Genomic DNA, 144,179 nt, shown 5'->3' with positions numbered 1-144,179 from the left:
AATTCTTCTATTCTAGTCCCTCATTGATTGATCTATTAGCCTTAGGAAAGCTAGCAATGTACCTAACCTATTTCGGTTTTTATAGGTTTATTAATTCTAATAAGGGTATTTCAATTTATATTGGTTTCATAAAAATTCAAAACCGAAATCAAACCAATACTGATTATTATTATTATTATTATTATTATTATTATTATTATTATTATTATTATTATTAGGTTATTATTTTGAGCCCAATTGTTTTGATTGGAAATTGATACTCTCAGGGGAATGGCACTAAGAAAACAAAACATGAAAAGGTTTCTCTTAGGAAGCAACATAGAAAAGCGCATCAATGAGGTGCGTCTGAATAATATCATACACGGAGGACATCAAGGTTATTTCATGTGAGCAACAGAGAGAGGATGCTAGTGTACTTCTCCCAAAAGAATCTTTTATTTTTAAAAATATATATTGGGAGACTATTCTCTATCCGGGATCGAAGGGTGTGCCAACACCTTCAGCTCTCCTCTGGCATGATGAGGTCATATCATGCATAAAGGAGAACTCCTCATGTCCAGAGGAGAGAGACAGAGAGTGGGAGTAGGAGGGTGCTAGCACACCCTCCACTTCCCAACGAAGAAAGAAAATCGTTCCGTATATATTTTCATGATCTCTCAAATTAAAAGGAAAAAGGCTATTTAAAGGTCACAATACCTAGTAGCATCTATGGACATATACTCACATATGAACTTGTTGGTGGCATGCTTATAGTGCAAAAATAACTTCAATTTAATAGAAATTCTTTTAGTAAGTGGCACACCATTGAGGGTGAAGAAATGAATTCGAATATATCAGTAGAGAGCTTATTTCATGAGTGAAGGAGAGATAGGGAGTGTCCTTTCACCCTCCACCACTTTATTTAAGAACGTTCTTCCTAGACAAGTTTGAATATTTACCATTTACTAATAACTAGGTTGGGATATGACCCGGTATGACATGATCCATGAGGTTGTGGGGTCAGTATAGGCCTACGGGACTAGTCAGGTCGAAGACTGAATATCCATCATTAATATAAAAAAAAAAAAAAAATTGGGATATACTCTTTGTTAAATGGGAAGTCTCATGTTCATCCTTAGAAGCACTCCCTAATATGATTGAAGCACTGCGCCTCATGTTCGAATTCTTCTATTGCATTAGTGTAAATATACATGATAGTTATTGGTCTCACAATAAATCTAAGTTGCCTTTTTTTTCTTTTTGGGGGTTGTGGGGGTGGTTAAATCGTGTGGTCCTACTTGAAGTTGGGAGAATACGTAGTAATGATTATAATATTGGCGCACATGATATTCACAGGATGTGAGATGTTTGATTGAAGGGTTAAAGAACGCTACCTCTTAGATTATGCAATTTGTCATATTGATAATCTAGACCATGCCTCTCTATTGAATGGTCAAAATGGATATATCATGTGCTCATATAGCAGATTTTTAAAAATATCAAACCCTTGTGACAATAACATTTTGATCCAATCCGGTGCGAAGACGTTAACCGATATTGCGTTGAAGCAGCCCATATGTTCCACCAAAAAAACAAGAAGAAGCCCATATGAATAAAAAAAAGGTAAGGACAGGAAATGTGCCACATTTGAGGCCCAATCATGAAATCCTAACTTCATAATTGGCCTAGATTTCTCTTCCTATTCATTACTGGATTGTCTTGCTATTCAGACCGCTCGATTGACAATATTCTCAAATAACCAATCAACTGTCAGAAAAAAAAAGGTGAATAGAGCCAAACAGCTCCTTATTTTGGTGGAGCTGGCAAGTTCCCTAACCAACCAAGATGATGCAGATGATGATTGTAAGCCCACTCCACGTGACCCCTTTTGTGTGGGTTTTACTGAGCTTATTATTTGTTTCCCTTGAATATCTGCAGCCCAAGCCTGGTCTATGCAATTCATCTTCAGGCCTTGAGGGTAGTACCCAACCCAATTATTTTGGGCTTGTGTCTAGGTCCAACCTTGTCTGATTCATGCCAAATTATGAAATGCAACACGATAATAAATATTTTGAATATCTGACCATGAGAATCAACGATTCAGATTTCATTATTTTGAATAAAAGGATAGGATGATAATTCTAAATTATATTTATATAAATCACGGTTAAAACTAAGGCCGGATTGGAGGCCTCAACCCAGGTCCGGCCCAACTTTGACCCAAGATTAGTGTTTTTCAATCCTAACCACCCTTAGGATCAGAAATCTAACATAGCTATGTTCGGTCTCAGGGGTGAACCAAGATGGATTCAGCCGTCAGGGCTAAACTTATACCCCTATTTAGTACCATTTCACTCCTATTGAACTCATGGGAGACATTCTAAATGACACAAGTTCTCACCATTCTGTAAGTTAGTTTCACATAAGAAACACATTAATTTTAGCTTTTGGAAAGAGAATTGGAGGGTTTGGACTTTGGACTTTGGACTTTGGGTTAGATCGTCAACTACACTTGTTTACCAACTACGAAGAGACGATGTGAGCGTGCAGAGAACGAACAAAGTTTCTTCTCGATGAGACTGATAATATTAACTCTGGAATCTGTCCTACTGTGAAAGACAACAGGAAATAATCAACTAAGAAAATCCAAGCTCACAACTAGAGCTCCATAAAATAATAACTCATCTCTCTTATGGACTATGGCGTGGAACCCAAACCCATCATCCAATATATAATAATGGGTGCTATCCTTTTCTCTTTCCTTTCACTAGAGAGTCACTTGGTTGCAATCATGGTTTCTTCAGTTTAGAACACTAAAATAAAGGACTTCTGAGTCAACCCATCTCTCTCTCATTTCCGGGGGGGGGGGGGTGATGAGTAGGTGACATGGCATGTGCTAAACTGCCAAAGTGTGCACGAGTGGACAGTATGATCTCTCTCTCCTGACTTTGTCAAGGTCCAAGGGTCCCAAGTCCCAAGACTCCAAGGACAGAGATTAGGGTAGTTGTATTGAGATTTGAGGGAGCCAGGGTGGGTGGGAGTTGTTGGCTTCGGTTGTTGCCCTTCCTGATTGACCTTTTCAGCCAAGGGGACCACGTGGTCCTAAAAAAGAACAACTGATACCCTAAGAAAAGAAGGGAAAGTGAGAGAAAGAATCAAAGGAAGGAAGTACAATAACATGCACTTTCCTGAGTTTGACAGAATTCACTTGGGAAAAGGAAAAGTTAAAAGGTAAAGGTCATGCACTCATGCTAGAAGGTTAAGCTTCTTGAAATCAGGAACCTAAGCAAACACTACATAGTCCACAAGCTTAGATTCCAGATATGAAGAGTGCAGACATTCACGTAGGAAATATAATACTCCATTAATGCTGGAGTTTTTGGGTAATCTAACTAAATCATATGGCTCAACTTGTATTAGATTATTAGAGTTTTCCATTTATAATTTGATTATGAATCAGGTTCTTGTACGAAAATCATTCTTATACGATCCTTTGATTCATATATATAGAATTCAAGAACTTAAGAATGGTTCTCATATAATTCTGATCCACACATATATAATACAGGAACTTAAGAATGGTTTTGGTGAGTATTCTTATATTTTTTTTGTAATTTAATCACTTTATTAAAATTTTAATTAATTTTAAAAGATTTTTTTTTTTACCAAGTCGCAAGTGTGTCGGAGTGGGTCGGGGGCTGAGAAGCAATGCATGTGGCAACTATAAGCTGCCCATGTTGCAAGAGAGACACATGAAACATCATGTGTGACAAAAATGTTCAATGATGCCATCAAATTTTTAAGGAGGGACCGAGTTTTTCTTAAGATTGCATCCGGATAAGTGTAATAATAAAGGGCATTTTGGACCTTCAACAAATAAAAAGAGAATTAATTATGGTAATTAACTTTATGGATTACAAAAATAAACTATTTAATCCAAGGGGGTAGCATAGTTGGTGAGCAACAAACTTGGTACAAATTGTAAACTCAAACGTCCTAAGTTCGACTCCCACTAAACACACTTTGGGCCATTAGACACACTAAGAGACCAATTTAATGCTTTTCTCATTAGATTGTTGAGTTTTCAGATTGAGAGACCGATTTTAGAATTTGTGAGACTGTGATCCTAATAAATACAATATACCCAAGTTTGAAGTCCCTAACTTTGCTACCCTAGATGCTTCAAAATCCAAACTTTAGTGACCGGGTGTACCTAGTTCTTGAGACTCGAACCACAATGAGGTTTGAAGAGGGTGATAATGTATGGAACATTACCATCACTTCAGAGAAAAAAATTATTGTAACATCTATTAGATCAAACACCAAGAAACACGAAAAATAAAGAGACAATAGACCCGCACGACACAGAGATTTAACAAGGTTCACACCAGGGTGGTGTGCTACATCATCGGGCGAAGAAGAAGATGTTTCACTATGCAGAAAAGAGATTACACCCAAGCAGCAACAACGAGAAAACTCGCTTTGAAATCCTAGCTGGAAAAAACCCCAAAATACAATGACTTTCTCAACAATCAACAGTACATTATATATATATACTCCATGTTGTGGGTCGATCCGATCTGCCCCCGCACCCCCATACGAGATCTGTGATGGGCTCCGGGCTTGGGCCTATCGGCCCAACCCCTCTGTTTCCATTACAAATCTCATAAAACTTTCCATTCAGGTCACTCCCAAAATCTATAGGATCAGATTAAACTTCAAAACCAACCAAGAATTTGAGACAAAGTTAACAACATCGAAGAATGAAAAAATGGTGAGAATGTGCACTACCCTCAACCCTGCTTAGTGCATGTTTAGGTGTAAAAAGTTTTTCTCACTTTTGAAAAAGTCCTTTTACTTTTCTATGTTTAGTCTTATGATTGATGTATGCCGTTAGGACGAAATGCCCAACTCTATCAAGTAAATAAGGTGGGGAATAGTGGATAGTACATAGGTGGGTCTCACAGGAAAATTGCTCCACCACCGTTGATTGCTTTACATCTGTTACATTAAGAATAGTCAAACAATTATACCAAAAAAAAAAAAGTCAAACAATTATTATGATAATAACACCAAGCAATAATGAACGATCTGGTACGGAAATTCATTGCTTTTCCTAAAATCACATGCCTATTGTGAGTTGTAGGGTATAACAATGTATAAAACAGAGGAGGTGGTGAGGTTCAAATTGGTCCCCATGCGTTTCGACTTGGCACGTCTAATGACTAATCCTATCACAAAGATCCAAATTAAGGAAAGGGCAAACGAAGCTCTATTAGTCTTGAGGCAGATGTATGGGTCAATGAGAGTTTATGTAGAAGCATCCTTAACGCATATACGGAATAGTAGCCGAGGTGTGCATAAACTAGCCCGACACCTTGGTTAACAGAAAAAAAAAAAAAGGGGTCATTCATGCCTACCTTGTTTGGGTGTTTCCTACGCCATACTGATATGTTTATTTTAAAAAAATTTAAGATGGGAAATTTTTCAATAGGATCCATTTTGTTGGCAAAAATAAAGGGAAGAAAAGAAAAGATGAAGTTTTATTTTACTTCTTAAATCTAGGAGACATAGATTCAAAGTAAATAATTTTTTTTGGTAAAGAAGTAGAATGAAATTTAATAATCAAATACGAAATGATTTTGAGTTACACAAGACTTGACCATGTGTAATAATGATTACAAAAGTTTCTTTAATAGTTTTAAAAATTTCACTTCTTTTCCCTTCAATTTCCCTTATAATTAAGGGTGTCAATCGGTCGGACTTAATCGGGCTTGAAGACTTTTAAAGGTTGCACCGTGTCTGTCTATTTAACTAATCGGGCTTAATTAGTGAGGGCATGGTACACTTTATATTCGGTCGGTTGGTCTCGGACTATAATCGGGCTACTAAAATCAAGCCTTAATTGGGTTTTAATCAGGCATTAATCGGGCTACGAATATTTTTAATGTTAAATGGGTGTAACCAATTTTTAAACGGGCCGTCTTTAAAATGACTGAGCAATGACGCCGTGACGAACGATAAAGTGACCAAACTGTCAAGACATTCTATATATATTGTATTACCAACTAGAAAGATAAATGGTATAATTATGGTTTGTTAAACCAAAAAACCTATCCAACTGAACACTGTCAAATTGCATGAATAGTTGCCAGTGTTGCGACAGCTTCTGCATCTTGTTCTTGGTTGCCAGGTACTACCTTATGCTTCACTACTCAAGTTTTAATGATGGGTCTGCATCCTCCATAATGCTGCTTGTCTTTAACATAGTAAAATATTATCTACCCTTCTTGGTAACTATATCATTATAATACTTATTCTGGAGCTCGATTGCAGCCGCAAGGAGCAGCAGTTTATAATTTTGTCATTCAGTTGGTAGTTTCACTGGTAGGTTTGGTGGTATAAGCTTATCTTTCTGAAGTTCAAGAGGAATTTAATATTAAACCATGACAGGAAAACTTCCATTGGTTTTAATTTCTTTCCCTTCTTCTCCTTTTCCTATTTCACTTGGATGGAGTCCATAACACTCTCTCTCGAGTCTCGACTCTCGACGCCACCAATAGGTGCAGATACGCCCTGAGAACAATCCCGGACGATGGGAGAGGACTCAACAGGAGGCGGCGGCAGGGTATCAAGATTGGGTCCAGAGAGGTTTAATTTGGAATCGCTTAACTTGAGCACCTCAATTTCGTTTAGATGGCAGGGGATGAAATTGAAACCACGCATCGAAGGTGAAGCAGAAAAGAAAAAGATGTAGAAGAGAATCCAATACCATTCCAAAATTGATGTAGTTAGTCGATCTTTTCATTTAAGCAATGTCGGTTTTATATAGATACAAAAACAGCAAAATCAATGAACAGGGTAATGAAAATGGAAGATCCAAGTAAAAACGTACCTAGAAAGGCAGCACTAACCAAGTTTCACTTTTCCCCTTGCAGACAGTGAAGAAATGCTTGGCAACAATGGAGAAACATAGCCGCGGCGCTGCCGGTGTAATGACAGTCGGCCAAATTGATACGAAGAGTGCTTGGAGTTGACGACAATGGTGAAACACAACCGCCAACAACAGTCGACTGTCGGCCAAATAGAAATGAAGATTGCTTGGCCTTGGCGATTGGCGAATCGACGACAATGGAGAAACACAGCGATGGGTGCGGCGCAGTGTCAAACGAAGAGGAAGGTTGAAGGAGACCGACTACGGACTAGGGTTTTGCCTTTTTGCCTTTTTGGTTTCTTTGTTTATTTTTTATTTTTAACTCTTTCATATGGGGTAAAATAGGTATCCTACAACCGGGTCGGGCCAGGCCGGTGCAAAATAGACTAGTCTCGGTCGGGTATTAATTGGTCGGTCTCGATCGGGTGCCTGACCGTCCAAGTATCAGGACTGAGACCGATCGTTTGCAAATGGGCTGGGCTGGTCTATAAACGGTCGATTCCGATCAATTCCATCGGGTCGGGCCACAAATTGACACCCCTACTAATAATAACCAAAAGGAGCCTAGGTTTTGATTGTTTTCATGTAAAATATTTCATGGGAGAGGGTTCTTTGCCTATCGGTTTGGCTTTCACACCAGTACAAGAGCCAATCATAGCATGCAGGCTGAATTTTCGCATTTCACGTGGCTAGGCAGTCATTTCACCCCCCTTTGTTTTAGATACAATGGCCACACTGCCAAGTAGAGTTATTTTTTCATATTTTATATACAAAATTTGCACGTGAATTTTTTTTTTAGTATTTGTTTTTGTAAGAAGTAAATATGATGTAAAATATCATTGTAAGCTTTTTTGAATGCTTTTTTGTCATTTATTTTACATGATAAACCCATTTAAAATAAAATGCACAAAATATCATTATAACTAAATTTGAATTATGTAGAAATTTGTAAAATCTTTTTTTTTTTTTTTTGGTAAGGAATTTGTAATATCTATATATAGATGAGTCTCATAGATACGCAAACCATTATTCATCCATGATAAAAGGGTGCTTTCAATATATTGAAAATTTACGAACAAATTACACGTAAATATTGGCCTATGGATCCTCTCCAATGCAGATGACTGGTACCAACTAAGGGTGTGTGTCTGGGTGTTGCCAGCCATCCTTGCTCACTGGACAACGCTAGAGAGGATCCATGCTAAAATTTATTAAAATAATAATAACAATAATAATATCAACAATAACAACAACTTAGCCTTACCCAAATTAAATAGGATTAGCTAAATTTACCAAGGTAAATTATAGAAAATGTGTCATTCTTTTCGTAAGAAAAATTATATGAATCTAAAATTGAATTGCAAAAACGAAAATTTATTATAAAATGAAAAATTTCTAACTATTTAACGCACAACAAATGAATCTGACCCTTAAAAAGAATTAAGAAAAAAAAAATTGCAACAAACAACTTATAATGTTAGTTTTGCTCAAGGATTTAAGGGACGATATCGGTTTCAGTCTCTGTCGATACTGGTTTTGATCGGATCGGTGGGTATCGATCAATTTTGCCCCTGTTTTTTTACAAAAAGTACTATTTTTTTTACTATTTTACCCCTGAACCGATCCGGATTCGGGGATTAGTCTCAATCAATACCGATCTACTACGATCGATACCAGACCAATATTTGAAACTTTTGCTCCCCAAACCGATCCGATCCGGATAACCAAAACTTTTGCTCCCCAACCCACCTTAAATGATTAATTTTCTTTCTAATTAAAATTCATATAAAAAGAAAAATATTTGAATAAATTTCATATATTTTCTCCTATATATGGAGATAATTCTATATTTCTACATGTTAAAAGGAAGCATGTGTCTCCTCTCACATAATAAACAACGGCATTCACTCTCTCTCTCTTCTATTCTGACCATATGTATCCCATGTGGATCCATATGAAATTATTAATGATGCCCAATCTCTTTTTTGGTACATTTTTTTTGTATGGAAACATTTGTAGGTACTTGAATGATACCATTCTCCAAACACATTTTTAGTGTAACGTACAGATTATTTCTTTAACTGGCGTTGTGGAAACCCTTCCATATGTGTTTGTTTAGGTGGACGTGGCGTGTAGGTGGGTGGTAAGGGGTAACTGGTAGGGTCAGTTTTATCGCCACGAGAAAATCCTTTCTTCCCGCCTCGGGCGCTCTTCTTGAATCTATCGGCTTTAACAGTTCGACAGTGGAAGCGAGAGACACAGAAAAAGGTTGGAAAGAAAGAGTAAGTGGCGAAAGAGAGATGTAGAAGAGCTCTGGCTCTTCGACCTTCTCTTTCTCTCTTGCTATGGATACGCCGGATAGAAACCAGATCGGTACTCCAATTTCTAAATTCGAGGTGAATTCATCTTCCCGTTTGTCTTCAATTATCTCTTGCTCTCTCCTTCTTGTTCTTGGAAAATGACGGCTCTGTATACTATTTTTTGGATTTCTTGATTTCTTTAGTTGATTTTATGTGATGGTGTTATTTGCTTTGTCCAAATTCCAAAACCCTCTTTTTCTTATTCAGGTTTCCAGTCCATTTTACATTGACTGACTTCTGAGTGTTTATTGTGATCTTTTTTCCTTGAAACTTTGTCACCGACAAATTTTTTTTTTATGTGTTTTTTGGTGAATTGGGACTTAAATATAGTTCCTGGAGATGTTTATTTCAGTGGGTTTTGATGTGCTTTTGTGTTGCATCTTGAAGATTTGACCTTTGATGCCTTTGCATGTTTTCTAACTACATCTCTATTTCCTCACTGTCGATTTCTTGTCGAATTAGGGTTTCGTTTTCGTAGTCTTGAATTCTTTTCAGTTCCATTTCCGTGATGTGCTTGAGAATTGCTTGCTCTTTGATTTCGGACGGCTTAGGCTCCGCCGCTCCAGGTTGGTTATCTTTCCTCAATTTGCCAGCCCTAAATAATTGATGAAATTTTCATGTCGAGACTCGAGAAATGACATTTTTGGTTTTTCATGTCGACACTCGAGAAATGACATTTTTGGTTTTCATTTCTTCCCCATCTTAAATGAATAAGAAACTGATTGCCTTTTTATTTTTCTTATTTCTGTGTTCTTGGTGATGGTTTCCTCTTTCTTTAAGGTCTTCTGACTTCACCATAAGAATGATTATGTTCACTTGCAGGATTCTCCGGTCTTTCGTTATATAAACAACCTTTCTCCTATTAAACCGGTTAAGCCTATACATATAGCTCAAACATTCAACTCGCTCACTTTTGCATCGGTACCATCTGTGTTTACTTCGCCACATTCCATTTCACACAAGGAATGTAGAATTTTAAGAAGGTGACTCCTACTTCATTTCATATTCATGCACTCTGAAAGCTAATGGCCCTGTTAGATAAAGTGTTTCATAACTTTTTGCTTTTGTTCTTACTTCTCAGGCATCATTTATCAGATCTGTCAAAGCCTGATTTTTCTGGTAATGGAAATGAAGGCAATACTGGCATAGGGGTTTTGGATTCTGTTCAACTCCCTGATTGCTCTGCACAACAGGAAAGTTTTGATCTAGGGAGTTCTGTTACAGAAGTTACCTTGCCATCTAATGAGTCCCCAAATCTAGCTATTGAGCTGCCGAGTAATTTGAAGTATGACTATGGTAGCCCTGATTGTAACCCACTGCCTTCCCATGGAATTGAGATGGACCCTCTGCCAGAGATCACTGCAACTCCAGCATCACTTGTTCATTTTGTTCAAGAGGTCTCAGAAGAAAGACAACATCCATTTGAAAGTAAAGAAGAAATACAAGGGGTTTGTCAGGTCGACCAAAACAAAGAAGAAAGGGCCGTATGTAATTGGGAAAACTTGATTTCTGATGCTTCTGATCTGTTAATTTTTGACGCTTCCGTCGATGCAGGGGCTCCAAAGGAGCAGAGCCTGGATTTAGTTCATCATGAGATTGGTTCCTTTGCTTCTCTTGGGTCAAAGCTCCCACAAGGTAGCACTGATGACTCACAGAAAACACAGCCCATGGGTCTGGTCGAGACTTGTGAAGAACATGAAATGGAGGATACTGAGTCTCGATCAGAAGCAGTTAGGGAGCAGAAGGAAATGGATAAAATACTGCATGTCTCATCAAGTTCTTTCTCAAGTAAGCAAATGAATAGTGGTCCAAGTGAGGGAATCGATGAGACAGCTGAAAAGTACATTTCAGTTAGTGGCAAGGTAAATGTTTTTCAATTTTTCTTCATTTTTTTATAAACAATTTACTTTATGAACCTATCTGTATGAGTGGATAGGAATTACGAACAACTTATTCTCCATGTGTCATCTTGGTTCAAAGTTTTTATTTCTTTCATGAATCAGCGGCTTTCAATTGTTTAAATTAGACAACTAACCTGATTCGAACTGTCTTTCACTCATGATGGTCATCCTTTCAAGTGTTAGCATATGTTATGAATCTAAAGTTTCTTTGTTAATCTCTTTTACGCTTGCTAGCTTATGGTCAAATGGGTGTATTCTGGTTATCTGTGTCACTGAATACTTAAGTAGTAGAAGGAAAATTATACATATGGGAATTGAGTTTTCTTGCTTTTGGAATGGTCACTAGATGCGTATGGTGCTTATTCAAAATTTTTCTGATTTTGATATTAGGATTCCATCACTTCCATGATATCCAATCAATTTCTGTGTCTTCTACAGGATTTCCATGGGCTTCCATAACTGCTATGAAGTATGTGCTCTTAGTCTTAAAGTTCATCTTTAACTGAAGTGTAGAACTGAGCCTTAGAACCTTGGTTAGTTAAAAAATGTGTATGAAATTGACAACCTTTAGTAACTGCCTAGAAAGTGTCGCATACGGAATCAAGGGATACTGCATCTCAAATTCTCTATTGAAAGGAACGGAATAAGTCTGTAAAGAGTGTTGTCTCTATTCTACGTCCTGATATGTGCTCCCCTTCCCACGAAAAGAGAAACAGATTTTTATTTTTGGATGAATAAAGAAACTAATTAAGTCATCTTGAAATTAGTGTATTTGAACTTGTTGATTAATTTGTAGTTGGTCATTAGGTTGTTTATTAATTGTACTGATACATTAATTGGTTTAATCTGTTTTTGTGTAGCCCGACTCACAGCATCAACGTGTTATGAGAAGGCGCTGTCTAGTTTTTGAGATGGCAGGAGCTCAAAAAAAGAACTTGGTTGATGATTCTAAAAGCAGTTCTTCAGTCTCATCTCTGTCTGATGTTAAAGCTTCTGATGATAAACAATTGGTTCCCATAAAACATGAAAATACGTCTTCACCATGCATACTACCAGCTATTGGTTTGCACTTGAATGCCCTTGCAGCTACCTCAAAGGATTGTGGAGTTAAGCATGAAACTTTGGATTCTGGAGGGCAAATAATATGCATGAGAAGTTCCATTACTTCTTTCCACTCTATTGTAAGTGGTCAGATAACTCTGACTAAATCTTTGGGTCTGAATTCTATGGGAGGAGAAATAAGTCCAGCTGACAATGGAAGCTTGGCTGTGCAAGATGCTTCCCAGGCATCTACATTTGGAGCTAATGAAGAGTTCAACTCCAGTAGCCCCAAAAAGAAGAGGTATGGATCACTTACTAATCTTTCTTGGCGGAATTACTGTTTCATAATGTCTTTTTGCTACTGGATTCAAATTTTCATGGAGTTTTTTGAGGTGTCATAATATGCAGGCTTAAGTTTGAAAATGTTGGAGAAAGTCAAGCATGCAAGCGTTGCAACTGTAAGAAGTCGAAATGCTTGAAGCTGTAAGTTTTGTAGATTTTCATACAATTGCTTACTGGGTCATGCTATTCTAATATCAGTGCTGACTATAAAAGAGTAATTCTGCTAATTATGTAATTTTCTGCTGTCTTTTCAATGTCTGAGTTAAGTGAACTTAGGATGTGCTCATTGTTTAACTAGGCAAAATTTTCTACGCAGTTACTGTGAATGCTTTGCTGCCGGTGTGTATTGTGTAGAGCCTTGTTCATGTCTAGAATGCTTTAACAAGCCTATCCATGAAGATACTGTTCTGGCGACTCGCAAACAGATTGAATTCCGCAATCCACTTGCATTTGCACCCAAAGTGATTAGAAGCTCTGAGCCTGTTTTGGAAATTGGGGTTGGAAAATAAATCTCAACCTTTTCATTTTATTTCTGAAAAAGTTACTAACTTGGCAAATTTGAGTCGACTTGACAATTGAGGAGTTGTTTTAAACCTTGCAGGATGATTCCAACAGAACTCCAGCTTCTGCCCGGCATAAAAGAGGATGCAATTGCAAGAAATCCAGTTGTCTAAAGAAATACTGTGAATGCTTTCAGGTTCTGGCTGTCAACTCATTCTGTTTACTTTCTATTTTGTATGTCATCGACTCAAATATGTTGGTTCTCTTTTAGGGGGGCGTTGGATGTTCAATCAACTGCAGATGTGAAGGGTGCAAGAATACATTTGGTAGAAAGGATGGTGAGTGTTTGTTTGATGTATCCCACTTATCTACCGATATGAAATATGGAATTCCAGAAGCCTCCCCACTCCTCATTAAGCTTAGTGTTGACTGTTACAGTTTTCTCACTCGTTTTCATTCTAAATTGATTACTATGTCACCTTCTGTGGGACAAATTGATTATTTTCCTAATTTTGGGTACAATCCAAGATTGGTTACCCTAATTTAATACATTCTGAAGGTTTTATCTCATCTCTGAATGTTCTCTTCCTCCTGTTTTTCACATTACCCTATTTATTTCCTTGGTTTTAGTTAATCCATTTGTTTCATTTCATAGTTTCTTTCTTTTGAAATGCAGTATTTGCTCCATTAAGAATAGAAGAAGCTGAACCAGAAGAGGAAGAAACAGAAACCTGTGAAAATAATGGGCTAGACAGAAGTGTACATAATAATGAAGTCCACAAGGATGAAGTGAAATATTCCGATTCTGTTCTGCCAATTACGCCATCTTTCCAGATTTGCAGGTTTGGTTTTTAATAAGTTGTTAGATAGATTGTTTTCATTTTGTTTCAGGTGTCATTCTAAATATTAAACATTATCTTGTATTCCAGACCATTGGTTCTACTGCCTTGTTCCTCTAGTGGGAAGCCACCAAGACCTGTACCTGTTGGCTCATCTCCTCGGCTACATTCCAGCTGGAGACTAGGAAAGTCAGATTCTGTGCAGCCTCAATCCAAGTTTGAGAGACATTGTGAGACAATGACAGATGATGAAACCCCTGAGATCCTAAGAGGCGATTGTTCACCTATCAGTGGCATAAAGACTCTCTCTCCTAATTGTAAGAGGGTGTCACCTCCTCATAATGAGTTTGGAATGTCTCCTGGTCGGCGGAGTGGGCGGAAATTGATACTTCAATCCATCCCTTCATTTCCATCTCTCACCTCTCACCATGAAACCAATGATTTTCCCTTGAAGTTAGAATGAAGTACGACATCGTAATTGTGTGGTTTTATCTTAGTTGTATGAGTAGTTGGGTTATGGTATGTGTATAATAGTATCCTCATCTTTGCATGTCCATTGTAATACCTAGCTGCCTGTGTAAAAATCATCTGTTATACTCTGAAGAGCTTCATATTCCCTTATTTTTTACTGTTCTATATAAGTTCGATTCAAACATGCTCCAGAGCCTCTGCAGCCTTGGGGATCAATATCGACCATAAGGTCAGGAAGTTCACATGGGACTTTGATTAGCTGGGCTATAAATCTATGATGTGACATGTTAGATGGGGCCAAATAAACCCATTAGGTCTTTGCTAACATATCGAGTGTCATTTTAAAACGAAGTTTGCCAAGTGGCAAAATAGAGTATTGAAAATCTAATATATGGAATAGTATTGTATATCAATGATCAGAATACTACAGGTATGCATGGAATTTCATGAGAATACATGAAAATATAAAGAAAAATATATGGTTGAATTTGAGTCTGAAACTAGTAAGTGGTGCCTCAATCCTCCATTGTCTATCCAACGAATAATTTTTCACATCAGTTTACCACATGATAAAATTTTGTGAACAATCAAAAGAAGTTTATTTTAATGAGACTAAAATGGTATCATACTCTAATCGCCAACTTAGATCAATTTCTGTAACTCATTACAACAATGGGGATGAGCTGGTGGAGGAACAGGTTCACATGCTTTCTTTTTGAATGTTTATGAAACAAGGATACTTGGGCTAAGTTTGGGTAACTATTTAGAAAAACATTTCTGATGTTTTTTTGTTCTATGAGAATTAACAAAAAAGGAATAAAGTGTTTGGTGTCAATTTGGTGTTTTTCGATTTTTTTGGAACGAAAATGGGAAAAAAAAAAGTTAGAAACGCAAAATGATGGAATGACGAAACCTTATTCCATCATTTTTGGTTTCTTTTCAAATACAGAAAACGTGAACAATTAGGGCCATAGTTCCTGAAATAGGTTCACCAAGCACCATTTTTTTTTTAAACCACATTTTGACACAGAAATTGAAAATTTTGTTTTTGACATGAAATGTCATTTTTGAAACTGAATGACTACCAAATGCAGCCTTTGGCAGTTACTTCTATGCTACATTAACTAAACTCATGAATTAAGGATCTGTTTGATTTGGTGTACCATAAATAAAATAAAGTATCATTTTTTTTTTTTTTTGGGGTTTGATGAGTTGGTGAAGGTGGGATTTTATATGAATTAATTGGAGATGTGATTCTTAACGGGAAAAAAATTTTTGGAATTCTAATTTTGTCAATAAAACTTGTTTCTTATGTGACTTTAGCTTAATAAACCTATTCTTATAATTTAATTTATTATATCAGATGATTTTGACTTACATATTTTCATTTTTCAGATTTAGTCACAACAAATAAGATATAATAAAAGAATAAAAGAGAAACTTAATGCATGAGACTTCCGTCATTGCAAGGTCCAAAAAGAGCAAATGTACACAGCCTTACCCCTTGCTGTGCAAGAGAGGTTATTTCTAAGTTTTGAACCTTTGACAAACATGTTACAATAATGCAACTTGACCATTGTGCAAATATAATATAATATAATATAATATATTTGAGCTAGAAAAGCTATGCTTATGTATTAATTTGATGGAATGTTCATTCTCTGTACTTATTTTTCCTCTCCTAGGTTGTTGTTGTTGTGTTGTTGTTCTTTGGCTTCTCCTCATTGATTGGTGGTTCCAATGGTTTAATGGGTTTAATGGTTACTCTGGTTTTCCGCCTTTTTCTCTTTTTTTTTTTCTTTATTTTTTAATGAATGAATGAAGGAGTATCAGTTGTTAATTTAGCTGCCGATCAGGTAGTGTTGAGGAGTTTAGAAAGAGAGGAAAGGGTTGTAGTTTTCAATTACTTTTGGGATTTGTGTCATGTTAAATCAGGTATTTCCTCTTATTTCTCTAATTTATTAATCTTCTTCTGTTAATGTCTGTAAGCAGGCACAAGGAATGACAGATTACAAGCTTCAAAACCTTTTCTTTTGACTTTTAGATTGCTTTGGCGATCTTGGCTACAGTCATGACAACCTTGTTACATTCTGACTCTAGACGCTTGTGCTCCTGGTGGTGGGATAGTCATATAAGCCCAGAGAATTCCAAATAGCTTCAGGAAAATCTTTCAGGTATTTCTATCCGTTCTGGTTTGGTTGGAGTTTTCTGACAATTTTTTTTTTGTTTTGTTCAGCTCACTTCCGTGTAGTTCTCTTGAAATCATGTTTCTAGATAGTAAAGGTTTTTTTTTTTTTTTTTTTTTTTTCTTTAAAAACTTGTTGTTTAATTTTTTTTGTAATATATCTACCAAAATTTTTTTTTTCTATCGTTGATGGTTCGGCATGATTTTATATTAGGTTATAATGGTTTGTGTTATGATCCCATATCAGATTATGGGGATTGATTTCACATCGGTTTCCTATGGAAATTGATGTGGGCTGATATGGTCTTGGGTCCTCTAACCTAATAAGTCGATTTATGAGATTAAGTTCTTTCAGGATCGTAACAATGGTATCAGAGCAGCCAATCCTCGGCCCAACCTACATGCAGAAGGGGTGAAGTCTAAGGTAGTACAGCAAACAATAGGAAAGGCAAACCAGAATTTCAAGATATCTCTTGATAACATTATAAGGGATTGTAATTTAGTTGTCAATTCTAATCTTTTCTTCCTGAATTTTTATATTTGAGCCCGCCCCAGGATGGAGTTTCTTTCTTGTAATAAACTATGCTTTCTTATTGATAACAATGAAAGAAGAAGCTGGAGCATATGTCTGTATACAGTTTTGTTTCAATTGATGGCATTTTCTGTCTTTAATCTTTTAAAATGGAGGGAAGTCATTTTGGAGCATTTTTGAAAAGCTTCCATAAGGGAAAGGCTGAAGAGAATGTAGGTTGATTTGGTAAGGAACTTTCTAGCTTATTTTAATGAAGATATTAGTTTATCTAGGCCTTCTTCACTACCAGCAAAGTATGGAGAAGATACCCCATTTAGAGACTGAAGTCTCAAGTGCCCAAGACAGTGCTAGAGGACTTCATGAATGAGCTGAAAGGGAAGCTGGGTTCTTCGATACCATGAGTGTTTGGAGAGGATATCTATTATGGAGACCAAATTTACTAATGCAGAGGATGCTGCCAAAAATCTTGACGAGCAAGCATGTAAAGCAGAAACCGAAGCTGAAAACTTAAAGGAAGCACTTGCCAGATTAGAAAATGAGAAGGAAGCTGCTCTTCTCCAATATAAGGAGTGTTTAGAGACAATATCTAATTTGGAGGATAAAATCTATTCTTGATTGAGGAGTTTATAATAACTGTAGAGAAAGTTGTGTTGCTATGGTTTGGGTTAAGGGTGAAACAGAAGTTTCTTAAAACCCTAGTTCAACTCTACGTCTTCAAAATTCAGCTCAAGTCCAACCCAACATTACCGAGTTCATGTTCAGGCCCAACTTTACCCAGTTCATACCAACCCAACTGGCCCTAACTGACCCTGTCAGGACCCTAGTTGCGAATTATTCGGCCGAACAGAATTTTTCCGAATTAAATAAAAAATTCTGACCGAATCCGAATTAAAAATAAAATTCGGTAAAAAACATGCTTTTTACTAATTTGAATTTAAAACGTGAATAATTCGGGCCGACCCGAATTAAACCGAATTATTTGGTCCACTTAAACAGTATTAAAAGAAATTAATAATAAAAAACAAAAAACAAAACGTCATATATGAAACCCACAGTACCCACCACCGAAATATTATTATTATTTTTTTTTCATCTTCTTCTCCCCCAAATTTTCGCCTCCTTCTTCCCGTCTTTTTTCTCCACCTAATTCTTCTGTAACAATCGTACGAATCTACTCTTTGTTTCATTTCTTTCTCATAACTTCATCAGTTCATCCTAAGATAGGGGAGATATCAAGCCTTGATGGATAATTTGAGGTTTCGGGAGACCACGACAGATTCATATCACCGTATCAATCAATCTTCTTTTAAATTGTTGCTTTAATTTTGAAAAATTAGTGCATCTTAGTGCAATATGGGTCTTGTGAACCCAAGCAAAAGGATAGTGAAAATTTTTTGTGATCAATTTATTTATTTATTTTATTGTAGTTGTAATCTTGCTTTCACTATTTTGGGGCCCAATCTATTTCATGAGTAGAAATTGGATTACAATAACCATTGCTTCCATCGCTAAATGACAATTTTTTCATAGTTTTTTACTTTATTGTATAAAGTAATTTGCTCTTTCTAAGTATACAAATCAAGTTCATAACTTGATAAATAAAAAATATACAATAAACTATAAAAATAATATTTGAATTTTTTGCCTGACTTTTATTTTTTTAATCGAATAATTCTCGAATCCGAATCCGACTTCGATTTTTATTTTGTCCGCTTTTTTGACCATTTTTTTGACCGAATCCTTAAATTAACCAATCTAATTATTTCAAATAATTCTCCGCCTGAATAATTCCCGAATCCAAATTTGCTAACTATGGTCAGGACTGGGTTGGGTTGACCTTGGCTTATACTATGGTTGAAATAATCTTGATTGACATGTTTTTGTCATTCATTTCTTATACATTAAAAAATTATAGAAAAATAAAATATCAATAGGAACCCTAAATTCTAATATAAAAATTTAGGGTTAAATTTTGGGCTGATCTTTCACCCCTAGTTTGGACAATTGAAAGCTTGATTATATGTGGATGATCTTCACCAGACCATAAAGATTGGTATACCCCCTCACCCCTTTATTTGTTGGTCTAGCCCCTTTTATGTTGTCGGTGGTTTCGCCTCCTAGGAGGACTTGCACCTTTGGGATGTTCTCCTCTCTCCCTCTTTTTCCCTTTTATATTCGTCTCCTATAGGGTATTGAATTTATTTATTCATAAAAAAAAAATGCTGGAAAAGTTGGAGTTCTAGCCTTCTATGTGCTGGACTTTTTCAAAGACAGTGAAGTTATAATCTTGGTAATTGATTGATTAAGGGCGGGGCAGTGGTGCCATTGAGTTCATAGTGGTGTATCTAAGGCAATTTGAAGAAGATTGGTTGCTTCGTCTTTTTCATGCCACATTAAAAGCATTAAAAGTAAACATTTTCAGCCCTAATTAGCTAATCATTCCATCAACAAAATTCCATGTCATGCAACTTTTGAAAGACATGAATCATGATTCCTTAAGGGTGCATGAGGGCCCAGTTGTGGCCCAAGTGATGGTTGTACCAGGGTTGGCCTATAGCCAGCTTTTTTTTTTTTTTTTTGGTAAAATATAGCCAGCTCAGTCTTACCTTTCAAGTCTGAGAACAACTGGCTTGTGAGACCCCAGCATGTCAATTCTGAATAAAAACCTGGCCCAGCTGCAGGTCCATTCACTATTCATGACCATGATTACCAAGAAGAATAATCAATTCTATATGCCCATCACCTATTTAGATCAATTTCTGTAACACATTACAACAATAGGGATGAGCCAGTGGAGGAAGAGGTTCACATGCTTTCTGAAAAGTACTCATAATATATTTGCTTCAAAATGTAGGTCAGTAGGGCCTGGAGGTTGTCCTTCACATTTGGTTCCTTTTAATCAACCCAACAAAATAATAATAGCAGGGCAAGGACCTTTGGAATCTTAAGGAAGTGTAGATATTAGCTACTCCACCATAAACTGAAAATATGATCTGGATGTAAGCCTATAGAGGGTCCAAGTGATGTTTTCTCCATGGCCTCTTTATGGGTTTAGAGAAGAAGTGAGTTTCTCAATGATATATGAAACTTCACTAAGAAGTAACCTTAGAAATACTTCAAGAAACAGAATGGGCTTTTCCTTCTTCCTTTCTCCTCTTTTTGGGAGGGGTAGAGGTATTGGTATTCTTTGATTATAAGTCCTAGCTCATCCTCATGTGGGCCTCCTACTGGGATGGCCTAGTGTTGGGTTGCAGAAAATTAGAACCCCAAATCACATGGTCTAGGGGTGTATAAGAATTCGAATTCGCATCTGTATCCATTTAAGAGTATTCATATTCTGTCAAAGGGTATCCTAATTAAAATCCAAATGATCCGTAAAATAATTATTCAATCCAATTAAATGATCAATTAATGATTTTAATGGTTCTTGAAGTTTAGAAAGATTCTAGAGAATGAAGAAAAGAGCTAAAATAACTTAAAAAGATGGATTAAGAACAAATTGTATTCATTGGGGGGAGAAAGGTCCGGATTATAAAAGTTAGAGTAAACGGATGGTTGAAAATCCAAATTCGATCCACATTCATATCCGTTTAGGGGTATCCAAATCCGTCAGAAAAGATATGGATCAGACGTGACCGAATTCAATCCGTGTATGATCCATTTACATCCTTATACTATACCTCAGAAATAAAGATTAAGATCATCATATCATTGGGAAACTAATTCAAGAATAATAGTAAGGTTAGGAGAAAAGCTTTTTTATAAAGATATATTTTTAGAGGTGTCAAACGGTGCGGTTTTGGTTATTCGATTCGGTTCTGGTTCGGTTTACATTTTGATAAGGTGAAACCAAAACTGCACCAGATAGGAATAAGGTGAAATCAAAATCTTTTTCATCCGATTTCGATTTTAGCGGTTTTTAATCGATTTTCGTTATTCGGTTCACAATCGGTTTAAATGGGGTTAATAGTATCGTTTTAGAAAATGGTTTGTATCCTACAAGTAGTGTGAATTCTACATATATTATATACATTCATTTTGCCAAGGACAATATACTTTCTATGTAAAAGACTACACATATTATAACTAATTAACTATGATCATAGAAATTAGAAAATCAAGAAGTGTGATTATGTGAAAGTGAAACTCCCTTCTCGGTTAGCACTTTTTTTTCTTTTTTTTTTCCTTCCCTTTTTTCGTAGAGACTCATTGAAATTCAAAACACTTTAAGTCTTTAATCCTAAGTGCCTGTTAACCATCGGTTTTTCGGTTCAGCTCAGTTCTGAACCGAAATTATGGCCTATAAAACCAAAACCAGATAAATTTACTACGGTGCGGTTCGATTCGGTTATAACTGATCAGTTTTGGGTCCGATAAATGGTTTCATTTATGTATTGACATATTTTTCTTCCCAAGAATGTTAGGGAAGACCAACGTTTGTCAGATGTCTCTAAAAGAAATGGTTGACCGAGGTTCAATAGGATTGCTGGAAGGTCAAACTGTTTATTTAGGAAGGGGAATTATAGTGAGCTATTATTTTTTGTAATCGCCTCGTAGTTTCCACCGGATTATTCATATTTGTGTGTGTTTTAAGCGACTTTTAAGAAGTCCATTAATTGAAAGGGGTTAACATTAACATATAGCACCACGTGAAAGTTGTGTGGGTTTGCTCTATATTTTCCTTCTATTTTCAAAGTAAATGAAACTTTCGGTATCATTATCTTTTAGCTAGTATTGTCCCCACCCTCCTTTGGGTTCTTGATGCTTTAGGTGTTGGTGATATCAGTCGATTCTGATTTTGATTAATGATGATTTTTTTAAAATTCTTTTTATAATCTATCACGAACATTTAAATTTTTGTGTTTATTTTTTCTAGTCCATTAAAAAATATATATATTGATATATTAGAACAAATACTAATAAATTAGAAGAAAATAAATATAGATTTTCATATAACACAGAGATTTAACGAGATTCACACACTGATCTGACGTGTTAAATCCTTGGACGAAGAAGAAGATGATTCACTATGTTGAAAGAAAATTTACAATGGAGATATTTCTCAAGAATACCTAAATTGCGATAAAAAAAACTCACCTAAAAGTCCTAACACGAAATTCTCCCCCATTCTCCCCCCCCCCCAAATCTCAGAATGCTTGCTCAACAAGACGATAATACTTATATGTAACTCCCTAAATCTCACAATGCTTGATCAACAAGACGATAGTACCTATATATACTCCTCAAAGTCAGGTCGATATATCCGGTCATGATCGTTCAGATCATACGGCCCAACCCCTCTAGTGCCATCATTGATCTCAGAAAAAATCATATTCAAGTTATCAACAAAATATATTGAAATGGGTCAATCTTCAAAATGGGTAAGAAATTCGAGACAAATATAACACGATGAAGTTAAATCCGGAAGACATTTTGAGGAAAAAAAAAAATCAAAGATCTATTAAAATATTCTTAATTATACCATGCTAACCGCCAAATGTGAGTGATTCTCCACCTTATATCGAATATTTGAGGATGAAATTTCTAGGCGAGTCATTGTTGAGGTGACAACTCAGTAGTGGGTCCAAAAGGGTCCCATATGCTAGCCACCTCACCACTAAATTCCTCAAAACTTAGGCCAACAACATGGGTTTATAAAATTGTCAATTGTTGTTTGTGTATATTTTAGTTTTCGAGTATGACAATAGCTACTTTATTTCATGAATATTAGAAATCTCAAGCACATGGTGAGACCACAAAGATAATTATGAAAAGTTTAAGAATCTGAAATTGGACATGAGATCGATCTCCATCAGTTCTGATTAGGATTGGTTGGCAATTAGCCAGAATTAGAAACTCAAAAAAATAGAATCAAGAAGATCGAGAATTAAAAATCTTCTTATATTTATAATACTTTTGGAATCTTTTATTCAAAAATATTATAAATATTGCTATAAGAGGTAAGTTTCATTGATTTTTTGTAACTTTATCAATTAAACGATGAGAAAACAGCAATTCCAAATCAAAACGGACTATTCCTCCAATCTTGATCCAATTTTTTAAATCATGTTCATCATGATAGGAATAAAAAGACCCACAAGAATTCACCTTTATTATCAAGCAACAATATTGAATCATCATACTTATCAAAAAAAAAAATATTGAATCATCATTCATCTAGTTAAATGGTAACGAAATTGAAATCAAAGTTAAAATGATTGCATATGATCTTTACCTAATTGGGATTTTCAAATCCTAATCCCTAATATCTTGTCGTGTCTCACAAACAATTTACTTACCATGAAAGGACTTTTGTGGATGCTCTTTAATATCGTCCTCATTAATCAATGTATTATTTCATGGGGAGAGGTTCGAATCACCAAACTATGGATATTTAGAGGGAAAATAGGAAGAGAAAAAACAAAAAATGAGAGTGTTATCCATTCTTCCTCAAATAAGGGAGAGGGAGAGGGAGAGGGAGAGGGAGAGGGAGAGGGAAAAGAGGGAAATATTCAATTTCTGTGATCTTGGACTCCTAGAGCATGAGACCATTTTATCTATCAGCTGATCGACGGATTAGAAAACTTTTTTCCTTATTTCATAATTGAATATAAATTTTTTTAATAAAAAAACTAATCTATTTTCAAAAGTTTATTTTTCAAAAATATTTATTTTTTTATAATTTATTTGGCAGCCTTATTATGTTAGACCAGTCGACCCCATTGGAGGTTGAAGAGACTCTTCAAATGTCACCAACTAACTACATAATACAGCCTTCAAAACCCTTCTTTTTGTACATAATATAGGTATATTAATAGCTATATATAGGTCTCTTTCACTTGTCAAATCCTTCATTTCTTTGAACAAAACAAAACCCAAAACCCCTTTTTTTCCATATGATGAATCATATAAAATTTGACTGCTACTAACTTAATTTTCTTTGATACCTAACAATCAAAAGCCTCCAAAGTCCAAACTGTCTCTTGATCAACAGTTAAAAGAATTAGACTAAACAATCCAAATCTATGAGCTTATCCTTTCTTCAACAATTCAACTTGAAATGTCTCTTTATTCTTATAGGGAGCCACCAAGAATATTGTAACTCCCTAGACTTGGAGTTATAGAATATATTTAGGCATATGTATGAAACACATTTTATTGGATTATAAAATGGAAAAACAGAAGAAAACATCTCTATCTATTCAACTAATCAAATATCAACTTTATTAGTCCACACATCATATTAATTAGGGGATGGATCATTGTGAGGGTATTTCAGACATTTCCTCCTATAACGGAGAATTTCTTCCATTTTCGTGGTCCTTGCTCTAAGCCACAGTGATCATTTTGCACCGTAGATGAGAAAACTTCACTCTTATTAATTAGGGAAAAAGAACTCTGTTCAAGAGCATGGCCTATGCCAACGCTTCCCTGTGAGTTGTGACCATATCCTCTTCTCTAGGAAAAGACATCTTTCACCCCTTATTTGAGGGAAAAGAGAGGTAGAGAGATAGAGAGATAGACAAGGGAACTGCTAATGTGACCGTATTCATATTGATATTTGTGGTGATCAATACGACCACAGATACCGATACTTATAACCGTGATCCTAACATCCCCACCCAAAAAAAAAAAAAAAAAAACCTATGGTGAGGCCATCGTAGATGGGCTATGTACTATAAATATAAATGAGAATTCAAGCTTGGCCAAATATTTTCTGCTTATGGGAATAATGCATCCATTAGAACAGCAAAAAAGCTTAACTTGTGGGCCTAATTCCAATTGATTGGGCCGTCTTAACCGTCCCACAGCTCATTGCCATAAGCCTTTTAGGCTTTGGAAGCTAGCTTTTCCTTTTCTCTTTAGATTTCCCAATGAAATATAGCCGTTTGGATTAACTATCATCTAACGTGGAAATATATAATTTAAGTGGGAAACACAGTCACCAAATCAATTTCTTTTATTCTTTTTGTACATCATATGACTTTAGCATCATCTATTTATAACTATAAAAAAAAAAAAAAAAAAGAGAGACGTACCTTATAATCTCTCTCTCTCTCTCATTGACGTAGCTGTTGTGGCGGAAAGTGACGACCGGCACACCGTCCATTCGCCGTCCACCTTTCATATATATGAAAGATGAAAGATGAAAGATGAAAGATGAAAGATAAGCCACATATTTTCATATGACTTAAATTAACGAAATTATCCTCATCTTTGTCACAAATTCATGTTGATATTAGGGATAGTTCATTAAATACAATCAGGAAATATGTCTTTCTAAGTTCGACTCCTCTTATTTCTTTGAGATCACTAATACATGGGGTGTGTAGAGTTCTTCATTACTTTTGGTGAAAGTTGAATGGTTCTCATTCACCCTGCTATTACCTCGTCCATGCAGGTGTGAGGTCAATATAGGATCGTGGGACTAGTGAAATTGAAGGCTTGAATACCAATCGCTAACAAAAAATAAAAAAAAATTCATTAAATGCAAATTTTATGAATTCAACTGTCATTTTGGCTAGAAGCATCGCTTAATTAATGGGCAACTGAACCAATTGTTTGAGGATACTGTCACTCCTTTATTTCTAGTTGCTTTCCTTCATTTACTTCATGCATGTATCATGTGAATCTGTTTATGAAATCTAGGCTTCTAGTGCTTCTAGGTTTTCTATTTCATGTGTTTGATTGTTTCAGCCACCCTTTTTTCTTATAAATGTTTCTTTCAGTCGGAGATTCCCTTGTGCTGACTAATTTTAATAAAAATTTCAATGGTTGAAAAGAAGAAAACTATGAAGTTTGATATACGTAACATCATTGATTTTAGGACCAAGGTTTTTATCATCCATAGTGAAAAGAAAATCTCTTAATGTTGTAGGGTGTCAAACAATTGGTTTGGTTTGATTTCTATTGATCCTAATCAATTTTATGCATGTACTAAACCTAAAGCAAAACTTAACCATAAGGTGAGATTTTATTTCAGTGTCGTCAATTTTGGGTTTTCATAGTGGGGTCTTCTTGGTTTGTTTTTGGTGTGATTTTTTTTATTTATGAAAAAATTAATTTAAAAAAAAAAAAAAAAAAAAAAGTTGGGGGAGGGGATTGGGTACCTAGACTGTGTCACTCTCTCTCCCTCCCCCTTGAAAATGACCCCATGTGTTCCTCCCCATCCTACCTTTCATTGATGTTCACTGTTAGCTTGGAGCAAGTGGGCAGTGTGCCCAAACCTCTCCCATAATTGGGACACTATATTCTGTTTAATGTTTTGAAACAAAAATACTTAGCAATTATTTCCTTGTTAAATCAAGGATCATTTTTATCAAAAATAAAAATAAAAAATAATAATAAGGATTATTGTTTGGTTTGTTGATCGAGTTGGCATATGTGGGATTTTTATATGAATTAACTGAAACTATGATTTTTATCAATAATATTGTTTCGTTATCTTAGGGATCATCCATCAGACAAGGACAATCCAAAACTTGTTTCTTATGTGACACTAGCATAATAAACTTATTCTAATAAATAATTCAATTTATCAGATGATTATTGACTCACATTTTTTGATATTCAAATTGAGTCAGCACAAATAAATTATAATATAATATAATATATATTAATTTGGCTAATGCATTTCTCATGCCATCCCTATATAAAGTTTTTTATATAATTATTAGACTCATCTTTCATCAGTATTATATGTTATGGCAGGCCAGCCTTGATAAACTTATCAAGGTGGCTGAAATTTGTGTCGTACATTATATTTAATGGGGTTCAAATTTGGTAAACATGTTGACTCTAAGGGTTTTTTGATTTTTTTTTTTCACATGTAAAATTTTATCCCATATACATTTTATCAAGTAGAAAAATAAAAATTTAAAAACCAAAAAAATTAAAAAATGCCTAGTAGCGGTCGGGAATATTGGAAACATGCATGGATATACATGCAAATATAAGAGAGTATTTGATTGAAGGGAAAATGTTCTTTGAGCCACTGGGGTAGGGTACACAAGCACCTCTTTTCTATTTCTCCCTCCTCATATAAAATGACCTTGCTGGTGTGCTAATGTAAGATATTATTTTGCCACACCTCATTGGTGTGCTCCTTTACATTGCTTGCTTAGAGAACCCTAGCTATCCCTTGATTGAATTAGATTGATATTTTGACATGTGATTAATCCAAGGTATTTACTAACTATTCCATAGTTAGAATTGCTACGTCATAATTTCATACGGCATAAGGAGATGGGTTGTCTTGATAAGATTAACAAGATTGGAACCATTTAAATGAGTTCCCCTCCCCCCTCCCCCCTCCCCCCTCCATATGTTAACATTGATTATTAAATTAGAGACTTGCTCATTTGTTTGAGTATAGGAAAAAGGTTATTCACGGGGTGGGATGGCGTATGCAGAATCTCCCATGCCACTCTAATTAGGGCATGAGAAACAATTTCATTAACAGTGATCCCACATAGTCAAGGAAAATTAAATTAAAAATGTTGGTAAAAGTATCTCCTCACTTCCGGCTTGAAAGAATTTGAAGATCTTCTTCCGTTCTTTCAAACCCAATTGAAATGCCAATCAGAAAGACCCTCCAAAATAAGGAAGGATAATATGTAAGCTTCTCTCATATACCTATGATTGCCGAATTGGTGAATAATAAGCAAATGGAGGCAACAAGAAAAGCCCTTTCACCCTTGTTTGAATAAATTGATTTATATACACTCTCTCTCCTAATTGTTGAGCTGATTTATGAGTACCATCACCTAAATTCCGTTACCCATAAAAATATATTATGTTCACGAGGACCTTTCAAGTTATTGATTGTGAGGCTTTTTCTATAGTTTAACAACATAATTTTCTTATGATGTGTTAAGGTCTTTTTTTGGTGGGAATGGAAGGTAGAAGAACCGTATACTAGTCAAAGTACACCCACCTTTTTTTTTCGATAAATGTCAAAGTACAACAACTGGATGGTAGACAAATTGGAAAATAAGAATTTGGTAGGAACACTAGAAAAAGAAAAAAAGCATTTTAGAGAAACGTGTTTGGCTCTAATTTTGATGGAGAAACCGAAGGAATGTACAAAACCCGAACGCGATGCACGCGCGGGGCATCAGTATTAACTTATGAGTGGGTCCCACTAAAAAAAAATGTTTCTCTGAACTGCCGGTAAGCTATACCTTTGTACCTCACTACCTTGTGTCTATCTCTCTCATTATTTTTCACAATTTATAATTATATAATACAAAAGATGGGTCCCACTTGTATTTTTTAAAAAAAGAATATAATCTAATACAATCCTTTTTGGAAATAAAAAAAGCGGAAAAAAAACTTTTTAAATGAGTAAATGTTCTCTCTCTCTCTCTCTCTCTCGTCTCTGTTTTTCTGATGAAATAGTCCCTACTCTGTTCTTTGCAACTATTTCCTCCACTTCTAATAGTCTGAAGCACAATCGTCCAAACTCCACAAACACAGAATACGCAATCGAGAGAAAAAGGACGAAAGAGGAGAGAGTCATAGAGATACGGAAGAATCTCTCACAAACAATGGGGTGAAAAAGTGAGGAAAGCAGCTGTTCGACTGTAATCACAGCTGCGTGTAGAAACTCTTAAGATCAATTCTTGATTTTTATGGTGAGTTCTTTGTCTTTTAAATCATGAAAAATTGATTTTGATACCATATTCGCTATGCTTTTGTTTTTGTATTAATGGGTGTGTCTCCGATCTCTTTCCTTTTCTTTTTTGAATTTCTTCTGGTTTTCAGTTCCTATTTTTTTTTTGGTGATTGAGGGAATTCCCATGTTGTTAATTGAGAAACTCTGTAAGTATTTGATGTTATCTAATCTTCTGTTTCGGATTTGGCTGTTGATCAGGTAGTGTTGAGGAGTTTGAAAAGAGAGGAAAGGGTTGTTGTTTTCAAGTACTTTCTGGACTTTTGTTCTATTTATCAGGTAGTTCGCTTGATATGTAAGCAGGGACTTAAAGAAGGTTATTTCATCTTCTCTTTCTAATTCCCTTTATTAATGTCTGTTGATGTCTGTAAGCAGGCACAAGGACTGACGGATTAAAAGCTTCAAAACCCTTTTCTTCTCACTTCCAAATCGGGGTTTTAAGATCCAATCAAGCTTTATTCTGGCTCGAATCCCTTACCTGGATTTTTATAACTGGTACAAGGATCGGGGTTTTGCCAGACCAGAACAGATTGCGTTGGTGATCTTGGCTACAGTCATGACAACCTTGTTACATTCCGACTCTAGACGCTTGTACTCCTGGTGGTGGGATAGTCATATAAGCCCAAAGAATTCCAAATGGCTTCAGGAAAATCTTACAGGTATTTCTCTCCGTTCTGGTTTGGTTGGAGTTTTCTGACAATTTTTTTTCCTGTTTTGCTCAGCTCACTTCCGTGTGGTTTTCTTGAGATAATTAGCGTTTTTTTTTTGGGTGGTGGTGTTGGTTGTAGTTGTTGTTGTTCATGGGAAACATGATAGTGATAACTGATTATTTCCCTTTTTCTGTATACGTTTCTGGGTTTTCCTGAAACACATTCATGAAAAGTCTTAACCAGTGTTCTAAGTATCGGTATGGTATGGGTAGTATTAGCTGATACGTATCAGTATCGCTGGAGCCCGACACCGATAAGGATTGGCCAATATAGTAGAAAAAGAGTTTTTTAATCAAAAAGTGACCTTTTGATCTCAAATCAGACTGATTCAAACAATTCGAATTGGTATCAGTATGGCAGTAACCGATATGGTTCGCAATACCGTGTTTCATAGCCTTGGTCTCAAGACTACGGAGTCCGAGAACTAGGATGGAATTTATTTTGTATTTTCCCGATTAAGCACCATTTAATTTCCAATTTACAGCTTAGCTGTTACTTTGCCCTGTTGTTGTATATCAGCTATATTTGACCATCTTATCTGGCAAAAAAAGGACTGTAGTGGGGAAAAGAAATTTTTTATTAGAGAATCACTGTCTTGTAGGCCAGGTGCATGAAATTTCGGTGTTCAGTGAGGAATAAACCATAAGGGAGTAGATTGTTTTTCTTCACATGTGATTAAGTTCTTTGTGAGTGTTTCTGTCTGGATGATGCTTTGGATTCCTGATTATGTTTGAAGAGAGAAGGTATTGTTTGTAGATGTTGAATGGGCTTAACTCACATGGGGTTTGTGATTTAAGCCCAGGTCAGTTACAGTTCATGGAAGCACCATTGGGTCTTCAAGTGAAAGGAAAAAAAGAAAGAAAAAGGAAAACACGAGTTCTGACTATGTGGTACATTCATTTCCTTTTGGGGATTAACTAACTTTTGTGTAACTTCGACGCATTTTTACTTCACTGAACTGATCTAATGGAAATGTGATTATAATTATATATAGAAATTGATTTCCTAATTCTCGAATAACAAGGAAACAATGAGAAGTTATAGTATACTACCTAAACAACTCAACTAAGCCTCATCTCAACTAAGTAGGGTTGGCTATATGGATCATATTTCACCATTCAACTCTATTCAAGACATGCTTGTTGTCAGTTAACCCTAATTCGTGCCATGTCTTTTCTCACGAACTCTCACTAAGTCATCTTTGACCTCGTCGAGCAGTTTTAGCTCTTCCAATTTGACTCATATCATTCCTCCTTACTGATCATTTAGGGTTGTTTCTTTCCATGTCCGTGCCACCTCAAAGGACTCTCTCAGTGATGAGGGTTTGCTAGGCTGAAACAAGTCGACACTAACAAACATACAGAAACAGAATCGCAGTGAACCAAAACAGAGCGACACTTTGATTAAAGAGATTTCTAAAATGGTGAATCTGGTGAAAGTGAAATTAAGATATCTTACAGAACCTATGGGGGTACTTAAGTGGTAAAAATATTAAAGGAAGTTAATGGTTGGATGATGAGAAACTGACAAGGACAGAAATTAGAAAATCACAAAAACTGCAAAACGGTAAGTCAAAAAAACCGATATAACTCATGAACTAGCCATCTGATGAACACAAGATTTATGTTGAATGGATTAAGGATGGAGGAGAGTAATATAGTTTAATATTAGCCAAAGCTGATGGACAGATTCTTGGAATCTATCGCTGAAGTTTAAACTAGGTTGCTGTCCAACGGTAGATATCAAACATCAAAACAGTGCTGGAAATCAACTAACAGAATATGGAAGGACTTAATAACAGTGTTGGAAATTAAGTAATAACAAAGTAGAAGGTTAGAAGTCACCTAGGGATGCCCACGGTAGGAAGTAGGTTGCTGGAATGCTTGCTGGAACAGTGTATGACAGGGAAGAAACTCAACAGAGATTAGAGAAAAGAAGAAAGAGATGTGTTATGTGTGTCTCAAATTCTTGTCCCTGTTTTGAAGATTGCCCTGCTCCAACATTTTTGGTGGCAACTTGAATGAGATTTTTTCTAAGATTTGTGATGGGCTCCAGGCTTGGTTGCGACCTGATGGATCGACCCAACTGGAGGAGTACTTAGAAGTTTTATTGTCTTGTTGTGCAAGTAAGAAAGACAAGACTGAATTGGGGATTTTCCAGTTAGGGTTTTCAGGGAGAGTTCTTGAGAGATATCCATTGTATCTTTTCTTCCAACATAGTGAATCATTGTCAGCTTTGCCCGTGGATGTAGCACATCACATTGGTGTGTGAACCGTGTTAAATCTCTGTGTCATTATGCTTTAATCTGTTCATTTTTCTTCGTCTTTCTTGGTGGTTGTTCTAATTCTTGAATAACAAGGAAACAATGAGAAGTTATACTCCCTAAACAACTCAATTAGGCCTCATCTCGACTAAGTAGGGTTGGCTATGCTGTAATTGGGCATAACTACCCTCACTCCAAGGCTTCACTATCTTTGTTGCCACTTGCTTCACAACAAGGGCTGTCACTGATTCACCACAGTGCACACACTCTCATAGAGTATAGTTTTTAAACATCAAATCTATGGGCTAGCTGCTCCTTCCTCTTTATTTATAATAAACAATGGCCACAATACAAAATTAGTGGCCCTTCTATTGTGTGGGGTTACTTGGCTGCCAATATATTTAGGAACTTCTACGAAGATGATCCTTGCTATTACAAATATTAGGAACTTGCTAAAATAAAAAGGGACTGTTAGTTGCTACTACTTTCAATGCTCCAATATCTCCCACACAAGCTGGCTTCATGGGGCCCACACCAAGTCCACATGAACACCACGCGAACATTGTTCTTCCTTGAACTGCATCACTCAGCTTATCATGTATTGAATTTACTCCTAGATTACCTCTAGTAGTGTTCATTCCTTATTTTATATTTTCTAATTTTACCATTCATCCATATCAATATTTTCATCTGAGCTACTCAAATTTTGTTTATATGCTATTTCTTCATTGCGCAACATTCAGCTCTGTACATCATTGCTAGTCTGATAGTTTGTCTTATAAAATTTTCTATTGAGTTTTAGTGGGATGCGTCGATCACACAACACTCAAAAAGCACGTCTCCACTATTGTCCACCTTGCTTTAATTCTATATGCAACATCATCCTCTATTTGTCCTTTTTTATTAATTAGTGAACCTAGGTATCAGTTATCACTTCAAGGTGTCTCCTTAGCATCAATTCTTATTATCACACTTTCAGCCTTATTTCTGCTAAAGTTACATCCACATACTCTGTTTTTATTGGTTTATCTGAAACCTACCATGAACCAAACATTGCAAAGGTATGATTATGCTGAATGTGATTAGTGTGGTGGCAGACCTTGAATGTAATGAAATTCTATAGATGGGTCAACTCTCAAATTGAATGAATAGGTCTGTACAACTTAACTAAAATGCAGGAAAAGTATTTCTAGACAATAAAGGGTTTTTCTTAAACTTATTTAAATTTTCATAATATATCTACCAAAAAAAAAAAAAATCTGTGTTTTGATGGTTTGACATGATTTTAGTGTGGATTATAATTATGGTCTGACCTTGTTAGGGACTGGGAAAATGTTTGTGGGTCTCATGTCAACTTTGGTGAGGAGTGGACTGACCTAGGTAGTATGGCATAAAAAATAGAGAAGGCACACCCAAATTTCAAGATATCTTTTGATAACACATTATAAGGGATTGTAATTCAGTTGTCAATTCTAATTTTCTTTTCCTCCCGAATGTTTATATGAGCCTGCCCCAGGATAGACTGTCTTTATTTCAATAAACTAGAATTTCTTGTGAGTACTTACATATTGATAACAATGAATGAAGAAGCTGGAGCATATGGCTGGATACAGCTCTGTTTCAATCAATGGCATTTTCTGTCTTTAATCTGTTATAGTGGTGGGAAGCCATTTTGGAGCATTTTGAAAAGCTTCTATATGGGAAAGTCTGAAAAGAATGTAGGTTAATTTGGTGCGGAACTTTCTGGGTTATTTTAATGAAGATATTACCTTAGATGGCATGGAATTGCAGGCAGTATTTGCTGAGCTGAACCGGAAAGATGGGATGAGGCTGAGTCAAGTTACCTGAGCATGTTGTTTAAAATATCAAATTTGTTTCTCTATTGTTGGTTGGTTTTTAACTTAGGTTGTGGCACGTCATTTCTTTTGGTAAATGTAAGGTGCAATTTTGTATGTGGTTCATCAATGTAATGAGCATTTGCCCCTGAAGTTATATCATGGGCCTTGCATGTTTTTCAAGGGATCTTAACACTTAGGTTTATGCTTCTTGAATCCATACTAAAGTCGATTATGATTGTGTATAATCTGTGGTCTATTAGTTTTGAATTTTCTGCTAAAGCACTTGTGGTTTGGCCACTGATCGAAGATGTGTACTTGAACAGATATGGATGCTAAGGTCAAAGCAATGATCAAGCTCATTGAAGAAGATGCAGATTCCTTTAAAGGGAGGGTGGAGATGTACTACAGGAAGCGTCCAGAACTTATGAAATTAATTGAGGAGTTCTACCGAGCATATCGTTCTTTGGCAGAAAGATATGACCATGCAACTGGTGCACTCCGTCAAGCCCATCGTACCATTTCAGAAGCATTTCCTGACCAAGTTCCCCCTGTGATGGCCGATGATTCATCTGAACCTCACACACCCAAGACACCACATTTTCTACGTGAACCTGATGACTTGCACAAAGATGCTCTTGAGCTTCCCTCATCACAGTTCCATACCATGAAAAGGAATGGAGGCTATTCTGAAGAATCTGATGCTGAAACAAGCAAAAGGGGGTTGAAACAGCTCAATGATATACTTGGGTCAGGTGAGATGTTGCCGAATCATGCAAAAGTTGCAGAAGTTAGGGTGCGAAAGGGCCTGAACTTCCAGGAGGTCGATGGGCAAGAACAAAACTTACATGATGGTGTGTTTCACTTGTCAACTGAGAACCAGAATCGAGCAAGTAAAGCCGAGATGGAGGTTCAAAAACTTAAAGAGGCTCTTGCTAAATTGGAAGCTGAAAAGGAAGCAGGCCTCCTTCACTACCAGCAAAGTATGGAGAAGATATCCCATTTAGAGACTGAAGTCTCAAGTGCCCAAGATGGTGCCAGAGGACTCCATGAACGAGCAAGTAAAGCAGAAACAGAAGTTCAAACCTTAAAAGCCATGCTCTCCAATCTAGAAGCTGAAATGGAAGCTGGGCTTCTTCGATACCATGAGTGTTTGGAGAGGATATCTAGTCTGGAGACCAAAATTACTAATGCAGAAGATGGTGCCAAAAATCTTGATGAGCGAGCATGTAATGCTGAAACTGAAGCTGAGAACTTAAAGGAAGCCCTCGCCAGATTAGAAAATGAGAAGGAAGCTGCTCTTCTTCAATATAATGAGTGTTTAGAGACGATATCTAATTTGGAGAACAAAATCTCTTCTACTGAGGAGGAGATGAAAAAACTTAATGAGCGAGCTGAAAGGGCTGAAACTGAAGTCCAGACACTAAAGCAAGCCCTTTCTATTTTAGAGGAACAGAAGGATGCAGCTGCTTTTCAGTATAAGCAGTGTTTGGAGAGAATATCTATTCTGGAGAGTGAAGTATCTCGTGCACAGGAGGAAGCCAGAAGACTTGACACTGAGTTAGAAACAGGGCTAGAAAAATTGCACAGTTCTGAAGAACATTGTCTTCTATTGGAGAGTGTAAATCAATCTCTGAGGTCAGAGATGGAAGCTTTGGTATGGAAGATTGGGATGCAAACTCAGGAACTTAAAGAGAAGCAGGAAGAGTTGCAGATATTCCACACTCGCATACAAGAAGAGCACGTGCAGTTCTTGCAGGCAGATGCTGCTCTTAGAACCATGCAGAGTTTGCACTCCCAATCTCAGGAGGAGCAGATAAATCTGGCAGTGGAGCTCCAAAAGACTGTTCAAGTGTTGAAGGATGTGGAGCTTCAGAAGCAGGGTTTGGAAGACAGAGTCCAACAAATTAAGGAAGACAACAAGATCCTGGAGGACCAGAACTTATCGTCTGCCAGATCAATGAAGAGTCTGCAGGACGAGATGTTTGGCTTGAAGGAGACAAAAGAAAAGCTTGAAGCGGAGGTTGAACTTCGCTTGGATCAAAGAAATGCTCTTCAACAAGAGATTTACTGTCTGAAAGAGGAAATAAATGACTTGAATCAGCGCCTTCTGAGTATAATGGAGCAAGTTGAGTCATTGGGTTTGAATCCCGAGTCCTTTGCTTCAGCTGTGAAGAACTTGCAGGATGAGAACTTGAAGCTGAAAGAAATTTGTCAGAGAGGCAAAGATGAAAAAGTAACTCTTTTGGAGAAGTTGGAAAACATGGAGAAACTTCTGGGGAAAAATGCTCTTTTAGAAAATTCCCTCTCAGATGTGACTGCTGAGTTAGAAGGATTGAGAGAGAAAGTGAAACTTTTAGATGGATCCTGCCAGTCTCTTCATGAAGAAAAATCTGCTCTTGTTGCTGAGAAGGCTAGCCTGGTTTCCCAGTTGGAGATTATGGCTGAGAAGGTGGAAAAGCTCTTAGAGAGGAGCACATTACTTGAGAATTCCCTTTCTGATGTGGTTGCTGAACTCGAAGGATCAAAGACAAAAGCAAAGAGCTTAGAAGAATCTTACCAGTCACTTGATAATGAAAAGTCTGCCATTCTTTCTGATAAAGAATCTCTGGTCTCTCAGCTACAAATTGTTCAACGAAGGCTGGAAGAACTAGAGAACAAATGCTCACAATTAGAAGAAAAATACTTTGGCCTGGAGAAGGAGAAAGAGTTCACACTTTGTCAAGTTAAAGAGCTACGTGTCTCCTTGGACCTAGAAAAAGAAGAACGTGCTAGGTTTTCCGAGTCAAGTGAAACCAGGCTAGCTGCTCTAGAAAAGCATATCCATGTCCTGCAACAAGAAGGTCAATGGAGGAAGAAAGAAATTGAGGAACAACTTGACAGATCCATGAACACTCAGGTTGAGATCTTCATCCTGCAGAGGTTTATCCGAGACATGGAAGAAAAGAATCTCTCTCTGGTTATCGAGTCTCAGAAACACTTTGAGGCTTCCAAGTTATCAGAGAAATTAATTTCAGAACTGGAAAAAAAAAATCACAAACTACATGTAGAAACAAAATTCCTGTCTGACCAAATTGAGAATCTTAGAACAGGGATTATTGAGATCTTGAATTCCCTTGAAGTTGATTCAGATTATGGGAGTCATAAGATCAGAGAAGATCAAGTGCTACTGCAGAATATTTTAAGGAAAATTGAAGATACAAATTGTTCTTTCTTGAGAGTTCAGGATGAGAAGCAACAGCTATCATTTCAAAATTTGGTTCTGCTTACCCTGCTAGAACAAATGAGACTAGAGACAGCACATCTTGAGCGTGAAAGGAACTCCCTTGATAAGGAGTTCAAACTCCGGATGGAGGAGCTATTGATGTTGCAAAATGAGAAACATCAAATTCTGGAGATGAATGTGCAGTTGCAATCAGAAATCAGGATGGGAGAGCAACGGGAGGAGGTTCTAAAAGCCGAAACGGAGAAGCTACTGGCTAAAATTTCTGATTTGCAGGAAGCTTGCCTTGTGTCACAGAATGAAAATTCCAAATCACTTGAAGAAAATGGATTTTTGAGGAAGGAGTTGTCCGACATGAAGAAGGTGGCACACATACAAGAGGAGGAAATAAGTGTTCTTCTTGGTAAAGCATTTGCTTTGGGAAATCTCTCCTTGATTTTTGAGGGCTGTAACACCGAGAAATCTGTGAAACTGGAAGAGTTTAGCAAAGATCTGGACTGTCTTCGTGGAGTTAACAGTGATCTCCAGAGTGCGATTAGAGTAATAATAGAAAAGTTGGAAATGGTAGAGAGGGAAAAGCTGCATCTCGAGAAGTCTGCTGAGGAATTAGAGAATGAGATGAATGGAGTCAGGAATGTAAATGGGCAACTGAATCATCAAATCACAACGGCAAAGGATCTACTTTATCAGAAGGAAATGGAACTTTCAGATGCAGAACAGAAGCTCGGAGTTACTGCAAGTGAGAACAAAATGTTATGTAACAATGTTGAGGAACTGAAGAAGGAACTGAATGAGTCTGAGATGTTAAGACAGGAGCTAGAGAAGCATGTCCTTGAGCTGTCAGCAGATAAAAGCTGTCAGATCGTGGAGATCAGTTGCATTCAGGAAGCAAATAGAGAGTTTGAATCTGAAGTCAGCAAATTACGTGAGGAAACCATACAACTAAAAAATGCTGAGAAAAATTTTAGTTGTGAGCTGCAAGAGAGAAGAAATGAAGTCATACTCCTGGAGGCTGATGCTGCAAAATTCTATGTAGACCTGCAGATGTCCAGTGTTTGGGAAGCTCTACTTGAACAGAAGGTTCATGAACTTGTTGGAGCATGTGAGATCCTTGAACATGATAGTGCTTCAAACAAAGTAGAGATTGAACAGCTGAATGGAAAACTTTCTGTTTTGGACGGTGAAAATGGAGGACTCAAAGCTGAGCTGGCTGCATATTTGCCTGTCATAGTTTCCTTGAGGGATGGTATCTCATCTCTTGAAGACCATGCTCTTTTGCAGACAAAGATGGAACCAATGGTAAGTTACTTTCTCTGCTTATGGTATAGACTTATTCCACCATTCAGAAACTCATGGGTTGAATCCATGATTCAGTTTGAGTTGTTTCAGTCCAAGCTATAATGAGGTCTCAAAACCTTGAGAGGCTATCTACCTTTTAGTTTTGATAGACAGCATTGGACAGTGGATACTTTGTTGACTGAGTTAATTACAGTATCTGCTATTCAATGTTGGATTTAGACAGTAAAGAAAGGAAAGATAAAGAATATTATATGACTACTTACTAGGCTTCTTTGTTGGCCAAGTGCATCGGCACTTCATCTGGGTGGATTCCCATGTATAGTCTGAGATTTAGAATAGTAGCATCACTAGGGTAGCAAAAATCTGGACAATTATATATGTCCATGTCCGTCTAAAATATCAACTGAAGTGCATCATTAACTTCCCCCTACAATGAAGCAAGAGAAAAATGAATAAAAAAATGCTAGTTAGAACTTTTGAACTTGAGACCTAACGGATGTGACACAATTCTTGCCAACTCAGTCAATACTCAATTACTAAAGCAACCCATAATCTTATTGTTATCTCAGTGTCTCAAATTTGGACAAACCTAGGTATTTTATTTGTCTGAATTGCCCAAGCCGGACACTCCCTACTTTTCAATTTGCACAAATAATTTCTGTAGGACTCTCTTTAACCAAGTTAAACAATCAGTTGGATCAGGCAGTCAAAATTTTGGCCACCCATAAGCATGTCCAATAAGGTCCCTTAGCAGTTAGCATTAGGATCCAGTTGATCACCTACTTGTTAAAACAATAGCACATGATGGGCTTCTAACACTCCATTATTGTGAGAATTGGGTGGGAAGTTCTTCCCCTCAGGTTCTCATTTTCCGTTTCTACCCATCCATATTACCTTGTTTCTTCAATATGAATTAGTATAAAACATCAAAGGAAATGCCATGATATTGGAGCCTCTTTTTTCCTTCATGGTTATAGAATCTTGCAATATTACTTCTAATTTTTAAATTATCAGGTGGATCATTACTTTTTGAGATTCGGAGTCCCAGAACCATTTTCCACTTAATGGAGCTTGTTCTAGCACTTCCAGTGTTTCTATTGTTCCACCTATATATCCCATATGTTTATTGTAGTGATCTTAACTGCCTCACATAACTTCATGCACTTGTTTCCAGGACGTAGAATTGAAAAATCAATATCATGATAAGAGTGAAGGACTGATGAGTGGAGATCACTGTGCTGTGCTGCCAAATGGAGTTTCTGATTTGCAGGAATTTCTGAATAGAGTCAAAGCCATTGAGAAGATAGTGGTGGAGAAGGAGAGGCTTGCAGTGCTGGAAAGCTTAGGCAAAGACAAGCAAGTGGCTGTGAAGAAAGAGATCAAAGGGTTAAGATCTAGGAACAGCTCCCGGAAAGAAAAAGAAGTTCAAACAAGCAGGGATATTGTCTTGCAACTAGAAGGCCCAGAACTTAGGGATGAGTCAAGTGATGACCCTCTACAGAAAACAGAACCCCAAATATCAAAAATAAAGAATGTTCTTCTGATGAAAGATATTCCACTTGATCATGTTTCTGAACAGTCATATTATGGCCATGGAGTTGGGCAATATGGCCTGAATAAGAAACGAAATGTTGAGACAGATGATGCCATGCTTGAGATATGGGAAACTGTTGATCATAACTACAACCTAGATCTTACAGTTGAGAAGGGACAGAAGCTGTCATCTGCACCTGTGAAGGGTGAGATTAATGCAAAGGAACGGAAGAGCAAGCATCCATCTTCAGAGTTGCAAGTTGAGAAGGAGTTGGGTGTTGACATACTAGAGGTATCTAGGAGGGTTACAGAGCCACATCAACAGGGGAACAAGAGGAAGATCCTAGAGAGACTTGCTTCTGATGCTCAGAAGTTGATGAACCTTTACATAACATTGGAAGAACTGAAAAAGAAGGTGGAAATGTTGGGGAAGAGCAAAAATTCCAAGGATATCGAGTGTGATACCGTGAAAGGGCAGTTACAGGAAATGGAAGAGGCCATCATGCAGTTGTCTGATGTTAACAGCAAATTAACTAAGACTGCTGAGGAGGGTCTCTTGTCCCCTGATGAAAAGTCTGCGTCAGAAATGGAGGAGACTAGGAATGTCCGAAGGAAGAGAGTCTCAGAACAAGCACGGCGAGTGTCTGAAAAGATTGGACGTCTGCAAGTTCGGATGCAGAAAATACAGTTTGATTTGTCGAAGCTGGACGAGTATAGAAGCAGCAAAGGACAAATAAAAGTCCCAGAAAGGAGGGTTCTCTTGAAGGACTATCTGTATGGCTATGGCGGTGCCAGGAGCAGCCCCAGGCGAAAGAAGGCTATATTTTGTGCTTGTGCGAGACCTTCAACAAAGAACTAGAGTGGTAAGCATACTTGTAAACTATGAATTGTTGATAAAACTTTCTATTGATATTTGTCTAAACTTTCGTTCCTAGAGATGGCATTTACATCTAGAGATATGTTCCCCATTTTTTTCTAGGATGTTTGTATTGGTCTTCTCTAGTTAATAGAATTGTACATGCGAGGCCAGGTAATCAAAAAAAGATGCTCGTATGAGCTCATTTCCTTCTATTTTGCATAAATTTGAGCTACTCAATCATTCCAATTTTCTCATCTTTGCTCAATGCATTTTGATCCTGTCTGGCTGCATCTTTTTCATCAATAATAATCAATAATTTGAAGAAATTCCTCTCTCTATATTGTTTATGATAGGTTTCTTGTTAACAGTGTCAGCTTGGGTCTCCTAGACAGTACAACTGTTAATTAGCAGGAAGTGGGGGAAAGAGAAGGTGAAGGATTACTCATGATACATTTGCATGATCTTGCTAATCCCAAACGAGGAAAAAATGAGGATTTGGGGGGGCTGGTCCTTATTTTGGGCCGTGCCTCTTTCCCCTTTCACCCTCCTCCCTCCCTTTGGTTGCGCTATTTGTAGTCCTAGCAGAGTATCCTACTTTTATATAAGAGCTAAAGCGAAAGTTTTCCTTCACTAGAGAAAAAGGAAATTTCCTCCTAATGAAGTGACAAATTGATTGGACTCTTGGGAGATTACACTCCCACCTCTATTGACAAGGTCAAAACTACGCTTTCCTTTGGCCATTTGAAGCTACTGATGATCACCATGGTGGAGGAAAACTCAGTCCAATAAGTCTGAAAGTTTTCCTTCACCCATAGAGAAGGAAAAGAACACATGTGAAGTGACATTTCACAGTAAAATTGGATTTCCTTTCTGATCAAATCACCATTAGATGGGTCCGATTAATCCATTTAGTAGAGGATATTTTCTTTAAATGGGGATGGGAAATGGGGCCTGAGTTTGGGATGAGTTGTCCCTTAGCAAAACCCTTCTAGGAAATCACAACTGGTCTCCTAGGTTCAGTAGGTACCCAATTAATTAGTACCCACCAGAAAATCTTAGTCCAAATTTCAGAACCTAATCATTTTGTAAAACACAAAGAAGACGTGAATTTTTTCAAATCTTTTAATTTTGATTGAAATTCTTGCTGAATTATTAAATTTCAAAATTATTTACAAATCATTTGAGAACTTCTTAACCTTAAGCAGGAAAAAAAAGGCCAAAAAGCCAAAGATCCTAGGTAAAGCAAACGATCAAATAGGATGAGCAGCCGAAGAGTACTACTGGCTTTGACATGGAGTAGAGGGACAAGTGAACATATCATACAAAAACAATCTAATCAGATAATTGAAGAATGATATATATATATATATATATATATATCTATCTATATATATATATATATATATATCTATATATATATATATATATATATACACAAAGAAGAGAATAAGAAGCACAATTTTACTTCGGCTTAACCATCCACAGAACCACAGTGTAACTATATATTAGGCCAGTCTTTCATTGATCCATTGTCATAGGAAGAAAAATGTGTATCAATCAATCTGTTTTTTATTTATTTTTATTTTTTTATTATTATTGTTATTTTAGAATTAAGAAGAAGTATTACATGTAGACCTAATTTGATAAAATAAATTAAATAGAAAACAACACCCTTTTGTTGACACATGACAATCTTTCATTCGGTTGGCTTTATATTTTTTGACCAATATGTCTCTACAGTGACCATTCACTAGGGCTGCTGGGGTTTGTGTCTATCGATAGAGATTCCTTTTGTCTCCTTTCTTAATATGATTCTCTCAAATTGCAAAAGCAAAATTGCCACATTCAACACATACCAAACTTGTTCATATTTATTAATAATTATATAATACCACCAGTGTTTTACAAACATTTAGGCACTGTTTGATAACGTTTCTATTGTTTCTATGTTTAGAAATTGCATAAACGACTTTTCACATTTTCAGAAACAAAAACGATTTTTCGATGTTTGATAAACATGTTTCTCGAAACGTTTATTGCAAACATAATACCACTAAAAAATCAATAGTATCATCGGATGCCAAAAAGGGAAAGACGGTTCGGTTACCTCTTTTTAGGTTTAAATAGTTAAGAGATTTATTGCGCACAATAATCTTTTTTTTTTCTCTCAATTTCGTTTCTGGAAACGACTCATCAAACTCGTTTTTAGAATTGTAAATAAGCATAAATTATGATTTATGTTTCTTGAAACGGATGAAACGGAACAACTTTTTATCAAACGGTTTTTAGGTTGTTTCTCTATTTTTGACAACAAGAAAACACAGAAACGAAACGTTGTTTGATAACGTTTATGCCGAAACGGCAGAAACATTAATTTCCTTTTCTAAAAATAGAAACGGAATTGAAGGTATTTGATAAGTCATGTTTTGGGAAGTCGATAGTAACTAACGAAAGAATGGCCACGAGTCTTTTCCAGAAATGGTCTACTTGTTTCGCCTGGGTTGTTTCTTGAAACATAAATAGGTAGAAATTTCAATTTCAATTTCAATTTCTGAAAACAAGTGCAACAAAACAGTTTTATCAAACGTTTTTTATTCCGTGACAAGAAACGGAAGAAACGCGTTTCTTGAAACGTTATCAAATGGGCCCTTAGTGTCCTCCAGCCTAAACCCAAACTAGGGATAGACCATTATTGCTTACTTATTTGCATCTTAACCTAAACACACAGACGTAGAACAGGTTCAAACATTTGATATGATTAATTAAGCCATCATCTGCTGGAACTCAGAGTAATCAAACACACCGTCGCCATTGAGGTCGAATGCTTGAATGACTTTCTTGCACTCTTCATTTGATATTTTGTACCCAAGGCGACTGAACATTCTCTGCAAGCCCTCAGTTGTAATGGATCCACAACCCTTTGCTACGAACATCTCAAACCCTCTTTTCAGATCATCATCCCCACCATCAATGCTCCATCAACTTCACAAAGTTGTCAAAGTCGAGCATCAAATTGTCGCCCCCTGCTGTGTCCACTTCATTGATCAAACCTTGAGCCTTCTTAGGTGACATGCACTACCCAATGGAGGCAAGGTAGGATCTGAGTTCAAAGCCTTCGATCTTTCCATTACCATTGGCGTCCAACTTACAAAATATCTGTTGGTGTTCATCATTTGTTGATTGTTGTTTGGAATGTTGATGAAGGCGATGGGCACTTAGCACGAAGCTCTTGTTAGAGAACCATTTTGATAGTGTTTGCTTGGAAAGAACAGAGGTCGCCATTTGAAGAGAGGATCGAAGGAAATCTGAGTAGCGTGTTTGTTGCTTGTTGCTCTTTGCTGTGATGGAAAGAGCAATCACAATATGAGAAAAACAATCCAGCCAAAAGAATCTCGGCATGGCCGTCAGTAGAAAAACAGTCCAACCAAAAGAAAATGTATAAACAAATTATATAAACCGATATCGGTCACTAAAAATCCTAATTTAGATTATGATAATTAACAAAATGAGAAGCTGTATCCTAGAAGTAGTACTTCTATTTGTTGCAGCATGTTTGACTAGTTTATCTGTTACTGAGTTGATCTCCCAATAACAATGAGAGATTTTCCTAATTATATTGTCCAGGTACCGCTTCAGATGCCACCAATATTGTTGAAAGCACCAAAGAATCTCATGATTCCGAAAACAACTCACAACTTCCTGAGAGTCGCTTTCAATCCATAGCTTATCAATATCTTTGCTCTTTGCCATTTGAATCTAAGGGTGTCAAAACATAACGGAAACTGATTACTGGAACCAAAACTGATTGGTTATAATCGAACTGAACCGCACCATAGTAAATTGATCCGGTTTTGGTTTTATAGGCCATAATTCTGATTCGATTCGGTTTAGAACTGAAAAATCAATGATTAACCGGCACCTAGTATTAAAGACTTAAAGTGTTTTGAATTTCGATGGGTCTCTACGGAAAAAAAAAGTACTTCACTTTCACACAATCACACCTCTTGATTTCCTAATTTATAGGATTGTAGTTAATTAATTATCATATGTGTAGTCTTTTACATAGAAAGTATATTGTCCTTAGCAAAATAAAATTATATTGTCTTGACTCTTTAGGAAGTTTAGTATATATAGGATTCACGCTAGCTGTAGGATGCAAACCATTTTCTTAAATGACACTATTAAATGCATATAAACCGATTGTAAACCGAATAACAAAAACCGATTAGAAACTGCTAAAACCAAAACTGGATGAAAACGATTCTGATTTCACCTTATTCCTATCTGGTGCAGTTTTGGTTTTACCTTATCGAAATGTAAAAAGAACCGGAACCTAACTGAATAACTAAAATCGCACTCTTTGACACCCCTATTTGAATCCCTATGAAAAAAGCAGAGAATTCCCAAAACCAGGTCCCCTCCAGGTCAGTTTCTGACTTGGGTTCTGCAGATTAACGTGTGACGAAAACGTGCAACAACAGTTCCCAAACATTGCATATATTCCCAATGAGTGTGTCCTTGTCGCCAAAAGCCAAATCATTTTTTGTGTGTGATGGAATAGGTATAGAGAGCTTGAAAAAGGACTGGTTTTGGTTAAAAGTACTTTCCCAACGTTATATGATTGGCATATTGACCCAACAAAATTTCATAGGAACGCCCATCCCCAAAAGCCAAATCATGCACTGGGATAAAGCATCATGCATTGAAAAAAATCTTCAGCCACGGGTGTGGCGGTGCAGTGAGCATCCGATGGCCAGCATGGCATTGGGGTGAGTGCCTATATTGTCTTGGCCATCCGACGCTCGCCACACCACTGCATCCGCGGCAGACAATCATCACTCATCATGCATTAGCTCATCCCTAACATGAGAAGGGAAAGAACTGAAATCACATTATCTATCATTTTTAGTTGCTTACTTAACCAAATAGTCTACAACGATGTTTGCTTCCTTAAAACAATGAGTAATCTTCCACTGAATCGCGCGAAGATATTGATTAATACCAATCCATTCTTGCAAGACAAACCATGAGCTGATTTTTTCTTGAACTGCCATCAACACAGCTTTTGAGTCCACTTCTATGATTTCGAGGGATTTTGCTCTATAAAGACCTTCCATAAGACCACGAAACTCAGGCATAATAATTAGTTTGAACACCCAGCGAGATGATAAAAGCATTGAAGGCGCCTAATAGCCAATATATGGCAGTAGTTTTTTAGGCACCTAGATTGATTGCCAAGAATTAACGGAACTGGTTGAGCAGAAGTAGTTTCAATTGGCCTTTGAAAATATCCACGGTGTTTGGATATTACGTATATGATTGAGTCCAATCGGGTTGGCCTGATTAATGAACTTGTCGAGCTCAAGTTCGACCTGTTTATAATGTCATCCCAATGCAAGGGTGCAACCTAATGGGTGCCCGATAGAAATTGACCGATTACTTGCCCAATTTAGTCTGACACGTTTAAAACCCAATGAGAGCCCTTTTACTTAGTCCAATTTGTTTAAAGCCCAAATAGAGATAAATGGCTAATTTGCCTTGTTAGCCTGATTAAGGACCAGTACCCGACCAACTGTTTATAAATAGGATCATGCTTAGCATATATATGAGACCTGATTATTTATGAGGTCCTAAAGTGGGCAAATCCGATTAGGATTGATCGAAACCAGCCTAACCAACCAGTTGCCTCTAAAAGTTATATTTTAAAAGTTTGGTTTTTTTTTCTCTATCAGAAAAAAAAGTAAAAAAAATGGCATAACGACATTTTTTAAGTTTATTCCTAGCCATTCTAGATCGATTCCAATCGAGATCTTGGTTTTGGGTTTTTAAACACAGGCCTCAGCCTAGAAGTAAAATAGGGCCACATTGGGTTGGGTTGTTTGAAACTCTAGTCCAACCAGCATGGGCACTCTTCGCTTAGACCAAGCCCAAGCCGGCCCCAATTGAATCTAAACAGGTTCAGTTGGGCCATATTGGTCTGGATTTTTGTCATGGCCAGTTGTCCCCTCTCTCCACCCCCCCCCCTTTTTTGTCCTTATGTGCAATAAAAATATGAGACATCATCAAAATAAATTTATTAAAAATTTAGAACAACGTTGTAGTAGATTCCTCAATCTTATTGTCCTTTGTTAAATAGTTTGGGCCATGGTCCTGCCACTTCTTTATGTTGAGAAAGAAAGAGATGAAACCTGAAATATTAAGAGACACATGCAAGCTTAGGCCATAAATTTGCGAGTGCGTATCAGGTTCTCATATAAGAACTATTCTCATCGGATTCCATGTTTATGGATCATGGTCGTACAAAAACCTGATCCAATCTCTAAATTTGCTGATTTTGCTTGAGCAAATTGCCCCATGAGATATATATGTAATTCTCTCAAATTGCAAAAGCAAATTGCCACCTTTAGAGATAACAAGACCTACCACAGGTAGAAGTAGAATGAACAGGTTCATTCTTTATTCATGGCGCATCCCTTATCGCAAACTTGCTCACAGATACCCAGTTTGTTACCAGCTGAAGTAATGACATTCATGCATTGAGGCACACATTCTATGCCACACTCGGTGAGGGACTCGCCAACTTCAACACTAGCCATCACAACAAATGCAGAGATAAGGAACATGGCAATCACCTTGTTGTAGTCCATCTTTCTTCCTTCCTTCCTTGAGATATTATTAAGATCTTTAAACTTGGTAAGAAGAGAGATGGTTTTTATTAGATGCGAGGAGGAATGCATAGTTTTGGAAGGTTATTTATAGATGGGTTTTCACCTCTTTATTTGGGGATGAAAGAACCCACTGGCCGTTTCTCAGGTTAGTGTTGAAGACAAAATCTCGGGCAATGATAGAGTTTGGATCCTCTCACTGCTTAAGATTTCAATATTTAGGTATCAGATAACGATTCAATGGTGTATTAATAATTGCATTCATAGTTTGAACGGTGAGATCTCATGTGAAGAAGATAACTCTTATCTATGGGGAACTCAAAATTGATCCAGACTCTTCAAAATAACTGTATCTTATTTGATACTATGTATCATATTTTAATATCGAATACAGATAATACTGATACGATATTAAAACCAATATCTTCAACTGTGGCTGAATGTATATGAAACGTAAATGTACGTGAAGGGGAGGCACGCTTTCCAGGGTAGAACCTTAACAGATAATTGAATTGGGTGGTGGCTTTGCAGGGTCAAATTTTCGGTTAATTTGCTTCCCTTTTCTACTTAATTATAGTATTTCAACTATCAATTATTTTCTATTTTTCACTCACGTGTCACAAATAGTTGTTAAATATATATATATATATATATATATATATCAGTGAAAAACAGAATAAACTATAAATGATACATAGAAATGGACCGAGCTAGAAGCAAAGTTAGCCCTTTAAAAGCATATATGTATATATATTGGGGAGTGTTTTATGGCTGAGACATAGGGGTTGCGCTCGACACAAGGGGTGCAAAATGACTACCGTGTCCCCTGATCAATGCTTCCTTACATGCTTTCATTGACCAATGCATATGGTGTAGCTCTTACGCTTCATCCAAAAAACTTTAATCATATATACATATATATATACACACACACACACACGCCTGAAGGGGTTTCTACCAAGGTCTCATATCGTTCTATGGACTAAGCATTAATGACTCCACTATTTGGAGAGAGATACTGTTGGCTGACGAAGAATTCTTCAACTTTGTAACCTATGGTATTTAGGTTCATATGTAAGAGTAAGACGGCATATCCCACCATCACTAGAAATTCTCATTTTATGTATTTAATTTCTTATATATAAGGCAAGAGCTTGTTGCCTGATCGTATAGCTCATGCATCAGTGTAGGGACGAATGAGAGCATATGCTAGGGGCATCAATAAGAATGAAATTTTTTACTTCACTTTACTTCAAGGGAGTGATAATGATAATTTCACGAACTCCTGTGTTTGGAAAGTCGAAATGGAGACATCACAGTTAAGAACAAAAGTAAAATCCATCACACCAAGAATTAATAATAATAGATGGTATTTTGCTAAATTATTTATCATAAAAAATATTTATTGTTTTGAAAATCTTAGATTTTTGGACGGAGTAAGTTGTTTCAAATGATTCATCCTAAAAAAGTTGCTTCAAATGGCCAAAACTTAAGTCTGATATAAGTGACAACCAGGTCAGGCTGGGCAGGGTTGGCCCTGATGGAGCCTAATTTTTCCCTTGATCAGGCTGACCCTGTTTTTTGTCATTTGTACCCTTATATGTATTAAAATATATATATATATATATATATATATTTTAGATAACATCAACATCAATCATTATTAAAAATAATACTGGAGGCTTAAATGTAATATGTAATATCATAGGTAGGGCCAAGCTCAGGCCCAGCCTCACCCCTTGGGCTTGAAAATCTCAACCCAGGCCATGTCCTAGCTCTAAGAGAGCTCGGGTTCACACAGGACCAAACTCACCCCTACCTCAATTTATCCAGAAAAACATCACTTTCTATTTTAGAAATAGAGAGTATGCTATGGCCTTTGTAGCATAAATATATTTTCTTTCTTAATTTTTTTTTTCTTTCAATTTATTAGAAAAGAAGGAGAATAATTACAAATCAAAGACAACCAAATAGAACCTCAGGGAAAATGCCCTGGAGAATAAGAAGGCTTCAAGGACCACTGGCCTTCACTGCACTAAACCAAACGAAAAGCACAAAGAAAGCAGGAAACAACTATGAAGATTAGTTCCCGAAGGCTCAAACCTCTCAATCTAGATTGGATTGACTCCCCATTTCTGAGTTAGGTAGAGTTTCTTGTAAAATTTCCTACCCTCTTCCTTCCCAACATCGGAAAGAGTTGAATCGACCTGAAAAACCCTAAAGTGGAGGGTCGAACCATAGGTTTAAAGCTCTGGCTTTCTCTGCTCTTCCCACTTCAACTTTCCTCCTGAATATCCATAAATAGATACAGCGGTTGGCATAAGAGCAGGGGATCAAATGAAAGCTGTTGCTCGTTGCTGCGATGAAAATGAAAGAACATGCAAAGAGACTTACATAGACTTTGATGAGATGAGATTGAGACATCGAGTAAAAGATGTTTTAAGGTATTTTTTTCTATGTGATAAAGAATATGTATGGAGAGCTTCAAAAGATTGGTTTTGGTTAAAAGATCCCAAACATTAATTGCATATATTCGGCCAACAGACGTCAACGTGTATCCAAAAGCCAAATCATTTGTTGTGTTTGAAAGAATCAGTTCCTTGAGCTTAAAAGGGACTGGTTTAAAGTTCCCAAAAATTGTATTGCTGGCGTAATCGGCCATTGTGGGCCCATGGGTTTGAGAGATAGTAGAACAACTTTCTAGTTTAACCATTGAGTCTTCTAACAACTTTAATTGCCACGGATAAATTTTGGCTGTTGCAACCCCTGTTGGCAGTTAATGAAATAAAATTTAGAAGGATGTTTTTGAAAATATTAAAATTTAATAGGGTATTTGTGAACCTAAAAGGAAGGTGAATTATTCTATTTCGATGGTTTGCAATAGGAGTTGCAGCTATTGGGCAGCAGCCAATTTTTTCCCTTCGCCACCCACAAAACATAAAAAATAATATGTGCATAAGTTCGGCTTGAGGGAGAACGTAGATTTTGAATTTCTTTTCAAATTTGGCTAATAAAACTGCATTCAAAAAAATAATTAATTACAAGAAAGGATGGATTTGGATTGTCCTTCTAATGAGCTGATCTGACGTTGGAAGGGCATCAAGAAGACATTTGCAAGATATGAATGCCTAAATATTTTCAGCACAGTTTTAAATCCCTAGAAATTTGAGGTGGAATCCCTTTTGGAGACGTTCCAATGAAAATAGTGAACTAGTCTATGGATTAAGAACCAATTAAATAAAGAAAGAGAAAATAAAATTTCCATCTATAGACTAAGAACGTACAAGATTGTTCTCATACATGAACTTGATCCGATCTCCAAAATGTTCTGAATGAATACGTCAACAATGCAATGTTTGGAAACTTTAAATCCAAACCACTCTTTTTAAGCTCTTGATATTTATTCTTTCAAACACAACAAATGATTTGGCTTTGAGCCATACGTTCAAAATCTTGGACAAATATATGCAATGTTTGGGAATTTTTAACCAAAACCAATCTTTTTTAACCTCTCCATACTTATTCTTCAACACAAAAGATGTACATGGTCTGCATGAATATGTCAACAATGCAATGTTTGGAAACTTTAAATCCACACCACTCTTTTTAAGCTCTCCATACTGATTCTTTCAGACACAACAAATGATTTGGCTTTGAGCCATAATGTTCAAGATCATGGACGAATATATGCAATGTTTGGGAATTTTTAACCAAAACAATCACTTTTAACCTCTCCATACTTGTTATTTGTTGCTGCCGAAAATCCGTATGAGCTGATCCTGCACAAGCATAGAAGGCAGAGGCTTGAAGGTATCTCCGAGATTAGTCCTCCAACGCCCAAGTTAGAGACCGGCAGAACAGTTTTTCACAGGAGTAATAGTATGGGTCTCTTTACCTACCTCTCCCCTCCTCTCCGGCTCTCTCTTATAGTGCTTGGGTTTTAGGGTTTCTTTTTGGAAGTCCCCCTCGGGTCCGCCTTTTTCCCTTTCTGAGTCCTACTCGGATATGTCCTATCCCCTTCGTGGGGAATATTCTCTTCAAGTGGTTTACGTGGTTAGAATCCTTGAGGCCTCTATCAGGTGATCGGCACGTGTCATTCTCTTGGATACCACGTGTTCTTACTTGACTGGGCAGTTAGTTTGGCCGTATCATTCTTCAATAGAAAAGATGTACCTTAAATCATCTTTACTCACCCTGATGCCGCCATCCTATCAATCAGAGTCTATATGAGTCTCTTTGCATGTTCTTTCCTTTCCATCACAGCAAGAAGCAACAAAAACACACTACCCAACTTTCCTTCGATCCTCTGCTCTAATGGCAACCACTGTTCTTTGCAAACAAACACTATCAAAATGGTTCTCAACAACAAGAGCTTCGTGCTAAGTGCCCATCGCCTTTATCATCATTCCAAACCACAAGCAACAAAGGATGAACTCCAACAAATATTTTGTAAGTTGGATGCCAATGGTAATGGGAAGATCGAAGGCTTTGAACTCAGATCCTACCTTGCCTCCATTGGGGAGTGCATGTCACCCAAGGGGGCTCAAGGTCTGATCAATGAAGTGGATGCAGCAGGCGGCGACAGGTTGATGCTCGACTTTGACAACTTTGTGAAGTTGATGGAGCTTGATGGTGGTGATGACGATCTCAAAAGAGGTTTTGAGTATGAAGTTCGAGTTCATAGCTAAAAAATAGAGTATAAAGCTCAAGCTTAATTGGTGGCAATTTGGTTTCGTAATTTGGGAAAATTACATATGTATCTCTAAGAGCGGATCAAATTCTCATACGAGAATCATTTGCATACAAGACTGTTCCTCACGGAAGGAATCCACCCAAGGAAAAATTCTGTGATAGATTCCATCTATCCACATATGGTGATTTACAAAAGCAAAAGAAGCAAATTTAGTCCCTTTCAAGTTCACCTTGTGGGTTGCAAAGCTCAGACCGGGTTCATAGAGTCAAACTTACACCCCTACCTCCTCAACCCATTTAGAAAAACTTCGGTCCTGTCCTAAAATAGGTGCATGCTATGGTCTTCGTAGCACAGCTACTTGCTCCAATGAAACACCCTCTATATCTCTATGTACATGATGATACAGTACCTTTCTACCCAAAAAAAAAAAAATACTAGAACCTAATTTAACTAAATTTCAATGCTTCCCTACCCTCTCCCCAACTAATTTAGTAGACATCAACCCTTTCCAGTGGCCAAACTCTAAACAACTAGTCACAATAGCAGCTTGGATCGGGTTGGGTCGACCTGAAAATCGCCTAAAGTGGAGGGTCGAATCATAAGTTTAAAGCCAAGTGAATCTGCCTCGGAGATCAGCCAACTCATCCCAATCCTATTTGACTCGTCTTCTCCAAATCGGGTTTTGAAACTTGCAACATCGACCAAGTGTAGCGGAAACGGGGCTGATTTGACGGATCGTTGTGGATTCGAAGAAAATAAAATAAGTCATCAATTCGGCAAACACCCATCTTTTAAATTTCTTCCCAACACCCAAATAGAACGTTCCCTCGCCGGCGAAGTTGCCCAATCCAGGTAGGTCTTCTCTCTCTCTCTCTCTGCAATTCCTCTGTTCCCCATTCTGAATTGCTATACCTTTCTCCTTTTTTCATCGGATGAACATTTTTTATTGGATTTTAATAATAACTCCGCGTCGACGCAGCGAGCCTCTCGAATCGCCTGGCCAGCCGCTGAGTCGATTCTTCGAGTTCCGTGATTCAAGAGATATGGATCGGGCCCGAATCAGTCGCCGTCGATTCCGATTAATCGGCTTGTATCGACCAGTGACGGCCAGAGAGAGAGAGAGAGGGAGAGAGGGGTGAAGGCTCCTGTCAAATGTTGGCGGTGATGGAGAGAGAGAGAGAGAGAGAGAGAGAGAGGGTGTTTCAACGATTGAGCCCTTTAGCTGGTTTCAACCGTTGAAACCCGTCTTTCAATATCTTGACTGATACGAAGCTTCTCCTCTACCTCAACTTCATTGAATTTGTTCCGCTTGTATAAAATTCAAATCTGCTGTTCTACGCTTCTAATATCATCTGATTTCAATTGGGAAACAGAAAATCAGAATTTGCATCAATGACTCTTTCTATTGAATAGTTTTTCTCGCCTTTTCTGTGCAGTTCATACAGAATCCTCAAAATCGAAATCGAGATCAAAATCAAGATCGTGAGAGAGGAGGGTTATTAACGATGGGATCAAAGGGTGGAGAAAAGCTATCAGGTATGCAGAAGCAGGTGTTGTCGATGTACAGAGGGTTTCTGAGAGCAGCTCGTAGCAAAGCCCCCGAAGAGCGTCGTCGCATCGAATCCGCTGTCTCCGGCGAGTTTCGCCGGAACGCTAGAGTTGTGGATCGCAAGAATTTTGTGTACATCGAATATCTGCTCCGCCGCTGCCACAAGCAGCTCGATCAGCTCAAGAGCCCCGATACCGTCGGATTGTCTTCTGTTAAGATCGCACCCAACTCCCAGTCCAATAACAAAACCTAAGCTGTGTTTAAGAATTTTTTTTTTGGTAAATAAATGTAAGATTTTGTTAATGATATTTGATATTTGTGATTTTTGCATAATTGGAATTTGGATGGATTAACCGTATTGGAACCATCGGATTGTAAAAAAACATGCAAAATGGTAGTTTATTTTTAACCATTAGATTGATAATGTATATTATACCATGTTGTATATTTTTTTCTAATATAATCTAGGGGCACACCTAGAAGCATCATTAGAGCCAGCATTTCCATTTTTCATGGGGTGGATCGGATATTTTCCAATAACAACCCCTACACCATTCTACATATAATTTACTATTAAAATACACAAAATTAATTAAAATAAGAAAAAAAAATCCCTATCCTGCAGGTTCAAGAAACACCGAGAGACAATGAACAAAATTTAACTGCTGCCAGGGTTACAGCCAAGTAGTTGCAACCCTTGTAGCATCCAAAAAAATGAAATCTAAAAGGGCATTTTGAAAAATACTATAACCTAAGAGGATATTTATGAACCTTAGGGGAAGTGAATATTCTATTTCTTTGACTGCCAACAGGGGGTTGAAGTGACAGCAGCCAAATTTTTTCCAAAAACAGGCATGCAAAAAAGACAAAGTTCTTTCTCCCTTGAAAAAAATAAGGGTCTGTTTTTTACTATCATTATATCTTGTGAAGTAGAACACTTCTTGATGTTATGAAGAATTAGGCAAGCACAATTTCAGCTTGAAACGTGTAGAGAAGGTAGGAAAAAGTCAAACAACTTTCCTTTTATATTTTAGACTAAAATTTTACATTTGAGATGTATGTGTAATCCTCCGTAACATAGACTAACCCATGTACTACTATATGGTAAATAACAAAATGACATAATATTACCTAAAAAACCCTAACCAAATTATGATGTGTTAAGGATGAAAAACCATTTAATAATACCGAATATATTTTTTAAAATTAGGAAGTCATTTAGCTAAAAATCACCAAAGGGTTTTGAACTTTTCCCCTCGCCATATTTGTGTGACTGAATCTTCTACACGTAGAATGTACTTAGGTGTTACTGAGGTATCAACACCTGTTTCACTTTCTGCAATTTAATGGATAAAAAGGGATATATACGGGTAGCAGAAGGGGCAGCTGTTTGGCTCATCAGAAATACATTCACCTGAACGTACAAGCAGAAGATCCATTCTCTTGGTGCACGTACACAAACGCAAACTTTATACATAGGCTTAGGCTTAAGCTCATGTAAATGAAGATATCGCAACATTTGTGCAGTCACAACAAACCAGCAGTTAGCATCTGCGATGTGACGAGCTCGCCCATATTTGATGCATAGGCAAAAGTAGATAGCAACCAATTTTGTGCACAACCAAGTTGCAAGAGTTGAAATGTAAGGTAGGTGGCCATGGTTGATATCAATGGTGCCACAGAAAGAATAACCGTATGAAACATAACACCAATTTTCCCAAACCATAACAGAACGACCTTTCTATTGCAAAAGAACACAACACAAACTTATGTATGAAGAAAGAGACATTACTGAAACTAAAATAATATATTGGGAGGCAAAACCCATGTTCCTCTTTAAAACAAGACCATCTCAATCTTAAAGCCAAAATCCTTACACCTGGTTAGGTTTCTCAAGATACATAACACTTCCCAGACTAGATTAAAAAAGATGCGTAAAAAAGATGAAAAACCTTCATTTAAGCTCCAACTAGCTCAGTCTCCTCTACCACTGGTTCCTCTGCCAGCCTGTCAACCTTCACACCAACATCCTCTGAGTAATCTCCATGAACCTGCAACCATTGTCCCAAATGACTAAATTATTAAAAAAATAAAACAAAAAATAAAACATAAAACACAGCAAACAAAGTCAAATTTTCACATCTGGAAGAGTGATGTATTCTAAAGATTACAAACCATCACAAAGCGTTTGACCATTTAGAGCTCAAATAACTCAAGAGGATGTTCCAGCCCAAAAAGATACAAATCATTCAGTTCTTTTGACCATTTAGAGCTCAAATAACTCAAGTAAGCTTGCTTTTCTGGACAGCAGTTTACTGATCTCTACCACAATTTAGCTCAACTCATTCCTCGAGATGATAAATTAACTTTGGTTGATTCAATCTAAATATTAAATTGTACATTCAGGTTTCAAAAGATTAGAGACATTTGCCCAAGAAAACTGAACTCTAAAACTCAGTGCCTGATCAAGACCAATTATGGATGCATAACAACGGGCAGAGGCTCATGGATCAGTTCAGATACAGCAAGAATCAGTACCTGCTAACCATATTCAATACAAAGAGAGTTGGCATCAACAGCCAGACAATATACCTGGTAGGAAGCCCCTAACTATTGGCAATGATAATAGGCAGGGGGATTTTTCTCATCTCAAACAATAATAGATGCAAGAATTGTACACTGTGGGCAAGTTGGAAGTCTTAATGGTTAAGGCAAAAAAAAAATCTATAAGTTGGATGACAACACTAAGGAAGCACTGTTAAGCATAGACAAGATTAAATATCTTTAAAGGCTACAAGAAACAGTACTGATCTTCAAAATTGGGTGAAAATATAGGAGGTTAAAAGTGAGACTTGCCTCCATCAACTTGCCAAGATCAAATTTGGGAGCCTTCAATATCTTGACTTTCCGAATAAAGACATTCTGTAGAGGATAAATGCTGGAGGTGGCCTTCTCAATCTCCTTCCCAATCATCTCCGGTATGAACTTCTGTACCAACTCCTTCAAGTCACATGAGGCTGCTTGGTTAACCATAATCTCTCTCATCTTACGACGAATCTGATAACACAAAGCAAAAACCTGGTTAAAATTACATTCTCAACCAAAACTCAGTTGATCCACAAAGAAAAATTTAAACAATTTGCATAGTACAACAACAAACTCAGCCTTATCCCAACTAAATGGGTTCAGCTACATGGATCCATACAAAATGAAATAGGGAAAAAAAATTCCAAACAGAACTATGGGGAAGGAAGAGAGAAGGAAAAAAAAGATGAAAGTAGATAGATGAGATAGGAGGAAAGCGGCCGAAACCAACAAGTCGGAAGAATCTCAGCTAAATGGAGTCGGCTACAATTTGCATGGTACAAGCACAACAAATACACTAAAAAGCAAAGAGCACTTCAAAAAAAAAAATAATAATAATAATTACATCTTCATGCAAAAATACAATGTACAGAACGATACAACCTATAAAGAGGGAGAATAAAGAACACATAAAAATCAATTTCACCTGACGGATCTGGCTTGTTTGGGCATAACAGGTTCTCTTAACCTGGTTTGGCCGCCGCTTAGTGAATCCAATGCAGAACATCCTTAAAGTGTAGTTGTCGGTAGTCTTCACATCTACATGTGCCTCAATCAAAGTCTGCCACTTACGCACCAGAGACCTTAACTTGTCTGTCGTAAAATCCATCCCCTGAGAGATCCTGATTGTATTAGTACCTTTCCATTTTTATTTTTTCTAAAAAAAAAGGTGAAGAATTGTTGAAAAACTTTTAAGTGTCCAGCAATTACCCAAAAGTTAGTAAGGACATTTTTTCCCTGCACGTCCTCAGCTCTCAGGCGGATCTTCCTGTAAGACTGATCCTCATCATTCTGAAGATCGGCAAGGCAAATCTCGAATACTCTGTGCTTGAGACCCTCAGAAGCAATCTGTGAGAGGACAAAAAGCATTTATAATATAGATCGTTCCAATCGCATATATACCAGACATTCTTTTACATAAAAAAGACAGCAAATCAAAATAAAATATCTCAATCAAAAAATAGCCATGTATGGGAGGAAAGTGGTTTGGCAACACATGCTAGCATTCTTCTTTGAAAAAATGTAAAATAAAACACTTGGTTCACATTCCCAAGCACTTCAAAATCAAAATGGCTCATCCATCAACATCCCAAAGAGCAGCAGCATTAAGAAGCAGAACATGAAACGCTGCTTCCAAATAAATAAAATGGTCCTTCCATAGAAAGCACCAAACTATCTCGAACACACTACAATGAGATGTGGATACAAATGTGGAATAACAAAATGCTGGATGGGAAAAGAAATGCGGGATGGAAATTTGAAACTGTTACAATTTGAATTCATCATTCATCCCCAATTAAAGCCAACAATGCTAACCTAAATTCCTGGTACCCGTCATGCATCTCAAATCATAGTCTAATCACTCCCACTATACTTATTGCAACCAAACTAATTTTTAATATATCACCAGTCCCTAATTTGGACACATGTGGAATAACAAAATGCTGGAAGGGAAAAGAAAAAAAGGATGGAGTTTTGAAGCTGTTACAATTTGGATTTACTATTCATCCCCAATTAAAGCCAACAATGCTAACCTAAATTTGTGGTACCTGTAATGCATCTCAAATCACATTTTAATCACTCCCATTATGCTTAATGCCACCAAGCTAGTGTTGACTATTATCACCAGTCCCCAGATAATTCCCCCTCCACACCGCCCCCCACCCCCACCCCCACCCCCACCCACACCCACACCCAAAAAAAAAAAAAGACTTTTTAAAGACATTCAGAGATCCATGCATTTCAATAGAAACACCAAATTATAATGGATGGGATATAAGATTCCCATAAGATGTAAATGTGTGGCAATGACAAATTGCATTACACCAACACAGCATCAATTACTTTAAAAAAACAGTATTACAGTAACTGATAAACTACTGTATTATTTAACATACATCCAGACGGAGCTCACAGTTCATACCGGCAACAAGTAGCAGGAGTTAACCAAGCTATTTCCACATTTCGTATCATAAATTCTACTAGCTTTTTTGGTTGATAGAGAAACGGAAATAAATCAATATGAAAAGCGGCAACTCAGAAAGTACAACACCCTTTATCTCCATATGCATCATACACATTGCATCTGTAACTTAAATTTCATTTTCTACATGAAACTACGATCAATTACCTTCTCTTCCATCAAGAGATAAAAGACAAACAAAAGTTTAGAACGTCATCAAACGCTCGTAGCTGAGATTAATTACTGGAACTAAAAATCTCTAGTAACTATCACTTCTACGACCAGATGCATTACGTAATACCATCGTTTCCAAATTAAGCAACCCAAAGTTTTGATTCTGGTACAGAGCTTGTATAATACACACCCCACATGAATTAAAAGGTTGAAAGAAAAAGGAAAACTCATGACCTTGGTTCCCTGCGTTCTTGAAACAAGGGTCTTTCCAACATTTCTGTTGCTGAAGATTGAAGGCGCCTTGATATCATACCAGTCCTTCTTAGCAAAGGGGTCAACCCTGTAAGATATGAATGGAAACATAAGAGCATCAGAATTCGAAAACAGAGCACAAAGATCTCCATTTAGTATTTGCTAAGGTTTTAATGAACTCACGCCTTCTTCTTCCCTCCTTTCTTTCCCTTCGATATTCTCTTATTCTTCCTGTAGAACCAGAACAAAAGTTAGTAGCCATGAACAAACGAGTCCAGAAGGACGACAGGCAGAGAGAGAGAGACTAACCCAACAGCCATTGTCGACGGAGATAAGGTTACTAGGGTAGGTTCGAAGGCTGAGTGAGCAGTCGACTCTTAGAAGCGAGCCATAAAAACCCTAACCCCTGCTCTCACCGTGACATTGCAAAATCGATTATATAAGTCCATCTGTAATCGACAAAAATGCCCATCACTGAAATGACCATAATAGTTATTTCCTTTTTCTTTTTCTTTTTTAAGACCAAAGTAGTCATTTTACTTTAATGATAAATCGTGACTCGTGACTCATGACTCATATTGTAGAGAAGATTCTACCCTTAAAAAATAGATTGTACGAAAGATTCTATTTGAAAAAAAAAAAGGGAAAAGGCCATGAAAGCCATCGGGATACAATGGTATTAGGAAAGCTAACGAATGTAGACCGTTGAATTAGATAGATTATATCAATACCGTTGGATACTTGTTGTCTTACGTAACCTACCCAGCCCCGACGCTGTGCAGTCACTCTTCTTCTCCCTCACTATCTCCGGTGATTTACCATCTCTCACAGCCGCAACCGTTGTCCAGGAAGAAGAAAGCTCAGAGAGAGAAAGAGAGAGAGAGAGTTTGTGATGGGTGTTTTGATGACTCATCTTGCATGGCTGGATGGACAACAATTATTTTCTTAAAAGGAACATATGCTAGCACCTCGTTAAACTCCCAAAAAAGAGCATGATGTTTATTAGATTTGACATATTATATTTCAATTTTGATTCCTGCTTCATCACAATTTTTATTATTTAAATATGGGTCTTTAGCTCAATTGGTAGAATACTTTGACTGTGGAAATTATTTTATGCCTTAAGACGATGGTCATTCGAATCCACCAAGTCTCTTATCTATATTTTCATTTTAACTCTAGTAGTAGTGTTATGGGAATTGATATTTCACTTTTTATTTTTCCTTGGATGTATAAGTTGTTGATGAAACGAAAACATGTCATATGAAATGCTTTTTGGTATATATGTCGACTCTGGTGTTACTCCCTATGAGAATGGAGAAGACTCCAACCCTTCAATTCTTGTTGTGAAGTCAAATTGACTAATAACTTTTCTTATACTATTGCTTATTAATACCAATCAATGATTTTAGATGGTGATAGATGTGGGTTGGATTTAAGTAATAGTTTCTTAGGACTGGCTTATTTTTTTCTTAATCGCGTCCATTTGCTTGATCATTTTCTTGTGAGTCTCATACTTGGCTTTTTCTTTCTTTGATCACGGATTTTATAATTTAAATATGGGTCTTTAACTCAATTGATAGAGTGCTTGTGGTGTGGGAAATGGTTCCATATCTCAAGAAGATGGTGATTCGAATCCACCAAGTCCCTTAACTATGTTTTTGTTTTAACCTCAATGGTAATATCATGAGAATTTTTTGAGTTTTAAACAGGAAAAATAAAACAAAATTTTTAAATGAATTCTATAGGAGATGAAGTAGTCGACTTTTTGAAATTCTGTAGGAAGGGAAGTGGTTGACAAAGTTTAGTTAGAATAATATTGAGTTTGAGTCGAGTCTTCCATGTAAATAGTAACTAAATGACTCTCTCTCCCTTGCACTAGAAATACATTTAACCATTGATTGTCTACAAAAAAGAACTGTAATTGTCTATCATTATTTGAAATTAAAAAAATTAGTATTTAATAATCATCTTAAATTACTAATTGCTTCAATAGATATAGATTGTTGATTATAGGAATTAAATGAAAATACGGTGACCGTGCATTTTTTTAGTGTATAAAAATGTTTGGCCACACGTGCATTTGCACTTGTTTTTTCTTACTAGTACTTTAAAATGTATATATCCTAAGTATTTTGGTTTTTGGTATTTGTCTTTTAGACGTTCTTAGAAAATTTTAAGAAACTCCACCAAAAGGGTTTATGATAACTCATTTGTTCTTTGATTAAAAGGAAAAAAATGGTTTTGAATTCTTTGGGTTAGTTGGGGCTTTGGTGAACTTATTTAATAAATTAACCTCTTTATTATAAGGAGTTGGCCTTTTTTTTTGGTCAATTGAGCTACCACCTTAGGGCTTGGGGTAGTATTTGAGTGAGTTCTGGGAGGCTTGGGTTTTTTCTTAGAATCTCTTCTTCCAACAGGCAATGAACATCTTCATCATATCTCCAATAGATTTGGATTTCTTCGTAAGAAACTAGAGTGGTATCCTCACTTTCCATGGCCAGATTTTTAGATCATAATCGAGTGAGTTCCCTTTGACCCGGTAAAAAATACATACCGAATCATGTGACTCGAAAGAACTCGGATTGAGTCAGGTCTGTTTATAACATTCGCCGAGTCATGCTTAACAAGATTTTATTTTTTTTTATTACTTGACTCGGGTGAATCCAAGATCCCTATCTTTTAAAACCCTAACTTTCTCGGTCGTGATTGGGAAATGGAATGGGAGGATTGGGCAAGACAGTTTTTCAGAAAATTTATTTATTCTCCATAGTTTGGTTATCAGTTGCAGTTATCACTCTAGTTGCAACAAGGATTTCTTCAAATGCAAATCGAGGAGTGACTGATTAGTTGCAACAAAAATTTCACTAAGTTATAAAGTGAAAAAAAAAAAAAAAAAGAGCAGCACAAATGTACTCCATCTTGAGGTGTAATGAGGTTGTTAAGAATTTAACAGGTTCTTGGAGACTACTAAATAAAAAATCAGAGAAATCAAGTTATATGTCCATGATGAATGGGGAAAATTCCTAAATTTTATGTATCATATACATTGTATGTGAAGATTTCTTCTTCTTCTTCTTCTTCTTTCCAATATATGGTTCTTCTTTTGCCTAATTATCTCTCCTAGATTCCATGTCTAATGAGTGTGAAAGTTGATAGCATTACTAAACATGAGTCTTCAGGTATGAATTACTATTTTGTTTCTTCAAAATGGATGAATTAAACTTGTGGAAAATATGAAAATTAAAAATGATTTTTTTTTTTTTTGGGAATATGTAAAATGGGATTCTAACAGAGGAGGGAAATAAAGAAAAATGAGGAGAATAATGAGGATGAGGATGAGGTAAGTGGCTCTAGTGGCAGTCATCCAAACTCCATTATTGGCATTGCGTAGGAGAGTAATGCTGAATGCGATTGAATAGTAATCTATAAAGGTGAGAATTGTAAAGCAATTGAAGCAAGTGATCTATAAAGGTTGAGAATTGAGAAGGAATGGAAGTAATCAATGAAGCAAAGGTGAGCATAGGAGGTTCGAGAGGAGTAAAATTGAGTATTCTCCCATTCCCAAAGCTGAAAAGATTACTTCAATGTGACATACCAACGCTCAACAAATGTGTGCAACAATCATATTTTGAAAGATCTCTAGCCTCCATATCTGATCTCTTGCTCTGTTCTTTACTTGCATAATTTGTCTTTTACTTTTCTGTATTGTGTAGTTCTTTTCTTTTTCCCTTTTAATTCTTTGTTTTAGTCTTGTACTTTTTTCTGTTGGCTTATTTTGTTTTTGAATTCTCCATCTTTGTTGGGTTGGAGAGACATCTCATTATCCACCGCTTCTTTTTTTTTTTCTTTTGTTACCTCTATGTATCTTTTACCACTTACTAAAGAACTGCACCAAGCTTCATTCTTTTTCCCATCTCAGCCTTAATTAGTGGATCTGTCTTTTATTTATTTATTGAATGATGATGTCTTTTTAGTGGTGGGGGAGGGAACTTTTGCCTTTAATTCATAGAATTAGTAATTCTAATGTAAAATAGAACTACCGATACTATTTTGATCATATGACCAACTTGTATTGAATGTAACCTCACTTTTCCCGTGTATAATCCAAATGGATAGAAATTTTGTTGATAGATAGAGAGTATGATATCTTCCCATAAGACAAATATGATTGTAATGTAGATCACAACGTGGTAATGAAGTAATTCTACCCTTTTTTATTTGGTAGAAAGGAATACTTCTACTACCACATACCCTTTAAACGAAACAGAAAACAAAACTGGTGGATTGTAGATAAAAAGTAGCATCTGCATGGTACTCTTCTATTTAGTTTTAAGCAGTTCACTGCTGCAGAAATATGACTGTTACCATTTCATATCCCAAGTTTGGTAGACAGAAAACTAAATTTTCCTCTCCCAGAAGTCTCCTCCTCCCATTTTCTTTTTCCCGCCAAATCTCAACCCACTAAACATTCCAAACCATTCTTGCAAAGCAAAGAATAACATGTTGTAGATTTTACTTTTAATATGTACATTAAATTATCAAATCAAAACTTGTAAAAAGGCACAATTGCTTGGATTATCATGAAATATTATTAGCAGGAACACTTTCTATAAGTAAAATCACAGAAAGCAACCCAACAGACTTTGTCTAACAAAGCAACATACAATGATTTTTACTTTCATTAGGAGAGGAAGTAGTCGACTTTTTGAAATTCTGTAGGAAGGGAAGTGGTTGACAAAGTTTAGTTGGAATAATATTGAGTTTGAGTCGAGTCTTCCATGTAAATGGTAACTAAATGACTTTGAGATCTCTCTCTCTCTCTCTCTCTCTCTCTCTCAAAGGCACTAGACGTTCTAAGAAAATTTTAAGAAATTCCACCAAAAGGGTTTATGATAACTCATTTGTTCTTTGATTAAAAGGAAAAAAATGGTTTTGAATGCAAATCGTGAGTGACTGATTAGTTGCAACAAAAATTTCACTAGTATATTCCATACTAGTGAAGGATGTAAAATCTAGAACAAGACAGCCAGGAAACAATTTGGATTGCTTGATTTCTTTATTATTTTCCTATGCTTGATTTCTTTATTATTTTCCTATACTTGATTTCTTTGTTACCTTGCTTGGTTTTATTGGTCTTTCCATTATCTCTCCCCAAGTCTGATTTTATTGGAGCTTTGTCACTTTGCTTGGGTATGATTCCAAATCTGATTTCCAGATCTCTTTGGTAATTTATATTTGATAATTATAATAAAACATTGTTACTTGGGTTTCTTTGTTACTTTGCTTGGTCTTCATGCATGTAAGTTTTATTTACAAATGTTTGTATCATATGTGAAGATGAGCTTTTTTATTTCTTTTTTTAGTGTTAAATCTTTTTTTGTCCCAGTATGCTAACTTTTACACTAACTTATAATGTCTAGCTATTATGTTTGGAAGTAGTATCCCTGCCGTTAAGTGGTCAGAACTTAAGACCACTGTTTTCATTGAAGCAATGAAGGGAGCTGTAAAAAATGGTCACAAATCCGGTAATTTATTTAACAAAACTGGATGGGAGGACATTACAAAGCAATTTCAGCAGGCTTTAAATCGTACAGTTGGGAGAGAACAATTACGCAACAAGATGAACAAGTTGAAACACGAGTACCAACAATTCAAGAGACTGCTTGACACAACTGGATTTGGGTGGAACTCAATGACAAAATCAGTCGCAGTTGATGATGAGTTTGTATGGGATAAGGCAATACAGGTACAATAGATTTCACTAGCTAGTTGAATTATTTAAAAATTAGATTACAATGAGTAGTGCATCTGAGTGATACAATGACTACTTATGCAGGCAAATCCAGGTTGGTTGAAATACAAGAAGTATGGACTAAACAATTGGCCATATTTGAGCATGGTATTTGGGGATGCATATGCTAGAGGTAACTTAGGGGTTGATAGTGCTTAAGATTTGGATGGCATCGAAGCTGTTAATACAGTTGATATTGAGCAAGTCGTTGACTCCCCTATTACCCCTGTGCATTTAGGCATGACTGACCCCTTTCATGAGGATACTCATACTCTAACTCAGACCACCACAAAGCGAAGGCTTGATAGAACACCCACGGGACGAAGAGAAAAGACCGCCAATAAGGGAGATAGCCACGTGAAGGACTTGTATGGGAAGTATGTATCCATTAAAATTGAGAAAGCATCCAGTACTTCCGTTACATCTCTTGTTCGTGGTGGGGAAGGTGCATCTTGTCCTCGAGATTTCAGTGTGAGTGCATGTGAGGCGGTGTTATCCTCCATACCGGATATGTCAAAGGAGATATATTTGAAGGCCACCAGTCGTATGTGTGCTGATCCTAGTTAGAAGGAGTTGTTTGTTTGTGCAGAGCCTGTTAAGAGGACTTGGCTTTTAGATGCCTTGGAGTAGTTGAGGTTGTGTTTGAATGCTACTTTTGATCATTTTGGATTCAAGACAATACTTTTTATGTGTGTAATGTTACTTTTGGAGATACATTGAATGCTACTTTTATTTCTTTTGTTTTTTTCTATTATTGATGTGTGTAATGTTGAATATGTGTTTTGGGTTGAGACAATGTGTCAGATTGTTATGTTTTACAGTTATTTGTTTCAAATTGAGTAGTAATTGTTTATTTATTGCAGTTATGTCAAATGCATTATGTGAAACTTCTAGTGATGAAGAAGATACGATCATTCACATGGGAATGGAATTACTGAGTGAGGTGGTATATATTCTAGAACCATGTAGGGATAGTGTATTTCCAGGTGCTGTCATGATGCATGAGGTATTGAATAGGCATGCCAACTGATGCTATGAAGAGTTTAGGATGGAACGTCATATCTTCCTTAATCTATGTGATTATGTTAGACATAGGGGGTGGTTGAAAGACACGACCAACATCTGAGTGGATGAACAGCTTGGAATGCTCCTATGGATTGTTGGGAAGGGTTCAAGTAATAGGGACACCCAAAATCATTTCAACCACTCAGGAAAAACAGTTAGTCGAACATTCAACATTGTCTTGATTGCAATGCAAGGCCTGGCTAAGGAGAAAATCAGACTGCCAAACGTCAATATGATACCGATAGTGATTGCACAGAACCCAAAATACTACCCTTTTTTCAAGGTATCAGAGAAAATCTTGCCACTGTGGAGGTCCATGTTACCTATAGTGGACCTCTTGTAGCTATAATGGGTACCTCCATCGCTGAGCTCATCACAATCCTTACGCTTATCGGTGCGAACATTACCAGGTCGAACTTTGTTAGGGTCTGACTCGTCATCTGCAACGAAGGGGTTGGAATCGTCTTCAGGAGAAAAGCAAATAGGGTTAACATCGTGAAAAGGGGGAGGACATTTGGGGTCAACTTGGGAGCAGAAGGCAGGGTCACTGTATGCGTCAGTGTCTTCTTCTCTTTCTTGGATTATCATGAAATACTATTAGCAGGGACACTGTGGGGGAGAAATCTACTTTCGGCCAAGGAAAAGAATGGAGAAGAAGGGATAAGAAGGAGATTGAGAGGACAGTAGCAGCCTCGGCACCATTGCACCTTCAACTAAAGAAGATGGAATCTCGCCGAAGCTACCGCTACTGCTGCCGAAGGCATTGATGGAGCTGGTGGTGCTGCGGCAGTCGGAGTTTCACCAAGAAATGGGTTAGAGAAAGGCACACAGGGTTCATCGGTCATAAAGAGTGTGATGGGCGGCGGCTAGGTTCTTACAAAGAACAGAAGATGGAGGATAAGATGAGAAGAAGAAGAAGAAAAAAAAGAAGAAGGCACTGACGCATACAGCAATGCCGCCTTCTGCTCCCAAGCTGACCCCAAATGTCCTCCCCCTTTTCACGATGTTAACCCTATTTGCTTTGCTCCTGAAAACGATCCCAACCCCTTTGCTGCAGATGACGAGTCAGACCTTAACAAAGTTCGACCTGGTAATGTTCGCACCGACAAGCGCAAGGATCGTGACGAGCTCAGCGATGGATGTACCCTTATAGCTACAAGAAGTCCAAAGCTGGTGGTGGTTCTGGTTCAGCCACGGGTACCTCTGGTGGTGGTGAATATAGGAAGGATCGTGAACGACGATAACACCATTGTTGTAGAGATCTAGATGTGTAATCTCGACACCGCCGATGAAAATCTTGGTGTTATCCTCCGCCGCCGAGGTGACAGTAATGCAGCCTCCAGGGCTCATGGTCTCCAGCTTCGTCCCGAAAGAGAGCTTGCGGAGATAATCGAGAGAGAAGATACCTGGAACCATGTGTTCTCGGAGAAGCTGCGGTAGAGAGCAAGAACCGCAGCTCTGGATAGAAACATCTGTCGGTGCGAAGAGCGTTGAAGGACCGTTCCAGATCGAAAATGCGGAGTCTGAAAGGGATGGAATCGCCATGGCGAGTTGATGGAATCCGAGATTCGTCAAGATCCGTTGAAACTGGGCAGTTGGAGAGATAGATTCTTGGATATCTTGAGAAGGCAACGGCGAACCAACTGGAGTGGAAAATGCAGACACAGAAGCTACGTTCATCACAGCCGCGCTCGTCAACGAGAGGTAGAACGAAATGACGAACGAGATAGTAAGAACCGTTAGTAGAATATTTGTCGCCATGGATGAAAGCTTTACTTGCGGAGAGAAGAAGTTCAGGTGGAAGATGTGGAGAAAAATTGCAGGTTCGGTTGCAGCAGCAGGGAAGAAGAAGAAGAAGGAGAAGGGAGTGGAAAAAAAATAGTGGGATTAGGTTAGGGCTGAGATCCTAATCTAAGGGTCTAGATTAAAAGAATAAAAAATAATTTAAAAAAAACTAAACCAAATTAAATCTATTTAAGTAAGCATGTTAAATAAATAAAAATCCAATTAAACCTAATTAATCTAAAATAATCAATTAAACCTAAATACCTTTAATTGGACCGGAATAAATCAATTCACATCTAATAAACCGTATTGAACCAAACTGAAACTAATTAAACATAATTAATCTAAATAAATCAATTATTAATGAATTAAAAACTAATCTATTAAATTAAACTAATTCAAAATCGCTATTGGGAAAAAAGAAGAAAAAATAAATAAATACCTTAAACCCGGCTTTAATCAAGAAACAAAGAGAGATAACCCTTATGCTTCAAGCCCAAAATTGAACTGAACCATACTAGGTCTCTGGGATCAAGGAAGGATTACACATTCAAAATTTTATACTTGGAGGGATTCTTTATTTAGAGAGAGAGAATTAGCAAAATCCTTCATGTGGCCATATTCCTTCTCCCAAATTTTTCTCCTCTTTTGGAAGTGAGGAAGGGCTATACTTATGGCCTTGAGACTTGGGGCAATTCTCTTTTATTTCCGATGTGAGACTAAAAAACTAGAGAGAATTGTTCAAAAATGCTTGCTTTTGGACAAAGGGGTTTGGGCGCCATGTGGCACTCTTTGGTTGCTCGGAATAGAATCTGATACCGAACTTTGGAGTCAACTTTTGGGGGTCATATCTTTTAAACCGTTTGTCGAAATTCGACGTGTAATATGTCGTTAGAAAGCTCAGTCTGAGCACTATCCAATGATGTGAGACACGATTGTAATCTAGATCGAGAACCTTTACGAAAATATGCATAAAGTAGGGACCCGGATAATATAATGAAAGAGAGAGTCGGGCGTCGATTCGCATAGTTCTCGCATCAAAATGTAATGACCGACTTGAGGAGACAAACAACAATAATCCACAACATCAAATTCTAATTTTTGAAAACATTTTCTCTTGAAAGTTTATAGGAAAAAATTGTCATTTTCTACTCTAAGTTTGAAAATTCTTCAAGTCTAAAATATCCAACATGTAATCCTTCATATTGTCATCATTGGCGGGGGGTGACAAAATTTGGTGTCTACAGATACATGTTTGTAATTAAATATATGAATATTTATATTCTTATATGTACTAACCATTTAATTGTCATTATATGTCATAGCATTGTATTGGAGCCATAGATGGTACTCACATCCATGCGGTAGTTCCAAGAGAGGATCAAATTCAATATAGGAATCAGAAGGGGATCACAACTCAAAATGTGATGTGTGCATGTTCATTTGACATGCGATTCACATATGTGTATGCAGGATGGGAAGGTAGTGCAAATTATTGTCGAGTACTTGAACAGGCAAGAAGTGATCCTCGATTGAGCTTTTCACATCCACCTCCAGGTATTAACTTTATACTAATATATTATATTTTCATTTGAGTGTATACGTAATAATATATATTATTTTTTTTCTGTAGGAAAGTATTATGTTGTCGACTCTAGGTATGCTAGCCAATCTGGATTTTTGACACCATTTAGGGATGAGAGATACCATCTACCGGACTACAAAGGGCGTAGAAGATCCCCAAGAACAGTGAAAGAGTTGTTCAATTATAGACATTCATCACTTCGGAATGTCATTGAACGTACATTTGGGGTATTGAAGAACAAATTTCAAATTTTAAGGCTAATGCATCAGTTCCCAGTAGAAGCTCAGGCATCAATCGTACTGGCATGTTGTGGGCTACACAACTATATTTGAGAAGAGCATATTGCTGATGCTGAAGTTGTGGGGATGAGTGATGATTTAAAAGTTACAGAAGATGACTTGAATCCACCACATGAAGATTTCGAATCATTCTACAATACAATCAAGTCAACGAAATTGGGCAAAAGAGATGAATGCCACTAGACTAAGAATTACAAATCCAATGGCTAGACAGCAAAGGATGCCAGAACTAGTTGAAAACTAAAACCGATAACTATTTTGAAAAAACTGAAAACCTAAATTGATGTTTCAAGTGATGTAGTACTTGTTTTATGTTACATTTATATATGTGGTACAAGTTGATATATTATTATGAATGTCATATATTTGGATGCTATATTAACTTTGTTGATATTTAAATATCTATTACAGATGACTTCTTCTATGCCCCCACTAATGATAGCAAATTGTGAAATTTGTGGGAAGAGTTGTAGTAAATATACAACCAAATCGGGTAAAAATATTGAAAGATAATTTTTCAAGTGTCAAGATTCATGTAATTTTTCATGTGGGTGGACCAACTACATCTATGTAGATGTGGTAAAGGTCAATGCAAAGTACGAACTGCGACGAAAGGTCCAAACAAGGGACAGTATTTTCTATGTTGCCCAAATTCAACTAGTGTAATTTATTTCTACGATTGACCAATACCTATAGATAATTTTAGATTTTTTTTAATTCGATGTTAAATTTCAACGACCCTAATCACATCTATTATTTGATATAGGCTAATAACCGTGGATGTGATATGTTTGTATGGTTGAAAGATGAAACGCATATCTCTACCATACAACATACATTATGTTCAGAAAGCTTAAGCCCAATATCAACATCATCCACACCATCGTCCGTTTTGAACGAGTACATGAAAGGATATCTGTAAGGGACACTTAAAGGATTAGAGGACTAAATAAATAAGATGAAAGACATCCTCCATGCATTCAAGTCTTTAGACTTGGAAAAAAAAGTGAAAATTTGGGGAATTATGTAATAATTAACTTGCACAAGGCATTGTTAATACTGTATTTTATTCATCCTTTGGAAACCATGTTTTTTTTAGTTGGTATGTAATATTTTATTGTTCCAAAAGAATTTATATGCTTATAGTATTTTAATGTTTTTTCTGTAATTATTGACTTAAAAGAAAAGAAAAGAGAAAAAAAAAAAAACCGTTTCTGAAACAAGCATTACCAAACTGCAGAACTGTCATTTTTTGGTTCTGAAACTATTCTAGAAACAGATTCACCAAATAGCCCTAAATCGTTTAAAAACGGTGTTTTGACATAGAAACTGAAATTTTCGTTTTTGACACGAAATGGAGTTTCTGGAACAGAAACGATACCAAACGGAGCCTAAGAGTACCTAACTTTTTTTCGTTAAAAATTCATTGTATTAAAATGGAAAAAAGAATATACAGAGCAATATCACATTTGGAATCTGGAAAATTCTACTCCACCTTTGGCATTGCCATCAGCAGAGAAGAACTCACAACAGAAACTAAATCACAAAAATTGGAAATAAAAACAGAATACATTAAAAGAAACGGTATCTAGGCCGAGATTGACAATCCACTTCCAACTCTATAGCAATCAGCGTAGGCCAAGATTGGATAGGAGAAGAAACTTCGAATTTTGCTGCTGTTTTTGCCAAGAAATCAGCCACAGGATTTGCTTCCCGCATACAGTGAGTGATTTTCCAGGTAAAAGAGTTCAAATAGGAGGTTAAACTCATCCACCTCTGAAGACAAACCCAAGGGATTCTTCCCTTAGATATAAGCAAAACTACAGCTACTGAGTCACACTCAATCCACAAATGAGTAATACCCATATCTCTAGCAAATTCTAGCCCAGTAATAACATCTATCATCTCGGCTTCAAAATTTGTGTGGACACCAAGAAAAGTTTTGAAAGACTGTAATATTTCTGAATTTTCATTCCGAAATACCGCACCTGCTTTTCCTAGATTTCCCAAAGAGTAGCCATCTGAGTTTAGCTTCACCCATCCCCTTTGGGGAGGACACCAAAAAATTTCCATTACCTCTCTTGGTTTGTATCGCACCGTAGAGATCTCCAATCGTTTGGCACACAATAAGGAGCTAAATGAAAGAGGAGACCCTATAGCAGCGGTCATCTGGAGGCTGATTTCACTTTTAATCATGGCAAAACAGTGTCTAGATGATTTGGAGACCCCCTTAAAAATTCTTGCATTCCTTTCCTGCCATATGACACTAGGAACCAAGGAGAAGCCACTAATCCACACCTTTTTAAAATGGAGACTCTTTGCTGTTTGTTTCCACCAAGCAATAAGAGTAGGCATGTCCATATAAGATTTCCATTGCACATCGAAGCCTTCACAGAAAGCTCTCCACAAACTGCGAGCAAATTCACAGTTATAAAATAAGTGAGACATTGATTCTGCATCTTTACCACACAAACTGCACCAGGAAGCCATTTGCACTCCATGACGAGACACATTTTCATCTGTTGGTAATCTATTTTGAACTAACCGCCAAGCAAAAACAGCTTGTCTTGGTTGGTTAGATGAGTTCCATATAAGAGAAAACCAACTCACTTTCTGATATTTTTCTCTATTTTCTTCCCAGACAGATTTAATAGAGAAGATACCTGAAGAGGTCAATCGCCAAAGACATTGGTCGTTCACACCTTGGATGCAAATACGTTTAGCTTTCTCCCAAATTTCAGCAAGTAAAACCGACTCCACATGAGGGAGGTCCCAGGTGGCTTGGCATATGAAATCAGAAACTTTTTCTTTTGCATCTGTGAAAAAAGCAGGGTCCAAGTTTGTCTTCTCAGCGATAGATTGATTGCCAATCCATCTATCTAACCAAAAATCAAAATTTTCCCCATTTCCCAAAATCCATTGCTCGTTCTTCGCAACGAAACTCCAAACTCTTTTCAAGCCCAACCATATAGATGAAGACTTATATCCCCTTCGCAGCGACCCATCCTCCTTGATAAAATGTTCCCTGAAAAATCTGCTCTTGAGTGAATCCTCATGTTTGATTTGCCAAGCCAGTTTACATAAATAAGCAAAATTCACTTCTCTCATCCTTCTAATTCCCAGACCCCCTTCCTTTTTAGGCTTGCACACCCCTTCCCATTTCATAGCAATCTTCTTTGCCACTTCCATATCACCTGACCAAATAAAATTCCTCATCCACCGTTCCACCACCTTAATAGATTCATTCGGCCACCAGTACACAGAGAAGTTGTGCATGGGAATACCAGAAATAATTGACTTAACCAATTCAATTCTCCCAGCCATAGAGAGAATTTTGCCCTTCCACCCTGCCAACCGACCCTTTATCTTATCCAGAAGAGGAAACAAATGACTATTCTTCACTCTGCCTTTAAAAATCTCCACCCCCAAATATTTTGTAGGGAGCTCAGCCACGGGAATGCCTAGAAAATCACTAATAAAATGACTTCAATAAGGAGCAATCTTCCCAAAAAATATTTTACTTTTTTCCCAGTTTATTTTCTGCCCTGAAAAGGACTGATACTTGGATAAAAACTCATGAAGATGCTTCACATACCTAGCTGAGCCATTCATAAAGGTGAAAATATCATTTGCGAAAAGTAAATGGGAAGTGGTAATTGCTCCTCTAGGGCTTGGGAGAGCTTTCATCTTCCTTTCCAGAATCAAGTTCTTCAGCCCCCTACAAAGAACTTCCTCTGCCAGAATAAAAAGGATTGGGGAAATAGGGTCTCCTTGCTTGAAACCACGCTCCACACCAAAGAAACCCACTGGACCTCCATTTAGCAAAATTGAAATCCTTGTTGAGAGCAACATTTGATGGATTTTGTTGATCCAATTGGGAGAGAAACCAAATTTCTTCAAGGTTGCAAAGAGGAATTCCCAAGACAGAGAATCGTAGGCTTTCTGCACATCTAGCTTTAGACCCATACCTCCACCTCGAACGGATGAGTACATCAGTTTTGCCAACTCTAAAGCAAGGCTTATATTTGCTGAAATACTTTTACCCCTTTGGAATGCACCTTGTTCTTCTAAGATTAATCTTGGGAGAAAGAGAGATAACCTGGAAGCAGCAATTTTGGACAAAACTTTGCAGAAAAAGTTTCCCATACATATGGGACGAAACTTATCCAAACAAGAAGCACCATCAGATTTAGGGATAAGGGTTAGGAAACAATTACTTACCCCCTTAGGAATTTTCCCTACTAAAAAGAAAGAGAAAACAGCCCTACAGAAATCATTTTCCACAATATCCCATCAACTTCTGAAAAATTGACCTGGAAAGCCGTCAGGGCCCGGAGAGCTGTCCGCATCCAGATCCCATATGACCATCTTTATTTCTTCCCTTGAGGGAACAACATCCAAGAAAGCATTGTCTTCATTAGAAATGATTGTCGGAATTTGGTCAAGTAGCTCATAGTGTGGTTCTACAGGAATTTCAGAGTGAAAATTCTTGTAAAAATCCACAATATAGTTGGCCAAATCTAATTGATCAGAAATCCAAGAACCATCTTCACGACGTAACATACTAATCTAATTTCTTGATCTTTTAATCTTCACTAAAAGATGAAAAAATTTTGTGTTCCGATCACCTTCTTTCAACCATCGTAATTTAGCCTTCTCAGACCACAGTTTTTCTTGCATCTTACTAGCATTTAAAAGGGTTGTTTTTGCATCAGCTTCTTCGTTAAAAAGAACATCCGACATTCTTGAAACCTCAAGAATATCCTGCACTCTTTTTAGCTCTGAAGTAGCTTTTTTCACTTCCTCATTTAGATTAGGAAATCTTTCTTTTGCCCAAGCTTTTAGCACCCCTTTCACCACCTTCAATTTCTACGCCAAGATATAAATGGGGCAGCCACCCACATGTTGGGACCAAGCTTGCTTCACCACCGACTGAAAGCTATCATCTTCCATCCAAAAATTATGAAATCGAAACGGAATGTTGCTAGGCTTTTGGATCAAATTTGAATGGATCAAGATGGGAGTGTGATCAGATGCAATGCAGCTTATAACTCTCTGAGAAATATTTTTGAATTCATCAATCCATAACTCATTATGAAAGCTTCTATCCAGAACAGCCATGACATTACCCCTTCTACGATTATTTGACCAAGTATACTTTTTACCCTGTGAAGGGGTAGAAATGAGCATACAAGAATCCACCATTGCTTGGAACTCTGCTGCCGATCCAACATTAAATTTCCTCGGACTTTTTTTCTCATTAGACAACAGCGTCGCATTAAAATCACCAACAACAAGCAAAGGGAGAGAATCTGCTGAAATAGCCGCCAATTCCGACCACAAATCTCTACGCTCAATTTTAAAGCAACTAGCATGAATAAAGGACAAAAGCATTTTTTTCCCCTGCTAGTCCACCTCAATAGAGAGCTGTTGATCTGACATTGAGACAACGGACGGGTGACTCAGACCACGTTTCCAAATTATCCATAGGTTAGACAACCTTTCATGGCGGATATTATGGATAAACTCTGCCGAATATCCCAATTTATTAAAAAATAAAACAGGGAATTTACTCACCTGAACCATTGGTTCAGCCAAACACAAAATATCTGGAGAAGACTCTATAATAAGAGATTGTAAAAATCTCTTATCAGCCTCCTTCTTCACACCACGAATATTCCAGAAAAGAACACGCATGATTAACTTGTTGAGTCCGCGACCTTGTCAGATATAGATGTCTAACCTCCTCCTTTTTTCTTCTTCCCCTTTTTTCCTCCCACTGTTTTACCCTCCTCACCCATCAAAACAGCTCTATCTACTGCCTGAACTCCCATCACAGCAATCTCCCTTCTACTAATTGTAGAGGTAGGGGTCGGACCATGCCCAGAGGAAGAAATCCGTCCACCCCTGCTCGTCAGGCCACCCCGACTGGATCCCTGGATCAGTCCTGTTCTCTTTGTGCGCGATGACATTCTCACAGGACCCTGCGACACCGTCGCCAAAGGAACTTCCTACTGAAAAGTATCCACCGTATCATAGACTGGGGAAGATCGGACCTGATACGGTCCACTCTCTTTTGAACCAGAATTATGGTCTGAATCAAATTCTAATTCTGATTCAAAAACCGAATCAGACCCCTCCATGTCATCACTAGAGTCCTTATCTGACTCAACTCTCTCCTGCGCTAATCCCACATTTTCCGAAATAGGGAGATTTGTATTAGCCGAATTCAAATTAATTTGAATCTCACCTTCTTCTATATTTGGAAGTTGAGAAGAGATATTATTTTGAGATTGTCCAGCAGATCCGTTTCCCTCTTCAATAGGTAAGTCCCCTTTATTTTCCAAAATCTGATTTGGGAGAGGCAGATTTGAAATTTTTCTTTCCAAAAAAGATCTAGAGATACCCAACGAGTCACCCCTGTTTGAGTCAACTCCGTCTTCCTCGTATACCGCACTTGGTACCCTTACATTGTCACGAGCACTCTGCTTCTCATCCTCCATCTTTTTGAGTCGACAATTGTTTACTTGATGACCCATCCGCTTACAGAAACCACACTTTGCACAATTATCTTCATATATTAGTCGCTGATGAAAGCCAAAAATCTTAGTAGTACTTGGTTCGAATCTCTCTACCTGAACCTCCTCAACACGAGTAGCAGCTTCCGAGCTATCAACTTCAACCAGCACTCGGGCAAAATATCCCAAAATTCCTTGTCTAGTATGATTATCCAGGGTAACTGGACGTCCTACCGCCTTCGCAATAGAGAGAAGGACATTATCATGCCAATATTCCAAGGGAAGGTCTGGGAAACGAGTCCACACGAGTTTCGTGAAGGAATTTTTCTCATGGATGTTAAAATCCGGTCTCCAGTGTTGAAGCCGAATTAACTGTCCACGCGCACGCAAAGGGGTTCTTCTCCAAATAGCCGCCTTATCGCCCTCACATCGAAATTGAAAAATGACATAGCCTTTTCCTAGAGGGTGCATCACAACCCCTTGACTCAATCTCCAGTTATCTCTTGCCTCTTGACGTAAATCATCCAAAGATAGAAGACGAAAATTTACACGGCCTATGAGAGCAAACCTGAAATTCTGTCTCTTTGCTTCATAATCATTCTGTGGTATGACAATCCTTGTAATGTTCCCTGCTTGAATCGGCTCTGAGAGTGAATCAATTGCAGGCCATAAGGTGAGACCTACCGCCCTTGCATAAGAAAAAGGAGGTGCATTCACCTCCGGCCCCTGAGGAGGGGTCCTCGATCCAAAGTCTCACGATCACCATTTTCCATATCACCACCTTCAGAGCGCCTCTCTTCCACCATTATCAAATCTCCGAGCTCTCCCCCCCCCCCTCTTCCAATCAGAAGCGCATTAATCTAAGAATGCCTAAGAGTACCTAACACTTCTATGCTAGATCCTATAATTAATGAATGAATGCTAACGTGTACGGTGGTTGATGTTTTTTTTAGGGTGTCCTGTGTGAAGAAGGGAGTCATAAGGTTCACAATCAATGGCCACTCTCACTTCAACTTGGTATTGATCACCAACGTCGCCGGAGCAGGAGATATCCATGCAGTATCGATCAAAGGGTCTAAGAGCGGGTGGCAAACCATGTCAAGGAACTGGGGACAGAACTGGCAGAGCAACTCTTACCTCAACGGCCAGAGTCTCTCCTTCCAGGTCACCACCAGTGATGGCCGAACCGTCACTAGCTATAATGTTGTCCCAGCCGGTTGGCAATTTGGTCAGACCTTCGAAGTACCCTCAGCCATTTGTGTGGCGAAGGAAGCATTAAATGCCTAATTAAGACAATCACTGTAGGAAAGTAAGTGTCGTGGGGGATGAAGGAAAGCATTAAATGCCTAATGTAGATAAAGATCTCACCTGTCTTAGTGTACGGAAGTAAATCTCAGCCACTTATTAGTGTATGGAAGTAATGTTGTGTGGCGAAGGAAGCAATAAATGCCTAATTGAGACATGGACCACCCCTACTGGTATTAGTGTGTAGAAGTAATCCTCAGCCACTTGTGTGGTGAAAGAAGCATTAAATGTCGAATTGAGACATGGACCTCTCCTACCGGTACTTATCTAAAGAGGTAAACCTCATCCATTTGTGTGGCGATGGAAATATTAAAAGTTTTGTGTCGCCCATGAGGCATTTTTCCATGGGAAGAACAGGTCATAGTTACTTGACAGTGATGATCATTTTGGTCATTACCCAAAAAAAAAAAATTGTATGATCAATCTCTAAAGCTATTTAATTCTTTTCCTACCCTCCATTCGGGAGAGTGATATGCATCCCCATTAAAACTTTACCCTCCCCCAACAACCTCTCTCTCTCTCGATCTCTCTCTTAACAGACCATGACTCTCATATAATAAGGTGCAATTGTTAATAAGTATACATAGTACTTTATACTTTAAGACGGTTGATTGAAAAATTCATTATGAATTAAAGATATTTGTTAAGTTTTGTCTCAAATTCTTGATCTATTTTGAAGAATGATCCACTTCGATATATTTTAGTGACGATTTAAATGAAAATTTTTTTGAGATCTATGATGAAAGTAGAGGGATTAGGTCGATAGATCTAAGTCCAGAGTCCAACACTGATCTAATATAGGTGTGGTTCGATCAAATTGACTATGATCCAATGGGTTGATCCGCAACTTAGAATATATAATCTATTATCATCTTATTGAGAAAATCATTGTAATTGACAAGTTTTCTAACCGTTGTTCAATCAATCAACATCCTTCAACCAATCCAAAATTATAGAATGACTTTTCCTGACCTATTAAGAGGAGACGTAGGGTTAAATTAGGGTTTTTAAAAACCTAGCCTAACCCGACACATGTGCACCCCCTGTTTACAGCTGACACCACCCGGATTGAGCTCCTCTATGGCGCAACACAGTGTCCGGCATGGATCTAATGACCAGAAACGCCTTGGCACGAAGCCCTAGGCAGTCATAAGCATAGCAAGGCATTGCTAGGCGTTGGATACGCGCCGGACATTGTCTTGTGCCACAGAGGAGCCAAATCCGACACCACCCATCATTCCCTTTTTTTTTTTTTTTTATTCTTCAATATTCAATTTATTTAGTTGGCAATTTACTACATCACACAACGCACATCACGAATCATGACAAAATCAATTGTGGGCCATAAAAATTGATGACTACGTGAAACACAATTTGTTTTTTGTTCAAAGATGAAACACAACCACATTTGAATGTGGGTCTCCAAGACTCATAAGTAGAGCATTAAACGAGTAACTGAGAGTCTGAGACATCTGACTTCTGCAGTGGGGCCATAGTGGATCTCGGTCATCCATGTGCCAAAGAGAGCGTTAAATGTTTTGTGCCTCATGGCGTCAGCTCATGGCATATTGCATAGCGTTAGCAAATTTTTTTTTTTTTCGTAAGAGCGTTGGTAAATCTTTAAGGCTAATTATTGTGGACTTAAATACCTGTTCCAATTCCTTCACATATGTGGGGAGGTCTATTGCTGCGTGGACTGTCCTAGCAATTTTTGTATTGAATAGTCAGTTTTGTAGAGTAAAATCCATTCTCTTTTTGTGATTAATCTTATAATTTTTTTTCGAAAGGGACTTTTTCAACTATTACAACAGGCCCAGTAATAAATACTATTGAGCCTATGTCACGCCGTTTCTCTCTCAAGATTAGGCTTCTCAAATTTAATTATTGGATACTAAGGGATAGGATTAAGAATATAAACGGATCGGATTCATTATTATTTGAATCTGTTTACCAAATAATATATTCGAATCGGATTCAATATATGATGGAATTTTTAAAAATTAATTATTTATAAAATTGGAGGTGATTTTGATATTTCGATGGTCCTTTTTTCTCCATTAATAGTTTTGTATGATTGTGTGATTGTGCATATAACATTCTCTCATTTTTTTTTGTCCATTTTTCCCTTCATTTCCCTTTGTTATTGGAATTTTTTTTCCATTATTTCTCCCAAACTTGCAATTCTTTTCCTACCCTCCATTCGAGAGATTGATATGCATCCCCATTAAAACTTTCCCCTCCACTGACAAACCCCTCTCTCTCTCTCTCTCTTAACAAATCATGACTCTCATATAATAAGGTTCTCTCTCTCTCTCTCTCTCTCTCTTAACAAATCATGACTCTCATATAATAAGGTTCAACGAGACGATTGACTGAAAAATCCATTATGAATTAAAGATATTTGTTAAGTTTTGTCTCGAATTCTTGACCCGTTTTGAAGAATTATCTGCTCTGATATATTTTAGTGGCGATCTGAATGAAAAGTTTTCTAAAATCTATGATGAAAGTAGAGGGGTTAGGCCGATAGGTTCAAGTTCGGAGTCCAACACTGATCTGGTATGGGTGTTGTTCGATCGAATTAATCGTGACCCGATGATTGACCCACGACTTGGAGTATATAATCTACTATCATCTTATTGAGGAAGTCATTGTAATTTGAGAGTTTCTTGAACTAAGATTTCAAGATCAGTTTCCTAACCGCTGCTCAATCAGTCAACATCCTTCAACTAATCCAAAATATAGAATGACTTTACTAACTTACCAAGAGAAGACGTAGGATTAAATTAGGATGTTCAACAACCTAGCCTAACCCGGCATATGTGCGCCCCCTATTTACAGCGCCACCCACCATTCCCTCTTTTTTTTTTTTTTATAAGATCATTCTTCAATATCCAACTTATTTAGTTGGCAATTAAATACATCACACATCATACATCACGAATCATGATAAAATCAATTGCCGGCCATAAAAATTGATGAGTACGTGAAACACGAGTTCGTGAAACACAATTTGATTTTTTTCAAAGACGAAACACAACCACATTTGATGTGGGTCTCTAAGACTCATAAGTAGAGCATTAAACGAGTAATTGAGACATCTGACTTCTGTAGTGGGGTCATAGTGGATCTCAGCCATCCATGTGCCAAAGAGAGCGTTAAATGTTTTGTGCCTTATGATGTCAGCTCATGGCGTATTGCATGGCGTTAGCTTATTTATTTATTTTTTTTGTAGTAAGAGCGTTGGCAAATCTTTAAACCTAGTTATTGTGGACTTAAAAACCTGTTCCAATTCCTACACATATGTGGGGAGGCCTATTGCTGCGTGGACTGTTTTAGCAATTTTTGTATTGAATAGTCAGTTTTGTAGAGTAAACTCCATTCTCTATTTGTTATTAATCTTATAAATTTTTTTTTTTCAAAAGAGATTTTTTCAATTATTACAATAGAACCACTAATAAATGATTACTTGGTCTTTCTTTTCATTTACTAGGCTAGTGAGTTCATCCCACATATACACTACGTTTTAGATAATCTTGTAGGTTATTTGGCTAAAGAACTAGAGTCAATACCCACTGTGGAGTTTTCAATTGAGCACTGGTGGGTTGAATTCGTTAGTTCGCTCCTTGGTTGCGCTGTGGTTAGGAAAAAATGGCCTCATCACCAGCCTCCTGCTCTAGCAGTTCATCTACATTCATGTACGTGAAGATTCACCGGATTCGACATAGACCTCTCCTACCAGTACTAATGTACAGAGGTAAACCTCATCCGGCATGCGGTTTATTAAAAGTTGTGTCGCTCATGCGGCATTTTCATTTGAGAGGAACATGTCATAGTTACTTGACAGTGATGGTCATTTTGGTCATTACTCTAAAAAAAAAATTATATGACCAATCTCTGACACTAGTTGTTGTGTGGTCTTGCGTAATAATTATGGAAAAAATAATGCTACCCTATGGTTCATCGTGTGTGGTTTTTATTTGACACTTATTCTAATCTGATAGATTTATCTTTATTTTTTTAGAGATTGTTTTTCCTTTCATTGTTTATAGAATTTGAGATGGTTTTTCTAATATCTCACATCAAAATTATCTCATGTAATTACCCCTTGTGGTAAAAAGAAAATGAGGAAGAAAAAAGAAGAAAAAAAAAAAGGAGGAGGTAACGTTGATTTTGAAATTGAATGAGAGGGAGGACGGTGAGGTGGAACCCACCTGTTCCCTCACCTCTCTCATTTATCGATAAATAAATAAAAAAATATAAAAAAAATGAGAGAGATGAGAGTGATATGTGTGCGAGTTCAATAAATGTAAAGACAAGGATGGAGAGAATGTGCATATGTAACTCCTTTTCAAATTAAAGTTAAATTTTAAAAATAAAATAAATGAAGAATGTAAAATTATATACACGAGTGAGAGAGATTTGAGTAAAAAGAGGATTATATACTATTTAGACAAATCAATTGTACATCACACATCACATCTCACATCATGACAAATCAACTGTTGACCATGAAATCGATGATTACGTGAAACACGAGTTCGTGAAACACATTTTTTTTTTCCTTTTTTGAAGGATGAAACACAACCACATTTGAATGTGTGGATCTCCAAGACTCATAAGTAGAGCATTAAACGAGTAACTGAGACATCTGACTTCTGCTGTGGGGCCACGGTGGATCTCAGCCATCAATGTACCAAAGAGAGGGTTAAGTGTTTTGTGCCTCATGGCGTCAGGCAAATTGCTAATTGCATAGCGTTAGCAATTTTATTTTTTATTTTTTATTTTGTTGGGGAAGAGCGTTAGCAAATCTTCAAAGCTAGTTTTTGTGTCCTTAAATACCTGTTACAATTCCTACACATATGTGGGGAAGCCTATTGCTGCGTTCACTGTTTGCAATTTTTGTATTTTCTAATATTTGCTTAGGCTACATTAACTAAAATAATGGATTGAATCATTGAATAGCCAGTTTTGTAGAGTGAACTATTTGTGATTAACTTATTTAAAAAAAAAAAGATAAAAGGGAATTTACGGTCACTCCCCTATACATGATCTATATTTACTAAGGTTCACCTACCTTTTACTTTTTCTGACTCCCCTGTTTTTTTATTTTTGCAACTCTTTCTTTCCTAATGTTTTTAAATACCCAAATTGCCCTTCTTTTTTACCTATAACTTGTTACATTTTTTTCAATTGATTGGTTCAAAACATGGTTTGAACAAATCCCTAACAAGTTCTGACTCATTTAATCATCAAGGATATTGTAAATTCAAAAAAGAATAATTTTGTATCCGATCTATATATATAATATATATATATATCAGTATCATATGTTCCAATCGGGTATTTGCATTGCTGATCCAATATTTTTATCAATTCTATATTTATATTAGTATCATATGTTCCAATTGGGTACCACACGTTTTTTTTCTTTTTTTAATTCCTAAAATCATGTGTCGCAATCTTAACGAGAATGTAACTTTGAGATTACTAATCCGAATTAGTATCGGCCAAGAACGATACTAATCTAATACTGATAAAAAAAATAGATTGTTAAATTTGTGATGATGAATGAGACAAAAAAATTAATAATAATAAATAAAAACATCCTTGATGATTGAATGAGACAAAGTAAAAAAAATAGTAATAATAAAAAAATAATATCTTTAAAGACACATAAATATCTTTAATGATTAGATGAGACAAAACTTGTAAGTGGTTGGCTCAAACTATGTTTTAAACTAGTCAATTTGAAAAAAAGTGTAATATGTTCTAGGTGAAAAGGAGAGTTAATCTGAATATTTATAAAGAGCAAGGGAGTAAGAGATATAAAAAAAAAAAAACAGAGAAGTATAAAAAAAAAAGGTAAAAAATGGAAGAATTTTAGTAAATATAGGTCAGGAGACTTAAATATAGTTCAAGTGTGGGGGACTGATAGTAAAATAAAAAAAAAAAATACTGAAATAGCAATTATTGCTGGTTGTTGGGGCACTTCGCAAATTTAATTGTTGGATACTGGGGGACGGGGGATCCACGCTTGAGCTAGACCTTCTTTAACCCTAATGGATAATTAGTGGGAGGGATAGGCTATTGCGGATGTGGGTCCTATTGGTTCTAGTGCTTGGATCCATCCAGACCTTCTTAGTCTTCTGGCTATTGCCTCTCCCCTCCATTATAAATAGCTTACAAATAACACAGCTCTATACAGAATACAGAAGGTAAATAAACCATGGATCCTGGTCTCCGTAAAGCTTTGTATAAGGCTGTAACAGAAGGTGATCACTCAACTTTACGCTTGAAATTATCAGAGGCAGCAAAGGATAAAGAGTTGGTTTACCAGAACGATAACACTCTACTCCACATCGCCGCCAACTACGACAACGTCCCAGTTGTGAGGGTAATCCGCGAAAACCAACCAACAAGTATACTCAGAAGCAAGAACTACAGAAAAGACACCGCACTCCACATTGCTGCACGCCATAATAATGTCGAAATAGTTAAGTATCTGTTGGGTTGGGCTAAGGAAGTAGACGAAGAAGAGAATCAGTCTAAATCTGATAATTTACACAAGAAAAAGAAGCCCAAATCTGCTGAAAAAGTAAAGGGCAATCAATTAGAACCACATAAAACAGTGAAGAAAAAGAACAGAGATGGGAACACAGCGTTGCATGAAGCTGTTCTTGGGCGTCACCATAATGTGATTGAGGTGTTGAGGGAGGTTAAGGAGCTCATCTTCATTAAGAATTTTTTTTTTTCGCTAGAAAATCATTATATTAAAATGGAAGAAAAAGGAAGAAATCACAGAGGTACATCAAACTGAGAAAATAGAGTGAATTAAAAATAAAATCGATTCCCTGATCCCCACCTTCGGCATTGCCATCAGCAGAGGAAAGAGAATCCCACTAATCAAATCTATAGTTTGGTCTGCCATCAGCATCTCTTCTGATGAAATCCTTAATGTTGGCAGGAAAGTCAACATTTATGGCTGATATCCCTGTCTTCGCCGCATCTCTAGCCAAGTAGTCGGCAATTGAGTTCGCTTCTCTGAAGTTGTGAGTTATTTTCCATGTGATACTCTCCAAATATGATTGGAGGAATATCCATCTCTGCAAGGCAAACCATGGAATTTTATTTTGCTGGATAGAGATTGCAACAGCACTAGAATCCGTCTCTACCCACAGACATGGAATGCCCATCTCCCTAGCACGCATCAGCCCCACCATTAGGCCTTCGATTTCAGCTTCGAAGACTCCCGAGACACCCATAAAAATTTTGTAGGAGCCAAGAACGCCTCCCCTGTGATCACGAAAAATTCCTCCTGCACCTGCACGACCTGGGTTCCCCCTTGAGCTTCCATCAAAATTCAATTTAATCCAATTTGCCTCGGGTCTGCACCAAAAAACCTCTAAGATTGATTTTGGTGGAGATCGCTGAATCGGAATACCAAGCTTCCTGCAGCAAATGAGATCAGACATTGTCTTGACTTCACCTTTAGTGCTTGGCTTAGCAAACTGAATATCCTCTAGAATCATCTGCTTCAGGTATCTTGCCGGTCGTTCCTTGCCATCATGCCTTCTCATATTTCTTTCGCGCCAAATGTGATCAGCTACTGTTAGTAACCCCATGATCCATGCCTCTTTGCAGCAAACTGATTTCTGTTTTCTTCTCCACCATGTGAGGAAATCGGCCATGGTTCCAGCAGGCTGCCATTGCACATTGAAGCATCCACAAAAAAAGAGCCATATTTCTTTGGAGTAGGAGCATTGAAGGAAAATATGAGACGATGTCTCAGCCTCCATTCCACATAAGCTGCATTTAGAGACAAGGACTATGCCCCTCTTTTGAATAGCGTCATCTGTAGGGAGCTTGTCGTGCACCATTCTCCAACCAAAGATAGACACCCTAGGTTGCATCTTTTTACCCCAAATCAAAGAGAAACATGACACTTTCGGGTTACGAATCCTAATATCTTCCCAGGCAGAATTAGAATTGAAAATCCCATCAGATGATAGACTCCACAGGCACATATCTTCACAGGGATAAGATGGAATTTTAATGGTTCGAATTTTCTCAAAAATATCATGCAGCAAAGGGGAGATAACATTTGGCAATTTCCATTTAAAATTGTGAATGAAGTCACTGACCTTTCCCTTGCAGAGAAGACTCGACTCTCCCTCCAGGCCAACTAGCTCTAGGATGGATTTGCCGCCCAACCATTTATCTGACCAGAAATTAATGCTGTCCCCATTTCCAATCATCCAGGCTTCTTTGGTGGTCATGAAGTCCCACATCTTCCTAAAGCCTGGCCAAATCGATGAAGGCTTATAGGACTTTTTGAAGGAACCATCACCCCTCAAAAATCTCGCCCTTAAGAATTTGCATGCTAAGGAATTCTCATGCTTGACCCTCCAGACCATATTACAGAGCATGGCTTTGTTTATGTCTCTGAGCCTTCTCAGTCCCAAACCACCTTCCTCCTTAGGCCTGCAACAAAGATCCCATCTGACTGATATTTTTTTTGCGGTATCAATCTCACCTGTCCAGATAAAATTTCTCATCCACCTCTCCATTATTGCAATAAGGGATGAAGGCCACCAATATACAGCTGAACTATGGTTCATCATTCCCAAGATCACTGAGCGGACCAATTCCACTCTTCCAGCCATGGACAAAATCTTCCCTTTCCATCCTGCAAGACGCCCTTTGACTTTATCCAGAATGGGGATTAGCGACTCCTTATTCACCCTTCCCTTAAAGATCTCGACCCCCAAATAGCGGGTGGGGAAGTTACAAATGGAGATACCAAGCTCTTCTGCAATGGCTTGCTTCCTAGAGGCAGGAACAGATCCCAAGAAAAGCTTGCTTTTGTCTAAATTTATTTTCTAGCCGGAGAAGCTTTGATATTTAGCGAGAAAATTATTGAGATTTTTAACATACCTGATGGAAGCATTAGAAAAGATAAAAACATCATCAGCAAAAAGAATATGTGTAGGGATAATCGCCCCACGAGGACCCGATAGAGCTTTAATGTTGTTATTGGCTAGGAGCTCAGATAAGCCTCTACAAAGAACCTCTTCAGCAATGATAAACAGCATAGGCGAGATTGGATCTCCTTGTCTCAGACCCTTCTCCACACCAAAGTATCCAACAGGGCCACCATTTAACAGAACTGAGATTCTGGCAGAAACAAGGATCTGATGGATCCAAGAGATCCATTTTTCCGAAAATCCAAATCTCCTCAGAACATGAAAAATAAAATTCCAAGAGATGGTGTCGAACGCCTTCTGGATATCAATTTTTAAACCCATACCTCCACCTCTTGTGGATGCAAACATCATGTTTGCCAGCTCCGATGCAAGTGATATGTTGGAGTGAATGATCTTCCCTTTCTGGAAGGCCCCCTGCTCCTCAGAGATAATTTTTGGAAGAACACACGATAATCGCATAGCCAGAATCTTTGATATTATTTTGCATAAAAAATTTCCCATGCACAATGGCCTGAATTTGTCTAGGGATAGTGCTCCTTCAATTTTAGGAATCAAAACCAGGAAATTATTATTAATGCCGTAAGGCATGAACCCAGTTCTGAAAAACCATCTGATAGCATTGCACAAATCTGAAGATATGATGTCCCAACATGATTTATAAAAAGCTCCAGGAAATCCATCTGGACCAGGAGCACTATCTGGATCAAGATCCCACACTGCATTCTTAATCTCAGAGTCAGAGGGAATACCATCTAATCGACCTCTATCCCATTCTTCCAATACATTAGGAATGCATTGCAATAAATCCATGTGATTGGTAAGGGGAGTACCTTTGTGAAAATGCTCATAATAACCCGCAACATATTCCTTGATCTGCTCTCTATCAGAGATCAGGGTCCCATCAACCATCTTCAGAGATTTAATGGAGTTCTTCATTCGCCGAATCTTCACTGAGATGCGAAAAAATCTTGAGCATCTATCTCCTTGATTCCTCCATCTAGAACGAGATTTTTCAGCCCATAATTTCTCATAATTTTGCAGGGCCTTCAGATATCTGGTCTTTGCATCAGCTTCTTTGGCATAAATTGAGTCATTTATCCCATCTCTGTCAATTTCAGTCTGGATCTCCTCCATGCATTTTTTTGCTTCCATCATCTCCAAATTAAAATTTGGAAAATTTTCTTTTGCCCAGGAGCGCAGGAAGACCTTCAATCTTTTTAATTTTTGAGCCATAACCATCATTGGCGATCCAGGAATGTCATTCACCCAGGAGGACTTAACTGCATTTAGATAACCCTCATGGTCTGCCCAGAACCTCTGGAAGCGAAAAGGACAGTTTTTTGGTCTTTCAGAGCCTTCAGACACCACCAAAATGGGAGTATGGTCAGACGCCACTCTCTGCAAGACAAGTTGGTGACATTCTTGAAAATAAGAAATCCAGGCCTCATTGCAAAAGCTTCGATCGAGCACAGCAGAGACATGTCCCCTTCTCCTGTTATTAGTCCATGTGAATTTCCTTCCCTGCGAAGGAACTTGAATTAGTGAACAAGTATCCACCATTGCGCCAAAATCTCCCGCTGACCCAAGGTTGAAAGTTCCAGGCCCCCTTTTTTCAGAAGAGAGAAGGGTGGCATTGAAATCTCCAAAAATCATCCAAGGAGTAGTCAGCCCAGGATGGGTTGCCACCAAGTCGGTCCACAATTCTCTTCTAGCAGCTCTTAGGCATTTGGCATGCACTATAGATAAGATGAAAATTTCCTGAGCCCATTGCACAGAGACAGAGATTTGCTGCTCAGAAGACGTTAGCACAACAGGCTTTGCTACACCTCTTCGCCAAATCAGCCATAGATTTGAGACTCCGCCTAGACGCTCGTTATGGATGAAATCAGGGTCAAAACCCAGCTTGTTGAAGAACAACGTAGGAAAGGCGTCAGAGGGAATCATAGGTTCGGCAATGCAAAGGAAATCAGGTCTTTTGTCCCTTAAAATATTCCTCAAAGCTAACCTTGCGGCAGCCTTCTTTATCCCTCTAATATTCCAATAGAGGGCTTTCATTTACTATTTTTTGATGAGGCAATACGGCCAGACTTTCGCAAAGTCTGCTCTGTATTGGTCAGGTGTTTCCCCTTTCCCTGTCTTCCTGGAACCAGATCCAAAGCCTCCCTTTCGCAGAGAGTTTTGTCTATCTACTCTACCTCCTTATGATTAACCACCACCGTGCCACCATTAATCTCAAGAGGGTTGAATGACGAGATGACATTGTTGTACCATTGCAGTGCTTGGCACTGACCAGTCTCATGTTGCTCGCCATGCCTAGACAGGGTCATCACCCGATCACCACTACCATGGTAAATGGAGCTTGAAGATTCCTTCTCTTGTATGGCCCTATGGGTGTTGTTCCCAGCCCCACAAGATGAAACAACATTTCTATAGGAATGTTGACCCAGAAGAGACCCATTTCCACCAACCAACCCATTATCCGATCCATCCATAGAATCCGCCCCATCATCCAAGTCATTCTCCCCATCATCCAAGTAATTCGTGTCAGCTAGATTATTTCTTTCCATATTCCCTTCTTCTTCTAATGGAAGGCATATTTGTATGTCTCCATTCAAATTATGCATAACTGATTTTCCATCAATGTTCCTTAAAGTGTGCGAGTCAAACATGGAAGGAGATCGTTCCTTCGAAAGTAAGGAAAATCTTTCCAAGTTAGACGCACCAGCCATCGGATTCTGCTCATTCCGGCGGCCACTGTTCTCATTCCGGTGACCATTGCTCTGGACGCCTTCCTCTTCATCTACATAGGCCGCCCCTGGAATAGTCTCTTTGCGCTGCGACTCCTTCCTGATCTCTGCGTCCATTCTCACTCTACATACATGGACAGAATGTCCCATTTTTTTGCAGAAACCACATCTGATCAAGGCATCTTCATAAATAATATTTTGTTTGAACCAGAATGTTTCGTTAATTCCTGGTTGCCTTCGTTCTACCTGGATTTCTTCGAGTCTGGTAGCTCCAATCTCTACCTCAACCTGGACTCTCGCAAAAGCGCCCATTGCCGCAGATCGAGTTCGTCTGTCCAGTGCCACAGGTCTCCCTGATGCCTTGGCCATTGTTAGCAGAATCCTCTCATGCCAGTATTCCAGTGGGAGGTCAGGAAATCTGATCCAAACCAACTTGGTTTTGACGTTCTTGGCATGAACATCAAAATCTGCCTTCCAAGGTTGGAATCTGATGATCTGCCCACAGACTCTTGTAAGACTTCGTCTCCACATGGCTGCCATGTCTCCTTCCCTTTCAAATTGTAAAAGAAAATACCCCTTCCCCATAGGAGCCATCTTCACTCCGCCTTTTAGATTCCAATTCTCCTTCGCCTCCTTTCGAATGTCATCCATTGAAAGGTATCTAAAGTTCGTCCTCCCGATCAATGCAAACCTGAACCGTAGCAGTCTTTCCTCATAGGCATCTTGTGGGATTATGATCTTGGTGTAGGCTCCAGCGTGAATAGGATCAGGTAAAGTTCCCACTTCCGGCAAGGCATGACCCACCACAGTAGAGTAGGATCGTCGCACCTCCTCCCTATTTTCATCTGCATCCTTGACCCGATCAACCTCACCTCCCTCTACAGATCTAGAATCATTTTTAGCAGAAGCCGATCTGGAATCCTTCCTTGGAAAATCTGGTTTCAGAAAATCAGTAATCAAAGCCCACGATCCGGAGGCCAGCCATCCTTTGGCTCATGTCCGATTCTAGTATCATTACTCGACTCAGCCATCATCTTCCTTCTGTGAGAGAGCAGAGCAGAGAAGGAGGGAGAGCAGATCCGAAGTTCTCACGGCGTGTGAAGTTCCAAAGAGCAGGTCTGAAGTTCTCACGGTGTCCGACGAGCAGGTCCGAGCAGATCCGAGCGGATCCGAGCAGATCTGAGCAGATCCGATCAGATCTGAAGTTCGCTGACTACTTTGGTGTCCCAGTAGGTTCTTCCACCCAAACTCGTGCAATAGCTCCCCTCCAATAAAAAGTTAAAAAAACCAGCACCTTCGGTACTCAGAGCTCCAAAAAGAACTCAGATCTGAAGCAGAGCTCAACACAGAAGAAAGCAGGAATGAATTTGAATCGCAGATCTGAATCAGAGCTGAAGGAACAGATTTGCAGGCAGTGAAGAAGAAGGGAAGAACGGTGCTGAAGCTCAGATCAGCCTCCTAGAAAGACTCTCCGTCCATGGCCTTCCTCGCCACCGGTGTCATCCTTCGTTCCGGTAGCTCAGATCAGACTCCAAGATCCAGAGTCCTATTCCGGCCAGATCTGTTCGAGGATGAACCTTCGTCCCTCGTTTCAAGACCGTTAGGCTCAATCTGAAATTTTTGACTGCTACTACTACTATCGACGACTCAACGGCAGAGTTTCGACGACCTGCTATTGCTGCTTCCTTAAGAGGGCCACTTGAAAGAGTATATAGTGGGGTTAATAGAGGTTCCTTTTCTGGATGCACTAAAGGGACTTGATCCATTGAGTCAATGACCAAGTCCTTGAGCAACATCTGATATAGTTTTAAAACGGGATTGATACTGATTTAGATAGCTAGGTGTCAAAATATAACTAAAACCATTTACTTGACCGTTTATGATCGAATCAAACTGCACCATATAAAATCGTTCTGATTCTAGTTATCTAGGTCATTTTCCAGATTCGGTTCAAAACCACAAAACTGATAGTTAACCGCTACCAATGGTGTTACCGTGTTTCACTATTTTGATAGGTCTCTACCAAAAATAGGAAAAATGTGTTTTGATGGGTTATTTCTATATTTGATTCTTTGTGTTTTGATGTGATACAAATTATGAAATAATATATTTAATTTTTGTCTTTATCCTTTACCAATGACAATTACATATCCCATCATCTTCTCATTGCAAGTCTCTGACTTCAACTTTCAATTTCAACTCTTCGAAACACACAGAGCTATATCTTCTACTTTCTCTTACTCTCCCATTTCCCTACTTCCTAATCCCTTTTTTTTTTTCCCGTAAAGACTTCCCAATCCCTCTCTGATCCCTAATGTGAACCAAATGTACGGCATTACAAATTGAATTTGCAAACCTTTTTCTAAATTCAACATTATAAACCGCATACAAACTGATAATGAACCGGATAACAAAAATCGATTAGAAACTGTTAAATCCAAAGTTGGATAAGTGCAATTCTGATTTCAGCATACTCCTATCTGGTTCGGGCTTGGTTTCACATTATCACAAGATAAATTGAACCGAAATCAAAACAAATAATCGAAATCGCACCATTTGACACCCCTAGATTTACCTCTATTCTTTATATTAAAAAAAAAAAAAAAGATTTTTATTACATTTTTACCCTTATGTTGTACCAATGGTTTGGTATCAAAGCAATCAAGACTTGGGATCAGTCTCAATCGATACAGGTTCAATCCAGGTAATTTCACGATACTAATCTTTTTTTTTCTTTTTTCTTTTTCTAATGATGGATATCCAAGTCTTTGGTCTGACTAGTCCCGTGGGCCCATACTGCCCCCACAACTGCAATAATTGAAGCCAATAAATTCAACCCTGTAAACTGTATTGGCACTTTTCAACATATGTAACTGGATTCATGTGGTTGACCCCATTTAGTTGGGACAAGCTAAGTTATTATTATATAGACTGTATTATTATGCTACTTAATTTCCGACTACATTATCAATAAAGACATGAGTTTTATCACTTGAAATGAGAAATAAATGGGTGGATTTTTTGTTTTTGTTCTTTGGGAGTGGGAAAGTTTGGAGGAGGAACAAGGGGCTGGGAACATGGTTTTAGGTATCGAAATTGAATCAATCATGATAGATATCGATACTTGATTGATTTACAATGATCAATATCATATATGTATGAGAACAGGTAAAGGCAAAATGGTCCAAAGAAATTCTATATCAGAATTTTTAAGAATAAAATGATCTGATCCAACTTGATATATATGTATCGATATCAATATCGATGGTGATCAATACCATGCAGTAAAATCATGGTTGAGACGTGGGACATGATGTACGTGGTAATGAAGCCCTAGGAAGTCTTCTAGTTTCATGTGTTAATAAATACTATTAAATGCCAACCTACATTTGCGGGGTTGAAATCGTCTGCAATTCCGATCTCGTACAATTCCGTGCAATACCACTTTCAGGCGGTGACATGTGTATTGATACCAATACAATGGTCCAGATCTGATACAACTAATAAAACATTAAATCAGTGAAGAGGCATTTAAATCAGATCTGGACCATTGTATTGGTATCAATACACGTGTCACCGCCTGAAGGTGGTATTGCACGGAATTGTACGAGATCGGAATTGCAGACGATTTTTTTCCACATTTGTGGGATTGAACAAGTCGGTGCCTAGACATAGAGTTCAATTATTGGTAGGGCCAAAGTGTACTGTTAGCCTTAGCACGATAGGCACTCATTTATTATCAATAGTGATTTAAGAATTGCAAAGCATTTATTATCATTGAAGAGATTCAAGACATGAGTTTTCCACCCCTCCCCCTGAGATGAGTTTTCCACCCCACCCCCTGAGATTCCATTCCCCTGGCTGCTATCAGGGGTTGTAGCTACATGTTGCAGTCAAGTAGAAGCCAAGTTTTGATCGTGAGGAGGTACCCAACACTGCTCAAGATCATAGTGGAGAAATACGTCATGTGACGAACCATACCCGAACACGTAAACTTGTAGAAGGAAGAAAGGCTGGTCATTGTAACAGTAATAGAAAAGAAAGATACATGATTAGAAGTGATATAGTTGCAAAGCATAGAATGGAAGTAAATTTGAAAAGGCATTTACACTATGAACACTTATCGTTCTCTAAAAAATAAGGAAAAAACCATCAAGAAAATACTTAAAGTAGGACAAAATCAGCACAACAAACCTCAATCTCAATTGGTCTCACAGTCTTCCTATCGTAGACATTTCAGCACACTGCAAAGAACAAAATAAACTATTCATCAAGATAACACTAAAGTTGGATGCATCAGAACAAGCAAAGGACAATTAGAATTTTTTATAGCAATGGAAGTACTATTACCTTAGAAACCCCTGCAACGACAGCCAATTGGGATTATCTAGAAGAAAGTTGGCATGCGAGATTCCTTTTCTGAAGCTGGACTTCTCTGTTCAGGTACCACAACTCAACTACTTCTATATTAATCTGATTATATGAGCCAACGTGAGTCATGCCAAGTCAGGGGTGGGATGCTTATGTCGAAGATATTTCCTTTTGTCCCCTTGTATCTTTTTTCACAATCTTTGTTCTTCTTCCAAGAACCACTACACAACTACCAGTTTTATGTCTTTCTAAGAGGTTTCTTCTTTACAGGGGCATCATAGCCATAAAATGCTTGCCTTCTAAAAACATATCCTGATTAAATAACAATCACAGTCAACATTCAAAAGATAAGGTGCATTGGAAATGAATATTACAAAGACCCTCACATTCAATAAACAACCAAATTGAAAAAAAATAAAAAAATAAAAAAAATAAAAAACATTATAAAATAAAAAATGAACAAAGTTGTACAAACTGAAGAAAAAAGATTTGGGCTTTACCAGAGTATTCATGTCCCTAGCTTTGTTGTGGTGATCAAATTCTGGTGGCTACTTCTGAGAAACATAAACCAAACATGGCAATTTATTTCCTTCAGTATCACGAATACCATTTTGTCCAAGAAATATCTGTTGCACAAGTCATATGTTGAGAAACAAAGGAACCAGTCTGGATCCCAACTACTTTAGCATTTTATTGTCCTTAAATGTAGTTTAGTTTTGAAAAAAAAATGCATCACAAGAAGACATTTAAAGATGGCAGATTTTGTGTATAAATGCACTACAAGGACATAAACATGTTTATCAAATATTATACAAATTGGATCCCCCGTCCAAGCACCAAAAGAGTGACGAAATGATACTAAGCCAAACAACATTCTCATGAAAAATACATTCTAGATTAACTATGGTATTTTAACACATATCAACCAAATAGAAAGGCATACTTAACAACTCTCTTACTATTAATGGTACTCAGATCATGTTATTGTAAATAGAATAGCACCTTAGTTGGATGATCCAATATACTGATCCCTGGCCATGGTCTTTCTTCTTGCATAGTTCAACCCTCCTTGGAAACCTTCTGTGCCATGAAAACTGACCCATTTTCTTCATATTCCCTCATTTTGCAACAATATCACGTACAACCAAAATTTGAGTATGTCACTACAAAAGAAAAGTGGTAGAATGTTAACACATAATTGTCTAGTGAAGTGAAAAGAGAACCCCTTGGAGCCAATTGTCACTACAACATGAGGCTGAAACAAAAGAACCTTTGTGGCTTCCTTCAACTTCACTTCTAAGTTCCAAATTAAGAAAGAGATCATGATGAGTTAAACTGACATTAGGAAAACCTCATTTGGTAAAATTAAAATAAATAACTACCAATGCTAAGTGTATATTTTAACATAGAGAAATCATAATTACAAATGTTTTCAGAAAAGATTTAGATTTTTTTTTCTATATTTTTTCTTTCATTCTTAATACATATACTTTGTCAACCTTAAGCAAAAAACAAAAAAGAAAAAAAGGGAAAATTATGCCCCCTCCCCTATAGTTTGTCGAAATTACATGTGGGTCCAAGAGTTTGAACAATTTACGTCCCCTTCCCTATCATTGACCGTGTGAACGTGCTCTTAGTTTTATAGAGAAAAAGACCGTATTACCCCCTTTAGTGGGAAAGTTTTTAAATAAGGTGACCATTATACCCTTTTATAATCTCTTATACCCAAAACACTCAAATCATCCCTAACACATAACCGTTGAAGAAGTTTTGGGGAAGACATGTCTGCAAATCGCCCCCATCTGCTCTATTCCTTCTTCTTCACCCATGGCACTACGAGTCCCATTTCACCACAAGTTTCCTGTAAGTTGGAGGCTTCACCGCGAGCAACCCACAAGTATTGAACCCCACTGATGTGCAACCCCATTGCAATTTCATGCATTTGTGTAGCGGACACAGGTGAGAAACTACCCAATGAAACATACAAGACAGAATTTTTAGGTTGACAGTCCAACGACTTGAGGTAATCAGGAACATTGCCATTACTGGTTTCAGATGGTGTGAGTGTGTCTTGAAGTAACATGAAAGGGATGGAGGGACCTATTGGGTAGATGGGTATTGGAAGCATTCCCCTTAAGGTGTCAATTACATGGGCTTGAAGCTCGTAAAAGGAAGTAAATAGAATGAATTGTGCTTTGGTTACCCAAGAGAAGGCTTCTAGTACTCTCTTTAAAATTTTATTCTTGCGAGTGTAAATGGATGGCAGATCTCCAAAGCGTATTGCAGGGATTCCAAGGATGGAGGTAATGATCTCATCTTTCCTTTTCTGTGAAGCAAAAGAAATCAGATTTCCATGATTCTTTCAAACAAATACTTAAAATAGGAAAAAAAATACTAGAATATATGATTGATACATAGAAAATCTTTTAACAGACCTGAGAATTTTTCAACTGGAACTGGTAAGATGGCCATGAGCAAGAAGGAGGTGATAATGATAAGGCAATGAAAACAGTGACGGTGCCATCGGCCAGAGCAAACTCACCGGAATATTCCTTTGATTTCCTATGGCTACTGCCCATCCCAAGGAAGAGTCAGCTATAATTACAAATTGCACGTGGCTCAGCTTCAATGAACGATTCCTTCCCTTCTTGGTGTTCTTCGCTACCTAAGGTTGAAGATTTGCAGAGCAAGGATTGAAGACCTAGGTTGAAGATGATGAAAGTGAAAGAGGGATTTCCCTCTTTTCTTTGTTTGGAGGGTCTTTTTGTCTCTTCACTTAGTTCCGAGGGCATTTTTGGTATAAAAATGGTCATCTTACCAGCTAAGAGTTTCAAACTCACGGACAATATCAGATTGGACTCAAATATAAGAATCTTTCAAACTACAGGGGAGGGGGCGTAAATCGTTCAAACCCTTGGACCCACATATAATTTCGGCAAACTACAAGGGAGGGGGCGTAATTTTCCCAAAAAAAAAATGTTTTCTAAAAAGAAACACCTCCAAAGAAATAAAGACCAGCTGTGTGGTCTACAATGAGAACTTCAGCCATGCCATCCCTATCAAAAGCCCAGGTTATATAGTTTAAAACATTGGATTAAAAGAAAAAAGAAGAAGAAGAAGAAGAAGCAATTAACATAAGGCCAACCTTGAGAACTATTGTTTAATTTTGAATGTATTTTGAAATGAAGCACCTCAATCCCTTGTAGGTCAAATGAATCTTCAATCACAACTATTGTACGTCAATATCATTTAGGTCACCAACAGAAATTGTATGAAAATGTTCCACAAATGATGGTCGTAGAACAAGTAGCTCTTCTAATACTTGATGCATAGTTGGACGGGATTGTGGGTGACTATGTAAACATGCGTGACTATGTAAACATGCAAGTGCTATTCTCACAACAGAAATCACTTCCTTTGCAACTTTTTGATCCGATGGAAAGGTGAGACATGGGTCTAACATATCCCTTAACAACATCTTTTGGCCAACTAGTGATGTTAAAGATGAGATGAGCTCCCTTGGATGCCTTCCCATAATTGTTTCTAGTGCTAGTACTCCGAAACTATATACATCACACTTCTCAGTTATAACCATAGTATAGGCAAGCTCTACAAGGGAAGAAAGAAGAAGGCTTAGTGAAAGTGTATAAATAAGACATCAAATAAGTTTTAAAATAGTAACAAGAAAATATAATATATTTAAAATGATGGATATGGCAGAGAAATGTATGAACTCATAGGTGTCAATTTTAAAGCTCAAATTCAAATTTTTACCCTCTGTCCATGCATATCTGAATAATCCATACCGCCCCCTCTACGTCATCTCTATGATCGTGAATATTTTAATGCTTGATTTATCCACTGGCAAACTCCTTGAGGTTAAACTTCACATATGAACAAGAGAACTTGGGGTCTACCTCTCCCCAAAAATTTGTTGTCCCATTCAATAGGAAACTTGGCTAAAAAATAGTAGTTGATGTAAATAAATTATTCTATGGTTTTGGAGGAAACTTGTGGCCTATACTTCTTCATTACTAGTGAGTATTGTGGCTTTTGACTTTAGTAACCCTATCTATACATGTTTTGTACAGGTAAAACATTGTTTATTTACTACTCAAATTAGCAAATAAATTTTATCATTTCCAAATAGGAGTGGGGGGGGAACCTAATCCACTTGTCCACAAACATCACATCCCCATTTGACATGCCATATGGTAGGAATATGGTCTTCTCGAATAAGTCTCTAGATGGGGCCACCTAGAAATTCTGATCCTTTCAGCCAGTGCTAAAAATTTTGTGGATATATTGTCTACATCACTGTCTACTCCTATTGTAACTTAACTTACATATCTTTAACCTGTCAAATGTAAAGCATAGCAAAATGATATATCAATTTTAGCAAGCTTGGTGTAATGGTAGAAAATAAAGAGTAAACATTAAATGCACGTTCGGCCAATAATGTTGAGATCCACAAAGTAGAGATTACTAAGAATTCTACATAAAGACTCCCACCCACCCCACCCCCACAAACCCCCCTCCCCCAAAAAAAAAAAAAATCTGAGTGGTTTTTTTTATCTCTGTAGATAAGGCTGCATGTGCCTTCTACCAGACTCACCAAATGTATTTTTATTTTTTTGCACTTTGTTTAAATAAATTTAAAATTAAGGGTGGCCTAAAGTACATATGGTGCTCCAACCATATGTACTTTGTCTTGATTAATAAAATTCTATAGGGTTGGTCTCGACTCCTATTACTTTGGGCACTCAAAAAGAATTTTAGTTATTGTAACTTTTTTCTAATTCAATAGGAAAGCGTAGTCGTGCTAGGGATACCTATTTTCTATATAATAAATAACTTACCACAAGATAATAAAGTAACTTACAGATGAAAATAATTTACTCCAAATGAGTAATTTCAGTATTCTATTTTCCCCCTCCACTTCAAAATTCTGAAATTCCTTTAGTTAATTTACAAAAATGTTTTGCCCAGTTTATCTATGACCACCGAGAAATTCAAGGGGATATAAGCAATTTACAATATTCTTTAGTTTCTTTATAAAATGGCTCAATTAAGTAAAATATTTTAGCTTAAGTAAAAAATAAAAAATCTAAAGGGTATTTACAGATGGAAAATTTAAGAATTTATTATGTAACATATAAATGTCATAACAATAGGACATGGGAACATTCATCCTACTATTTAAAACGATTATTTTTTTTTAATCCAAGTTTTGATGATTGTGTACTAAATCTTTCAAAGTTCGGATAACATATTTTTTTCCCAAAATTATTCCAAATTATAATAATTTTACTCCATTTAGACGATAAGATAAGGTAACGAATACTTCAACGGCCCAATCTAGCAAAAATGTCATAGGTTTTAAATACTAAACTGAATAAAGAAATCTTAAAAAACAATAATAACATAGTATTTAGTAGGGACAAATTTACATACCTGGAGCAATATACCCATGAGTTCCTTTAAGTGACGTCCAATTAGATGAGTCTTGCTTTAATAGTCTTGCAATGCCAAAATCAGATACCCGAGCCTCAAGTTCCAAGTCTAGCAATATATTTTTGCTTGAAATATCTCGATGAATTATTGGTGGAATACAATCATTATGCAAGTAAGACAAAGCATTGGCCACACTTTTGATGACATTTACTCTTTTCAACCAATCTAACTCCATAGCCTCAACTTGATTGCTCAAGATGCGTGCTAAGCTGCCTTTTTCCATGTACTCATAAATAAGAAACATGCATCGTGGATGGGAGCAAAACCCATAAAGTTTGACAATGTTCCGATGCCTTATTTCTGTTAGTATACGTATCTCATTCCCAAAGGTTTCATCATTAACTATAATTGTCTCACCTTCCAATGGATGGAACTTCTTCAAAGCTACAACATGGCCAGTAGGTAGGACTGCTCTATAAACATTCCCAAAAGTTCCAGTTCCGATGCAATATTTGGAATCAAAATTCTCTGTTACTTGAATAATATCCTCGTAAGCAATATGGCCATCGAAATTCCATATTGAAAATATATTGCCATGATTTCTTGTTGTTGCTTCTATATTTCCTTTTTTTGCTTTTTTTTGCAAGAGGTAGAAAACACCGATAATTGCAAGTGCTAGGAATACAATTCCTATCAAAGAAGCAAAGATGGATATGAGGACCTTATGTCCATTTTTCTTCGATCCCTTGCTTCTACGAGATTGATTGCAGGGAAGTAGACCTTGAAGGTCACCACATAACCCTTTATTGTTTCTAAACGCTTGTGGTGAAGCATTTCTGAAAACTTTGTTGTTAGGAACAACACCCTCCAACTCATTGTGGGACAAATCAAGCGATACTAAGCTAACCATCTCTTCGAGAGAAAAAGGTATTGAGCCTATGATCAGATTATGGGATAGATTCAAGATTTCCAGCATCATCAAATTCCCAAGCTCTGGTGGTATCGGTCCACTGATTGAGTTATGACTAAGGTCCAATTGAACTTGTAGGGATACTAGATCACCAATTTGAGATGGAATGCTTCCATTCAATGAATTCCAACTCAAATTTAATGAAAACAATTTGGAGCATTGACCAAGTTGAGCCGGGATTGATCCAGTTAACTTGTTTGCCGAGAGGTCAAGAAGCTCCAAATTGATTAATTTATCAATTTCAACTGGTACATGCCCTGAAATATGGTTACCACTTAAATTCAAGTGTAACAAAGTGGATAAACTGCCCAATTCCATTGGTATCTCTCCAATAAGTTTGTTGAAAGAAAGGTCAAGTAGTCCAAGTCGTGTTAACTGAGCAATCTCAGGTGGTATCTTCCCACTAATATTGTTTCCAGAAATCTTTAGCTCTGACAAATTCTTGCATTCTCCCCAATTTGGTAAGAGCTCACCATATAGTCTATTGTGACTCATATCAATGAAATAAAGATGTGGATGTACACCAAAACTATCAGTTATATTTCCAAAAAATAGGTTGTTATCAAGTCGAACTCTTGTTAAGCTTGTGTAATTTCTAAAGTCTGGAATAGGACCCATGAGATTATTGTTATCAACCGTTAATAATTGAAGTGATCGTCCTTGGCATATTTGTTGCGGTAGGCTTCCAGATAATTGGTTGTCATACAAATTGAGCCACTCTAGTCTACTTAAATTAGCCAGAGAATGAGGGAGTGGACCACTAAGTTTGTTTTCAGATAGCTCCAAGTCAATAAGATTTTTCATATCTCCGATTTCAGAAGGCACTGGACCAGATAATTGATTGCCATACAAAGAGAGGATCTTCAATCTAGTTAAATTAGACAGAGAATGAGGGATTGGACCACTGAGGTTGTTTTGAGATAGCACCAAGTCAATCAAATTTTTCATATCTCCGATTTCAGAAGGCACAGGACCAGATAATTGGTTTGAATGCAAATAGAGAGTCTCTAGTCTAGTTAAATTAGACAGAGAATGAAGGATTGGACCACTAAGGCTGTTTTGAGATAGCACCAAGTCAATCAAATTTTTCATATCTCCGATTTCAGAAGGCATTGGACCAGATAATTGATTCGAATACAAATAGAGGGTCTCTAGTCTAGTTAAATTAGACAGAGAATGAGGGATTGGACCACTGAGGTTGTTTTGAGATAGCTCCAAGTCAATCAGATTTTTCATATCTCCGATTTCAGAAGGCACAGGACCAGATAATTGGTTTGAATGCAAATAGAGGGTCTCTAGTCTAGTTAAATTAGACAGAGAATGAGGGATTGGACCACTGAGGTTGTTTTGAGATAGCTCCAAGTCAATCAGATTTTTCATATCTCCGATTTCAGAAGGCACAGGACCAGATAATTGGTTTGAATGCATATAGAGGGTCTCTAGTCTAGTTAAATTAGGCAGAGAATGAGGGATTGGACCACTGAGGTTGTTTTGAGATAGCTCCAAGTCAATCAGATTTTTCATATCTCTGATTTTAGAAGGCACAAGACCAGATAATTGGTTTGAATGCAAATAGAGGGTCTCTAGTCTAGTTAAATTAGACAGAGAATGAGGGATTGGACCACTAAGGTTGTTGTGAGATTGCTCTAAGTCAATCAAAATTTTCATATCTCCGATTTCAGAAGGCATTGGACCAGATAATTGATTCGAATACAAATAGAGGGTCTCTAGTCTACTTAAATTAGCCAGAGAATTAGGGATTGGACCACTGAGGTTGTTTGTATATAGGTCCAACATAACCAAATTTACCAGATTTCCCATTGCGTAAGTTATTGGACCACTGATGTAATTGCCACCGAGATCGAGGTGGGTGATCATTTTGGAGAGGCTACCAATTTGATCTGGTATGGGTCCTGTGAGTCCATTGCCACTGAGATTGAGACTGAAGAGATTGGGAAAGGAAGAGAAGGTGAAGTTATGAAGCGTACCTTGCAGCTCCAGTCCTGGAAGGCTAATCTCAACCACGCTGGTTCGGGCTTTGTTACAAGTTATACCAAACCAGTTGCAGCAGGGGATTGGTGCTGAGGATGATGATGTAAGCTTCCAAGAACGGAGAGCAGGGACAGAGTAGTTTTGGAGAGTGGCTTTCCATTTGAGTAGAGCCTCTGTTTCACTTGATGACGACTGAGAGGAAGAGACCCCTAATCCACTACCAAACGCAGAGGAAGTACTGAGGAATAAGATGATAAGGCAAAGATAGAAAAACGACATTAATGGAGTCGGAGAAGTAGTGGGAGAAGAACGGGTGGATGAGTAGTAATAAGCCATGGGTTCGGTACTGTATGTATGTTGTTTGCAGTGAGTTAATCAATCATACATACATACATACCATTATGCTGTCATCTTGATTGCTAATTTATAGAGAAGCGTTCATAGAGAGTGATGTCGTCCATTAAATGCTCTCTATTTATTCTTTGATGTGGAAGAATCAATCTTACTACAACTGATTCAAGGCTTAGAAATCAGAAAAGTGAAATAATAAATAAATAAATTTGAGATAGACCCACACGGTTTTGTTTTTCCAAAGGAAAGCAATTCACTTTTTGGAAATTTGAAACGAAGGTGTCGGTGTTCCATAGTACAGCTAAGTTTTACCAAAAGAAAAAAAAAAAAAAAAGTACAGCTAAGAAATCACAATCCAACGGTTATTAGTGAACGTAAGAGCTACGTTTTTGTCGGTGCGAGCGTTGGAAGGACTCCACTGTAGCCTGTAGCGTTGCAAAAGGGCTGAACGTGAAAAACGTAATCGCAAGTCAACAAAAACGTGAACCCCGCCGGATGGGTTTGTAAGAAATGGGGTTGTGAGAGAGAGGGAGAGGGTGGGGATGCTAAATCTTCTATTGTCTCTTCCTATTCCCTCTCTGATCTCTAAATGTGAACCAAATGTAAGATATTACATACTGAATTTACATACCGTTTCCTAAAATCGACACTATAAACCATATCCGGTTTGGTTTTGGTTTTGGTTTCGGGTTATCAAAAGATAAATCCCACCGAAATCGAAACCATACCATTTGACAACCCTAGATTTACCCCTATTCTCTTAAAAAAAAAATATATCGATTTTTATTACTTTTTTACCCTTAGGTTGTACCAATGGATTGATATCAAAACGATCAAGACTTAGGATCAGTCTCAATCGATACGGGTCCAATCCAGGCAATTTCACGATACTAATCCAATTTTTGAAACAATGCTCCAATAGAGCACTCTTTTACAGTTCTGGCATATTAATTACAATTGAAACATCCATGGACGGTTGAGTCTATACCTCAACGATGTAAACGATCAAGGCTTAGGAATCAGAAAAGTGAAACTAGTATTGCATAGAAAAAAATAAAATAAAAATAAAAATCGAAATAGTTTATAAATGACATTCACTTTAACATGTGAAATCGTTTATTATACGATTTGGTTTTGATTTGCCCAAAAAAACTTGCACTGAACTGAACCATACCAAACTATCAATAGGAGACCATGCAGAGTTATCGGGACAGGGTATTGCGGTTTTTTCATGCCCAAAATAAAAGGTTTGATTATGTTCGATTGCTAATTTTTGTAGTCGGGCCATGTCTTGTTTCTCAAGTCCTATTGATTTTGTTTTTTCCTCTAAGTCTCTTCACAAAGTCACATGGGTTTGTTTTCCACACAGAGGGTTGGAAATTTGGCGAGTTGGGTCACCACTCCCACGCCTTGGCCTCCACTAGCCCCCTCCCGTAGTTCATCTCCAACCCATCACCATCCACTGGGCCCCACCTCCATTCTTCCACCCCTGCCTCTCCACCCGCATATTAGAAGCCTGACCCATTGTAAACTAATTACAGTAAGATGTGTAGGAAGGGTATAAGGAGATAAGTACGAAGCAAAAAAAAGTTCTGATTAGAACGAAGACCCAACCTTGATCGGAGGAGAAGAATCATAGTTGCAATCATACTCCCCACATTGCTGCAAGATTTGCAACCAGGCGTATCCAACGGGCAACTTGTCGATGTTATTCTATTTTATTATTCTAATTTTACGAGGATAAATTTGGTAATGGGCAAACTTATTCTAGTTCATACCAAGAAAATCACATTAGAGAAAAGTCTCTTTTCAAGATTTTTTTTTCTTCCAAGGGTGTCTATTACGGGCCATACGGGCGCCCAAGAGAGCCACACACTTCTTGTAATCCAGGAAGAGAACATTTTGGGCTAATAGAGGTTTCTTTTCTAGATGATGCTGGTGAACTTGATCCACTGACCAAGCCTAGCCTCTGTGCAATCTCCAACATGGTTTTAAAGCTCAAGACTTTTGGATCGATTAATTTTATCCCTTTTCTGTAAAATATTTATTTTTATCAGTTTTTTACCCTTGGGATGTACCAATGGATCAGTATCAGATAGGTCTTGACCGATACCCAATCTGGGCGATTTTGTCGATTCCGATTTATTTTTGGAACTATGCTCTCCGATCCAGTGAAGCACACTTTCACAGATCTGAAATCACTAATTAAACGATAAGAAAGCAACAAAACCACAAGGGTGAATGGGCATTTAGATCGCATATAGTAATATTCTTACAAAACCATAGATTTTATTATGCATTTTAATTTTTATTTTCTCCTATAAATAAAAATAGCTAAATTTTGTAGAAAAAAGTAACCTTAGGATGTATACCAAGGCAATAACGTGGGGTAGGTAAGCATTGTTGCAAAGAGAACCATAGATATCCCCAAGGAAGGAATATTGTAGACCAATTACAATAACTCAGCCTTATCTCAACTAAATGGGGTCGGCTACATGGATAGGATAGCTTACAAAGATATGACAATTGTTTATTTTATAAATGTGGGCCTCACCATTATACTTTTCCCATCTTTCCTTTCTTTTTCTTTCCACTAACTTTACTATCCTACCCATTTTCTTCTTTGAAACAAACAGGGTTTGGTGATTGCTTAACTTTTCTCATATCTCAATATTATCTTTTGTTCTTTTCCGCAATACCCAATTGATGAAGACCCAAGTCAAGAAGTAAATGACAGGGTAGCTTCCAAAGGTATGTTTTTACCAAAAATAAAAAATAAAAAATCCAAAGGTATGATAATTCGAAGAACAGAAACGATCACATAATTATTCATCTAGAAACCGTAATGACCAGGGTGGAGGGCGCGCAGGGAAGAAGAGGGGATGACGCAGTTGCACGGGGAAGATGGGGTGGGGTGGGGTGGGGTGGGATGGGGTGGGGTGGGGATAGGGTAGTATGATGAAACGGGTTTGTAGGAAGTGGGGTTGTGAGAAATGGGGAGGGAGGGGATGTTGCAAGAGGTATGTGGTTGTGAAGGGGCGGTGGTGTAAAGTAATGTTTGGGGTATAATTGAAAATATAAAATTAGTTACCGGCAATATAATTTCACAAACATTGAATAACCTAGATATATTTTCTTGAAACATTTGGTACCCCAACTTTCATAAGTGGAAAATTTAAACCATGGCTGTACTACTACTGTATGTACATTGTCGGTGATGAATTGGTTTGCAGTTCGCAGTGAATGTTTAATTCCTAATTTGTATACCTTACTTGGGGTTCTTCCACGTGGAATTACCAAAAGGGATCCACATGGATTTGTTGTTCCACACAGAAGGCTACTTGGGATTAATTTCTCAGCAGATTTGCAACAAGCCAAGCAGCAAATCAAGGCATTCCCAATGGGCAACGAGCCAAGCTGTTGCTCCATTTTATTATTCTAATTTTTTAAGCATAAATTTGATCATGGCCAAACTTATCTTAGTTTATATGGAGAAAATCACAAAAACTATAAAAGGTCAATCTTTTACAATTTTTTTCTTCTAAGGCCCGCTTATTATGGGGTCATGTACTAGGGACCCATTGAAGAATCAAGGAAGGACCCAGAGAGGTGCTAGGATGGGACCCAAGAGGGCCATATGCTTCTTGGAAAACTTGAAAGAGTATATAGTGAGGTTAATAGAGGTTCCTTTTCTAGATGCACTAAAGGGACTTGATCCATTGAGTCAATGACCAAGTCCTTGAGCAATATCTGACAGTTTTAAAACTTGGGATCGATACTGATTTAGATAGCTCGGTGTCAAAATATAACTAAAACCATTTACTTGACCGTTTATGATCGAATCGAACTGCACCATATAAAAATGATCTGATTCTAGTTATCTAGGTCATTTTCCCGGTTCGGTTCAAAACCGCAAAACTGATAGTTAACCGCCACCAATGGTGTTACCGTGTTTCACTATTTTGATAGGTCTCCACAAAAAATAGGAAAAATGTGTTTTGATGGGTTATTTCTATATTTGATTCTTTGTGTTTTGATGAGATACAAATTATGAAATAATATATTTAATTTTTGTCTTTATCCTTTACCAATGACAATTACATATCCCATCATCTTCTCATTGCAAGTCTCTAACTTCAACTCTTCGAAACACACAGAGCTAAATCTTCTACTTTCTCTTACTCTCCCATTTCCCTACTTCCTAATCCCTTTTTTTTTTTCGTAAAGACTTCCCAATCCCTCTCTGATCTCTAATGTGAACCAAATGTACGGCATTACAAATTGAATTTGCAAACCATTTTCTAAATTCAACATTATATACCGCATACAAACTGATAATGAACCGGATAACAAAAATCAATTAGAAACTGTTAAAACCAAAGTTGGATAAAAGCAATTCTGATTTCAGCATACTCCTATTTGGTTCGGGTTTGGTTTCACATTATCAAAAGATAAATTGAACCGAAATCAAAACAAATAATCGAAATCGTACCATTTGACACCCCTAGATTTACCCCTATTCTTTATATTAAAAAAAAAAAAGATTTTTATTACATTTTCACCCTTATGTTGTACCAATGGTTTGGTATCAAAACAATCAAGACTTAGGATCAGTCTCAATCGATACAGGTCCAATCCAGGTAATTTCACGATACTAATCTTTTTTTCTTTTTTATTTTTTTCTTTTTCTAAAGACGGATATCCAAGCCTTCGGCCTGACTAGTCCCGTGGGCCCATACTGACCCCACAACTGCATGAACCGGGTCATATAGGGATTGAATGAGAACCATTCAACTTTCACTAAAAGCAGTGAAGAGCACTAAACTATACTAATCCAATTTTTGAAGCAATGCTCCAATAGAGCACTCTTTTACAGATCTGATATCATTAATCACAACTGAAACATCTATGGACGGTTGAGTCCAGACCTCAACGATGTAGACGATCAAGGCTTAAGAATCAGCAAAGTGAAATTAGTATTGTATAGAAACCATAACAAAAAAATAAAATTAAAAACCTTATAAAACTGTTAAAACCGAAATAGTTTATAAATGACCTTCATTTTAACATGTGAAATTGTTTATTATATGGTTTAGTTTTGATTTGCCTAAAAAAGGCTTGCATTGAACTGAGCAATACCAAACTACCAAACTACTTAACACCCTTACCTCAAGATAGAGATGTATACCAATGCTACGTTTGGTTGCAAGGGGAATTAAATGGAAGAAAAGTCACATGGGTTTGTTTTCCACATGAAGGGTTGGAAATTTGGCAAGTTGTGTCTCCACTCCCACGCTATGTCCTCCACTAGCCCCCTCCTGTAGTTCATCCCCAACCCATCACCATCCCCTACGCCCCACCTCCATTCTTCCACCCCTGCCTCTCCACCAGCCTCCAATAGGCCTGACCCATTGTAAACTAATTATAGTAAAACGTGTAGATGGGGTATAAGGAGACAAGTATGAAGCCAAGAAGGGTAGTGATTAGAACGAAGACCCGACCTTGATCGGAGGAGAAGAATCATAGTCGCAATCATACTACCCACATTGCTTCAAGATTTGCAACAAGGCGTTCTCAACGGGCAATAGGTCAATGTGGTTCTATTTGATTATTCTAATTTTATAAGGATAAATTTGGTCAGGGGCAACTTATTCTAGTACATACAGAGAAAATCATGACAGAGAAAAATCTCTTTTACATATTATTTATTTATTTTTCTTTCAACGGTGTCCATTACAGGCCATATAAGAGAACAACAGTGGAGTCAAGGAAGTATCCAAATAGAGCCAGAATGGGTGCCCAAGAGAACCACACACTTATTGTAATCCTGGGAGAGGACGTATTGGGCTAATAGAGGTGTATTTTTTAGATGATGCTGGCAAACTTGATCCACTGACCAAGCCTTTGTGCAATCTCCAACATGGTTTTAAAGCTCAAGACCTTTGGATAAATTAATTTTATCCCTTTTTTATAAAATATTTATTTTTGTTAGTTTTTTACCCTTGGGATGTACCAATGGATTAATATCCAATAGATCTTGACCGATACCTAATCTGGGCGATTTGGTCAATTACGATTTATTTTTGAAATTATGCTCTTTGATCCAGTGAACCACACTTTCACAGATCTGATATCACTAATTACAACTGAAACAGCATATACGCTTTTTCCACATTTGCCATTGGATCTGAGCAATTAAACGATAAGAAAGCAACAAGTCTACAACAGCGAATGGGCATTTAGATCGCTTATAGTAGTAATATTCTTACAAAACCATGGATTTATTACGCACTTAAAATTTTTTTTTCTTCTATAATTAAAAATAGTTAAATTTTGTAGAAAAAAGTTAACCGTAGGATGTATACCAAGGGAATTACATGGGATAGGTAAGCATTATTGCAGAGAGAACCATGGATATCCCCAAGGTAGGAATGTAGACCAATAACAACAAAGTTGCGTACAACCGTCTTGGCCGACCTCCTTTTAAGTGATGAGTTAGGAGAGAAAATCTTTTAAAAAAAACTCAACAAAATAACAGCTAAGAGGTTTGAACTTGAGACCTCCTAATAGGCAAGGGATTTTGCACACCACAACTCACCAACTACACTAGGTAGTTGTTACAAAAAACAAATCTTCAATATATCAAATGACTCCTAAACATCATTTTAAGTTTGTTTGTCCCTAGCTCTTTTAATTCCTTTAATATATCAAATGACTCCTTACTGGTGTATCCTCAAGCCTCTGTTGAACATGTCTATACAACCTCAAACGACTTTCTCAAAGTTTATCATGAATAAAAATGTATGTCAAGAGAATGCAATCAATATTATTATTCATATTAGACCTAATGTATCCATTAGCCTATGCACTGGTGCAGTATCCACGCTATCGGGTATTGTATGTTATTGTTAGTTGGCATGCAGTGATCATTCCTTTTGTTTGATTGTTAATTTAAAAATGGATGATCCCTTGTCTTCTCAAATCCAATCACTATAATTTTTTTTTCCCAAGTCCCTTCACGAGGTTAGCTGAAGGGTCCTAAATAGACTCACATGGGTTTGTTTTTCCATTGGGGAAATTTCAAAGAACACAAAAGGAACCCACATGGGTTTGATTTTCTACATGGAGTAAATTTAATTATAGGAAGAAATGATTGTGATGCTAAGAATGAGGGTTTCTATTAGAGACCCAAACTCGACTAGGGAAGAAAATCAAAGTCACAATCATAGTCCCCATATCGCTGCAAGATTTGAAAAAAAAGTGGTCCGAATCATGGTTCTAAGTATCGGTTTGACAAGTGTTCGATCCTGATATTTGGCCGATACCATATCAGTTATATGGTACAGAGCAAGAATAAGAAGTAAAAAAAATCATTTCCTACAGTTAAGGTAAAAAGTGAAGGTATTTTTGTCCAATACGGGTGATCCAATACCAATCCATTCTAATACCGTAAGGGGATGATCGATAATCATTCTAATATCATGCTCTAAAACCCTGTTCCCAATGGGTGGTCATGACCAAACATTTTTTAAGGATTTATTTTATTTTTTCGCAGGAGAACTTATCTACCGACCAAGTCCCATAGCAGTCTCCAATATGATTTTAAAACTCCGATCAGTCTCAACCAGTACCGATCCGGATAGATCTGGATCAGACAGATTTATTATCTTTTTATACACGAATTGTACCAATGGATTGGTAACGCATCGGTCTCAACCAGTAGCCAAACCGGGCAATTTTGCCTATACCGATCCAATTTTTGAAACAAAGTTCTCCAATGGAGCATTCTTATACAGATCTGACATCACTAATTACAACTGAAGCATCCATGGACGGATGAGTCGTCGACACGTCAACAATTAAGAATCAGAAAAATGAACACTGTATATGCTGTTTCCACATTTGATTTTTAGACTGAAAATTGACCAAATATGGGTGCGCAAATTGGATTTGATCTCTATTAATTGGGTAAGATATTAACTGGAGCAGGCTCTGCCTAGTTTGGAACTGTTTACAACTGAAGCATCCATGGACTGCACGTTCAGGCCTTGGGCTGCGTGTTTGAGGGTTCCCAGCCCTTGGATCTGTGCTACATGTCGAGTCATATGACAGAGAACCACGATCCATTGAAGTGAGCCCGACAATTAAGTAAGATTGGCCTCAGTGACGTAAAAAACTGCTCAAGAACTGGGTCTGAGTTTGGGCAAAAATGTTGAAACTTTTAAGCACAAATCCAAATCCTTAAGCACTCTAGTAAATCAATCCAACTAAACCATCAAAGCTATACGATCTCTGATTATTGTAACGGCCCGGCCATGCCAAAGCATTCCTCAATTGTTAGTTTCCAAACATATGAAGCTTTGAAGAAACAACTGGTATTCCTCAATCAATGGGCTTTGGGCCCAACAGGAAAAAACAGAAGACGAAATACAGTGTAGTGCTTGGGAAACAGGATAGGAACAAATTACACATTAAGACTATCTTTAAAAGCCAAGAAAATAATAGTACAAAAGACATAATAGGCCGGTGTAGTCTGCTCCATGAATAGGCTCCAATGGGGGAAGATTAGTAACCAAATGTTTGGTGTGTTTGGAGCTGATCCAATCAAGGTGATCTACTCTTCAATGACTATAAACATGACAAGTACGCCGCCTTTCGAAGCGAGAAGGATGCATACATTCATCGCTGGGTTTGGTGTGGGTACAACATTGCTAATTGCTACTACATGGCAAGCCTGGATTCTAACTAAGGCACTAAAGAGAACATATAAAGATGGAGCCAAAAACTGGAACTTTGAGCAATGATGATGAGGTAGTCTTAGGGAGAAGAGGGAAAATCGCATGAGAGGGGGAAGGGGATCTCACACCACGCACAAATTCACAATTTTAAAATTAAATTCACTCTAAAACTGAAACATTGAGTTTATGCACGTATTTAAAAGAAAATAATGAAACTCCTACTTAGACTCTAACACTAAAACTGACTCCTACTTCACACGTATCCTACCCAAAACAAACTTGAGAAAAATAAAAGACTTAATATTAAATTAAACTACTTCCAATCCTTGTTGGACCAAAAATCTGGGTTGGACCGGTTCTTCTTGGCCCTTGGCTTCCACATCCAGTAATGCTGGTCCAACCAAGTAACTGTAGGTGTATCTACATCAGCTCTCCCCTTCTGAAAAGAACTCGACTTCCGTCAAGTTTGGAAGATGTTCAAGAATGCCGTCAGAGTCGATGCGCTTGATGAGAAAAGTACCAACTGTCTTCTTAAGCTTGAGAGTGGGAAGATCCTTTGCTGGTAGGAACTTCATCGTAAGGCCACCATGCTGAAAAGAGTAGGTATTCTCATATCCACAGTGCTTGGCTTTCTTATCAAACAACCATGGGCGCCCCAAAAGAATGTGACAGACTTTCAGAGGGAGAACATCACACTGAACTTGATCAATCAATCCACCAATGGAATATGTGAGCAAACACCTTTCATGAATTTTCAGATTATTGTTGTTCACCCACCCAACCTTGTAGGGGTTCAAATAAGGCTCAGTTTTCAGACCCAACTTGCAAACAATATCTTCAGCAACAACATTGGTGCAATTGCCGGGGTCGATTACCATATTACACAAGCTGTCATTGCATCACACCCTGGTATGAAAGATACTGTTACGGCACCAATCGTCCTCCTTGGGAATCTTCTGTGCAGTCAAGAGAGGACGGATCACATAGAATGGTCGAGGCTCACCATCACTATCGCCATCATTTACATTAACCTCATTGGGCTCATGGTCACATTCAGCCTCCAGATTTACTGTTCCTGTGTTTGGTTGATCTTCTGGTATATAGGGTATGAAATTGTCCTTGTCGATGTATGCCAACAACCGGTTAGGACATTGATTTGCTCGATGTCCGTATCCCTTGCATGAGAAACAATGAATAGCCTCCTTTGGAAATACTGAGTTCCTATTATAACCATGCTGAGGGGAGGAGTATGAATGATTAGGCCGTGAAGATGACATGTCTGAATCACTTCGAGGTGGGGAATATGGGCGACTAGGTCGTGAAGATGACATGGATGAAGCAATAGCCTATGGTCTGCTGTTTGACTTTTCCTAGTGAGATGATTGTGGCTGAATAGAACTAGGACCCTTAGGAAAAGCATCTACAAATGGCCTCGGATTGTATGGATGTATCAGACCTTCCTCAATCTGATATGCTACTTGTACGACATCTTCCATTGTAGGTAGTCGGCTAGATGCAAGGGCAGCACTAAGTTGAGGGTGCAAACTATTTCGAAATTGTGCCACCAATACTTCTTCATCCCACTCAAAATCCGAACGAGTCGCCAAATAATAGAACCTAGCAACATATTCTTCCAAGGTCAAATTCTCCTGTTTCAACTGTGAAAACCTGAAATGCATGTGTTGCTTGTAATCAAAAGGCAAGAATCTCCGGTTCATGACCTCATTCATTTCAGCCAAGTAGTGACTAAACCAATGCCTCATGTTCGGTTATGTTGTTGTTGCTTGATCCACCAGATTCAGGCCATGCATTTCAGTTTAGTCTTTGCAAATAGGATCTTTCGGGCTTCAGTCAACCTATACCATCTAAAGAATGTCTCTAAGCTATGAATCCATTCAAGGTACAGTTATGGACTATTGTCTTCATAAAAATCGAGGACATTCAATCTTGATGCTCTTTTTGCTCTATCATCATGTCTATCAATTCCATATGGTGGTTGAGGTGGTGGTGATGATGGGTCCTGTGGAGTGGTGTTGGAAGAATCCCCAGATTGAATGGGACTCTTTTCTCTATTTGCTGCCGCCAACTGATCAATAAATACTTACATGGATTCTATCTTTATTTTAAGGGAAGTGACAATGGTAGTGAGAACTTCAAATTTTGCATCAGTTTCTCCTTTATAGGAGTTTAGCTATTTAACAACTTCATTATTGACTACCATCGTGGGGATAGGCAAGATTATACTCAAGGATGATGGCAAGATAGTAAATAAGGGGGGATTCAAAAGTAATGGCAGAATGGTAAATAAATCTTTTTTTTTTTTGTAGGAATGTCAGAATTGTAATTACTAGAATTCACAAAGGATGTCACATGTGAGGTAGCGGTCTAATTGACAATAAAGAAAAATATGGGATAAAAAGGGATAAGGATAATGGGAGGGGTATGGGGGAAATAAGAAAAACTAAATAGGGTAATTTTGGGAAAGAGGAAGTAGAAAGGGGAAATAAAAAGAATGGGATTGGGGTTTTGGATTACGGACAAGAGGAAATATCTCTCCTTGAAGACATTGGAGATTGGGAGCAATTAGCGGCAGGATTTGAGGTGAGCAATGGCGATGGAAACCAGGTATGCCTCTTCGTCTCTCTCTGTTCCTTCGTCTACTTTCTCTGCTTCTACTTCTTCTTCTTCTATTTTCTATTCTTGCTTTCTCTTCTCTCAGTCTGTTTTTTTTTTTTTTTTTTTTTTTCCCAGAAAGAGGCTATATTTCCAGAGAAGACAAATTCAAATTTTTCCTTTTTTTTTTTTTTTCTTTCTGGTTCGATCTTCTCTCGACTATTTCTTTTACTTCTTCTGTTCTTCCTTGTCTTTTCCGCCTTCTATTTTCTGATTCTATCTTCTTCTCTTTTTTTCCCTTTCTTTCTTCTCTCTCTACTACAATGCTCTTTCTTTCATTTTTTTTTCTTTTTGTTGCCTCAATCCCCTTAGAAAAGGGCTTGATCAGAGGAATTTGGGAGAAAAGAAAGGGGTTGGGATAGAAGGGGTCGATTCTTTCCACAGAGAAGACAAAGTCATTATTTTTTTTTCAGTCTCTATAACTAAAACAGAGAATGGGGGAGGGAAGGAAAGAAAGGAATGGGGACCTTCGGCTCTGATACCAAATTGATGGGGTAGTCTTAGGAAGAAGAGGAAAAATCGCATAAGAGGGGGAAGGGGATCACACACCAAGCACAAATTGACTAAGTTTAAAATTAAATTCACTCTAAAACTGAAACATTGAGTTTATGTAGGTATTTAAAAGAAAATAATGAAACTCCTACTTAGACTCTAACACTACTGACTCTACTTCATAGGTATCCTACCCAAAACAAACTTGAGAAAAATAAATGACTTGAAAAATAAAAGACTTAATATTAAATTAAACTACTTCCAACCCTTGTTAGAACAAAAATCTGGGTTGGACCAGTTCTTCTTGGCCCTTGGCTTCCACAGCCGGTCATGCTGGTCCAACCAAGTATTTTTTTCGTTAAAATATCATTTGTATTAAAAAAGGAGATAAAAATATAATACAGAAGGGATAAAACACCCAACCGAAATATAGACAATTAAACGGAGAAGAGCAGTGCCATCAGCAGAAAAAGCCATCAGCCAACTCTCCTCCACAAAGAGTTGAGATTATTAGATAGGCTGTGACTGAATTAGAGCTATAGCAGTCTATATCTCGGACGACCCGAGGCATCCATGTCCAGGTCCATTTTGACCAAGGCCGGCCAAGATGTCACTGGCAGAGAGGTTTCAAAGCGAGCGGCAGACTTTGACAAGAAATCCGCTACAGAATTTGCTTCACGAAAGCAGTGCGTGGTCTTCCACTCCACCCTTTCAAGGTAGGGTAAGCAATTAATCCACCTTTGCCGAAATTTCCAAGGGATTTTTTTTTTCTGCAAAAGACGAACCACCGTGACTGAGTCACATTCAACCCATAAACTCTGCACTCCAAATCGGTTTGCAGCTTCAATTCCTGCGATAATAGCCTGGAATTTCGGCAGTTGGAGTAATTGCAGGTGCATCTACATCAAATGAAGCTTACAGAAATCTCATATTTTGGCCAAAAAGGACTATATCTACCTACCCTTACTAGCAATGATAGAACCAATAGAGGAGAGAGACAATCCTACTTAGTCCATCAGACATAATGGTAACTAACACAAGAATTCATTTTTCAATATCATATTAGATAGGCTGTGAATTAATAGTATCAAGCAGCCTAATATGAGGAAGACTCTATTTCCTGCAATGGTAATCAACTGTATAAAGACCTTCGTGAACCACTTTGTATTAATTTTCTTTTTATTTGGTTTCAAGTAGGACAGAGACTACTTTGCATAGCACACTTGTCATGGAGGATATGGGTCATGGAGGATATGGGTCTGCTAGAGAAAATATCAAAAGTAAATAATGTGTTTTAGAGAGAATTAAGAATATAATCTTAAGATATGCCAAAATCTGACAGAGACTACTCTGCACAGCACAATTGTCATGTGAAGTGTACATATATGTTAAGTATTGGACTAACTATATATGATTCATATCAGGATACTTATGCATTGTGTCACGTTTTCAAGAAGAATGGTGTATGTGGTGAAATTGAAGAACAAGGGCCAAGCAGTCTACCACTGGTTGAGAGTTCTCAAGGGATAATCAATGATTATGAAACTATGTCACCAGATGTGCCAATCGGATCATCGTCATGTGTTGAAGATGAAGATAAAGATGATGCATGGATGCAGTTCATCACTGAAGATGCATGGTGTTCTAATAACTCCAATGTAGGTAGTGAAGATGCATCATGTGTTGGATTCCCAAATAATTAATGTGAGTGTATTGGCTAATGGGTGGCGATCGAATAACATAATTGGATATAATTTTGTTGTAATAACAGATAAACTATAAATTTTCTTACTGTTTAATTGTATGTATTTCCTGAATGAGGATTGTGCTAGCAGTTTTATGGCAAGTCAATCTATATGGGTCCTATGGGTTTGGAGTTTTCTTTTTATGTGAGGTTGTTTGGGTGTATGTGGAATAATGATATGCTGTTATTCATCAGGAAAAAAAAAATGATATGTTGTAAGGCTCTCTTTGGTATGATTTCTATTTGTATTTATTAAATATTTTTTAGAAATTATTTGTGACATTAATTTATGGACCACAAATATTATTCGTTTGGTTATTATTTATAAAATAGATTATATAATGAGAACATAGGTTTCAGTTTTCACCTTTGACTTTGAGCTTCGAGCGAGAGAGATGAAAGGATTCGGAGATTTTTATTGGAAAAGTATAAAACATACTGAAGTTACATATTTACCATTGATTTTGAATAATTTAGCACATATACTCATTTAAGGTAGTAAAAATCAACATAAATGATTTGTTGCTACAAATCACAAATAGCCTGAGAGTAATATTTGTTATTTGTGATTTATTCTAATTTATTATAAATAGAATTAAATGCTATAAATTATGTAAAGACTTGTAAAAATAAAAATAAGTCAAATAAATACAAATAGAAATCAAACCAAAGAGAGTAAGAAATTCTAATTCTATTTATATACGAATCTCTAATTACAAGCACATACAAGGCAATATTGCCACTGCCCATCTTAAATGTTTTCTGTTTTTTGGTAACGATCAGGCACCATTTGATAGCGTTTCTACCGTTTCTTTTTTAAGAAATGACAGAAACATAAATTCCCATTTCTGGGAACAGAAACGGATTTGAAGGTGTTTGGTAAACCTTGTTTCTGGAAACGTTTCCTGTGGGAATGGTGTTTGATAAACTTTATTTATTTTAAGGGAAATTTACCTCGCCACCCCCTGGAGAATGCCACAATTATAAGACCACCCCATCTGTTTCACCAAATTATCCTTAGACCCCCTATCGTCAGTCACTGTTAAGGAATATACCATATTTGTTGATGTCAACAACTATATTTTATTTTAAATACTAAAATACCGTTATGAAATACGAAGTACCAAAAATACCCTTGCAATAAGTTAATATTTCTTTCACCCAAATCGTAATTGTTGGACCCCATTCTAAGACTTAATTCACCTTTCTCCCAAATTGTAGTTGTTGGACCACCGGCGATTGTTCAGAGCAGCTGTAGCGGCTTCGGCAATGAACGGCGACCCGCAGATCACAACAACCAGAATCAGATTCCTTTAGCATCACACAGCCACTTACCCTCTGGTCCATCGAACCAGAACACGTGGCAACTGTTGATCCATTACGCGGAGCTAGTATCTCAATCTGATTGGATCGCCGCTCAATGCCTAGTCTCCATCATCTCCTCCAATGCTTCCCCTTACGGCGATTCCACTGAGAGATCGGTGCATCAGTTCGCCAGGGCCCTTTCTTTCCGCCTAAGTCGGCACCCCTTAAGCCACAATTTGCTGATGCTGCCAACAACGGCCACTACCACAGCTGCCTCCATTTCAGTTACCACCGCTGCCCCAACTCCTCACCATCATCAAATGAGAACCGGAGGTAGCGGTGGTTCTTGGGTGCACGGCGGCGCTGGTGGTGCTGGTGGTGGTGTTGTTGCTCAAGACTTGGACATGGAATTGGAGTTCAACTGGGAGGCGGTGGAATCATAATATCTCTACCTCAACCAAATCACTCCCTTCATAAGGTTCAGCCACCTCACCGCCAATGAAGCCATCTTAGAAGCTACAGAAGGCCAAGAATGCATCCACATCCTAGATTTCGACACCATGCAAGGATTACAATGGCCTCCATTAATGCAGGCAATCGTCGAGAGGCACCACTGTTCTTTTTCTTCTACTTCGACTTCTTTGAGGGAGGAGGAGCCATCGTCAAATCCCAGAACCTTGGAGCCCACAGCAGATACTCCCTGAGCAATACAAGGCAGAGTAAGCACTCTAGATTCAGTTGTAAATAAGAAAAACAAAGAAGGAAAAAAAGGGGGGGGGGTCATGTGCACAAGAGAAAAACTAAGCATGTGTGGAAAAAGTTTGAATTTGTTAAAGTCCAATGATATCCATCTCTTAATGTGGGCACAACTAGCCAGGTTGGTATAACTTCCTAACTCCATTTGGTAAATAATGTAGGATCCAAGATGACTCGTACAGGTAAATCACAATGAAGTGACATGGTTGTGTAATAGAGATTTTATATCTCTAGTTTTCCATCCTAATGCACCAAGTAGGATGGACCATCTTGTTGGCAGTTACTATTTATACATACCCAAATGAAAGTTTTGTAATACATATAAATTTAGAAGCTACTGAAACAAAAGACAACTGATCAAGAATTCTGGGCCACTTGCAGATTGGTAATCATGACTTCATATATTAAACCTAAATAGGGAAGAATTTTTTTAGGGGAAAAATAATATCAACCACCCAAAATGTCTATACTGGATACGTACATATGATAGCATCAGCTAAAAGGCTCCATTCCTTTTTCATTATTTTTTTATGGACTAGCATTGACCCTTTTATAATGTCAAAATTGTGACCTAGTGGTCACGAGTTCAAGTTGGGAAACAGCCTCTTCGTGAAGCTGAGGGTAAGGCTGTGTACATTATGACCCTCCCCAAACTCCGCAGTGGTGGGAGCATCATGCACTAGGTCTGCCCTCTATAACTTTTTTAAGAGTCAACCTGTACAAGACTAACACATCATACCATGTGAATAGATGCACTCAAGAAAGAACTAGGACCAGGATCCATACCTAAATCATTCCCTTGCCTGTGATGCTATCACCCATATCTAGGCTTAATTCTCCCTTGGCTAACATTTGACCACACCATGCATTGCGACCTTTCATCACGGTTACATAAGTGTCAGCAAGCAAAGGCCCTGCAAGCTTCTCAGGCTCTTCCGCTAACAAATGAGTAATGAATATCATCTCTGATGTACAATGTGCAAAATATACTGATTTGCTGGTAGCACTCTCATTGGCTAGAGCAGCAACCATTCTTGTTCAACCAATTCAAGAAGGTGATCCTATAAAGTTAATTCTGAAACATATAATTGTTCTTAATGATTCTAGAAATAACAAACCCATTTTTCTATTGACAGATAGGAACAGGAACCATGTTTGATCCACAAGGTTTTGGTTCATTATTTAGATAAGTCCCGTCAAGAATAATTAGAGACTGAAACCTTACCAGTTCCAATAGCGTATACATTTTTTAAGCCCCTCAAAACTTCATGAGTTACAAGGTCACTGTTATCCCAGACAATGAAATGAGGTTGCCTCAGAAACTTAGCCAGTGGTTTCCTCCACTTTTCAGATCCACATATTCGACCATTAGCATATTCCTTCTTGTAGATCTCTGATGCAATATTTGGTCCTCCAAGGTAAAGTGTATTCTCCATGGGCACTCCAGCTGCAGGGCACACATTTGTTCTTCAGTTAGAAGGAAATTGAAGTTAAAGGACACACAAGAGGGACAAGATTTACAGAATCAACATACAAAGAAAATAATTTGTAGCAAATAAATTTCCCTATGCAGAGGGATAAAAATGATAAAAATTAACAATGGAGGATGTCAAAATCTTGAGATTTCTCAAGGAATGACAACTACATATCACATCTAAGTTAAGTGCTTGATGTGTCAAGATGTAGATTAGACAATACTAGTCACATTTCTCTAGATATGGAATCATAAATCTCTACTACTATAAGCCTATGAAATCAGGTTAAGAGGAAATAAATTAAGCTATTGATTATTATCATTACTTCAATGAATCTTACTGCATTCTCACACCTGGGGTACCCCATGGCCTATGACCACCATAGCATTTCTGTGATTAGAATTGGAGAAGCATAAGCTCACTTATATCGACTTTGCATGCAGTGAGTAGGAAGCCCCATGGTGAATGGAAGAAGTCTCTAATATTACCAATTCCATTTGTCCAAGAGAGGACTGAGATTTCATTAACTCACCACTCAATCAAAGAAATGCCTCCGAAGAGAGCGCCATGGAATCATTTTTATCAATTCTGATTCAAAGCTTTCTTTTTTCCTTTTTTTTGGGGCCAGTGTGTCTTCTAATTTATAATAAGATAGACACAGATATAGCAGTCTTCAGGCTCAGATTATCACTAGACTTAAACAAGGGGTGTTCACAAAATCAGGCACCATAAGAAGCACTTAGTTGCTCCCACAGAGCAACAGAAGCAAATCCACTGGTGAATTCAACAAAGGACCTTAAAATGTAAGCTATAAAACATGTCTAAACAGATCATTCATTGAAATCAAAGAAAAAAATGATGAAATTAAGAAAAATAGAAGTCTTACTTGCCCGAAAAATCATCTGTGAGGGTGTTACTATGTGCGAGGCAGACTCCAATGCAGCTTCTATACCCTTAGACAGAGAAATGATGATGGGAACAGTGATTCTTTCCTTCCAATACCTACTGATCTCTTCAAACACCTCATGGGTTTCAGTTGATGGCAACCCATTTATCACAATATCAGCATCCCACACAGCCTCCTGTAAGTTGGTCACAACTTTTCAAAGGACACAGAGGTGTCTCAATCATGTTCAAGCAGAACCCATCTCTCAAAATCGCTATTTGGGCGATCAATATGTATCCAAGAGCTGATTTAACAATTTAGGATGCGATGTCTATAGGGAGAGGCCAAATTGGCAACCAGAGTTAGAGAAGGGGAAATTTGTTATTTGAAGGAGCATTAGGCCAGGTATGTAAATCACTATATCAAGTCAGATTAGACCATTTTACCTTGAAATTTCTATAAAAAATTTTGATCCACCATCAGTCTCTCGGTAAAGAAGGGTTAAAATCATGTACATTATGACCTTTCTCAGACCTTATAGTGGTGAAAACTTCACGAGCATCTCTAGTCTCCAAGTCATCGATGTGCTCTGGGCATCCTATGCCACTAGGGAGGATCTGAATCCAAAATATACTTTGATATCCAAAATATCCCGAGGAATAATTTCCAAAATAGTACCGATACATATACCGATACTGTATATACTAAAACCTTGCTGACTATAATGGAATCACAAATCCAAAATTCCAAACAAAGCACCACCATGTTGACCCTTTTAGTCATCAAACGAAAATGGAAAAGGAACGAAAGGAACAAACTCATGCGTAAGCATCAGTGTCACCTCTCAAAAAAGTCCCAAATCTCGAAAACCACTATAAATTTACAAACCTCTAACCCTGAGATTCCGTTCCCCTAGCTGTCCCCTGGCCGCTACTAGGGATTGCAGCTACATGTTGCCAAGTAGAAGCCAAGTTTTGATCATGAGGAGGTATCCAACACTTCTCAAGATCATAGTGACGAAATACGTCATGTGACAAACCATACTTGAACACGTAAACTTGTAGAAGGAAGATATGTTGGACATTGTAACAGTAATAGAAAATAAAGATACATGATTAGAAGTGACATAGTTGCAGAGCATAGAGTGAGAGTAAATTTGAAAAGGCATTTACACTATGAACACTTACCGTTCTCTAAAAAATTAAGGAAAAAACCATCAAGAAAATACTTTAAGTTGGACAAAATCAGAAAAACAAACCTCAATCTCAATTGGTCTCACACTCTTCCTATAGTAGACATCTAATCACACTGCAAAGAACAAAATAAACTATTCATCAAGATAATACTAAAGTTGGATATATCTAAACATGCAAAGGGCAATCAAAATTTTTTATAGCAATGGAAATACTATTACCTTAGAAACCCCTGCAACGACAGCCAATTGGGATTATCCAGAAGAAAGTTGGCATGCGAGATTCCTCTTCTGCAGCAGGAGTTCTCTGTTCAGGTGCCACAACTCAACTACTTCTACATTAATTTGATTATATGAGCCAATGTGAGTCATGCCAAGTCAGGGGTAGGATGCTTATGTCGAAGATATTTCCTTTTGTCCCCTTATATCTTTTTTCACAATCTTTGTTCTTCTTCCAAGAACCACAACACAACTACCAATTTTATGTCTTTCTAAGAGGTTTCTTCTTTACATGGGCATCATAGCCATAAAATGCTTGCCTTCCAAAAACACATCCTGCTTATATAATAATCACAGTCAACATTCAAAAGATAAGGTGCATTGGAAATGAATATTACAAAGACCCTCACATTCAATAAAAAAAATAAAAAAATAAAAAAAATAAAAAAGTTGTGCCAGCTGAAGAAATAAGATTGGGCTTTATCAGAGTATTTAATGTCCTCAACTATTTTGTGGTGATCAAATTCCGGTGGCTACTTTCGAGAAACATAAACCAAACATGGCAATTCATTTCCTTCAGTATCACGAACACCATTTTGTCCAAGAAATATCTGTTGCATAAGTCATATGTTGAGAAACAAAGGAACCAGTATGGATCCCAACTACTTTAGCATTTTCTTGTCCTTAAATGAAGTTTAGTTTTAGAAAAAAAAAAATGCTTCATAAGCAGACATTTTAAAGATAACACATTTTGTGTATAAATGCACTACAAGGACAGAAACATGTTTATCAAATATTATACATATTGGATCCCCCGTCCAAGCACAAAAATCATGACGAAATGATACTAAGCTAGACAACATTCTTATGAAGAATACGTTCTAGGTTAACTATGGTATTTTAACACATATCAACCAACTAGAAAGGCATGCTCTTAACAGCTCTCCTGCTATTAATGGTACTCAGATCATGCTATTGTAAATAGAATAGCACCTTAGTTGGATGATCCAATATATTGGTCCCTGGCCATGGTGTTTCATCTTGCATAGTCCAACCGTCTTTGGGAACCTTTTGTGCCATGAAAACTGACCCATATATCTGAACCTTGAATTCTTCATATTCCCTCAATATCATATATAACCAAAATTTTAGTCTTTATTTCACTACAAAAGAAAAGTGGTCGAATGTTAACACATAATTGTCTAAGGAGTTGAAAAGAGAACCCCTTGAAGCCAATTGTCACTACAACATGAGGCTGAAACAAAAGAATCTTTGTGGCTTCCTTCAACTTCACTTCTAAGTTCCAAATTAAGAAAGGGATCATGATGAATTAAATTGACATTAGCAAAACCTCATTTAGTAAAATTAAAATAAATAACTACCAATGCTAAGTATATATTTTAAAATAGAGAACTCATAATTACAAATGTTTTCAGAAAAGATTTAGGTTTGTTTTCTGTATTCTTTATTTCATTCTTAATACATATACTTTGTTGACCTTAAGCAAAAAAAAACAAAAAAAAATGTTTTAAAAAAAGAAACACCTCCAAAGAAATAAAGACTAGTTGTGTGGTCTACAATGAGAACTTCAGCCATGCCATCCCTATCAAAAGCCCAAAAGGTTATATAGTTTAAACATTGGATTTAAAAATAAAAAAAGAAGAAGAAGAAGAAGAAGAAGCAATTAACATAAGGCTGACCTTGAGAACTATTGTTTAATTTTGAGTGTAGTCTGAAATGAATCGCCTCAATCCCCTGTAGGTCAAATGAATCTTCGATCACAATTATTGCACGTCAATATCATTTAGGTCACCTACAGAAACTGTATGAAAATGCTCCATAGATGATGGTCGGATAACAAGTAGCTCTTCTAATACTTGATGCATAGTTGGACGAGATTGTGGGTGACTACGTGAACATGCAAGTGCTATTCTCACAACAGAAATCACTTCCTTCGCCACCTTTGGATCTGATGGAAAGGTGAGGCATGGGTCTAACATATCCCTTAACAACATCTTTTGACCAACTAGTGACGTTAAAGATGAGATGAGCTCCCCTGGATGCCTTCCCATAATTGTTTCTAGTGCTAGTACCCCAAAACTATATACATCACAGTTCTCAGTTATAACCATAGTATAGGCAAGCTCTACTAGGGAAGAAAGAAAAAGGCTTAGTGAAAGTGTATAAATAAGACAACAAATAAGTTTTAAAATAGAAGCAAGAAAATATAATATATTTAAAATGATGGATATGGCAGAGAAATGTATGAACTCATAGGTGTCAATTTTAAAGTTCAAATTCAAATTTTTACCCTCTGTCCATGCATATCTCAATAATCCATACAGCCCCCTCTATGTCATCTCTATGATCGTGAATATTTCAATGCTTGAGTTATCCACTGGCAAACTCCTTGAGGTTAAACTTCACATATGAACAAGAGAACTTGGGGTCTACCTCTCCCCAAAAATTTGTTGTCCCATTCAATAGGAAACTTGGCTAAAAAATAGTAGTTGATGTAAATAAATTACTATCTATGGTTTTGGAGGAAACTTGTGGCTTATACTTCTTCATTACTAGTGAGTTTTGTGGCTTTTGACTTTAGTAACCCTATCTATACATGTTTTGTACAGGTAAAACATTGTTTATTTACTACTCAAATTAGCAGATAAATTTTATCATTTCCAAGTAGGAGTGGGGGGGAACCTAATCCACTTGTCCACAAACATTACATCCCCATTTGACATGCCACATGGTAGGAATATGGTCTTCTCAAATAAGTCTCTAGATGGGGCCACCTAGAAATTCTGGTCCTTTCAGCTAGTGCTAAAAATTTTATGGATATATTGTCTACATCACCGTCTACTCCTATTGTAACTTAACTTATATATCCTTAACCTGTCAAATGTAAAGCATAGCAAAATGATATATCAATTTTAGCAAGCTTGGTGTAATGGTAGAAAATAAAGAGTAAACATTAAATGCACGTTCGGCCAAAAATGTAGAGATCCACAAAGTAGAGATTACTAAGAATTCTACATAAAGACTCCCACCCACCCACCAACCCCCCCCCACCCCTCAACACCAGCCCCCCCCCCCCACCAAAAAAAAAAAAAGGAGAGAAGTAAATCCGAGTGGTTGTTTTTATCTCTGTAGATAAGGCTGCATGTGCCTTCTACCAGACTCACCAAATGTATTTTCATTTTTTTGCACTTTGTTTAAATAAATTTAAAATTAAGGGTGGCCTAAAGTACATATGGTGCTCCAACCATATGTACTTTGTCTTGATTAATAAAATTCTATAGGGTTGGTCTCAATTCCTATTAATTTGGGCACTCAAAAAGAATTTTAGTTATTGTAACTTTTTTCTAATTCAATAGGAAAGCATAGTGATCAAAGACAAGAAGAAGAAAACAGCTTAGATGGTGGAAACTGGGAGAGGACGATGAGAGAGGAAGAGGAGAGATTGGAAACTGGGCCGGAATTTTTTGTCCCTGCCGGAGGCCGGCCACCGGATAGAAGTAAACAACGGTTGATCACTGATTTCTGGAGCCTTGCTCCCAACCATGGCTATGCTTCAGTAGAGGATCCTAGAGAAATAGTGCCTGAGGAGTTCAGGCCTCTGGAGGGTGCAGCAATGGGGGGCCAACGTCCTGGAGGAGATGCTGAAGGTCGTCGATCCTATGCTGCTGTGTCAATGAAGGGGTTGCCATATGTGGATGACCTTCCAGAGCCTATCCGCGCTGGGCCTCTGACTAAGGTGGTGGTACCACAAGAGGCCTATGAAGAGAAACTTCAAACGTTCTCTTTTTCCCTAATCAGAAGGGTGAATTTCAGATTCATCTCCATGGATGATATCCGTCGTGATTCGGCAAAGTTATGGAACTTGAAGGGGAAGGTTAATCTTGCTCCTCTAGGGAAGGGTTTCATTCTCTTCCGCTTTGAGAGGGAGGGGGATATGTCATCGGTATGGAGGCGAGGACCCATAAAAGTTGGGACTCAGGTGATTAGATTTCAGAGGTGGAGGCCAGAATTTAGTATCCATGATAATCACACCCAAACTAAACTAGTCTGGGTTCGTTTCCCTGAACTCCCAATGGAGTACTGGCATGAAAAAATCCTTCTGACAATGGCCAAAGCCGCAGGGAGGCCTATAGCTTTGGATCGCAAAACATTGAATGGCACCATGGGCAACTACGCCAGAGTCCTCGTTGAGGTCGAGTTGGTCGGAGCCAGGGTGGAGGAGATCCAAGTGGAACGAAAGAAACCTGGTACAAACATCATTTTCTGGTTCAAACAGCGGGTGATGTATGAGGACGATCTCTCAAGATGCACCTTATGCAAAAAACTGGGCCATATGGCCAACCAATGCCGCGATAAGTGGGACGAAAGAAAGCCTGTTGCCCAGAATAATGGCAGTTTTGTCGCAGATGATCATGTCCATGGTAACCTCACCGGAGTTGGGAGAGAAGGGTCGACTACAAAAGCGGCCAGCCCCAGCCGTGTGAGGAGTCCCAGATTGGTAGGAGAATATTTCCCTCCTACGGTTATGGAAACAGTGAATGGGGATATGAATTGCCTTGTGGAGGGAAATCTGGTGGTTGACTTAGACAAAGAGAATATTTCTAACTATGGAAATATCCTTTCACAGAATTTGGGAGGGCCGAATTCTAACAATAATCAGTGCAGGGAGGATCTGGAGCCAAATATGGTGGATAATCCATTGGGTGAGGGTGAATATGGGTCGGACCACATCAATACGGTATCCGACGGGGAATCTGACTCTTTGGAAGGAAGCGAGCAGGGAGAGGATGATGCTACTCCAAGGGCTGGAAACCACTTGGAGGAATCTTTTGCAGCTTGGAACTTAAGGCCTCGACGTAATATTAATTACCATGGAGGTCATGCTGGTCGAGGATCAATGAGAGGTGGCAGAGGCGGTAGAGGTGAGGAAGGGGTGGTGTCCGAGCATGTCGTAAAGGGCCTTCCTCCCACCCAGCTGGTGGGAGGTCGTGCTATTGTTCACCATCCAGAGGTTGCTGCTATTGATAATGCTTTACGCTCAGAGGAGGCGGCAGCAAGGAAGGGAAAAGTTATTATGGAAAAGGAGCAGACAGCCAAGTCGGCTCATCAGACCCATACCAAAAAGTGACATTATGAAGCTGCTCTTCTGGAATATCAGGGGTATGAAGAAGGCCTCTGGTAAGAACGCCTTACGTGTACTTGTGAAAGAAAAGGATCCTGATATTCTTTGCATTGCGGAGCCAATGATCGAGGTAACTAATTTCCCTAATTTATTCTTTAATAGATTGGGATTCTGTTGCAATTTTATTCATAATACTCGGGTCGGAAAGGCCCCAAATTTATGGATAGTTTGGAAGAGGAATTTAAATATTCCTACAATTATTGCTGAGTCAGAGCAGCATATTTCGGTTACTATTACATCGGACTCAATTACTGCTCAGATCTCTTTCGTTCATGCGAGTAGCTTTAGAGCTAAAAGAAGATCTTTGTGGATGAAGTTGATGGCTGATTCTCCTCAGTCCCCTACTCCATGGGCAATTATGGGTGATTTTAATGCAACCTTGCAATCTCATGAGAAGAGAGGGCCAGGCAACTTCAGTATGGGGTCGGCAGCTGAATTTGGAGCCATGGTTGATGCTTGTGTAATGGCTCAAGTGCCTTCTTCTGGAATGAAGTTTACTTGGTCCAACAACCGCCGCAAAGGTAATGTTAGCGCAGTGTTGGATAGAAGCTTCTGTAAGGACGAATGGATATCTCGATTTCAGGATTGTGCCCAAACAGTCCTTGATCGAATTGCCTCGGATCACGCCCCTATTATGGTCACTTCAGCTCTGTCTCAGAGACCGACTAATGCCCCTTTTCGGTTTCACAAATTTTGGATAGACCATACAGATTTTGAGACTGTGGTTAACTCATCTTGGAGTGAATGGATTTCAAGGGAACCCTATCTTCGTCCTCATGCTCAAGCTGAAAAAATTAAAAGAAGTTTTGAAAAACTGGGCTAAGACCTCCTTTCCAAACATTGATAGAGCTCTTGAAGATGCAAAAAAAAATTTAAAGCAGGTGCAGTTAGACATTGAAGCCAACGGGTTAGATGACCACTCTTTTGCTAGGGAAGCAGATGCAAAAACTTCTTTGATTAAAGCCTTGGATTTGCATGAAAAGCTATGGGCGGAAAAGGCTAAAATCAGATGGATGAAGCAGGGGGACAGGAATTCTAAATTCTTCCATTTGTCTGCAAAAATGAGAAGAATTAGAAATACCATTAGATACCTCAAGAAACAAGATGGGACCATTGTGGAAGGTCACAAATAGATGGGAGACTACATTGTGCAATTTTATGAGGATGTCCACAAAGCCACCCTTACTATAGATCATGTGGACCTTCTTGACTCCATTCCCACGGTTCTTCAACAAAACGATATTTTTTTCTTGGATTCTATCCCGGGTGATGAAGAGATAAAGAAGGCAATATGGGAGCTCGACCCGGACAGCTCTCCAGGTCCAGATGGATTTACAGGAGCTTTTTTTAGGAGATGCTGGAATATTGTTGAAAGGGAGGTATGTTCTGCAACTCGCCATTTCTTTAGCTCCAGTTATATGCCTAGAGGGATAAACAACAATTTCTTGGTGCTGATCCCTAAAGTGGAAGGTGCTTCCTCTCTGGACAAATTCCGCCCCTTATGCATGGGGAATTTTTTTTGCAAGGTCATATCAAAAGTGATGGCTTTGAGACTTGAAAAGTTCCTTCCTCGTCTGATTTCAGAAGAGCAAGGGGCTTTTCAAAAAGGGAAATTAATTCATTCGAACATCAGTCTCGCATCAGAGCTTGCTAATATGATGTTTGCTTCTACAAGAGGGGGTGGTCTTGGCCTTAAAATTGACATTAAAAAAGCTTATGACACTATTTCGTGGCATTTCCTGTTTCTGGTTCTTCGTAAGTTTGGATTCTCTGAGAAATGGGTTACATGGCTGCATCAGATATTGATATCGACTAAGATATCAATTATGGTCAATGGAAGCCTGCAGGGGTACTTTGATGTTGAGAGAGGCTTAAGACAAGGGGACCCTATCTCTCCTTTACTCTTTATTATTGCGAAAGAAGTTTTGTCCAGAGAGATTAAGTCCTTGATTCACTTGAATAAATTGAAGCCGCTTCAGGGTCCAAGAGGCGTCCCTACCCCTAGTCATATCCTCTACCCCTAGTCATATCCTCTTTGCAGATGATATTTTTTTCTTCTCCAATTCCACTATGAGGTATGTCAGAAATTTAAAGGATTTTTTGCTTAAATATCAGGAATTTTTAGGCCAATGTATGAGCTTAGAAAAAAGCAAGCTCTTCTTGGGAAAAATCCCTCTTGCCAGGAAGCAGTGCATCTCTGACATTCTGGGCATCCCGGTGTGTAATTTTCCTACCAAATATCTTGGAGTGGAAATTTTCAAGGGAAGAATAAAGAAGGAGGCCTTGTTTCCGATCATGGACAAGATTATGAGTAGACTGGCAGGTTGGAAAGGCAAGCTCTTGTCAATGGCGGGGAGGGTGGAATTGGTAAAAACTGTTATCTCTGGAATGCCTACCCATAGTTTTTCAGTTTACTGGTGGCCTACATCCCTCATCTCTCTGATGGAGAGATGGATGAGGAATTTTATTTGGACAGGGGAGATTGACACGGTGAGGTCGATCACTGTCAAGTGGGACACCTTGTGCAAGCCAAAGGTGGAAGGGGGTCTGGGAATAAGGAGGCTTAGAGATTCTAACAAGGCCATGCTCTGCAAACTTGTTTGGAGAATGAGAAAGGAGAAATCTACTGCTGCTGCTTTTCTCAGAGCTAGGTTTGTCAAGAAAGATGGAAGAACTCTTAGAGACTGTCGCCCCTCCTCTATTGCCTCAGGAATCAAAAAAATGTGGAGTTTTGTGGACGAAAAGGAAAGATGGATTATTGGTAATGGTCTTCTTGCTAATTTTTGGAAGGATAAATGGTGGGGACAGAGATCTATAATGGAGGAGATCAACTTAGATAATTCCAGTTCTCTAATCACTTCTGCTACAGTGGGAGATTTTATTAGAGAGGGACAATGGCATCTTCCAGAGGTAAATGCTCCTTTGCTTAAGCAGATTTTCAATCAGATAAAAAAGATTAAAATTCCCAGTGTGCAGACGGAAGATGTAAGTGTTTGGTCTTTAACGCCTATGGGGAATTTCTCCACGGCGTCAGCTTGGGAGGTCATCAGAAAGGAGTCGCCTAAGGTGCCCTGGGCCTCATTAATTTGGCAAAAGGACTTACCCCCTAGATATTCTACTTTTGGATGGCGGCTGGTTCACTGTAAGCTTCCTACAGACGAGATCATTAAAAGCAAAGGTGTCTACTTGGCCTCTTGCTGTTATCTCTGTGGGATGGCCGAAGAAAATATCGATCATATTTTTCTTCAGTGCCCATTCTCTATTTCTATATGGGAAAAATTTTTTAATTGTTTTGGGATTCAGTGGAAAAACCAGGTGTCGATTGCTAACTTCCTACTATGGTGGAAGAGAAGAGCTACTGGCCTCAACGTTAAAAAGCCATGGAAGATGGGATTTCTGCTAATTACTTATCATCTATGGTGGGAGAGAAATCAAAGAAGGCATGAGGCTAAGGCAAGACAGGCTAAATTTATTTTTGAATCCATCAGACAGGAGCTGATTCTATGTCATGGCAGTTCATGCAAAGAGGTTAAGGCAGTTTCAGACGTTTTATGCTGCAGGAATCTGGGCTTATCGATTTCTCCCTCAGATTCTTCTCCACCCCTTGAGGTGCACTGGTGTCGACCGGCCCCTGGCTGGATAAAGATCAATGTGGATGGTAGTTCCTTGGGTAACCCTGGTAAAGCTGGAGCAGGTGGTGTGATGCGAAACAGTGAAGGCCAGGTTTGTGACTCTTTTAGCATTTTCCTGGGTATTAAGAAGATATACGAGGCTGAGTTTGAAGCGGTATTGGAAGGGATTGCAATGGCGCAGACTCATAATGCGACACATGTGTGGATAGAATCAGACTCGGCGTCTGTGGTGTCTGCGATTCAACGAAGGCAGATCCCCTGGTTTGCTCTCCAAAAATGGATTTCTTTTCTTCATTATTTGGAATCCATTTCTTGGAAAATAACTCACTGCTTTCGGGAAGCTAACCCCATTGCAGATTTTCTAGCTAAAAAGGCCTCTAAATCTGGCCTGTCTGAGATTTCAGTGGAATTTCCTAATCGCATTGTAGCAGAGCTTGTGAATGATGGTGCGAATATGCACAGATTTAGATTTGGCTAGGATGCTCGCTTGCTTTCTCTACTGATGGCCTTGCCGAAGGTGGAGACAGCAAGTTGGGCTAGTGGCGTCAGCTGTATTTTTCTTTTTTTCTCTCCTATTTGGATGTTTTTTCCTTCTTAATAAATTACCCTGTTACAAAAAAAAAAAAAAAAAAAAAAAAAAAAGAAGATGATCTCTACCCAGAAGACAAGGTAATTGTTTAATGAAATGGCATCATACCCTATGCTTATGTAGTTGCACAACATCTTACAATTTTCGAACAAATCTATTGCCATTTAAATCATGTCATATACACTCATGCACAACAAGAATTAATATCAATCCCTTTGGCATGACTATATCTGTTAACATTGAATGTTGTAAGTTTTTCCTTATATTCTTACAAAAAAAAAAGTTTCTACTCAGTTCATCTTTGTTTGTTATTTATTTATTTATTTTCTTAAGAACTATTCTTTACATTATCCTTTTTAGCTTAAGGTCAACAAAGTGAAGAAAATATGAGTGAGCAAGAGCGAGAGCGAAAGAGCTTCTAGGGTTCCTTCCCTTAAACCGCCTGTGCTTGGCGACCATAATCGGAGAGTCCTGGAGGCTAATGGCAGTTTTGATAATATTGGTGACCCCTTTCTTCTGGCGGAATCGCACTTGATTCCAAGAAGGGGTTCTCGCCCTCCTACAGTTCAAGAGGTCGAGGTTGATTTGCAAGAGGTTCCTGAGGATGTTAGCAGGCATTCTTATGCTGGTGTGGTTGGAGGTTCAGTTCTACCATCTGTGGAGAGCCTTCCTTCTCTTGTTCGTGTTGGTAATCTAACTAACATTAAAATTCCACAGGCAGCTTACGTTAGACAGATGGATAAACTAAAGTTTGCTCTCCTCGGTAGAGTAAACTTCTGTCAGACAACCATGGATTCGATTCGTAAAATGGTCAAGTCTTCCTGGGCGGCAAAGGAAGAGGTTCTATTAAAATCCTTGGGAAAAGGCTTTGTTTTGTTTCGCTTTCTCTCTGAAGGAGATATGATGTCTGTTTGGAAAAAAGGGCCTATCAGAATAGATGGACAACTTCTGCGATTCCAAAGGTGGAGACCTGAATTTAGAGTGGATCATGAAGAGATTACTCATAGGCTCATGTGGGTACGTTTCCCAAACCTGCTACAAGAATATTGGGACGAGGAAATTCTCTTAACTATGGCCAAAGCAGTTGGGAGACCTATTGCTATTGATAGGCAAACTCGTGAATCTGTTTATGGGCATTTTGCAAGAGTTTGTGTCGATCTTGATGATTCACAAATGCGAACTGAGGAGATCTTTGTAGAGAGACAACATTTGCATTCCTCTGAAATTTTTGTTTTTAAGCAGATAGTTGAGTATGAAGATCCTCCTATTAGATGTGTCTCTTGTCATCAATATGGCCATCGTTCGGACAACTGTCCAGTGAGTAGGAGAGGCAATGGGAATGAAGGTGAGGCACAAGAAGCTCCTCTACGGCCTGAGGTTCAGCGTCGGTGACAGGAATGGCATCCTAGAGTGGTTCCTATGGTGGTGGAGGAAAGTATAGCTATGCAAGGTGATGACGTGGTAGGGGGTGTTCAACTAGGAAACAAAGATCCCAACGCTCCTTTTTTGGCCACTAGCACTCAAAATTTATCTAATATCTTATCACATGGAGGAATTATAGGAACTGAATTGGTGGAAGGGAATAATATTGCATTAGTTCCCAACTCTCAAGAGGAGGTGAGAGAGATCCTACACAAAATTTTCAGAATAATGAGAAGAGGTAGGTGGCTTTGATTTAGGAATGGGTGCTCCGACCCACGACCAGTTTCTACCCATTTTGAGCGACCCAGTTTATACGCCCAACAACTTTGTGGAGGGAGGTCAGCTCGAGGTTGTTCTAGCTGACTCTGAGTCGCCAATGTCAATAGCAACTCAAGAAAATGGGCGTATTGTGGTGGTGCAATATGACTTGTCCAGATCTACGGAGGAGGATGGTCGAGACTTCAGCCCAGTTATTCATCGTCCTAACCGATCAAAAGATACTATGCCTGAGTCTTCAGCTCGAGATGCAACAAAAAAAGGGAAACGGCGACAAGAGGTAGGGGTAGTGGATGGGCTGCTTAATCAATCTACTGTAGTGGGCGCAGCTGGTCGCCGCACCACTAGATTTTCCGCAATGTTTCCCAATGAAGTTCCTTTTTTTGAACATCAGGGGAATTGGCAATGCTCATGCTCATGCAGAGTTGCGGTTATTGATTCGAGAACATTGTCCGGATTTTTTATGCATAGCTGAAACGAAGATTGACCCATTCCATTGCCCAATTTTTTTTCAATTCTCTGGGATATGGGATGAATTTTTTGCACAACAAGAGGAATGAGGCAAAATCAAATGTCTGGTTTTTTTGGAAGGATGCAGTCATATCAAGCCCTTTGGTTGTGTTGACTCCAACCAGCACCTCTCTTTGTTTATTGAGGCAAATGGTGTGCGTTTTTTTTGCTCATTTATTCATGCAAGTTGTTTCCGAGCAGTGAGACATCATTTTATGGTGTGACCTGAGTGGGATCTCTGGTTCTGGCCTTCCTTGGTTAGTCATGGGTGATTTCAACTCTTACTTTTTCTCTCATGAGAAGTGCGGTCCTGGTAGATACAATGTTGGATCATCTGATGATTTTGCGGCTTTCATGGATTCAGCATGTCTACTCACTGTTCCATTTTCAGAGCTGAAATTCACTTGGTCTAATAACAAACAATCAGGAAATGTTAGAATTGTCCTGGATCGATCTCTTTGCAATGAAAAATGGATGTAACAATTTCCAGGATGCTCTCAGCGTGTTCTTCCTCGAGGCGATTCGGACCACTCTCCCATAATCTTGGATTGTAAGGAGATTCCTCGTCCTTCTAATGTTCCTTTTAGAATGCAGCGTTTTTGGGCAAAATATCAGGATTTTAAGGAGGTGGTTCGATCTTCTTGGGAGGAACCTCTACGGGGGACTCCGATGTTTATCGTAATTAAAAAATTAAAAAGATTTAAAGTCATTCTCAGGTCCTGGGCTAAGGAAGTCTTCCCTCATGTGGATATGGAAGTGGAAAAAATTAAGGCTTCTCTGGAATCGGTGCAACATGCAATAGAGGCTGATGGATTTAATGACTATCTTTTTGAGTAGGAACGAGCCGCTCGTCAAGAATTGGACCAAGCAATGATGCTCCAAGAGAAATTCTGGGCTGAGAAGTCTAGAATTAGGTGGTTAAAAGAAGGTGATCGATGTACAAAGTTCTTTCATTTATCAGCAAAAATTAGAAGAGGAAGAAATGTTATTAGGGTTCTACAAAGAGACGACAGAGTGGTTCTCTCGAATCCTAATGAAGTTGGCCAGCATCTAGCTTCTCATTTTGAAAATTTTCCCAAAAAATGAGATGCAATGCGATGTGATTTGATTCTTTCAGTTATTCCTGAGCTCCTAACCGCAGAAGATAATTCAATGCTGTCTGCAATTCCTACAAATGAAGAAATAAGAGGGGTTATTTTTGATCTTGATCCCACTAGCGCTCCAGACCCAGACGGATTTCTAGGTACTTTCTTTAGAGTATGCTGGGATATTGTGAGTTTCAATGTTTGCAAAGCAATCCAATTTTTTTTTTTTTTTTTCTGAAGGGATTGTTACAAAGGGAGTAAATAGCAACTTCCTTACATTGATTCCCAAAGTTGACAATGCATCTAAAGTTGGGCAATTTAGGCCAATCTGCTTAGGAAATTTCTTCTTTAAGCTAATTCCTAAGATTTTGGCTATGAGATTGTCTTCTTTGCTGCCTCGCATCATTTTGAAGAGTAGGGGGCTTTTCAGAAAGGTAAAATTATCTTCTTTAATATTGGAGTTGCATCAGAGCTCACTAATATGATGTCAACTAAATTCTTTGGTGGGAGTATTGGCTTAAAGTTGGATATTCAGAAAGCATTTGATACGCTAGAGTGGAGTTTCTTTTTTGATGTAATGCAGAAGTTTGGATTCTCCCAAATGTGGATCTACTGAGCAGATTTTAAAATCAACAAGGCTCTATGTGCTTCTTAATGGAGGCCCTGTTGGTTTTTTTTGATGTGGGTAGAGGACTTCGCCAAGGTGACCCTCTTTCACTGATGTTATCTATTATTGTTGAAGAGGCTCCATGTAGAGGCCTTCGTGACCTTCGGAATAGAGGATTGATGAAAGGTATTCCAGGCCCGAGGAACATTGAAACCCCATCCCATATGCAGATGATCTATTGATTTTTATGAATGCAGAATTGTGTGGCATCAAACATCTTAAGAATTTCTTGGATTCATACCAGGCAGCCTTAGGTCAACAAATCAACCTTCAGAAGAGCAAGATTTTTCTTAATTCAATTCCTCAAAGCATAAGGCACAAAATAAAGGAGGTTTTAAAGATTCCAAATTGCAAGTTCCCTACCAGATATCTCGATGTGGAGCTTTGTAAAGGAAGATTTAAAAAGGAAGCAAATTTCCCATTGATAGATAAGATAAAGGCTAGATTAGCTGGATGGAAGGGCAGACTTTTATCAATGGCTGGAAGAGTAGAACTGGTGAAAACAGTGGTGAGTAGTATCCCTATACATAACTTCTCTGTTTATCTTTGGCCAGCTTCTGCTCTGAGTCAAATGGAGAAATGGATTCGTAACTTTATTTGGAGTGGGGACCCTTGTCTCTCAAAGGCTGTTACTGTGAAGTGGGATAAGCTTTGCATGCCCAAGAGGGAAGGTGGGTTGGGCATTTGTCACCTCATAGATGTAAATCTTGCAATGCTCGCTAAATTATGTTGGTACATCAAAATGGAGAATTCTCTTTTTGCTTTGTTTCTTTGTGGAAGGGTTATGGCAGTGGATGGAAGCTTAAAAAAATCTATAAATTCATCTTTTATCATGCCAGGTCTCTGCAAGGTGTGGGATTTTGTGTGTAGTTCTGAGAGGTGGATTGTTGGCAATGGCATGTCAATCAGTTATTGGTATGACCGATGGTTGGGACGCAAGAGTTTACATGATGAGATAAATGGCATTCACTTTCTCCCTCTTCATTTGAATGCAAAAGTTTCAGACTTCATTGAGGATGGGCAATAGGACCTACCTTTAGTAAGCTCTTCTATAATGCAAATTATAAGTGCTTGAATTGAGGCTATCCTTCTCCCTTCAATTTCAGTTTCAGATAGAAGAGTTTGGTCTCTAATTGAATCTGGCCAATTCTCAGCTTCATCAGCATGCGAATAACTAAGAGAGAAGAAGGCGGTTATTGGCTGGCACCGATTGGTCAGGATGAAGGGGCTCCTTCCTCGTTGTTCTATTTTTTGATGGAGGCTGGTGCATAGTAGTTTGCCTACGAGGAATCTCTCCATCATTTATTTTTGGATTGCAACTTTACAATATGCATATGGACGAGTATTATTAATTATTTTTCTCAAAGCTGGTGTGGCTTTGGAAGAGTTACTCTCATGGTGGAAAAGAAAAGCAAAGTCAATTCAATGTAGTAAGGTATGGCTCCCATTATCAATTATTGTTCCTTACCACATATGGACAGAGAGAAATAAAAGAATTTTTGAAAATCAACATCAATCAGTAACAAATGTGATAACAACTATCCTTCGAGATCTACAAGAGTACTCTACTCATATCTCTATAAAAGTTACTTTGCTGGCGGAACTCCTTCTTGCAAAGAAACTGATGGTGGCAATTCCTAGATCTCCCACACGAAAGATTTTGGAGCTCTTTTGGAGTTTTCCACCTACGGGATACTCCAAATTAAATATTGATGGATGCTCTCCTGGAAATCCAAGGTGTTCAGGAGCTGGAGGCATATTGAGAGATTAGATGGGCACTGCTCTAACTTGCTTTGCATATTATGAAGGCATCGGGACAAATTATATGGTAGAATTCTCTGCTTTTTTCATAGGGATTCAAATGGAAAAGAACAAAGGTCTTGATAAACTTTGGATCAAAAGCGATTCTCAAGCAGTTGTGAGTTGTGTTCAGTATCAAGTGATTCCTTGGTGCTTTGAACAAAATTGGTGGCATATGAAACAATACCTGGACAATATAAATTGGAAAATCTCTCATTGTTACAGGGAGATTAACTCAGTAGCAGATAAACTAGCCAAACATGCTGCAACATCTAGAAGTACTACTATTTGGGATACAACTCCTCATTTTGTTAATCATGATCTAACTTAGGATTTTCAGCAGAGACCGAGATATTGGTTTTTGTAATTTTGTTTATGTAGTTTTCTTTTGTTTGGTTTGCTTTTTCTGCTGATGGCCATGCTGAAGGTGGAAATGCAATCCAATAGATCTATTTTGTACGCTCTTATTCTTTTGTTCTATTAATGATATTCACTTGCTGACTTTTAGAAAAGAAAATAAGATCAACAAAGTATATATTAAAATGAGTGAAAATATACAGAAGCCCAAAATTGGGAAATAAAAACGCTTCTAACATTCTACTCCACCTTCAGTATTGTCATCGGCCGAGAAGGAAGCTAAGGCAACTAATAAAAAGCACATATTGAATTAACAGCCTAGACATCATATAAAGCGAAATCTAGGCCTCTCCATTGCATCCCATTAGTAAAATAAATCTGTAGTTGGAGTTAAGATCGTATCACCTATTTGAGCTGATCTCAAGTTAAGGCTAGACCAAATGAATGGCTATTTAATTAGGAGAAGGTGAAATATTTTTTACACCTATTATTCCCTGGGAATAGTTTATCATTGAACAATCAAGCCTTATTTTCTTATATAAGTTAAGAGTAATTTAGGAGGCCAAAATAGACGGATCTTAATTGTTTAATTTTTTTCTTAGACCAAATCTGAGTTGTGTTGTAAGGAGAGCTATGGTTAGGGCCCTTTTGGATCTTAAAAATAAGTAGTTCAATTTGGAATATATTCTCCTGTAAGATGTGTTGTGGGAGCCATTGTGATGTTAAATGTTTTTGTATAATTGATGATGTTACCTTTAAAGAACAAAGGGGGAGATTTCAGGTTTTCAATTTTATCCTAATGTGTTTCTTCTTTGTGCAGTTTAGAGGAGAGACGAGCAATTGGCTTTCTATACGATTGTTTCCTACATTTGGAGAAAAAGGAATTTCCAATTTTTCAGAAACAAGACAGAGACTTTGACTTGCATTATCAGAGATATCCAGGAACCTTTCCTAGTTCAGAAATGGGGAATGCATAATATGTGGGCGGAGACAGAGTTGAACTATGTGGGGAGTCTTCTGATTCACTTGCTTGTTGGTGGGTGTTTCTGTTGTTTTACTGGCCATTTTGTCCTTTTTTACTTCTCTAGTTGTTCTTAGTATGTGGACTAGGAATTTAGGAATGTTGGCTTAGATTTTCTGTATTTATCAGTTTCTTTTGAATCCATCTTTATATTGTGGTGTTATACTCCACGTGGGAGAATTAATCACAATTTTGAAGCTTTAGCTTTCAGTCATGATGGGGATTTTCATTGGCCGATATTGAGAAAATCCTATATCAACGGTAGGTGACTTGATGATTATTGAGAACACACCTCTCCTTGTCCTCCCTCTTTCCCTCTTCTGGTAGTACGAAAGCAAGCCTTCTCCCTCTGTGTCCTCTCTTCTGCTTAGAGGAAACAAATCCGCACAAGCTTACACTCTTTGGTTTTGAAAACTCGACCTGGGTGGGTCGACAAAAACGGTAGAAAAAGCCTAAATCTTTCATCTCTTCTTCTTCTCCCCCTGTCCGTCTTCTGGTCGTATGAAAGCAAGCCCTCTCATTCTATGTCCTCTCTTCTCACCTTGGAGGAAGCAAACCCGCAGAAGGTAAGAGATGAGTCTGCAAGTATATAGGGAATGTATTTTTTTTTTTGGATTTGTTCATGAATGGTGTTTGTAAATCGTTAATGTTTTGGATTTGAACTCATTTTCTGTTCTTTATTCATCTACTATCTTGAAGTTTTTTCTTTTAGGATCAAAGCAATTGGGTTGTTAGGGGTGGTGGAAGTAATAAAGAATGCAGGTGATTTGCATTGCTTTAACATCACTTTAAAATGGGAATCTTTGAATGTGATGAATGATGATACTTGGCTAGGTTATGGATGTGGGCTGTGGCTGAACCCAACCATTATAGTATTAACCATCAAAGGTGGGTGGGAGTTGGGTAAGAGCCATTAATATCCTCACTTATTTGTTGAGATCATAATGTGCAATGGGTAGGATTCACTGCTCCTTGAGATCGGAAGGGGAGGTGTATCACTATCATATGTAATGTCTGTTAATTTTGAACTCCTTACTGCTCTTTTCATCTTTTTCATTTCCTTTCTCCTCGGTTGATCCAAGCCTTGCACCAAAAAACCAAAAAGTTGATTCAAACCAGGACAAAAACCAAAAAGTTGATTCAAAACAGGACAAAAATTGATACCTCTCTATTTTTGTGCTTGGCAACTGTGAAAGAGCCACCCTTGTACAGGTGGAATCCTCAATTTTGCAATTTTCATTGAGAGCTTCTTACAGACAGTGTTTGGGGAATCTCATTTGTCCATCCATTGCAAGCTTTCAGAAATCTTTCTCAATCTTCATCCCTAACCCTAACCAAGAGGAAGAGGCAGGGAGATTTGAAGACACAAGAGAGAAGAACTCTCGCTGAGTGGGAGAGAGAGGGGGTTTTTGTTTTGGGAGAGAAGAAAACACAGAGAGGTGTCACTGGTTTAGAGAAGGGCTTCACAAAGAGGAACCGTTGGCTGATCAGAAAGGGGTTCACAGAGAGAGGTCACTAGTTCAGAGAAGGGCTGCGATAGTGAGAGTTTTTTAGGAGGGCTTGGTGCTTCAGTTTGAGAAGAAGGTTCATCCTCGAACAGGTAAGAATTTACACCTATTCTTCCTTTTGCTGCTGATAATGCTATGCAATACTTTCTTTTTCAATTTTTTCTTTTCCCTCTCTAGAGTATGATGTTTGAATCCTAATATAGGCGGTAGATCTTGCTCTGTGATCAATTTTCAGTCATGCTCTGTGATATATTTCAGCTCAAAACAAGATTTGCTGCTATGCTGAATCTTTCCTCTCTGTTTTGCTTTCTTTCTTTTTTCCGTTTGTCTCTTTATTAATTCTCTAATGATGCTACCCTATCCCTAATGTTAAGGACATCCGATTGTCTTTTTTGCTGAATCCCAATATTTCTTGATGTTCTTCAGTAAGCCTAATGATGCATGTCTCCTTTTTTTTTTTTCTTTTAAAAGTATGATGGATCTTGTATTCTTCCTTTCCCATTTAACTCCCTGGATTCATTCTCATCGTTACTTGATGCAGCCTTGTCCTTTTATTATGTGCTAAATAGTTCATGATTAGAATTACAATGGTTTCTTGTATGGTCTCTACAAGTTTCTAGTTTAGGACTAGCATTAAGCCAATAAGAACACATATTCCAGGGTTATGTTTCAGCTTGTATCGGTTCTGTTTACTTGGGAATCAAGGCTACCGAATGGTATTTATTTCCATTAGTTCTGCTTTGGCCAGCAAGGTGATCAGCCAGGAAGAGCTGCAATTGATTGGGTATTCTCTTAACCTTGGGCAACAAGTTGATGTGTTGACAAAGAGGATCGATTGGTAGTCTATAGAGTTGATTTTGGTTTGCTTTCTTGTTAACAGTGTTTGGAAGTCTTTGTTTCCTATTTACTTTATTTACTTTGAGCTTTAGTCTTCTTGTATAAGGGAGAAATCTGCTAGAGGCTTTCTTTCTTATCATCAGTCTTTGAAGACCAACATCAAGCCCCATCGGTTGCCGTTACTTCTGAGATTTTCCAGACCAAATCCAAGACCTGCGGTTCAGGTTTTCCTCTAGAAACTGAGGCAACTTCGAGTGAACAGATCTCAGCTCAACACCATCAGTTTAAGCAGGATTTTAGAGTGGTGGTTCAGGTCACTAGAAGCTGTCTTTGACCAAGGTTGGAGTCCCTTATGGAGCTTCCACATCTAGTTCTTGAAGGTTTCCTATTTCATGATCTTAGTCAAGAACTTAAATATTTAAACGATAAACTACCAATTCAGGCTATGCTTTGTGGAATTTTATCAAGGTTTAATTAACCCTCATGCGATTATGCGACCCTGATTTCAGCTCCACCTGGGCTCTCTTTTATTTTTGGAGTTCTTGGGTTTCTTTGATGTGATCTCTGTGTTCAATTTAAGGTAAATGGAATTCTGTCTAGATTGTTAGCTTGTTATTCTAGGGATAATTACCCACTATTAGACAGGTATAATTAGTGTTTAAAGTCCCAGATGTTGTCCGATCATTGATGTTCTGTTCTCTATCTTGTTTGCTAGTCTTAAGGTCCTGTTTTGTCCTAGCTGATTGGTTTTGTTTTGTTTCTTTTTACAACTGTTGGGGGATTAGTCTTACACTGATATCAGTGCCTATTGGAGAGATTTTGGGAGTTGGGCATTCATACCTGTCCTTACTTTACAAGTCCCAAACATAGAACAGCAAACCATATGATTATTGTTATTGAATTTATTTTTAAAATTGATTTCTAAACCTGTCACTGCAATTCTGGTTTTCAATCGAGTTTCTGAACCTAATCCTTTAGGCTTCTAGAAACCCATCAAAAAACCTATTACCCTCACTCATCTACAGTTTCAAATACTTAATCAACATACCATACATGAGAACTTGAGCACAACCCATATGAATATGTGCAACCTCATCTAGATTTACCTTGGGTACCATAGTATGTCTTAGAGTGTCTTCTCTTTTCCTTCAGACCATGTAACAAAGGCTCCAAATTGAATTCTAATGGTTTCCATAGATTGGGTATCAGGCGTCTTGATTTTTCAATTGCTCGATCTCAAAACATGGAGGTTATCCAAGGGTATTTTTGATCTAATCAAAATAATTAATTAATTTATTTATTTTTTATTTTTTTGGGGTACAAGATGAACAAGTCTTACCATGAACTATAACTAAATCATGGCATAAAGCTGTAATGGCTTGCCAGCTTATGCTCAACTGCTCTTGCGTCTGGTGTATACTGCTTCCTTTGCATGTATGCCTCAAACGGATAACATAGTTTCTGATTCTCAAGTGTCAAGTGTACTTCTAAAAAGCCACATAATTTATCTCAAACCTGAGTGCATACACAGAAAACATTTCTTATTCTACAAAAGCATGACATTATAAAGAATACGGTTATTCCATGAGATTAACTAAGAAGCAAAAGCAGGTCCCTAAGGTGCTGAGAGATGAACAACAAGTTATCTGATCTTATTAAATATTGAAGAATCAATTACCAAAGACCAAGAAACATTAACATTAAAAGCAGAAGTGATTAGTATATTTGTGTACTTTTATTCTTGTTATATTTGCTGCTAACCCGTGTCTATCTGGTCAATTCTATCAATGATATTAAGAGCTATCAAGATTATCTGGTATGCAACTATACATTCTTCGTTTTGTTCTTTTTTAACATCTTTTCCTTTATCTCCTTTTATTTGATATTAGTAACATGGCTTGCATCACTACTCCCCTTGCACCCTTCTGGAGCAACTTTAGTTTCTTATTTCTCTTTGCATATACAACACCAGAGCTTCCAAACCAAAGTTTTGGATGACCTTTTGTACTTGAAATTGGCTTATTCCTTCTTAGCAATAACTTGTCATTGGCTCCAACGATTTCAACTGTTTTGGTGGATTTTTTTTTTTTTGACAGATTTAATAACTAAAGTGCAAGTTGTACATATTAGTGTCTAAATGCATCCATACAAATTATAATTTCTCTTGTTTGCTTTCTTGTATGAAAGTCTTTAGCTCAAACTGGTAGAGCACTTGGGATTTACCCAAGGGATGATGGTTCGAATCCATCAAGACTTGTACTGAATTTTTCTTTGTTTAATATTCTGAATTCTAATGCAACATTGTGGAACTAAAAATATAGATAAAAGTTTTGAAAAATCTATAGTGCTTATTGTAATCCAATTTTTTTTTTTCCCTACAATAAAAAAGGATGGGTTGTAAGAACCACTAACGCATTTTGATGGTTCCCCTAGCCAACACCCCAGCGCATATGGGAAGATGGGAAAGAAAAACCAATCCTTTACCTTAAAAATTCCAATGTTGTTTATTATTTGTTCAATTTCACCAAAGCTTAATGAAATGAAGATTTAAGAACATTAATAAAGAGTTGTAATTAGGTAATAAGGTTAGAAGTGCATTGGTCATGGTCGTTGTTATAATTTCAGTAAAGTCCATGTTTAGTGGTATTTTTTTTTTCATTTTAAATAGATGTTTCAGAATATGGATTCTTTTGGAAAGTTATAGATCTTCAAGTCATGAATCCAACGCAACTGAAATCATCTCAATCAGAGTTCAGATGAAAAAGTTATGCTAATTTTTGTACAATTAGTCTGAATTGGCAAAGAGTCAGATCAGTCGACCGATTATGATAGTCGGTCGACTTATGATGGCGATCAGTCGACCGATGGTAGCCCTGTTACGACAATCGGTCAACTTATTATGGCAATCGATCAACAGATCTAGAACATTGCAGGCTTAGACTGATTGTATGAAAATGAGAATAAATTAGTTGAACTTAATTCACAACTCGAAGATCTATAACTTTTTAGAAGAACACATCTTTTGAAACATCCATTGAAAATAACCAAAATACCCTTAAAGATGAAACCCTAAACTCTCAATCTTAAGTAAGTGTTGCTGTAAAAAAAATATATTGGTAGGGACCATTCAATCCATAGTGCTAGTTTATAAGACATGTTCATAGTGTGATTTTATATTGATATCATAAACCACCTAAAGTTTGATAATTTTATTAAAATTATATCATTTGAACAATTAATTTTCACAAGTTCCACCAAGATTTCCAAAATTTACCTAAATAATGCTTAAATTCACTCAAGCTTGATAAAATTGACCAAGGTATCAAAATTTTAACCATAATACCCTAAACTCCTAAACCATTTAACCCGAAAATCATCAATCTTATGTATGTATTCCCCTAAAAAATATATTGGTACGGGCCATTCGATCCATAGTGCTAGTCTATAGGGCAAGTTCATATTGCAACTTTATATTGCTATCATAAACCCCTAGAGTTTGATAAAATTTATTCAAATTGTGTCATTTGAATAATTAATTGATTAAATTTGGCCAAATCGAATATGTTTAGGCATTTTTAGATCCAATTTGGACATCTTGGTCAAATGTGTGGAAATTAAATAAAATGAACCCTAAATATTTTGAAGAAATTTTAATAAATTTAGATAAACTTTAATGGCTTTTTTTTAAGCATAAGATGTTAAGAGTTTGAG

General features: G+C 37.8%; 10 protein-coding genes, 2 long non-coding RNA genes and 2 pseudogenes across 13 annotated transcripts; 6 read left to right on the top strand and 8 right to left on the bottom strand.

The window, feature by feature from the left end:
• The first annotated feature begins 9,078 nt into the window (after positions 1 to 9,078).
• On the top strand, positions 9,079 to 14,552 carry LOC122069491 (protein tesmin/TSO1-like CXC 2). The gene is made up of 10 exons (XM_042633513.1): positions 9,079 to 9,309; positions 10,096 to 10,256; positions 10,355 to 11,135; positions 12,035 to 12,516; positions 12,624 to 12,698; positions 12,874 to 13,054; positions 13,159 to 13,254; positions 13,330 to 13,396; positions 13,735 to 13,900; positions 13,988 to 14,552. The coding sequence occupies exons 1-10, from the start codon at positions 9,259 to 9,261 to the stop codon at positions 14,358 to 14,360; spliced, it is 2,433 nt and encodes an 810-aa protein (XP_042489447.1). The 5' UTR covers positions 9,079 to 9,258; the 3' UTR covers positions 14,361 to 14,552.
• Positions 14,553 to 28,461: 13,909 nt separating this feature from the next.
• On the top strand, positions 28,462 to 40,691 carry LOC122069472 (protein NETWORKED 1D-like). 2 transcript variants are annotated; one of them, XM_042633484.1, is made up of 5 exons: positions 28,462 to 28,721; positions 28,961 to 29,038; positions 29,135 to 29,418; positions 33,894 to 38,089; positions 39,264 to 40,691. In XM_042633484.1, the coding sequence occupies exons 3-5, from the start codon at positions 29,316 to 29,318 to the stop codon at positions 40,479 to 40,481; spliced, it is 5,517 nt and encodes a 1,838-aa protein (XP_042489418.1). In that variant the 5' UTR covers positions 28,462 to 28,721; positions 28,961 to 29,038; positions 29,135 to 29,315; the 3' UTR covers positions 40,482 to 40,691. The 2 variants fall into 2 exon arrangements, with proteins under 2 accessions (XP_042489418.1, XP_042489419.1); XM_042633485.1 differs by having other exon boundaries at positions 29,132 to 29,418.
• A 2,552-nt stretch (positions 40,692 to 43,243) lies between these two features.
• LOC122069487 (probable calcium-binding protein CML41) lies at positions 43,244 to 43,880 on the bottom strand. The gene is made up of 2 exons (XM_042633506.1): positions 43,561 to 43,880; positions 43,244 to 43,454 (listed from the first exon to the last, which is right to left on the bottom strand). The coding sequence occupies exons 1-2, from the start codon at positions 43,878 to 43,880 to the stop codon at positions 43,244 to 43,246; spliced, it is 531 nt and encodes a 176-aa protein (XP_042489440.1).
• An 11,296-nt stretch (positions 43,881 to 55,176) lies between these two features.
• LOC122069467 (40S ribosomal protein S3a-2) lies at positions 55,177 to 59,324 on the bottom strand. The gene is made up of 7 exons (XM_042633479.1): positions 59,171 to 59,324; positions 59,045 to 59,092; positions 58,844 to 58,949; positions 57,184 to 57,321; positions 56,900 to 57,085; positions 56,245 to 56,445; positions 55,177 to 55,439 (listed from the first exon to the last, which is right to left on the bottom strand). Exons 1-7 carry the CDS (start codon positions 59,179 to 59,181, stop codon positions 55,347 to 55,349), a joined length of 783 nt encoding a protein of 260 aa, XP_042489413.1. The 5' UTR covers positions 59,182 to 59,324; the 3' UTR covers positions 55,177 to 55,346.
• A 7,461-nt stretch (positions 59,325 to 66,785) lies between these two features.
• LOC122069486 lies at positions 66,786 to 67,481 on the bottom strand. Its single transcript, XM_042633505.1, has one exon. The coding sequence runs from the start codon at positions 67,479 to 67,481 to the stop codon at positions 66,786 to 66,788; it is 696 nt and encodes a 231-aa protein (XP_042489439.1).
• A 15,957-nt stretch (positions 67,482 to 83,438) lies between these two features.
• On the top strand, positions 83,439 to 84,224 carry LOC122069485 (putative ankyrin repeat protein RBE_0317). Its single transcript, XM_042633503.1, has 2 exons — positions 83,439 to 83,927; positions 84,177 to 84,224. Exons 1-2 carry the CDS (start codon positions 83,439 to 83,441, stop codon positions 84,222 to 84,224), a joined length of 537 nt encoding a protein of 178 aa, XP_042489437.1.
• Positions 84,225 to 84,577: 353 nt separating this feature from the next.
• LOC122069484 lies at positions 84,578 to 88,251 on the bottom strand. The gene is made up of 5 exons (XM_042633502.1): positions 87,883 to 88,251; positions 86,755 to 87,717; positions 86,147 to 86,403; positions 85,813 to 86,038; positions 84,578 to 84,661 (listed from the first exon to the last, which is right to left on the bottom strand). The coding sequence occupies exons 1-5, from the start codon at positions 88,249 to 88,251 to the stop codon at positions 84,578 to 84,580; spliced, it is 1,899 nt and encodes a 632-aa protein (XP_042489436.1).
• Positions 88,252 to 96,744: 8,493 nt separating this feature from the next.
• Positions 96,745 to 102,066, bottom strand: LOC122069483 (probable leucine-rich repeat receptor-like protein kinase At1g35710; the record flags this gene model as incomplete). Its single annotated transcript, XM_042633501.1, has 2 exons — positions 101,727 to 102,066; positions 96,745 to 96,923 (listed from the first exon to the last, which is right to left on the bottom strand). Coding segments are annotated over exons 1-2 (519 nt in total), but the record flags the coding sequence as incomplete, so codon positions are not given.
• Positions 97,923 to 101,156, bottom strand: LOC122069470 (MDIS1-interacting receptor like kinase 2-like). The gene has a single exon (XM_042633482.1). The coding sequence runs from the start codon at positions 101,116 to 101,118 to the stop codon at positions 98,761 to 98,763; it is 2,358 nt and encodes a 785-aa protein (XP_042489416.1). The 5' UTR covers positions 101,119 to 101,156; the 3' UTR covers positions 97,923 to 98,760.
• A 13,508-nt stretch (positions 102,067 to 115,574) lies between the features above and the next one.
• Positions 115,575 to 117,737, top strand: LOC122069481 (annotated as a pseudogene).
• An 844-nt stretch (positions 117,738 to 118,581) lies between these two features.
• Positions 118,582 to 121,234, bottom strand: LOC122069480 (annotated as a pseudogene).
• Positions 121,235 to 121,385: 151 nt separating this feature from the next.
• LOC122069471 lies at positions 121,386 to 123,556 on the bottom strand. Its single transcript, XR_006137460.1, has 3 exons — positions 123,262 to 123,556; positions 121,565 to 121,897; positions 121,386 to 121,458 (listed from the first exon to the last, which is right to left on the bottom strand). It is a non-coding gene; the product is annotated as an uncharacterized LOC122069471 (long non-coding RNA).
• A 3,158-nt stretch (positions 123,557 to 126,714) lies between these two features.
• LOC122069479 lies at positions 126,715 to 127,897 on the top strand. The gene is made up of 2 exons (XM_042633500.1): positions 126,715 to 127,285; positions 127,521 to 127,897. The coding sequence occupies exons 1-2, from the start codon at positions 126,715 to 126,717 to the stop codon at positions 127,895 to 127,897; spliced, it is 948 nt and encodes a 315-aa protein (XP_042489434.1).
• A 10,596-nt stretch (positions 127,898 to 138,493) lies between these two features.
• Positions 138,494 to 140,187, top strand: LOC122069466. The gene is made up of 2 exons (XR_006137459.1): positions 138,494 to 138,689; positions 139,426 to 140,187. It is a non-coding gene; the product is annotated as an uncharacterized LOC122069466 (long non-coding RNA).
• Positions 140,188 to 144,179: the final 3,992 nt, after the last annotated feature.

Source organism: Macadamia integrifolia, unplaced genomic scaffold, assembly GCF_013358625.1.
Source record: "Macadamia integrifolia cultivar HAES 741 unplaced genomic scaffold, SCU_Mint_v3 scaffold624, whole genome shotgun sequence".
Lineage (NCBI taxonomy): Eukaryota > Viridiplantae > Streptophyta > Magnoliopsida > Proteales > Proteaceae > Macadamia > Macadamia integrifolia.
The sequence above is the reverse complement of the archived record's forward strand: the minus strand, read 5'-3'. Positions and strand labels throughout refer to the sequence as shown.

Excerpts from the sequence above, each read along its gene's own strand:
- LOC122069486 (XM_042633505.1), bottom strand. The coding sequence starts at position 67,481 with ATGGCGACAAATATTCTACTAACGGTTCTTACTATCTCGTTCGTCATT.
- LOC122069470 (XM_042633482.1), bottom strand. The coding sequence starts at position 101,118 with ATGAAAAATCTGATTGACTTGGAGCTATCTCAAAACAACCTCAGTGGT.
- LOC122069491 (XM_042633513.1), top strand. The coding sequence starts at position 9,259 with ATGGATACGCCGGATAGAAACCAGATCGGTACTCCAATTTCTAAATTC. Across the intron at positions 11,136-12,034 it reads ACATTTCAGTTAGTGGCAAG|CCCGACTCACAGCATCAACG; the intron begins GTAAATGTTTTT and ends GTTTTTGTGTAG. Across the intron at positions 13,055-13,158 it reads AGCCTGTTTTGGAAATTGGG|GATGATTCCAACAGAACTCC; the intron begins GTTGGAAAATAA and ends TAAACCTTGCAG.
- LOC122069485 (XM_042633503.1), top strand. The coding sequence starts at position 83,439 with ATGGATCCTGGTCTCCGTAAAGCTTTGTATAAGGCTGTAACAGAAGGT. Across the intron at positions 83,928-84,176 it reads TGATTGAGGTGTTGAGGGAG|GAAAGTCAACATTTATGGCT; the intron begins GTTAAGGAGCTC and ends TAATGTTGGCAG.
- LOC122069479 (XM_042633500.1), top strand. The coding sequence starts at position 126,715 with ATGAAGCTGCTCTTCTGGAATATCAGGGGTATGAAGAAGGCCTCTGGT. Across the intron at positions 127,286-127,520 it reads GTCCAACAACCGCCGCAAAG|GGAACCCTATCTTCGTCCTC; the intron begins GTAATGTTAGCG and ends ATGGATTTCAAG.
- LOC122069487 (XM_042633506.1), bottom strand. The coding sequence starts at position 43,880 with ATGCCGAGATTCTTTTGGCTGGATTGTTTTTCTCATATTGTGATTGCT. Across the intron at positions 43,455-43,560 it reads TCCTACCTTGCCTCCATTGG|CATTGATGGTGGGGATGATG; the intron begins GTAGTGCATGTC and ends AAGTTGATGGAG.
- LOC122069467 (XM_042633479.1), bottom strand. Across the intron at positions 58,950-59,044 it reads AAAGGAGGGAAGAAGAAGGC|GGTTGACCCCTTTGCTAAGA; the intron begins GTGAGTTCATTA and ends CATATCTTACAG. Across the intron at positions 56,446-56,899 it reads AAACAAGCCAGATCCGTCAG|ATTCGTCGTAAGATGAGAGA; the intron begins GTGAAATTGATT and ends TTGTGTTATCAG.
- LOC122069472 (XM_042633484.1), top strand. The coding sequence starts at position 29,316 with ATGACAACCTTGTTACATTCCGACTCTAGACGCTTGTACTCCTGGTGG. Across the intron at positions 29,419-33,893 it reads GCTTCAGGAAAATCTTACAG|ATATGGATGCTAAGGTCAAA; the intron begins GTATTTCTCTCC and ends GTACTTGAACAG. Across the intron at positions 38,090-39,263 it reads AGACAAAGATGGAACCAATG|GACGTAGAATTGAAAAATCA; the intron begins GTAAGTTACTTT and ends ACTTGTTTCCAG.
- LOC122069484 (XM_042633502.1), bottom strand. The coding sequence starts at position 88,251 with ATGAAAGCCCTCTATTGGAATATTAGAGGGATAAAGAAGGCTGCCGCA. Across the intron at positions 86,404-86,754 it reads GCATTAATAATAATTTCCTG|ATCCTTGTTTCTGCCAGAAT; the intron begins GTTTTGATTCCT and ends TGGATCCATCAG. Across the intron at positions 86,039-86,146 it reads TTTTCTAATGCTTCCATCAG|GAAGCAAGCCATTGCAGAAG; the intron begins GTATGTTAAAAA and ends TCCTGCCTCTAG.